This window comes from Mustela putorius, unplaced genomic scaffold, assembly GCF_011764305.1.
Source record: "Mustela putorius furo isolate JIRA1106 unplaced genomic scaffold, ASM1176430v1.1 tig00000680_pilon_pilon_pilon, whole genome shotgun sequence".
NCBI lineage: Eukaryota > Metazoa > Chordata > Mammalia > Carnivora > Mustelidae > Mustela > Mustela putorius.
The window spans coordinates 682,593-804,488 of NW_025421442.1; the positions used below are offsets into that span (position 1 = coordinate 682,593).

The window sequence follows — 121,896 nt, forward strand, 5'->3', positions numbered from 1 at the left end:
ACTGTCTGTGCAGGTGGGAATTATTTCTCAACCACTGTATCTGCCTAGTTCCCCACGCCCCACATTTTTATAACTTTTATGTCCTGTCTCTGTCCTTGGCTTCTTGACATTGCCCTCTCTTGGCTTGAATTAGTTTGGCTGGAGGTTTCTAGGAGAGCCAAATCAAGGGGAAAATGAGGACATTGATCATCCAATGGGAGGAGAAGGAAGGAACAGACAGACACGATACCGTGGATCACTCCCAAGATCGCATACTTGTGTTCACATCAAATACCTCCGCCCGTGTCTCCTGCAGCGGCGAAGAGGTTGTCTGCTGACTGGCGCACCGGAGGCTGGCTCTGATTTGCCCTCTGATGGCCCCGAGAGTCAACATTTAACGCCCAACCTGAGCTGGAACTTTGCATGAACACTGCGGGAACTACTTTTTTTAAGGGATCTAAACCTTAGAATAAGTGTGATTTTCTTTAGAACAATGTGTACACGACGGACTCCCCTCATGTGCAGTGTGAACACACAGAGAGTCCGTGAGCTGGGGGCATGGGGAACCGGATACGCCATCCCAACCCCAAGTGTCCACAATGAAACGAAGGTGAATTTCGCGAAGTGAAATCTGATTTCGGCAGGTTTGAATGCGCTCACACTTGATACAAGAAACAACAGTACCCATCTCTCCAGAGAGAACCAGTCAACCTCAGAGGGTTGTGCATTACCTGTGTCTGTTGGGTTTCACTAGTGATGAAAATAATAGACCCCCAGACCGAACAAGTTAGAGGGAAAAAACCGGTCAACATGATAGCCTGTATATGCATTTGCGTTCAGAGGAAAAGAAGGTGACAACACAGAATGTGTAAGTTATATGTGTGAGAACACACACGGCGACACACGGTGGGTAGGAACCCCTTTCTGGAGCTGATTTTTGACTCCAGTGGCATTAAATCACTTAGGAACTCAATAAATGCCAAATGGCTCTGGGTCTCATGTGGCTTATTTGGATCATGGGTAGAATCCTGTTCCCCATGATCGCAGGCCTGAGGACGCCGGTACACTTTCTTGTACACTTGTCACCTGGAGGGGTCACACTCTGCTCCCCAGAGGCAGCCCATACTCCCTCCCAGCTGGCATCCTTCACATTTGAGGCCAGTGACGGTGGGTCAAATACTGCAGTGTGTGGACTCTGACTTCTCCTTTTGCTTCTGTCTTCTGCCACCAGCCACAGAAAGTTCTCTGCCTTTAAGGGTGTGTGTGTCATTGGATCAGGCACTGCCAGATAATATCCCTGCTCTCCGTGCCACATGGCATGAACACAGTGGGGTATGCAGTCACACTCGAGATTCTGGGCCTTCGTGTGGAACTGGGGGGGCCTTTCCCAGACCCGCATCAGAAGCACAGAATGCCAGCATTGAAGGGAAGCTTGGAAGGTGCAGGTGTAAGTTTTCACCTAGAGCATAAATTCTGCACGTGGAGAAAAGATTTTTCATTTAAATACAATAATAGCAAATGCACCACCTTATTTTTTGACTGATTCAGGGATTAAAAGGCAAGAAATACTGTGATGACATTTGCCCCTGATAAATTTTAGTTTTCAAAATCAAATCTCATTTTCTTCCCTGGCACATAGTAGTCTTACACTTTCTTCTGTGTTTTAATGACCCTGTGACTTTGTTTCTAGGCAGCTCACCATGTTGTGTCATCCTAGAGATACCCACTGTCTCTTGTGAAACACAAGCTACAAGAAGCCAATCTTTTCAATGTGACCTTGTTCTATACTAGACATTTATCCAGGCCTTTTTATTTCTTGCTACTAAGATGTCTTTCCTTCTGAAATCATGCTTACTTCCAATTCAGGCTTATGCATTCTCACAAGAAGCTAGTTTTCTGAGCAGGCTTCCGAAAGTCTGGGAAGTCCGCTGAAAACAAAAAACAGAAAAAGTATAATTTTTATAAATGGCTTCCTGTGGTCGGGTATAACCACATGATTACCACTATTTGCAGGATTGTTGAATATTCCAGAAATCATTCAAAAATACCAGAAGGGCCCCCAACACTCCTGGCTCCTTTGAGACCCTCACAAGCAAACAAACATAAGTAAGCGAGTGGTGTGGGGGGATGTTGCGTGGGAGAACTCTGTGAGCACAGGTGCGCCTGCGGGTAGACATCTGAGTACCCGACCACCAGGAGTCCCGTGGAATCCTCCACCTGCCAACACCCGGGTCCTGAGTGGACGGTGCTGGGCCAGGAGTGGGTTCCTGTGGGCCCAGGGATTGCCAAAAGCAAGAAAAAAGGCAAGAAAAAGAAAAGGTCTGACTTCTAGTGGAGAATTAATAATTCAGGATGTTTAAAAGCTTTGGGCACATTTTATTTTTGTTTCTTTGTTCACTTTGTTCATGAATAATCTTAAAGTTCACTGGAAATATTTGTGTCCATTACATTTTGAGTTTAAATACCATGTCTTGGGGGGAGGGGTGCTCTCTAAACTTGGAACATGCAGCCCATTTTCTTGTGATGAAATCCGTGTAGCATTTAAATAATTTTCACTGGAAACATTGAAACCAATTTCTGAATTAAGTAGATATTTTTTCTTCCTGTCATGGGATGGCTCCATCTGATGCAATTTCTCGGGACGGACTAGGAGGACATCTCGGCTTCCCCCGGAGCCTCCCCCCAAGGCGCCGTTTTGCAGCTAGGCAGAGTATGTTGGCATCTATCACGTATCTAATCCTGAGTTTACTGGGTGATCAAGAAACCCATGTGAGGGAGAAGAAGGTATGATTCATTGTCATGTAGTGAACTTCCCAGAAATCGTAAACGTTTGTGAGCCCAGGGACCGGGTATCATGCCCTCCCACAATTCCATTGTGTCCACCAAATGTCCCTTGATGGATCCTTGAAGACATGTCTGTCTTAGATCATGTCGTGAGGTTCTGCATGGAATTTGGAAGGAGTTAGAACAAGGAAGGGTTGTTGTCATAACGGAAGTTATTTCCTTCAGTTTGTCTTAAGTGACTCTAAGGTTGCTGTCCTAAAATGTACTGACAAGAAAGTATGAGGAGAGCCCAGCCCACATGTGGTCAGTGGCATTCATTCACTAGTTAATTGGAAAATTAGCCTCAGCCCTGCTGTGGTATCATGAGATGCATCTCACTGAGTTTTACTTTTGTTTCGTGCTCCTTTTCTCTGGTACCCTTCACCGCTGGATTTGTGGGGGTTGGCAGAGTTGTTTTTAAGTAGGAACATAACCTGCCAAGAGGAGGGATAGGCACCTGCTCTGGGACAGGTTCCCTGAGGATTGAGCTCTCAATCCTCAGGGAACCTGTCCCACAGCAGGTGTCTATCCCTCCTCTTGGCAGCACGACCATGGGGACACCATGCAGAAAAAGAAAAGCTCGATGTTCACAAGACCACCAAGTATTACACTTTACATTTTAGTACAGAGGCACTATTCACTGATTTTTGAAAAAGGGTGTTGAATTGGAGGGATGGGCTGGTTAAGTTCCAGAGGCTGGCTGTTCATCTCCCAAGGACTTAATAACTGACTTCCATTGGCTTCTGCATATGAACTGGGGGGCCAGGGGACCCCAACATTCAGTCCACAGCACCCGCTCATCTAAACCTGTAGAAGAATATGGTCACAAGCTCTAGGACGTTCCATAGCAATGTGTCTTCAGAGAAGATCTGAATACTTGAGTCTTTTCATCTCAGATGGCCAGGTAGCCCAAGCTCTTTCCATGCTCTGCCCTTCCTCCAAGCCAGTGTGGACCACTTGCCGAGGCAGGATTTTCCTCATGTAATTCCATGGCTATAGCTAACTGTCCCAACCTTTCAGCCACATCGGGTTCCTTGGACACTGTCCTCACCTGCTGACTTTCTACACTGATTCTAACTCTGAGCACGGAGCCTTCCCAGAAGCATGTCCCCACTCTGGTGTCTGGCACACATTGTTATCGTCACCATGCAACCCCCCCACCCCAAGCCCGGGGGACCGCCTCGCTAACCTCTGGGCAATGCAGCCTCACCGGAGCCGAGGGGGAGAGGAAAACCAGTCTTCATTACTCAAGGGTGAGAAGAAAATAAAGCCACATGAAAATTACTTTTTAAAACCTCTTAGGAGGTAAATCAGACTAATGCACAGGAGACATCAATGTATTGGTTGTTCCATTTGAGACGCGGGGAGAGTGGTGGAGAATTGCGACCGCACTTTTTCCAAGGCGTTTGCCAGGAGGGAACAGTGTACAAGTGGAGCTGCCTGTTAGCCAGAGCCATGCCCACAGCCAGCCCGAGTCGGGACTGCTTGTCAAGGTGTGCCCGGGAAGCCAGCATGTACACGCACCCCGAAGTCACAGCTTCAAGCCCCAGCTCTGCCAAATGCACAAAAGTAACATGTGTCCCCGCTGAAAACCTAGCTCGTTTGTCATGTGTCCATTGCCCCGTCTTGTCAGTCTGTCCTTCCTAAGCCCCGGGACAGTGACGCTGGTACAGGGTGGTGAATCCCACAATGAGAAGAGATGGCATGTAAACAGAGGACAAGCAATCTAACATATTTTAGGGGAGAAAAGGAGCTTGATTTTAGGTAGGACAAGGGCAGAGGCAGAGGCAGAAAATCGCATTTCCCCGGTGACTCGCCGGTGCTCCTCTCCATGGGAGCGTCACAAGGCACCAGGGCCCCAGGACACGTATTCCAGAGAGGCGCAAGCTGTTTCTGATCTTTTCAAAATAATATGCGAACAATGTTGACAAGCAAGTTTAACTCAAGCAGCCAGTGACGTGAACAGTTATCACGGGGGCGCGGGGGGCTCGTTTTCGGGAGTGCTGGGGCTGGGAGAGGGTGGGGGCTATAAGACAGCGCACGCACCCGCTCCTTGGACAGCTGTCATGGTGCCCCTGCCCGTGGCTGCACCACCGCGGGCTCGGTGTTAACACAGAGACCCAGGCCGCGGACAGGTGGCCCTCGGGAAATTGGCTCCACATATAGGTCATGTAGGTGCCCCAGCCCGGGCCTGGCTGTGCCGGGCAGTGGGCTGTGGCTCTGAAGGGAAAGAGATCCAATGGCCTGGGGAAACACTGATCCAGAATGTGGTCATCACAGTCCCCAAGGTACAAGGGACAGGACCGGCCCGAGAGCGAATGTGTCATTTAGCAGCAGGAGTTCCAGCAGGAAGCTGCGTCAGCCAAAGGGATGCTTTCTCAAAACGGAACAGAAACCAACAAACACCTAGGACTTTTCTGAAAGTAGAAGAGGGAAAGGAATCAAGATTATTGCACATAGGGAGTCCGTTCCAATCCACAAAGCATTATAGTAATCCCAACACATAATGAGCAGAAAAAAGGACACAGCACAAAATTTGCAATAAAAAGAGCAAATGTATATTAAAAATATGAAGTCTCCAAAAGGTAAATATCATTAGAACTATGGAGAGTATGTTTTTTTTTCTTTCACCAGGAGTAGTGAAAGACAGGGGACACCCACAAGGCTCAGCACAGCTGACAAACCCTGGTGGTCATTGAAGTAAAAAGGTAGAGGCTGAAAAACACAACTACTGGAGAGGAATCAGAGCGCGGACTTCAGAAGTCCTGCGAACATTTGGATCCTTGGACCAATAATTCCATAAACAGGTGGCAGAGGGGGAGTCTGAACTCTGAATAATGCATGAAGATGTGCCTCTCAGAGTTACGTTTGTGAGACACTGGAAACGCTCTTACCGTGCAAGACAGAAGCATATCACAGTGTGCGGCCCGCTAATAAAACGGAGTAGTAAAGACTCTGAGTGCTTGCATCGTGTTTCAGGGATGGGAGAAATCATCAGGACAGAATGTTAAAAAGAAAGAACGAAACCATAAAGAAAGCGTGATCTCAGCTTTGGAAATAAGAAGGAAATGAACCCAGGAGAACATCTGTGGGATCCCCTTCTTGCCTAGAACCCATACGCCATCTGTCAACTACTCTACAAACTCTACCTCCTCGACCAGGCCGCCCAGCTCCTCCCTCAACTCTCCCTGCTCCTCCCTGTATTGCGGGACCAGCTCCTGCCGGCCACATTTCCTAGGCACCAAGGGTTGGTTTCTCAATGGTTCTACCAGTGGACATACTGCTGGGAAACTGGGAATCAGAAGGAAAGGAGAAACCTGGTGGTCTGCTCTTCGGTCCTGGAGAACAAGTCCACTCATGGCACCAGCTCTGGGTCACAGTCGCTGCTTCCTGGAAGCTGGGAGCCCCACTCCTGACTGAGCCCTCTGAACAGAAGTTGGCCAACACCACGGATTCACCTCTAGGTGGCCTCAGTTTACCATCTGGCTTGTCAGCTCCTGTGTCGTCCATGTGAACCCTATCCCTGCATGGAAGCCACTGCTTAATTTCCTTGGCATGCTGGTGAAATTTATCTTATGTATGTCACACCCTATGTTGGGTTTTGTTTTATTTTAGGGATCATGAACAATACTACCATCTTCCCCAATAACTTAAAGTTCCTCTGTTTTACTTCATTTTTTTTAAGTAAACTCTACCCTCAACATGGGGTTCCAACCCACGACCCCAACATCAAGAGTGGCCATCCTCTCGTGACAGAGCCAGCCAGGGTCCCCGAAGTCCCTCTACGTGAAAGCTGCCTTCTTTGTGTTCCTTAGTTGAAGTTAGTTAGTTTGTTTGTGTCCCTTAGTTAGACCCTCGTTGAACAGAGCGTGCTGGTGTGGCCGGCGTCCTGCTCTCCGGGGAGAGAGGAAACGAGGTGCTTCCTGACCAGACCACATCGTTTGGAGCCACCGCCTCAGAACGGGAAGGCAGTGGAGCTATCACCATCCCTCCCTGACGCCCAGAGTCTGAGTTTCCCCTTGACGGAGGCTGACAAGGGTGACCTGAGTCCCCGTGGAGGCAGGAGCTCGGGCTGGCGGAGGCGACACAGCTTCTGGTCACTCTTTAACCCTCCCCATAGACCTCAGTGTAGGAGGGATTCTCACCTCACTTTCCACACGGGTGTGGCGTTCGGGAGTCTGAGTGTGAGGCCAAGAGCCCACACTGGGCCTGGCAGTCGGGCTCTGAAGCCTGCCTCAGCACTGTGCTCTCCACCTTCCCCAAGTTCACCAACTCAACCAGGGAGTATGGGCCCAGCTGAACTGAGTTGCTAATATTCCCTGAAAATGTGAGTCCACCGAGCCATCTAGAAATCTAAGAGAAAGCACACAGTGGTTTTCTTCCTATTCAAAAACTCGTTTTGAGTCTACCTCTTCCAGAGAGTTGAGCCAGCCTTACAGATCACTGAGCCTTACGTGTCCATGGGCCAGTGAGAGACGGGCCGAGATGGAACCACAGAAGGGCACGGGGATGCCTTGGGCTACTGGGGCCTCAGAAGAAGTAGACGGCTGTGCTTGAATGGAGCTGCCAGGGCGGCGAATTTTACCTTCAGCTCTCGAGGCTCTCCGTCTGTGTGTACAGGTCCTGGTCTCACGGGCTCCTGTTTCAAAAGCCATTTGGAGGGCGCCTGTGCCTTCGGCTCAGGTCATGGTCTCAGGGTCCTGGGATCGAGTCCCGCATCGGGCTCTCTGCTCAGCAGGGAGCCTGCTTCCCTCTCTCTCTCTCTGCCTGTCTCTCTGCCTACTTGTGATCTCTGTCTGTCAAATAAACAAATAAAATCTTAAAAAAAAAAGCCATTTGGAGAATAAGATAGTTTGCTGTTTAAAAAATACATATATTATAAAGTTACCATAAATTATTTGGTTGCAAACCAAGACTCTACCCCACACGAGAAAAATGACAACCCTGGTGCATTTCTCTCACGCTCCCCGTTCAAGCCCAAATCATTTATTAAGCGACTGTGACTTTGTTCAGAAGGAGACCTGACTCATCTCACCACACGGTTTGGTTTCTCTTCATTAGTTTTTGAAAGAGATGAAGTGACAGGTGCTCATCCAGGACCTTTTGTTCTAGTTTTGTGATGATCGGTGGCGTCTGGATCCAAGAGTGGGATTAGAAAAGGAACAAGAGCCGCTCTGCTGAGCTGACAGGGACCGCCTTTGCACCAGCGTGTGCGAGTCGCTTCAGAGAGGGACCTGGGTCTGAGAAACACGGGCACGGGAACAAAATGCAGAAGCGGTAGAAGAGAGGCAAGCTGGGGGGCCTACTGCTGAAATCCTCTCTTCCTGGACAGGATGGCCTGTGCCCAGGGGTGAAAGAAAGGCACAAACTGAAAAGCCTCTAGTCAGCGATGTCAGGGAGCTGCTTGCTGCATGCTGAAGCGCTGCAGAAAACCTTTGATAGCCTTCGAATGTAAGTAGCGGTGACCTTGCTGGGGGCCACGGCAGGGGCTGAGTCGCGGGGTGAAGAGCCCAGAGGAGCGAAGGACCGCGGTGAGCACATGAGCTGGAGACTCCCAGGAAGATCCGTCATGGGGTCGTCACGACCTGGGCTGGAAGGCGGGCCAAGGGACGCAGGTCTGAGAGTCGGTCGGTGGCAAGGAACCCATTGCGTGAGACCTCTGAGGGCAGCACGGCTTCTGATAAAGAAGGTCCTACCAGAGAGCCGGCGAGGCAAACTGCCATCTCTGGAGGAGCCACTTCACAAGTCGCCCAGGAAGAGAGCCTTTGTGGTTGTGACAAGGTTTGGTCCTTGCCCCATTGCAGGCAGAGAGCTCCTCAAACCCTTGGGGTTTTCTAAATGGTAAGAGCAGTGAAGGTGTCTTGCTATCCGTATCGAATCCCTTTCAACCATCCCTGAGTTTGTTAATATGGTGACTTTTAGGAAGCACAGAAGGGTGGGCACTGGTGGCAGGGGGTGGCAGTGGGGGGACAGCCCTGTGGCTGGAGGGTTGGGACTTTCAGCCCTGGGGAAGGGAGAGGGGCTGGAGGTTGACCTAATCCCGGCCAATGATTTGATCAGCTCTATCAACATAATGACGCCTCCATGAAAACTCCAAAGAGTGTTCTCTCAGGGAACGGATGTGATAGATCATCTGTAATGCATTTGGAAAAGTGTTTATAAACACTCGGAATAACAATATTTGAAAAGTACCCCCCACTTAGTAGGAAGTAAACAGTATTTTTTTATGCAAAGAGATGCATCTGACATTCCGTGATGCATTAAGGTAAGTGTTAAAACACGTCTATTTATGACGGTGAGGAGGGGTTTTTGCAAGTTACTTTGAGTAGAGCGTTATTTCAAGGGACAGAAGCGACAGAAAAATAAGGAAACCACAAACCCCCAAAGGGTGAAGGAGTGGGGTGCAGGTTCGGAGAGGCAGCCCCTGGAGGGAGCATGGAAGTTCTGTGTCCTTCCCTAGGCCAGGCTCTGGGCATCTCTCCCATCTGTCTGTCCCCGAGTTTTATCCTTTTACAATAAACCTGGACTCCAGGAAGTAAAACGTCTCTGAGTTCTGCAGCCATTTTACCAAATTCATCAAAACCAGGGTAGGTCTGGGAGAGTGGATCATGAGACCCAACCTAGAGGCAGACCTGGAGCACAGGGCACAGCCAGGGGTCACAACTGACGTCTGGCACGGGGTGAGGATCAGTTTTGCAGGACTGTGTCCGCAGCCTGGGGGATCTGAAGCCGTCTCCGGGTAGATGCTGTCAGAATGGAGTTACTTGCTTGCTGGTGCCGGGGGTGGGGGGTTGGGGGGGTGGGGCACACGTCAGAACTAGTGTCAGCGCCTGAGTCTGGAGCCCCTCAAGGAGCCGCCCTGGGGACCGGGGGTCAGGGAAGCTGAGGCGGCCCTGTGTGCCCCTCCCCCACACTTAGGGAACGTACAACAGCGTGAGTCCGAAAGGCTCACCCTAATGACAACACAGTTCTGCCTTCAGGAGCCCCAGATGGCAGCCACTTGGAGAGAAACTGAAAAGAAGCAGCCGCTGTTTCGACTGGACTGACCCAAACACCTTCCCGTGACTTCACACTTCTCATACGCAGCAGAGAAGGTGGGGCTCCCACGCCCGCTTCTGCCCCCCACTTCAGTCATCTGGAAGCCTTGCAACGAGAAAAAGCCCTAAATTGCTGCCATTGCCCGCGGCGAGTGCGATACACGTGGCCTCTCGAATGTGCTCCATCGAGCACCTTTCCTGAGCTGGAAACCACGACGGGAGCAGGAGGGCTCCCGGCAAGGGGAAGCCAGGCGCCGCCGTCTGTTGGGAGGCTCAAGGGCGTGGGACGGGGCGCTCACGGCAGTGGGGCAGCTGGGGCAGCTCTGGGGAGAGGAGAGGGAACCTGAGGGGGAAGCAGAGGTGCTCGTAAGCCCAGCATGGGGTCAGACGGGCAGGGCCAGCCCTGAGAAGACGGGTTCTCGGGAGACAGGACCGAGAGGCAGGGGGACGGCTGCCCCATAAGCACTGCAGGCTCACTGTCCCCGAGCTGGTGTCTCCCCGCCAACACTCGCCATGCCCAAAGGGACAAGAAGTCACGCAGACATTCGCTGCCTCCATGACTCTCACCGGTCCCCCGTGCATCCTGATGAAGGAGGGAATCCGACCTCGCCTTCCAGGGACGGCCCAACACAGCCCCCGACACAGGACAGATGGGAATCACAGCAGTTCCTCAGTCACAGACGCTGACGGCGGGGGGAGGCGGGGCGCACCCAGCCTGGGATCAGCGGACCTGCTGGGCCGGGGGACCCTGCCGGGGGCAAAGTGGCAGGAGCACGTGGCTGGGTCCTCTGGGCCCCTCCCGCCTTACCCCAATCTCAAGGCTGCGCGTAATAGAGATTCCACTGTTGGGTCTCACAGCGCCGTGGCTCCAGGAGGGAAGGTGCGCACTGGCAGCGTGGGTCAGAAGCACAGTGTCTCTCCGGATTAAGAACCGGCTCCCAGGTCAGCACGTCTACACCTGGGAAAGTTTCCCGCCCCCACGCGCAGCCCCGCTTGCCTGACCGTGACCTGATCCTTTGCGGGTAACGTCTGTGTCATGAACAGGTTTGGTAGGATTTCTTTCACGTGAAATAGGGGGTAGGAAAAGGCTGGAAGAAATAAGAGATAAGGCTTGACTGTTCCACAAACTCAAACAGCAGTTTTGGGCAAAACAGCAGTATTTTGGGCAAAACAAATGCTTGAAACTGATCCCAGAAGAAGCTGTTTGTAATAAACGGTTCTGTCACCCTTGTGCTCTGGTTTGTTTTGAGTCTGAAGCGCGGGAAGTTGTAAGTAGGACAGCAGATGTGAAAAATAAATCAGCGCTCGTTTACTGTAAGCCTCCTTCCTGCGTCGGAGTCGGGATCACCGCCAGCCCTCGAGAGGCAGGGAGACCCCAATGGCAGCCGGCTCCAGTGCCTGAAATCCTGTCATCATGGGGAGGACTCGTGGCTTGTCCGATTGTCAATGAACACTTCCCACTTCGGTCACTGCGTAGAGTCTCACCACATCTTCTAAGTTTCTCAAGTCAAGCGGGCTCTGTTAGATGCGTGCGGACGACTCTGGGAGACCTGCAGCGTCCTGGTGACCAGCTGCTCCCACACGGTGTGTCTTCTCACGCGTCGGTGATGTTCTCACTTAAGAGCTCCCTCGCGCTGGGTCCCTCACACCCTGTCTCGCTTTCCACTTTGATCTTGCTCGACCTCTGGGTCGTTTCTCAGATAATTAACATCGCTGCCTACCTAGTGGGAAAAGGATGGAGAATACAAGCCTGTTCTCCCGCCTCCTGGTCTGGACAGAGGATGTGGGAATCCACAGGGAGCCACCAACGGGACAGTGCCGTCCTGCCCCACCAGGCTCCTGGATGAGTCCCAGTGGCCGATACAGTGTGACCCCACCCAGGTCCTGAGCCAGCTCTGACTGAGCTGGGACGCATCCGTGAGCCCCACTAGTGCCCTGCCTGTGAGCCCCCATCTGGGCCAGGATTTTTCTGCCTTCCACGGGGGCCACGCTGATTTCAGCTGTAGGAGAGAGAGGCTCGTGTCTGGGATCCCTGGTCTCTCTACAAATTCTGTTTGAGGAATCGAGTCCCTTTACCCTCCCGGATTCACTTGGCTTCTGTCCCAGTAACTAACTAGCCCACTTTCGCCCCTGTGCCTTTAACCCCAGCCACCATCTCAGGGGACCCTGTCCCCTGACCCTCCCCCCTCCCATTTTCCAGCTGCCGAGCTGTCTCTCCACTGCTCAGAAGTCCTATTCCGTGCAAAGCTGCCCCTTGGATTGCAAAACCAACCCACATCCCGTCCTGACCTCTCCCCATGGACATTGATTTGGACATGAGATTGCCCTCTTGGGAACCACTTCTGAGGCCAGGATGTCCCATCACTGACCCCCACCCCCTCCCAGCGGCTACCCTCGCCTGCCCCACAGCCCTAGTCAACCACTGCTCTGCTTTCTGGGCTGTAATTTAGATTGATCTTTTCTAGAATTTCCTGTAAACGGAATCACATGGTATACACACTTATGTCTGGTTTCTTTGGCTCATCAAACGTGTCTGAGAAATCCCCGTGCTTCTGCACACATTGGTTCGTCGCTTCTGCCGCTGGGTGGCCTTTCACTGTGTGGACAGACCACGTTCTGCACCTACTCACTGGCTAATGGACAGCTGCCCTGCTTCTTGGTCTGACGAGGACGATTAAAGCTGCTATGAACATCGTGCACAAAGCTCTGTGCGGACGCATGTTCACGTGTCTTAAGCGAAAACCTGAGTGTGACTGCCGAATCTTAAGATCGCTGCGTGTTTACTTGCTAAAGGAGATGGCCAGCTCTTAAAGTTTATGAAGATTTTGAAGAAAATCTTGCAGAAATGGGGAAGTATTACAGAAATGATGTCAAGGACGTGCTTTCAAGTCAAGCCTGGGTGGAAGCAGGGAGGGCTTCCCGGGGGAGGTGGCTTTTGTGAAGATACTCAAAGTATGAGCAGGAGTTTCTCAGAAGGACAGGGTTGCTGAAAAGGACTCACTGTGATGTGCAAAGAATAGTGTCTGAGGCAGGTCTGAGTTGCTACAAGCAGTTTCCAGAACAGAACACTCTCATGGTGGTTTCATGATGGACACTGAGTCAGTACCCATTTTTAAGTTAAAATTACTCAAAACTGTTGTTTATATTAACCTAAAAGTGAGGGAGTATCAGGGGAGCAAGCTGTGACCCAAAGAGAAGCATATGGAGTTAACAACAGACCTTTGCTTACATGGAAGCTGACTCCCAGGAAGGCAGAAGGGGAGGGTCCTGGCAGAGCTCTCCCAACCCCAAGGCTCCCTCTCCTCCCGGCACTGGGGCCCCAGCAGAAAACCTGCCTGTCAAGCTTCTCGGCTGCAGACTCCTCGGTTCCAGCCACCGTGCTGAATACAGACAGAGCTCAGAGCACAGCCTGACACTCAGGACCAAACGACGCCCGGCTGGTGGGCAGAGCCAGCAGGAGACAAAGCCAGGACGGACTTCTCTGCACCTGTCTGCTGGAAGCCCCGTCCACCCGCCGCAGCTCCCTGCTTGGCCAGGGGTCAAGGCTCTGCTGGGCCACGCACGGAGCTGTGGGAGCCCTGCCTGCTGGAAGCTGCAGAGGGACGCAAGTGGTAGCCAAGATGCACCACCGTGGTTCTGACTGCGGGACACACACTCCATCATCCAGAAATCTCTGCCGTCTGACATGAGACACGTGACATGGGACGGGAGGCGATTAACTCCCACAGAAACCGAGAGGCGGCCTGTGCTTCTCAGGTCACAGGCGCAAGGTCCTTCTGCTCTTTGACTGGGAGAAGGGACCCGACACACCTGGCTCCCCATGCCTTGGGATCCAGAAACCAGACCCTTCCCTGGTCCCGAGCTAGAGGCAGAGATGCTGGACCAGGACCTGGGGTGTCCCAACACCACACTCCACGCCAACCTCCCAAACAGGTGAGATCCGGAGGCTGCAGGGGCTCATGTGTCCAGAGAAGCCACTAGCATCCTTGGCTGAGGCGTGCGGGCCCTGCACATAGTTACATGGACACGTCCTTCAGAGCAGGGACCGGGCTCCTGGAAACAGGAGCCTTTCTGGTCAGCTAGGGCAGCCAGTACAAAACCCCACAGACTCCGCAGCTTCAGGCCCGAACAGTTGTTTCCTCGCAGTCTGGAGGCTGGAAGTCTGAGATCAAGGTGTCAGCAGGGATCAAGATGTCAGCAGGGCTGGTTTCCCGAGGCCTCTCTCCTCGGCATGTAGGCAGCCGCGTTCTCCCTGGGCCCTCACGGGGTCCTCTCTGTGCACATCTGTGTCCTGATCTCTTCCTCTTATACAGACACCAGTCCGATGGAATTAGGGCCCCCTCTGCGACCTTATTTTAACTTCACCCCCACATCAAGTGCGTGATACATACCAGGGCCTGGGACCGAACGTATGAATTCTGGGAAAGGGGACACAACTCAGCCCCTAACAGGAGCAAGATCTGTGATAGCAGTTTGTCGATTTTCCAACCCAGCCCCCTCAGAGACAGGGTCGTGTTGCCTGATATCACTGCTGACAACCCCCTTTAGCGCTAGCGAGTCCGCGTGAGGTCCTTGAAGGACAGAGGGTTTTGCCAACGCTCCACCCAACCGGACTTCACTTCTTTTCTTCTTTTCTTCTCTCCCCTTCTCTTTCCGCTCGGTGTCTGGACCCACGGCTCCGGTATTCCACGTACTCACATCAAAGCCCCCATCGGACCCGGCGCGCATTCCATACGAGCAGAGGACGGAGCCATGCCAGCAAGGAGTAAAGACATCATGTTCGAAGTCTATGAGGCGGACGGTACTCGCGTTACGTCTGAGGGGGAGAAGGGCAGTTGTAGCTCTGGACACTGCTAACTCCTGTGGTGGATTTTCCAAGTGTATGGGATTCCTTTTACGATTAGCCAAAACTGGAAAAAAAGCAGAAAACAAACAAAGCAGGTATTCATAACTTAGTCTTTCCTGGTGGGCCTGGGGGTCCGTACATGGGGAGGTGTGAGGTCCCAGGCCCCCCAGGTCTGGCATGGTTGGTTCCCAGAGAGGCACGTGGAGCTGAGCTGAGCCCCCAGCACGACAGCAGCGGGCACCCAGGAGAACTAGGGAGTCACACGCTCGATTCACCAGCACAGGCGTCTCCCTGTTGTGGCCTGGAATCAGTACGGGGCTCCTGGCATTTTTGAAAGACTTTGGCCCCTCTTCTGGACAACCTACTGCCCAGCTGTCATCCTCCTCTGCGAGAGCTGAGCACATTGCACGGACCCAGAAATCCAGCCCCAGCAAGGGTCACCGTCCACAGCAATCCTCGTTTTGATACGCTTGGAAATGACTGCTGGCGTCTCAAAGAGGCAAACTCCATGGAGCAGGACCCTCCGTGCTGGTGCCGACTGGTTCCTTCGCCCGCATCCTGCTCTCCACGGCGGCCCACACAGTTTCCATTACTATCCCAATGAGACAATAAAAATATTTTAAACTAATGTTTCTAATTACAAGCTTGCTGTTAAGTTTCAGCCCAAAACATGAAGCCCCCATACCCATGTTTTCCCTCTAGATCAAAGCCAAGAAGGTAGACAGACAGACAGCAAAGGGCCTGTCCTCGCACGTGTCCACATGGCCCAAACTATTGTCCCTGCTGGGAGCAGGGAGGTTGGGGACATGACCGTATCAGGCCATGGTGAGACCCAAGTCTGTCAGAGTACACAGGCTCTGGGACTTTGAATGGCTAAATACTGACCCCAAAGATGTCCCCATCCCTGGAACCCGGGAATTTGCTGCCTTAGGGAGCCAAAAAAACGTTGTAAGGTGTGAGTCAGTTAGCCACCTTCTGTGGGTGGGGCAGGGGGGAGCGGTTATCCTGCTGCAGCCCTATGGGCCTGGTGTAGTCATCAGGGTCCTTGTAAGACGGAGATGGGGGGAGCTGACCACAGCCAGAGACAGACGGACAGAGGAAGGTGCTATGGTGCTGTCTCGGAAGACAGAGAAGGGGACCATGGTCCAGGCGGGCTCTAGGAGCTGTGAACGGCCAAGAAACAGGAGGCCCTGCCAGGAGCTTGGAAGTCCTGACCTCCAGACTGTAAGAGAAGAAACTCAAGTCCCTGAGTTTGTGATGTGTTACAGCAGCAGCCGGGCACTGAAACGGCTTGTAAAGGTAAAATGAGGACAGCTTTGTGTCCTAGGAGGAGGGACAGAGAGTGTCTGTTGCCTGTGGGAGAGAGTCGGCAGGGGCCAGGCTCCAGGAGATCCACCGGAGCGTGAACGCAAGGGAACATTCCCGCCCGTGCTTGGGGCTCTAACCACCCAGGGACCGGGACGGATGCGCACCTCGAGGCTCCGATATTCTGCCTTCACCTCCTTGAACGTAAGGGAAAGGGCAGAAGCGGCTATGAAGACATGTCCATCTCTTCACTGTGCCCTTTCAAGCCATGCATCCCCGAACAGGACCGAAGACTCCCACAAAGACAGTTAAAGAAGATGCTTTTTTAAAACCCTTTCCACAAGGTGGGATTCCCAGGGGCAGTTCGCGCAGCACCAAAAGTGGGAAGAAAATCACAGAATAATGACAATAAAGTTCAACATGACTTGTTTAATACCCGCTCAGCCCACCCAGCTCCTTTTCCTGGAATAAATGTGTGGGGACTCTTTAATCCCCTTTGGTAACAGTCCATCATGTCGCTGGTGGGACCACCGCTGTCCCAACAAGTTTGCGGTTTTCATTTTGAATTTAGTGAGATGAAACGCCCAGCAGGGACACGGCTTCCTGAGAACAGCATATAGAGCTTGAGGCGACCTGGAGGGTTTTCACTCGTGAGTCAAGCCCGCCCGCTGGGGGACAGAAGTCTGGAGGCACCAGACAGGGCTCCGTCTACCTCTGAACCTGCACGACGGGCCCATCCTGGCTGACCCAGATTCTTTCCTAAACGCTTGCTGACTGACCAGACGACTCACCCGAAGGGGTTACTAATGCATCCTCAGGACGTGAGATTACGTATCCTATTTTCTCCTCCTTCTCCTCTTGAGGACAAACAGGAGTTAATCGCAAGGTGTTGGAGCTTTTCAAAGGGACCCATCCGAACAATGTCGGTTGGGACACCATGGCAATCGCTCTTTCCACGTTCTTCCTTAATGACAGAAAATGCGATTTCAAAAGTAAATCTCTTTTTAAAGGAACCGGAGGGGAATTCAGACCCACTCCCCCTATGAGGAAACAAGTGCTTTCCAGGCCACTCACATGTTACCCAAACTCGCTTGGCCAGAACATACTGCTCTGAATGGAATGGAAAAGGAGTAAAACCATAGGTAAAGATTCCCAGAAGAAAGAAATTAATTATAATTTTCTCGTGTGGCCTTCAGCAAGCACTCTACAGTTCCGCTCAAAGATGAGCAAAATCATGACAGAACCATCGACAGATCTGTGCCTTCCTTTGAATATGGTAATGAAGAGAAAGGAATGTGTCCTCACCGCAAGGGTCCTTACCAGCCAATGCTTCAAACATCTAGCGACAGGTCCCGCCAGTTTCACATCTCTGTCAGGAAGGATTAGACTCCACCCCTATTAGAGCCAAGAGAGGACCAGATGATTCCACAGCAAAGTGCTGAAATCACAAAAGAGGAGCCAGGATAGTGCAAAGAGAAACTGTCTTCCTCAAGCACCTCCCAGAACAATTTCCACCCATCAAAACAACCCTACCTTCTGACGATATAGACGCTCTGTCCGTGTAAATCACACACACACCAGATTTTAAGGATTAGGACCACAAAGAGAAGGTAAAATATTTCCTTTATATTCAACACACCTCATTGACATGATATTTGGGTATATTGGATTAAATAAAACATATTGTTAAAATTAATTTCACCTGCTTCCTTTTTTTTTATACAACTACTAGGAAATTGCTAAATTACATAAGTGCCCACCTCTGAGGCCAGCACTGTGCCCTTCTTGCATAGTTCTGGTCTAAACAGAGCCCAAGTTCCCCCCAAGCTCTGTAGCCCGGTTCCACTGGCCTATTACAATAGGACCCGCCTGGGTCTGCTCCGGCCGGCCACGACAACAAAGCAACACTGACTGGGAGGCTTCCATAGAGGTCAGAAGTCTAAAATCCAGGTGAGACAGATTTGATTCCTTCCAGGGGCCAGGAGGGAAGGATCCATTCCAGTCTTGTCTCTGGCCTGTAGACGGCTGTCTTCTCTCTGTGTGTCTTTAGGGTGTCTTTCCTCCTTGAATCTGTGTCCAAATCTCTCCTGCTCTAAGGATACCAGTCCTACTGGATTACAGCTCAGCCCAATAACCTCAAAACAACCAGTTCCCTGTGTCAAGAACCTCCCTAAGAAAGGTCACCTTCTGATTTACCAGGGTTTAGGACTCCAGAACGTGAATTTGATGTGGGCACACAATGCAGCCCAAAACAGGACGTGAGTCTGGAGAAACACACCCCCCCCCCGGATGAACAGGGCACTTCATCAAATCAAATCAAAAAAATCAAAGCCGCGTCCCACAGTGGTGCTTACAAGGCGGCCTCCTCTGTTTGGCAAACCCCGGCACTCTCCATATGCAGGTCTTTTGTAACATCCTCCAGCAGCTGCTACAGTAATTCCCCTCTGATGTCACTCAAAGCTTCCATTTCCTCCAGGTTTCCCCAAAAGACTCAAACTTCTCCTTTTTTCTAATTTTTTCTAACTTTTCTAATAGAAGACCCAGCTATATCAATGCATAATTGATTATTAGGGTCACTATGGAAAGGTTCAAGCTTAGAGTGATACAGGGTAGAAAAATTCTTATTACACTTCCTACAATTTATTTTCATTTATGTATCAATTAAAATTTAAAAATGTGTCTGAATTTTTAAGCCCCGATTTCAAAATCTACAACTTTGTTTGGCTGAGAAAGTTGGCAGTGTTATAAATGTGCAAGCAGGCCAGTTTAGAATTTTTGATATTCTCCCTATGCGTACTGCAGGAGGGCATAAGGAGCTTAAAGAAAGAAAAGCAGGGTTTTAAAAACCACTTCAGCAAAACCTGGGTCTGGGACGGGTTGCTATGGAGGCAGGATGGAAGGAATCTGTATAAACTAGAGACATTTTTGCAAATAAGTATGAGAATGCTGCCTTCTGACTTGATTTGAAGTCACATCTGACCCAAAGTCGACCTGATTTTAGAGCTGACCACGGCTCATAGGCCTGGATGTGAGTGGCCAGTGGGAACACTCAGATACCGGGAATCCTCAGGGACAGGGAGCCCCCCAAGAGGGTGGACCCAGATATGAGGGCTGGAGTTCTGCTTGTACACAGCGAGCCCCCCACTCTGCTGCCTGCCTCACGTTGGGGAAGTCTCAGGTCGGCCACACGGGTGTTCACCGGTGACCGGGTTCTAAGATGACGAGCACAGCAGCTCAGAGCTGATTGACTTTTCCTTGCCTGAGACACAGAGCAAATGAAATAAAAATCCTAGGACATCGTATGAGGCTTCTAATTCCACCTCCTGGATTTACTGTCTTCACTTTCCTTATTGTTTTGGGGTGTGTGTGTGTGTGTGTGTGTGTGGCCTGTTGTTTTTGTTTTTGTTTTGTTTCTAAGGAAACAGGAAGAAAAGGCAGAAGAGCCTGTGAGTTCAGCCACACAAAGCACGGCGCACCTCCCACCTGCCTTCAAATCTGCAAGTGCCATGAGAACCGTCCTTAACCCGAGCCATTCGGGCTATTCTTCCGACGCTTTCCTGGGCAGAACCTGCTACGTGCTTCCCTCCGGTGTGAGCTGAGGAAGCAAACCCTAGAAAGAAGCAGAGTCTTAGTGCTCCACAGAGTCGGAGCGGCCCTCGGCTTCCAACTTCCCAGGGCCACACGGAGGCTGGAAGGAACAGTTCCTGGATTTCAGATGTGAGGAGCAGGTTTCCTTAGTCAGCTTCGTGACCTGAGCCCGCATAGCACACCCGCACCAGACCTCCATGCTCACCGCTGTTCCAAGCCCGGAGCTACGGTGTGGCTTGGGACCCGGGGCCACCTGCCCTGGGGTGAGCCGCCGAGGGGAGCTGTCCTGCTCGTGTTGTGGGCTCGCCCCTTAGGTGAGGCACAGGGAGATGCGGGCTTTCTCCCTTTTTGAAGGGCAAAGACACCACTTGCCCTCCCCTTCTGAGCGCAAGGCTGGGGACAGCTGCATGGGGCTTGTCCATAGGGATCGAGGAGCCCCAGGGTAATACCAGGGGCTCACCCCACGTGCATGAAAGAGCATGGGGGTGGGGGGACCCTGCAGAGTGGGGGATTTGCGCACAGAGACCACACGGACCATTCAGCACTAAGATTCTACGATCTCTCCTGATCTTGCCCTGACGTCCTTCAAGATCTAACTTCTGGCCCTTTGAAACACTTTATTGAATAAGCCATAACCAGTTTGTGCTGTACTTTGAAACAGGTGTTTGCTCCTCGCTGGGGGGTAAAACCTTGTGGCGCAGCTAGGGAAGTCACCGTCTCTTCATGGAGGCTCTCTCGATTCCTTTTCCATTTGGTGGCAAGTTCTGACCATGCTACTGGCCCATTCCATGCGGTGAGAAACTTCTGCTCAGAGCAATTTAATCCTAATGCAGACAGGTTATTCTAATGGCGTGGAAATTTCTGGAAGAGCTCCAGATCAGATCCAGCCCCTCCTTTTCTGGGGAACAGAGAGGCATCTGTAGCAACACCAACGAACAATACGGGGAGTTCTTACCTCTGGGACAGAAGGAAGGAAAATTCACCATCATGTCACATCTGTGGGGCTCGCAGCCCTCCTGTATTACCTAGGAAGCTTGTCCTTTTTATAAACGTGAGGATTTAAATAAACCTGCAAAAGTGTCTTGGGTTGGGGTACAAACCATAGGTGACGCAAGGACCAGATCAGGTGGGGGAGGGCCACGGCTGGGTCAGGACGGCCCCTCTCCCGTCACGGTGCACTCAGCCAGCCCAGCCCCCTGGTTTTTTGAAGGTAAGACTTCACTATTCTCTTTTCCAACCTTGGTCTTCTCTTTGACCCAATTCAGTGATGGTTTTGCCCAGACAGGCTTCCAAAAATTAGTAAAAAAAAAAGAAAGAATAAAATTTAAAGCCCACATAGAAACTTTATCTTTTGAAATTCAGTGCCAGATCCAAATTCACAATCTATATCCCTCAAATGATTTATGCGTGGACAGTGAGTCATAAGATTGTTATTCCCATAAGGGAAAGGTAGCATCATTTCAAGGGAAGTTAAATGAACGAGTGTGGGCTGCTCTGAAAGAGAAAGGAGATGCCTCCTCCCATGGTAGCTCCCCAGGGATTTCTGCTCTCTTCCTGAACCCTGTGAGGTTGGAATCTCAGAGCTAACGATGGAAAATATAATACACCAGGAACACAGAGTTGACATCAGATACAAAGTCCTTAGAAGATCTGGCATTTCGGGGACGCCTGGGTGGCTCAGTGGGTTAAGCAGCTGCCTTCGGCTCAGGTCATGATCCCAGCGTCCTGGGATCGAGTCCCACATCGGGCTCCTTGCTCCGCAGGGGGCCTGCTTCTCCCTCTGACTCTGCCTGCCTCTCTGTCTGCCTGTGCTCGCTCTCGCTCGCTGTCTCTCTGACAAATAAATAAATAAAATCTTTAAAAAAAAAAAAAAAGAAGAAGATCTGGCATTTCGTGTCCACAGAGACAAGGGAAGACAGTTCTCGGACCACCTTCCTCATTAAGAACAGCCCTACAACATTATCTGAGGCATGGAAAGCGGAAGTGGGAGAACAGCGGTGTTTGCATGGGAAGAGTTAGGAGCCCTACAGACAAAAGCAACAGTACAGACTGACACAGGAAACAGTTTGTTAACGGGCAAAGTTTTAAGGAAAAGCAAAACAGGGGATAATGAATTAATCCACATGACAACACTTGAGCATACTTACAGTGGACCAATTTCTTTGGAGAGGATTATGAGGACCTACAGGTCATCATTGACGCTAAGAACTTATTAAATGGATCATAAAGCAAAGATTGAAGACTGACACTGTCATAAACTTAATTTACTCTTCTGTCTAGTTGTCTCATTTCTTTGTGTTGTAAATAATTTTCAGGAGAAATAATGACATCAGACATTTGTTTTTCCTGTAATTTTATAGACACTCACCCTAAAAATGTCCCGGAATTTCCCAAGAGTAGATACATCAGTGAACACAGTCAAGGCCATTGTGTATGTGGATGAAGGGTACAATTCAGACCTGCTGAAGCAAGAAAGGCATCTTGGCTTGTGTAATCCAAATGCCCAAGATCAGGCTTCAGGTACAGCTGTATCCGGCACGCCCACAATATCTTGGATTGGGTCTATCTCTACCCTTGCCTTCTTTGATTAGCATCATTTTCTTCTGTTTTCTGCAGTGACTCCTCTCTGGCTTTCTTCACGTGTTGGTATCTCTTAGTTACCTGCTCATGTTTGAGGAGTGGAATCATGACTGCTGGAGAGCTGGTGCCTATCTCCTGAGTCCAGATGAAAACCCTCTCCCTGGACATGGATGTGGTTTGGATAAGAGGAGGCTGGCTCTGGGTGATATGTGGAGGGTGCAGGCTTTCCTCCAGAGTGTGGGCATCTCTGATTCAGGTACTTTCCTGCTCTAACCTGCATTACCCTCCTGTGGCATTGCTCATCTCTCTCCCAATACTCAAAGGCAAGGGGGCATGGATTCTTCATTTCCCCATCTCCCACTCACCCTATTGGACTTCCGGGCCCCTCGTGCCATCAAACAGCCCTCCTGATGGTCCCCACCCTCCATCTTGTCATTGTCATTCCCAGCAGATCTCAGGCACCACCGTACCAACTCTCAGCACCAGGGGACAATTGTGACAGCTCACACCTCCTTACTCTCTGGGCCACAAACCCTCCTGGTTTACTTCCTGACTCCCAGAATGTCACAACTCCCTCAACTCCTGAATACGTGCTTCCTACCGGACTCAGTCCTGGGCATTCTCCTTTCCTTGTTCTCTGTCCACGCCCTTGCCTGCTCCCCTCATCTATGTACAGAAGACACGATACACACAGGCACTCCTGTGCTGATGAATGAATGAATGAGCTGCCAGGTTGGACTGAGCCCTCCAGCACTCTAAGGAACTCCTTCCAAGCCTGGGGAACATTGACATCTGCAGGACCACTCAGGACACCCCCACTAGGAACTCCCCAGGGCATGACTTTCCCTGCATGAACTGAACTGGCCCCAAACAATGATGCTAGTGGTCCCCAAAGTTCATTCCCTGTTCAGGGAAGGAGCACCTGAGAACCTGATGCTAGTTGAGTACTTCAATATATGATAAGTAAAACGACGACATTGAATTCCCACAGGTGTATCACAGATGACAATGCTTTCTTTAAAAAATAAACACACCAAAAAATGTGTTTCATTTTCTGCAGTTTTCTTAAAACAGAAGTAATGAGTAAATGGTGACAAATAAAATCCATTCAGAGCAAAGGCCTTTTGAATTCTATATCACAGCAGAGCAATATAAACACGCCAGAACCTCCAAAAGCCATTCTGACATGTGATCCTTCTTGACAGTCTAAGTTATCAATTTTGTCAGCAGCCATTGTCTAAACATTAAAAAAAAAAAAGAAATTTAAACTCTGTTGCTACTTTTCTAGTTGCCGAGAAAGAGAGAAATATATACGGAAAGATCCAATGTTCTTTCATGACAATAGCGGTCTTTGATTTCCCCTTGTAAATACTACAGTAAGAACCCTGTATTACGTGTCTAGGTATATGCATGCGAGCTCCGTTACATGGTGCTGCGTTTTCCTTTTACATACTATACTTGGAATCTGAAACTGAAAATATGTGAAAGAGAAACGAATAAACCCTCAAAAAAAGAGGAAAATGAAGAATAACTCTACCAGGATAATTTATCTTCACAATCTTTGTCCTGAACGTTTTGATCATATTTAGTGCTTTGATACTTTCATAAGGACGTATACTCAAAAATGTCCACTTCCACAGAACTTTCCCATTTGATTTTTTGTATTGAACGGTGGAAGTCTCTGGGTGCCCGGCGGGCTGAGCCGGAGGAGCGTGCGACTCTTGATCTCAGGGCTGTGAGCTCAAGCTCCACGTTGTGTGCAGACTTGACTTTAAAAAGTAAAACCTTTTTAAAAGAATAATGAAAAGTCTGCAGAGGGGCAGTGTGTTCCGCGCTATACAACACCGCCACCTCGAGGCCACGGGGCTTCATTACATGGCAGCCCCAGTGAACTTCCCCACCTCAAAGACAGGGTTTTTTAAAAAAACGGTTCAGCAACTCGCATTGCCTGGGTGGCTCCGTAGGTTAAGTGTCTGCCTCTTGGCCTCAGCTCGGGTCCTGATCCCAGGGCTACGAGTGTGAGCTCCGTGGAGTGGAACCCTTGAACAAAGACTATGCGCCGTAAGAGCCGCTAAAGCAGTGCGGGTGACTCACGGCAGACGGAACCAGGGTAGGTACAAAGTAGCACACACCGAATACAGTCTAACATTTCGTGATGTCAGAGTCTTGACATTTCGGAACACGCTAAAATGCTCCTTTTCCTGAGGTTGAATTCCGACGGGTCTTTAAAGAGTACTGGCGAGATGACACAGAAAAGGACGAAATCGCTCCTAGCCACTAACGTATCATGACAAAGCAAAGGGAAGCACTGCAAGCTGATTTATCTGTGAATCACTGGGAGATTTACGCCTTCGACGTGCGGGTGTCCACCGGCCGCGAGGCGCGGCGGGGGCTGTGCGCACCTGCAGCCGCTCCAAACGGGACCGCGCTGCGCACACGGCGAGCCCCTGCCCGCGGCCGTCCCGCTCCTGTTCCTGCGGTGGCTGTGCCCGCCCGTTCCCGGAGAGCCCGACCAGCAGCCGCCGTGTTTCCTCCACGTACAAGAAACAGAAACACATTTGGGCGACAATCAAGAAAACAGCTAAAAGGAGACCTTCGGAAGCTAAAACTCGAGGTCCGAGGTGATGCTCTGGGGCGCACCGCCGTCACCGCGTCCTGGGCCCCGCAGGCCGGGCCGCCCGCACCCTTCACAGGCGCGAGCATCTCAGGGAGCCTGTTCCCTGCCCCGCGGGACACCAACCCTCCGAGGCGGTGCGCCAGGTCCCCCTCAAGTCCACACCGGCCGCAGCAACGACTCCGGGTTTAGGGATCGCAGGGCCCAGCCCCAGGGCCGACCAGGCAAACACGCTGCTGTGCCGGAGAGCGCTCGCGGAGCCATGTCTTCTCTTTTTGTGAGGTTTTACTTACGGATGGGACAGAGGGCAGGAGCGAGGACCGTCCGGCGCGACGCAGGCAGAGGGGGAAGGAGCAGCAGGTTCGCTGCTGGGCGCAGCTCGATCCGCACCCCGAGAGCACGCCGGGAGCCACAGGCAGGTCTTCGGGGCCCGAGCCACCCAGGGGCCGCAGACAGCCCTGTCTCGAGCACCAGCAGGGCTGGAAGGAGAGCCGGGGAGACTCTGTGCCCCGACAACACAGGGAGGCCGGGCACAGAGACGGGGCAGGCGGCGCGTCCGCGGGGCGCAGGGCCCGTCGGCGGTCACTCCCTCGGAGAAGCCACAGCCGGGCGGGGCGCGCGGCCTGAGCCCTGGAGCCGGGCGCGGGCAGCGGGTGCGCATCCGCCGGCCGCAGAGCCGAGTCCACGGGCGGCCCCGACCCTCCGCGGGGAAAGGACGTGCGGGAAGGTCAGGACAGACCAACCCGCAGGAGGTTCCGGGGCAGGAAGCCGGCCCGAGGCTGAGGGCCGGTGGGGCCGGAGGACGCTTCGGGCGGGGCGGGTCTGACCTCGTGGACCCCCGCGAGGACGCGGACTTCGGCTCCGTTCATGGAAACGCACCGACACAAAACTCCGCAGCTCGCTCATCTCTCTCGTGCCCCGCGCCCGCCTCGAGGCCCTCCCGCACCGCACCCTGCCGTGCCCCCGAGCGGCTCGCGGGGCGGCGGCGGCGCTGCGGGGCGGGCCGAGCTCGGACGTCCCCTCGGACGCACCCGCGTCTGTCCCAGGCGCACGGCGGCCACTCGGCGGTCACGCACGCGGCCCCTCCGTCTCCCGCACGGTCGGCTGATCGCCGGCGTCTCCCTGGTGTGCGGGGACATCCCCGCCCGCACGAGCCCGCCGGCGCGCACCGAGCCGTCCCGCCCGCGCTGTCGCGAGCAACGACGACCACGGCGCCGTCACACGGGGCGCAGCGCGGACTCGACGCGGCCGCCTCCTCGCCTGTGCGGACCCCAGCGGCGCTCCCCGCTCCGGCGCACGCAGGGCGGCCCGGACCCGCGCTCCGACCGCACGTCGGCGATGCTGCGCGGCGGCCCGCGTGGCTCCGCGGTGTCCGCTCGCATGTCCGCCCGGGGTCCCGCGGGGGTTCCACCGCACCGCGGTGTCCGGCCGGGGGTCAGGTCGGGCCCAGAGCCGCCCTCCTGGACCCGCGCCGGCTCTGCGCTCCCGGGACGCCACCGCGCCGCAGCCTGCGACCGCGGGAGCCTGCGACCCCCCGAGAACCAGGCGTCTTCTCCGCACCGATGCCCGCACGGGCCCGCGGCTCGCCCCGCGTCCGGCTCGGCCCGAAGGCAGCGCCCTCCACCTCGCTCCGAACCAGCGGCCCCGCAGACTCCCCGCCTCCGAATCCTCCCAGGCGGCCAGAAGTCGCCCGGCCCGCGGCTCCCCCCGCCTCCCCGCACCCCTGCAGCCCGCGCTTCTCCGCCCCCGCCAGCCCGCAGGAGCCGGTGCCCGCTCCCACCGCACGGTCCCCGCCCCGCCCACCTCCGCCGCCCCGCCCACCTCCGCCGCCCCGCCCACCTCCCGCCGCCCCGCCCACCTCCCGCCGCCCCGCCCACCTCCCGCCGCCCCGCCCTCACCGCCAGAGACAGCGGGGGGGGGGGATGCGCCTGCGCACAGGACTCCGCTGGAGGCTTTCCCAGAGTGCTGTGCGCTGAGCTCCCATGAGGCTCCGCGAGGCCTCGCTCGACGTGGCGGCGGAGGGGACACGTGGGAGGCGCGGCGCGTGTCCCCGCGGGTCCCCACGAGCGTGGGCGGCCGTGGGCCTGGCCCTGCCCCGTGTGTGGCGCGGCCCCCCCCAGCCTGCCCTCCAGGAGCCTCTCCGCTGGCCGAGCGGACCGAGAGCCGGCGTCGGGGGCGGTCAGGGGCGGTAAGCCGCGGGCTGCGGGAGGAGCCGCGGGGCCGCGGGGCGGTGCGGGGCGGTGCTTGCAGCGCGGGGAGCGCGGGCGCGGGGGGCGGTGGGGGGGCGGTGCGGGGCGGTGCGGGGCGGTGCTTGCAGCGCGGGGAGCGCGGGCGCGGGGTGTGGTGCGGGGCGGGGCGGTGCTTGCAGCGCGGGGAGCGCGGGCGCGGGGTGCGGTGCGGGGCGGTGCGGGGCGGTGCGGGGCGGTGCTTGCAGCGCGGGGAGCGCGGGCGCGGGGTGTGGTGCGGGGCGGTGCGGGGCGGTGCTTGCAGCGCGGGGAGCGCGGGCGCGGGGTGCGGTGCGGGGCGGTGCGGGGCGGTGCTTGCAGCGCGGGGAGCGCGGGCGCGGGGTGCGGTGCGGGGCGGTGCTTGCAGCGCGGGGAGCGCGGGCGCGGGGTGCGGTGCGGGGCGGTGCGGGGCGGTGCTTGCAGCGCGGGGAGCGCGGGCGCGGGGTGCGGGGCGGGGCGGTGCGGGGCGGCGCACGTGCCGCCGGCTGACGGGCAGCGGGGGCTGCGGCCGCGTCCGCTGCGCGCGGTGGTGCTGCGGCGCTGGGTGTGGGCTGCGCGACCGCACGGCTGCGCGGGCCCTGCTTTGGGGGCCTCCCCCGAAGCCCCGCGTCCTCTGCCGCCCGCCCAGCGGCGCGTCCAGGGCACACCGCTCAGGGTTGCCACAGCGTCAGGCCTCGTTCCAGAAGGATCGCCGTCGCCGGACAGGCCCGTCCCGCGGCAGCTGAGGCTGGCACAGGCCAGTCCGGTGTGAAGGAACCGAGAGGCGTTTGCACACGCAGGGATTTCCCACGCACAGACTGTTCTCAGGTTCCCCCGGGCCGCGCCCCGGCGCAAAGCGGACTCTGACTCCAGGGAAGTAGGACACAAAGGACCCGAGAAGAGTGGCCGGACAGTCACTTCTACAGGACTGTCCCTGGGGACTCATCCGCCTCCGACACCCCGGCCGTTCAGCGCTGGGACTGCAGCGGACGCGTCAGCGCCCTTGAGCCGGCCCAGGCGGGGCGCAGCCCTCTCGGCGTCTGCACGGCCCCGTGGTTTCCGGACGCCGCAGTCCCCGCGCATCCCTGCTGCTGCGGGACCCCAGCCGGCGCCCGCGGGAACAGAGGCGCCTTCCCTCGAGGCCCTGGACGATGTGCCCTACAGCAACCAGCCGAACAACGGAGAATCTATTTCTTGCTAATGAGAGCAGGAGCATCCCGTATCCTTACCGGAGAGGAACCGTCACAGCTGCTCCTGTCACGGAGCTTGATGCGCCTGGAGAGTTTGTTTCTTCAGGTCGCATCTGCAGACACTTAGCTGGGCGCAGCTGCGAAGCCCTTGTATGACGTGTGACCGTACTGGGACGCGCGGGAACCGGCTGCATCTCAAGGAGTCTCACATCGGACACTGATATGAAAGCCGTTGAGGAGAAAAAACATTTCTCTCCTGTGTGTTAATAATCAGAGAAGCAAACCGGGCACAACATGTGACCAAATTCTTTTTTTTTTTTTAATATTTCATTTATTTATTTGTCAGAGAGAGGGAGAGAGAGAGCACACAAGCAGGCAGAGAGGCAGAGAGGGAAGCAGGCTCCCTGCCGAGCAGGAGCCCATGTGGGACTCCATCCCAGGACTCTGGGATCATGACCCGAGCCGAAGGCAGTGGCTTAACCCACTGAGCCACCCAGGCGTCCCTGTGACCAAATTCTTATGGGAAGAAAAAGGAAACAAGTGCCCTTGAACGAATCACAACTGAAAGAGGAGAGATGATGCAGACACAGAATCGGTCTGTGCAGGGAAGAAATATAGCAGCAAAATCGTAAGGCCTTAGGCGGCATGGCCCTGAGAACCCGCTGGGTCTTGCTCTAAGGACTTAGAGCCGAGACGTGGTACAAAACATCTCCGAACCGAAAGCATGAAAGGAGATATTAATGTGCATATGATGGGTGTTGTTATTAGAAACATCCGAAATGTGGACGTTTCTGGATGTCTTCTGAGCGTCTGATGCCAGAACATGGAGGGCACAGCTTTTACTGCATTTTATTAAATACAGTCCAAAAAAGAGTTGGCAAGGACAGGGAGAAATTGGGACACTTGTACACTGCTGGTGGGAACGCACTCGACTAGGACATTCCACAAGAAATGCACATGCAGGGGAAAGTAGAACACGACAGTGTCTGCTGAGGAAAGGCTCAGAGAAGACCCAAGAAGACGTCATGTTTATGCTGTAAGCCGATCCTTGGCACAGAGAGGCTACAATTTAAAAAAAAAATTTTTTTAATTAAAAATAGCAAAGGCTGGGGAAGAGGAAATTCTAATTTCCAGACTTACCACATTGTTAAATTCAAATGTCTGGTGCTCAACAACAGTAAAACATAGCCGACGTACAAAACCCAGGAAAGTACGCTCCATTCCAAGGGAAAAAGTAAGTCAACAGAGTCTGTTCCTGAAAAGTAGTACCTATTAGAGAAGAACTTCAGAATCATGCTCTCACAGCTCTTAGGGTTGCTCAAGAAGCTAAAGGAAGACTTGCATGAAGTCAAGGAAGCTACGTGTGGATGAAATGGAAGCATCGAGGCAGAGACAGAAAACGCACAGAGAAACCAAAAAGAAACAAAGTACAGTAACTGAGATGGAAAACACAGAAGCATTGGGAGACAGTGTCAGACCGGCAGGAAGAGTCTGAACTTGAAGAGGACACTCGACATTAGGAAGGCTGAGAGAGGAGAACAGATCGAAGAAAAGCAAGCAGAACCCAGAAGGAATTTGGCACCTTCAGAAGGACTGACACACGTGTCTTGGAAATCTCAGAAACGGGAGAGCAAAGACAAAAGGGCAGAGAAAACAGTTGAAGAAATCATGGCTGAATTTGAAGAATCTGAAGAGAGACACGCACACAAACATCAAAGAAACTCAGTGAACTTCCTAGTAAGACGAACTGAGAGAGACCCCAGACGAGACACATTATAATCAAACTTTCAGGAGCTGCCAACAAAAAGTCAACACAGGGCAAGGGGTCCCCGGTAAGGCTGCAAGCAGATTTCTCATCAGAAACCCGGAAGGCCGGAAGACCGCGGGCTGATACTCAACGTGAGAACAGGAAAACTGTCATCAAGAAATCCCGTATCTGGTTCAAGTGTTCTTTGTAAGTCAGGGAGAGATCAAGACATTCTGAAAGAGGAGGCACCTGGTGGCTCAGTGGGTTAAACTTCTGCCTTTGGCTCAGGTCATGATCCCCGGGTCCTGAAATTGAGCCCTGCATCGGGCTCTCTGCTCAGCGGGGATCCTGCTTCCTCCTCTCTCTCTCTCTGCCTGCCTCTCTGCCTGCTTGTGATCTCTGTCTGTCAAATAAATTAATAAAATCTTTAGAAAAAAAATTCTGAAAGAAACAGCAGCAGGGGGGCTGCGACTAGACCTTCTTCACAAAAAAAAAAAAAAAAAAAAAAAAAAGTCAGCAGAGTCCTGCAAGGTGCCGTGAAGGGTCAACCAGTAACTCAAACCACATAGAGAAATAAAGATTTCAGTAAAGGCAATGTATGGGCAATTATAAAAGCTGGTGAAGTTCATTGTCCTGGGACACAGGCTCACCGAAAGCCTGGGACCTAATCACGGGGCTAGAGAACACCTCCCCTCCCCACTCACCTCACGACCACATACTAAAGCCTGTTTCTGGGAGTTGCTCCTGTCCGGCGCATCACGCCTGGGTATCTAGGAAAAAATCACAAGCCTTACGAAAAGGCAGAACACACAGTTTGAAGAGACAGGGAGGCCTCAGAACCGGACGCGCGATGGCAGGGCTGTTGGAATGATCCGACGGGGGAATGTAAAACAACTCTGGTAATATACTAAGGACTTTAAGAGAAAAAGTGGACAGCACGCAAGGACATATATGGGCAGTGTCAGCAGAGACGTGGAGATTCTAAGAAAGGTTACAAAGAAAAGCCAGAGATCAAAAACATTTTGACAGAACTGGGGCTCGCTTTTGATGGGCTCGTTGGACGTGGCCAAGGAGAGACTGTCTCTGAGTTGGGAATGTGACCGTAGAGACTCCCAAACTGAAAATCAAAGGTAGAAAAGACCGGGAACAAATACAGAAGAATATGCAAGGACCGTGGGACAGCCACAGGGCTGTGACACACGTGTCATGGGGACATCAGGAGGAGGAAGAGACAAGAGGACAGCAGCAAAATCTGAGGCCGTCGTGATGGAAACACTCCCCAGATTGGCACCAGGCTCCGAAGCGCAGATCAGGAAGCTGGGAAACAAGTAGACAAATGTCCAGAGCCACGACACTTACACGTGTGAGAACGGGGACGAGAGAGACTTTCCCAAACAAACGGGAACTGAGGGAGCGTGTTGCACGCCGCCCTGCGTCATGGGAGACGTTGAGGAAGTGTTTCAGGGAGCAGGAAAACGAAATAGGTCAGAACCTCAGATCTGCATGAAGAAAGGAACAGCGTCAAAGAAGGAATAAGTGAAGGTAAAAGAAAACTACTATTTTTCTTACTCTTTTTTTAAGGATTTTATTTATTTGGCAGAGAGGGAGAGAGAGCACAAGCAGGGAAGCAGCAGGCAGAGGGAGCAGCAGACTCCACCCCAGCAGAGAGCCAGGCACGGGTCTCCATCCCAAGGCCCCGGATCAGGACCGGAGCCAAAGGCAGACGCTTAACGACGGAGCCACCAGGCGCCCCTGCTCTTCTGATTCTTAACCGATGTCACAGCGAGCATTTTGTTCAAAATCCTAACAGCCACTCTGTATTTGACTCTGTATTTATGGATGTTTACGGAGGGGCATGGAGTAGAGACACTCACCATACAACCCAAGAATCATGCTCATTGGTGTTTACTCAAATTATTTAAAAATTTGTGACCCCCAAAACCTACATATGGATGTTCCCAGCAGCTTTATTCATAATTACCAAACCTTGGAATGGACCGGGTAGGTGAGCGGGCAGATAAGCTCCGTTGAAACCGGACAGTGCCGTGTTACTCGGCGCAGGAAGAAACACAACGTCAAGCTGCGAAAGGACCAACAGGAAACAACACGTGTATCAGCACGGGACGGAAGCCAGTCTGAAAGGGGACGTACTGTATGATCCAACCCTATGACATTCTGGAACAGGGAGAACTGTGGAGACAGTAAACAGAGCAGTGGCTGCCAGGAGGAGTCGGGGGCATGATAGGCAGAGCCCAGAGTTTCTAGGGCAGTGAAACTGTTCTGCACGGCACTGCTACTGCAGGGGAAGAACCTGTCACCGAACATTGGTCTGAAGCCGTAGGAGGACTGTGGACGTGGGGTGACTATGACGTGTCACTGTAGGTTCCCCGAATGTGATGACCGTACCACACTGGTGGGGATGTTTGTGGTGGGGGAGCGCGGGGCATCTGGGAAGTACCTGTACGTACTCCTCGGTATTCGCCATAAACCTAAAACAGCTCCCAAAAATAGTTCATTAATTTAAAGAAAACACAGACAAGAGCAATCATCTCCGTGGTGATGTCACCACTGGTTTTCCCTTTCAGGAGTGAAGAGCACGTGTTTCAGGGTTAGGGTTAGTCAGTACATTCCTAACCGCCTTCCAGCTTCCTCGGGGAGTCTACAAGGTGTCAGAACTTTGTGTCAACAAGCACAGTTTGGGCTGGGAAAACCTCTTACCGCCCCTAGAAATGCAGTTCCAGGATTCAGATCCACATTTAATCAGAATAGTGACAGGGAACCGAGTGTTCCAACAGGCAGCTGTGCAGGCCTCGTCAGTGCTGTTGTGCAAACCTGCTGTTGAGAAAGCCAGCCCAGAGGCGTCCAGCAGAGGAGGGTGTGAGGCTGTCCGACTTGTCCTGCTCCTTGCAGATCCGGAATGTTTGACTCCAGAAACCCGGCACTTAATTCTCATCGAGATGCCTCCCACCTCCCCGGCTCCTCGCCCTTTCCCACCCAAACGAGATGCACTCTGGGCTCGCGATGGCGTTGCCACACGCCCGGCACACACGTTTGGAATGAAGAAAGAGTGGTTCTTACCTTCCTCCGGTCTGTGACAGTCTGTTTGACAGACTTGCTTGAGGTTGCAGAAGACCCAGCAGAGCTTCGCATTAATGGAACCCAGCTTGGTCCGGATAAGGCTCCGTCTGGGAGGGTCTGGGCCTCGCCTGCGTAGGGCAGTTTGTACGCGGTGGAGAAGGAGCTTTCCAAGGGGAGAAGATGTGGGCACGGGGAGGGGAACGGATGGGCTGTGAGGAGCCCCCCTCGGGCTGTCCGCAGCATTTCCCTGGTTCCACCACCACTTCTCGGGGCTCCTCCCCGGCACCGACAGATCGGGCCAGTCCGCATTCCAGCCGGCTAACACAGGTGACGCTAGTTTCAGGGGTTCGATCTAGTGACTCAGCACTTCCACACGGCACCCCGCACGGCCCACGACAAGCACACGCCGGGCGGGGAGTCATTTTGGACAGATGGCCGTGCTCCGCTACGGAGCTGCTTCCTGAAGGACGCCTGCCGGTCGCCCACCTCGGCCGCCGCGTGGGCCTGGCAGCCGCGTGGGCACCCAACAACCCCCCGGCAGGATCCGAGCAGCCCCGCCTTCTCCTCTTCCCGGGGACGGTGACTGCGTGTGCCAGGACAGCGCCCATCCCTCGGCCCACGCTCCGTCCTCCCGAGAGCCTCTGTCCCCACCCCGTGTCGCCTGCCTTGCTTCCACCGCCGCCTCTGCCCCGCCAGCCGTCCCGCTCACGCCTCCCCCAGGACGGGCCCCCAGCGGCACGAGCTCAGTTCCACGTCCCTCGAAACCCTGCAGGCCCCGGCGCAGACCCTCTGCTGTGGCTGCTGCGGCAGCTGAGTGGCTCCGGAAGCCCCCGGCGCCGAGTCGGAAGCGTGCTAGGTGCCCAGAAAGGAGGAGCGGTCAGACGGGGCTTCGAAAGTAGCAGAACCTGAAGCCAGATAAAAGGACAATGTAAGGTTTGGGGTAGAAATTTTTCATCTCAAACACCAGGCTTTTCCAGACACGGTCACACCGGGAGGCGACGGCCCGACGGATGAGGAAAGCAGGCACAGGGCTTTGCAACTACCCCGAGTTCACACAGCAGCACGGGGGCCCTGGGGGCTGGACCCCGTCCCCGTCAGCCACTGCACGCCCCTGCTGCCCTGACACGACACCCACCTCTTGGAGGGCAAGGAGGTCCCCAGTTGAACATCACTGTCTCTGCTCTAGGCCCAGGGCCACTGGTGATTTCCAGCTCACCATACCGTCTGTGTCCCCAAAGCGCTCCGGGGGCTCCCGCCAACAGCCCAGCGCAAGGACAGACCCCTGGCCCGCCCCACACGCGTCCTCTCCCGTGTTCCAAATCATTGTTCCGTTTGACTCCTCTGACCCCAGTGGCTCTCTCCTCGTTTTTAACTTTTTAGGAAATCAGATTCCATATTGTTTTTTTCCCATATTGTTTTGTTTTGGAAATTCTATCTCAATTACGTTTTGTTCCCTTTGGAAGAACAGAGAGGGTCCACCTGGAGAAGCAGGCACAGTTCTCTGGAGGCAGAGGGAGCTCGGGGCGGTGCCAGGCCCGTGTCTGGTCCGATTCAGGAGCCGCCCGCCCCGGGCAGCACTTCACGCGGAGGGGGAAAATCCCAGGACTGCCACCTTGGGGAGGCCCCCGTCGGCCCAGCGCTGTGCCCCGTGCCCCCACCGACACATTCCTGGGCCACACAGGGTTCCTTGGGAACCTCACGTGGCTCGGTGAACCTTCAGGAGACGTTAGGCCCTCGGAGCATGTTCCACATTCCAGATGCTTCTCAGATGTTCTGGGGTCCTCAGATGTCCGGCCCTGGGTCATTTGTAAATAACTCACCCTAGGCGACATTAAAGCGACAGTAGCGACATTAAAGGTCACTGATAAAGACTCTCAGCTAAAACGAGTGCAGTCATTTGACCGAGCCTTTACATTCTGCCTGGTGCAGGGAACAGAGCGATTTGTTGAGGATCTAGGACCTCTGGCCCTGGGGCCACACAGGGCCTCAGACTGGGGTGGCCTCTGCCCCAGGCCCCCAGCGCCAGCCTGTGCATCGCACAGCAGCTCTCCTCTGCAGAGGACCAGAGAAGACTCATCGTCCGTGACCGGCACCCAAAGGCCAGTGATGGGTTAGGGGTCCTGGCTCATGGGACCCGCTTCTCCCTGCTTCTCCATGCCTCGCTGGGTCACAGCAGGACCTCGGGGAAAACCGGCTAATAGAAAAGGCTGTTGCATCAGAGCACAGGGTAAACACAACAATACAAAGCATGTCCTCCTACAACCCAGCTTACTCGTTCACAAGCCGGTATCCTGTTCTCCCAACAGCTGGGAGACGCTCAGCCAGGCCCTCTGTCCCTCCTTCTGGTGCTGAGGAGTCTCATCGGAAAAATGACTGAACTTGAACCTAAAGGCCCTTCATGCCCCGCCGTCCGGGGTGCGCCAGCCTGCCAGTGGCCCAGGGGCTAGGCGGGGACAGTCCCCTGTACTAAGTGCTTAGAGCCACCCGTGACCTCATTTAACCCCAGTACCTGAGGGAGATACCAATGCCCCCATTATGCAGATGAGAGTACAGAGGTGTAGAGGCGGGGCCTAGAGCCGGGGAAGTGGAGTGTGGCTCCAGCTTTGAACCCCATGCTCCAGGCGACCTGTGCCGAGAGCTGACGGCTGTGCTAGACGCTGGAGCACCAGCCACGGTGGGACAGCACCTGCCAGGCCCCGGCCGCTCTTGTCAGCACTCTGCAGGTGCCCCCTGCCTGGCCTGATTCTCACGACGGCACAGTCCCCTTTAACCATTGAGGAAACCGGGGCACAGAGATGTTAAGCAACTCACCCAAGGTCACAGAGCCAGTCTGTGTAGGAGGGGGACATCCATAAGGAGTTATCTAAAACTGGAAAGATGGATAGGGTTCTGTCCTGTCCTTACACATTATCTGGGGTTCCCGAACTGAGACAAAGTGCACCAAGCATAAAGTAAACTCCTGTGTGAGCAAAATGGAACTCACCATGTGGACAGCTTCAGAGTACCCTGTTGAAGTTTTTCAGAATTTAGGATCCAAAATAACTTCTTAAAAACGCCTTCAGTACTGACACAGCAGCGGCGTAAAGGTGTGGGAGAAGCTGAGGAGGAATCCTCATTGTTCAGACATTTACCAGCTACTCACTGAGTTGTGGTTACTCGTGAGCACGGCAAGAGGAACGGCCACAGCTCACGTCTTTGGAGCCGGGAAGGCAGACATTCCTCCAGCCACGCCGCCTCCGTAATCGGTTTTACTACACGAAACCGAGGAATGCAGAGTTCGAAGACAGCATGGAGCCCCGCAGGCAGCTCCCTGAGAAAGTGGTGTCTGAGCCGCCACCTGAAGCGTGCAAATCCCCGACGTCAGCCGGAAGAAGGAGCGTTCCAGGGACAGAGCGTACCTCCGAGGGGCACGAGCCCAGATGCATGGAGGGGAGGAAGGGAACAGCCAGGGGGTGGGGATCAGAACACAGGCCTGGCTAAGGATTGGGCTCGGTCTAGTGGGGTGTAGACACTGTGGCACAGCCGGTCCCAACCCCCTTTCTGCAGAACAGAACCCCAGCTGATTCAGGCAGTGGGCAGAGACCCCTTGATCTCAGTGAGGACAGACCATAGACCCAGAAGATGACTCGTGATCGGTTGGCTAGTTCTAACCCCAGTAAAGTGTAAAGGGAAGAATGCTAGAGAACTCCTGGGAAAATCCGGTTTCCAGATGAAACCTCGGCGCTCGGGAGAAGAGGACTTTTGCCCTGCCTCTCTCGTCCTGATTGCTTGTGGCTGCGTGGCACCGAGGCCATCTGGACTTCGCCATCTTGCTGCAGATGGCTCAGTGGGAAAGAGTCGGGTCACTGATCAGATCCTGGAACTGCCTCCCCCAGGCTCCCTGTATTGTGAGGCCATCACACGCCTTCGTGGGAGTCATTGACAGCCGGTACCCTCTTCCTCACACCTGAATGCAGCTTAACCCGATTTACGTGGGAGCCATTCATCTCGGGGATGCACGCTTAAGTCACAGCCCACCCTGGAGCTTAATGACGTGAACACCTGCGTGCCGTTCTCTCTCACGGCTCGGTGCGTTGACCGCCCACCTTGCAGGATGTTGCAGTCACAGGACACTGGGGCTGTGACGTCCTGAAGGCTCACCTGGGCTGGATGCCTACAGCGGCTCCCTGGCAGGCCGCTGGCGGGCATCTGAGCCGGCACGGCCTGCTGTTCTGCCCACACGTGGCCTCCTAAGTGTCGTCGGTGTCTCACAGTATGGTGGCCGGTTTCCTGGAGTGAGTACTCCGAAAAAGAGTATTCTTAGAGGCGCAGGCACAAACAGCAAAGTTTTTATGAGGCACTTTCAGAAGTCCCACAGCATCGTTGGTCAAAAGCAAACGACAGAGAAAAGCCAGACTCAAGGTGAGACCAGCAGGAGGTGTAATTCCGTGCCGTGGCCATCTCTGAAGACGGGCTACCGCACCACCACAGCATTTGAAGTGACGGGTGCCGTGGTCTGATGATGGCTGTGTTGACGGGGTTGGAGGAAAAACCAAATGAAGATAAAATGGAGGGGCGAGCAAGCTGGATTTAGAGGGTCGTGATTAGCTCCCAATGTCCATTCCGTCCTTCTGTGTGTAGCCGTGAGTCTCCCTTCTCTGCTCTACACGGAGTCAGGACTGGGCAGACCTAAGCCGCTGTGGGCCAGGGGGACTTGGGCAGAGCTCTCAGGATCCCGAGAAATCTGGTTCCTCGCTGTTAAGCAAAAATACCAGGAAACCCATTTCTCTTCACCCAGACATGAACACGGGATCATTCAGAAATGATTACATTGACTGAGGTCTTATAGCCAGAGAGGAGTCGAGTAGTGGTCTTCAAATGATTTTGCTGTTGGTCTTAAAAAGAAGGGAATCTGTGGGCCATGGAGCGGAGCTCTCGGAAGAACCCATCTCTGGTGGCTTTGTTGATCCGCAGAACCGGAGCTCTCTGGGGAGAACCTGAACTGCACTTTAAAAATTTTTCACGAATGATTTGAATGGAGAGCGTCACTGCATAAATTCTGCAAGGCGACAAGTCTACTTAGACGCGAGAGCAGGTATCCAGAAGGTCGAGGGATGGGAGTGGAAGTGGGGCCTGGGGCAGGGAGGGAGAGATGAACAGAGGCACGGTCTACACGTGTCTGTGACCTGGTGGTCTGGGTGACTCGACTTAGAGCCGCGATACGGCAGTAATGAGCCGAAAGCCCTTGAGAAACTCTCTAAAGGAAGAGTTGCGGGAGTGGACTCCGGAGTGTGTGTGCAGGGGCATTTGGGGGGCTCAGCTGGGCGTATGCCTTGGGCTCGGGTCATGATCCCAGGGTCCTGGGGTGGAGTCCTGCATCAGGCCCCCTGCCCAGCAGTGTGTCTGTGCCTCCCTCTGCCTCTGATCTCTCTCATTTTGCTCTCTCTCAAGTAAATAAATAAAAGCTTTAAAAAAAACTGAATACAAAACTACACGTCTGACATGCTGTTGGGCTATGGGAGGATTAAGAGATTTTCGGTTAATTTTATTATGCCAACAAATCTTTTTGATTGTAGATCTAACTTGAAATCTCTCCGTGGCACTGCACCGGCGCCTACACATCAATCACGAGTGACAGTGACCGACACACAGCACGAACCAGGCTGGGTGAGGCATTATGAAGGACAAGGAAAAATACACTCTGGGTTAGTTTTTATTTTCTCCAAGTACTTACAGAACTCAACTAAGCACAAGTTTTATAACAAAAACCATCAGTCCCAGCCCACCTTGCCCAGCCCAGATTCCCAGTCCAAAAACCAACCGTTTCTTCCTGTTACTTCTTGCGCAGACCTCGGCGTCTCATCGGCACGCCACCCGCCACCCGTGACGCTTTCAGTTCGCTATCGCCTGCCACCCCCCACCGCGGACGGCGAGGGTCCCGGGGTCTCGCCTCACTCCGTGCACACGCTGCACCAGCTCCCGTCTTCTCGGTGTTGTTTGGACCCATTTTCTAAAGGTCATCCTGCATGTTTCCATGACTACACGACTTTAAATGTGGCTCCCTGCTAAACCAGTGATTGATTTCTGTAAATCAATCAAGTGGTTGATTTTTCTTCTGGGCAAGCACAATTGCCTTTTCCCCTTCAATCTGCGGGGTGAGGGACCCACCCAAGCCATTCCCCTCCACCCAGCCTGACGTGGTCACGTGGTGGGGAGGCCTGCCCGGCTGCCGTGGGCGCTGATCTCCCCTTCTTTTCTGAAGGAGCACCGACTTCCCGCTTGTCTGCTCTCATTTGGGAGCTGCATCTCACGCAGCAGCGTCTTGAGAAAGCCTGCCTCAGTAGATCAGGGCGGGTTTCCCCCGGGTTGCACTCATTCCCTGGAGCTTCAGAATCTCTTCCAGCCACTAGACCGTCAGCCAGACCGTTCGATTCCCAGCCTCTCCTCCGGCTGCAGACCCAAACACCCACCTGCCCCTGGCATGTATCCACACGGGGGTCCAGTTCCCACGTCCCAAGGCTGCTGCCCTCCCGTCTTCCCCGTCTCAGAAGCAGGGACACCAGTCGCACAGTGTCATTCGGGCGGGAGATCTCAGGGCATCCGGATCCCTTCTCTCCCACCTCACAGCGGTAAATCCTATCGGCTCCACCTCCAAACTGTGTCTGGCACGAGAACCTCCCACGTCACCCACCCTGCTGCCGGGGCCCAAGCAGGAGCCACGCTCATCCCACACCAGCCACACTCCGGGGCTTCGGGAACCTTCTGAGCGTCTCCCCATTATTTCTCTCTGCCTGCATCACTCCCTCACCAAACACTCATGGGTCTCCTTCCCTCGCTTTAGCTGCCCAAATGGTATGTCTTTGGAGGGGCCTGTCCCGTCCACTCTCTGTAATTCCTTATCTCTATCCGTACTGTCCTTTCCCTCGTAGCATTTCATAACCTTAAGCCACATCCTTAGTTGTATACGTTTAGGGTCTGTCTTCCCATGACCCAGGAGGTTGGGACGACACCTGTCTGGGGTCCTGTGACTCCAGTGCTGAAGGGAGTGCTCCGGAAGTACCTGTTGATGAATGCGTGACGTGAATCCTACTTAACATTCCTACAAACGATCACTGAAACTCAAGTTGAAACCACTGATCCGACAGGCTGCATGGATACAAGAGAGAATTAGTGGGCTGGAATGCTGACTATAGAAATTTTACCACAATGAAGCACAAAAGGATGAAAGTTGGAAATTTTGAAGAAAAAAAAGGTAATTAACATTAAAGATAAATATATAAAGAAATAGTAGGGGTTTTGTTTTTGCTTTTTACTGTGGTAAAACACTTACCTGACAAAATTCACTTCTTTAACCACTTTTAAGTGTACGATTCAGGGACATGAATCACCCTTTGACGTACTTAGGGACAATTTGCATATTTGCTTTGAAAAATGTCTGTTCCAGTCCTTTGCCCATTATTTACTTGGGTTGTTTTGGTTTTTGTTACTGCGTTGCACTTCTTCATGTATTATGGATATTAAGCTCTCATCAGATACACAGCTTGTAAATATTAGGGAATTAGGGTGTGAAGAGGGAGAAGCGGGGTCACCCAAGTGGTCAGGTGTCTCCAGCTTTCTGAGAAGCCCTAACCCTAACCCTGGGGACAGCCTAATTCCTGCTTGTGTGGCTCGTCGCTGTGTGATGCAGCTGGAGGTATGATTACTCGGGATGTATGACTTTTGAAACGGATGCTTCCACAATCCAAGGCTGCATATTAGGCACTTGTACTGTTGTATGTACATCCTAGAATGTATATATAGGTATATAATGGCGGCTATGTGATACATTATAAAATATTCTATATAGTATTATACAATAACTCTATAATATTGTGCAATATTAGTTGAATGGTTGAATCAGGAAGAGAGGGAGGTTGTCGTGTAATTGAGGATCCCAAGATTAGATCATCCTGGACTGACTATTAGGGACTATCTGACTATTAGGGACTATTAGGGCCCTAATCTGATGACAAGTGTCCTTATAGGAAACACGGAGGAGAGACACACAGAGAAAGATGAGACCCTGTGAAGGTGGAGGCAGAGACAGGAGCGATGGAGCCACAAGCCAAGGGACCCAGGGAGCCACCAGAACTAGAAGGGGGAGCAGGGGAAGTCTCTCTCCTGGAGTCTTCGGAAGGAAGGCATCCCCGCCGACCTCTGGATTTGGAACTTCTGACCTGAAGAACTCCGAGGGAATAAATGTCTTGTTTTCAGTCCCCCAGAGTACAATAATTTGTTGTGGCCACCCTGGGAAACTCTCGCCTGCAGATTTGGTTTCTGGGAGGCCGAGTGCTGCGGTACCAAGTGCCTCGCACTGTGGAGGTGGCTCTGGGTGATTGGGTGGAAGTTGGGAGAATTTGGGGCTTGGCGGGAGATGAAGCCGGGACCTCCCGAAGAGACTATGGTAAAATATGGGCTTTAAAGGCAGCCTGGCGGGGGCTCAGAGGGAAATGGAGCGGCCGCTGTCCTCTCAGAACGCATGTCCTTCCGTGCGGATGTGACAGACGCGTGCGGGGGGCTCGGAAGGGCACGAGGGACACGTCGCGGGGCCAGGCGGGAAGGCGAGGCTCGCGCGGGGCCGGCGGACAGCTCTGCGAACCGCGTCCGGCCGTCCTGGACGTCGGCCCTGCCGGAGCCGCACCGCAGGAATGCGCGGAGGCTTCTGAGCAACGCGTGGACGGCGCGGGTGGGGCCCTTCGGGCTGATCCTCGCGAAACGGGAGAGAACGGCGGACGCCGAAGCGGGCGCGGTGGCGCAGGAACAGCCTCGCGGTCGGGACCGTCGTGGCCGAGCCACACGGCAAGGGGCTCGCCTGCTGAGCGAGGCCGGGATGCGGCCGGACCACCACCCGGCAGGGGCCCCTCGGGGACCGCAGCGCGGCGGGACAGGACGTGCGCCCGGAGGGCCCGTGTGCGCGGCCGCGGCGGACCCGGCTGGGAGGACCCCGGGCTGAGTGCAGCGGCGTCGGGGGCGCGGGACACGCAGTGCAGAAGGCGCGACAGACCGCGCGTGGACAGCCCGAAACAAGCTGGGCAGCAGCGTCCGCGGTGAGGCGGGAGCCCCGGGACCCGCGGCGGAAAGCGCCCTGGACGTCCGCCGGGCCACGACCGCCGCGGGCCAGGGACGGGCCCACGAGGTCAGCGGGCGGTTCCTGGGCGCGCGCCGGGGCCTCGCCAAGCCTCGCGGACAACCGCACACGTCCTCCGATCGCCGCCGAGAGGCCGGAGAAGGACGGGGCGCAGCGCTCGGGGAGCCGGAGCTCGGGGAGGGCCGCAACCCCGGGGTCGCCACCGCACCGGCCGGGAGCGCGGTCAGAGGGAGGGCCGAGCGGGCTGGCGGACGGGGGGCCGCGGGGACACAGGTCGCTGCGGGGCGTCCGGGCACCGGCTCGGGACGCGCGTGGGACGCGGCGCTCCCAGGCAGGGCCGGCCGGGGTCAGGCCGCGCACGAAGACCCGCGGGGCGACCGCCGACGCGTCCGCCGCAGACCCGGAGCCGCCGTCAGGGCCGCAGACCCGGGGCCGCCGTCGGGGCCGCATCCCGGCGCCGCAGACCCGGGGCCGCCGTCGGGGCCGCATCCCGGAGCCGCAGACCCGGGGCCGCCGTCGGGGCCGCATCCCGGAGCCGCAGTCCCCGGAGCAGACCCGGGGCCGCCGTCGGGGCCGCATCCCGGCGCCGCAGACCCGGGGCCGCCGTCGGGGCCGCAGACCCGGGGCCGCCGTCGGGGCCGCATCCCGGCGCCGCAGACCCGGGGCCGCCGTCGGGGCCGCATCCCGGAGCCGCAGACCCGGGGCCGCCGTCGGGGCCGCATCCCGGAGCCGCAGTCCCGGAGCAGACCCGGGGCCGCCGTCGGGGCCGCATCCCGGCGCCGCAGACCCGGGGCCGCCGTCGGGGCCGCAGACCCGGGGCCGCCGTCGGGGCCGCATCCCGGCGCCGCAGACCCGGGGCCGCCGTCGGGGCCGCAGACCCGGAGCCGCAGACCCGGGGCCGCCGTCGGGGCCGGACGCGCACGTGCCCCCGCGCGGCTCTCGGGCTTCGGGCGTTCCCGGGACGTTCCGGAAGAGCCTTCGCGGGCGGCGCGTGTCCCGGAGAAGGGACGAGCGCAGGGCAGGCATCACGGCCCGCCGCCCTCCCGGGAGCCCCGCCGCGGCCCGCCCCCGCACGGCCGCACGACACCCGCCCCCGCCCGTCCCGGCCGCCGGGGAGACCCCAGGCTCGACTCCCACCGCCTCCGCGGCCCAAGCCGCCCGCTTCCTCCAGCGCGCAGGCGCCGGGAGGCGGTTCCCCCCGCCCCGCCCCGCTCGCCAGCCCCACCCCCAGGCCTTACGTCACCGGGCTGCGCCGCGCGCCGCGTGACGTCGCTGCGACCCGCCTTCCGGAAGGAAGCGCCGGGGCGGACCATGGCGACCGCGGCGGAGCAGTGGGTTCTGGTGGAGATGGTCCAGGCGCTCTACGAGGTGAGCCCGAGCCGCTCGCGACCGCGCCGGGCCCTGGGGGGGCGACGGGTCCCGGGCGAGGCCCGCCGCGTCGCGCGCCGACCCCGGCGGCTGCGGCTGGACGGGCTCGCGGGGAGACTCGGGCGGGCGCGGGGCCGAGGCTGCTGTCGGCGCTCCGGGGCGGGCGGCGGCGGGCGGCGTGGGCGGGCTCGGTCCGGCGGCCGCGGGCAGCAGACGGGCCGGGGCCGAGTGCGGGAGCGTTTGCTGCGGCGGCGCGGCGGACGCGGGACGGACGCGGGGTGGTCGCCGCGGCCCCTGAACGCGGCCTCCCGCGGGCCCCGCAGCGAGCGCTCGCGCCACCCGCCTCCCCGCGCCGCAGCCCGGGCCGGGAGCGCTTCTCGCTGTGCGCGCGGGGTGCGGCGGCGTTACCGGCCTCGGGCCGGCGCGGGGAGGCGGCGCGGGGAGGCGGCGGGGACGGCCGGGCCGCGCATCCCGGGTCTCCTCGGCGCAGCCGCTCCGCGCGGCACGTCTGGGACCGCGGACACCGGCTCGCGGAACGGCTGGGAGGCGCGCGGGGGCCGGTGCGGCCCGCGGTCCAGCCGCCGACAGAAGCCCCCGACGTGGGCGTTCTCAGAAAAGTCAGCACCGAGGAGCAGTTTGCTGTCCTGGCTCTGCCTGTTCGTGCCGCCGACCGCGGCTCTGGGACGGGCCTTTCCAGGAAAAGGAGCCGCGCGTGCTTTGGGCCGGCGCGAGCACTGGAATGTCGGTTCTACGCCGAGTTGTGTGCGGCGACATGCCTGCTGCAGAGCAAGGGTCCACAAAACCAACACCATGATGCTTCCTTGAAGATCTTATGGACTTGTCAGAGCGAGCGAGCGACCCGAGCGGGCAGCGTCAGAGGCAGAAGCAGGCTCCCCGCCGAGCAAGGCCCCCCAACACACACAGGTCCAGGTCCCGGGACCCTCGATCGTGACCCGACCCAAAGGAAGACGCCCGAGTGACTGAGCACCCGGATGTGCCAAGAAAACCAGAACCGTGTTCAGACTGGAGTCCCTGCTCTTAAGTGAGTGGTTTCCAGGGGAATCGTGGTCGGAGAAGTCTTCCCAAAGAGAGATTTCCGCTCCTGCTCCCGCGTTTGTTGCCGCTGGTGAGCAGAACTGCAGGATCCGACCCCCGAGAGCAGCACGAGGGTGTGCGTGCGACCTGCGGTGTCGTTGGAAACACAACTGCGTGTGCACTTCGGAGTGAACCGACCAGCGTGTCTGCAGTTTTCCTGTCTCCGCCTTCGGGGTTTTGTTGTCAACTCGGGGAATCGTCTTCACTTTCCTCTTGTCTGACGGTCGCACAGAACTTGCATTTACTGTTCCAAATTCCTCTTCTAAACGGCGTTCCGGGACAGCTTACTGGAGCCGGTCACACTGCAGCTGCCTGGGGTTCAGTCCCTGTCTGGAGTCTTCCACGCACACTTAGCGTGTCCCGTTGCACAAAACACAGAAGCCCGCCCAGCCTTCATCCGGGAAACGCACAGTGGAAGGAGGGCCCGGCGTGGACCATGTCCACGAGGTGTCGTCGTGCCGGCTGGCGTGGAACACGCTGCGTACTGTGGGGGAAATCCTGCCATTCCTTCAGGCATTTATAAAGTCTTTTTCTCTCGGTCGTGTTCCAAGAAGGAGTTAAAGAGCCTTATCGGGGGTACGGAAAGTAGAGTAAGATGTGCGAAACGCGAGAGCTGCGGAAACTGTCGGAGACTGTCCCGACTCATCCGTGTCCACTGGGCCGGAAGAAGGCTAGCAGAGCTTGGCGGCCGCTTGCCGTGCTTTCCCACCAGTGGAAACGTGCGGGGTCCGACCGACCTGCTTGTTGGTACCCTTCCACGCGCTGGGCTCCGACATCCGGCTTCATTTTAAGAATTAGATTTCTTTCCTGTGGTGGTTTTAAAGCTGTGCTATCAGAGATTTTTCGTGGGAAGAAGAAATTGCTATTAGAAATGGGGAGAGGAATAAGTAGAAATGAAAGGAGTTTTGAAAATAAATCTTCCTTCTTTAAAAAGATTTTATTTATTTATTTGACAGAGAGAGATCACAAGTAGGCAGAGAGGCAGGCAGAGAGACAGAGAGGAGGAAGCAGGCTCCCTGCCAAGGGGAGAGCCCGATACGGGACTCGATCCCAGGACCCTGAGATCATGACCTGAGCCGAAGGCAGCGGCTTAGCCCACGGAGCCACGCAGGTGCCCTGAAAATAAACGTTAAGAAGCAGTAGGTTCAAGGTCATGGGAAGCCATACGTGAGTGCGTCACAATTTATGTGCAGGTTTTGTAAGTGCTTGTTTCATTTCTTTTTTGGTTTTTGGCTTATTCTTAGGCTCCTGCTTACCACCTTATTTTGGAAGGCATTCTGATTCTCTGGATAATCAGACTTCTGTTCTCTAAAACATACAAATTACAAGAACGATCTGATCTTACGCTCAAGGTAAGAAATTAAATCTTTCATTATTCACTGTGGGATTACAGTTGGTACATCTTTCCAAAAAGTACGGGTGGTGACTCACCTATATATGTTAAAATGTTTTCTATCGTGCAAACCATCAAGGGAAAGACATCTATCAGGGAAGCAGAACGTGGAGAAGCCAGGGGTAAAGTAGCCACCCAGAGGGGCACCCCGCCCCAGAACGCTGCACTGTGTTAGGGAAGCAGCAGGGTTAGGGCAGACGGTAGGAGGGAAGCCTGGGCAGCGACAGGATTTCGATGATCCACGCCCAGGGTGACGTGAGCTGCTCAGGAGAACACCACTGGTTCTGAAACCCAGACAGTTTTCCCTGGGCTCTTCAAGAAGGAAGTTCGGAGTAGGAAATGATCCTCCCACCTCCCCACCTCAAACTGAATTTCTCTGTGGTAAGGGACCCAGCCCAAGCCCAAGCCAGGCAACCTTAGGAAGCAGAAGTGTCTAGGGGACTGCGGCACTGCCCATGCGGCGTCCCGTTCACCGGAAGGATGAGGGGCTTGTGGAAAAGAAGCTCGTCCCCTCTTCAGTGGGAGCACCTAGGAAAGTCACCGCAGTGCAGGAGGGAGGAGCAGCTCTGACCCCACGACGATTTCCGTCCCTCGGGTAGCGTTGGGCCAGGATGCTCAGAGAGACCTGTGACTGTGAGAACGATTTTTCCATGAAAATCTCTGCAACTTTGGTTCACAAGATGGCAGTGGGTGCAGCATGGAGATGGGGCAGAATTAAGGCAGCGGAGTGGTGGTCACTCCCCACGCTGCGCTGACTGGCTGCCGCCGTCCTGCTCGTTCATGTTCGTTGTGGGACAGTCAGGCAGTGTCCCCCAAAGGACGTGAAGCCTACGGTTCTTAGGGCAAGTATATTTGGGAGACCTGGCTGAAGCAGAGTAGGGCATGTCTTATCACATGATTCACATAGCCCTCAGGCTAGTGGCTAGTTGAACGTGTCTGGAGAGATGCCCTCACCTTGACCACAGATCCGTCCCTCCCCCACCGTTCTGTTCCGACTGCCTTGTGGGATTAGCGTGCCGTGGAGCACTCTGGATAGCGTTGCCATAGGATTGGGCCATCCGGGGCAGAGGTCCTGTCTCCGCTTTTTCCCTCGGCATTTCTGAACTTGTAAAGGATCAGGTGGCTGGTTTCTAGCTCAGCTTTGTAAGCGGTTGGTCACTCCTGGTGTTTTGAGTTTTTGTTGATAAAGCTGGCAGTCACACATACCTACATTTCTTAGAGAATGACTAGACGTGACTTTAGAGTCGTCCTCTGAAAGGTGAACTTAGCAAGATTTAGTAATCACGGACATCTTACCCTAAAAGCTGTGGAAGGAAAAAAAACTATTTTTAAAGCTTGACTTCTGGCAACATAGATGCAGTGTCCTTTGGTTTTACGGGTTTGCAGTCTCTTGAATACAGGGGGGTCCTGAGAGGCTTCTGACATCTGGCCCCGGGCCACAGGTGGACGGTGTGCGTGATGTGGCCTCGCGGGCTGCTCTTCAGGAACAGATAAGGAACTTACTGGTTGCTTTTAACGGAAGTGTGGGAACAAAACAGTCACTGTCTGGTGACCAGCACCTGCTGTCTTTTGTTTCCTTCTCCCGTAGGAAAAGGAAGAATTGATTGAAGAGTGGCAGCCGGAACCTCTCGTTCCTCCCGTCTCGAAAGACCATCCTGCTCTCAACTACAACGTCGTTTCAGGGTAAAGTGCTTTGCTTCTTGAAGGATGTGTACCTGCTCTCCTGTGGGTTTACGCGCCAAAGCATCCAGAGGTTTGTGTAGTGTTTCTAGCAGAAATACAACAGAGCAATCTCGGAAGCTCAGAAACGGTTTTCGTGCCCGCCGTAGGACTCTGCCAGGGACATACGGACAGTTTTACGGTCTCTAGGTTGAGCATTGCAGTTTGTCCCTCTCGTCCATTAAAAAAACAAAAACCTTGTTTTGTGAAATTACATGTGCTCCTGGTAATACTTCAAGTAGTGAGACAGACTCGAAATGAAAAGCAGTGCTCCCGCTTTTTCTCAGCTTCGTTGTTTCTGATTTTAGATGGGTTGTGGGTTACCCTCGTAGCCAGATGTGAGTCCTGCGCTCACGCTCTGCTTAGTGAGGCGGCACGGGCAGCAGCACTTGACTCTGACGGTTCGAGTTCGGAAACGGACCTTCCTTGGGCTGCCTCTCTCCCCACTTGCTCCAAGGTCTGGTCTGTGTTTGTGTTCAGTTCTTCTGTTGCTTGTCTTTGCTTTACCACGTCTGCTTTCTTAAATTAAGAAGGATTCTAAGTTTATAGGAAATGCCCGACCCATGTATACCCACCATCCAGGATAAATAGGCATTCATGTTTTGCTATCTTTATTTCAAATCCACCTTAGAAAGAAAGAAAACGTTCCAGTTGTAGCTGAAACGCCTTCCCGTCTACCACTAACTCTTACCACCCACAAAGGACGACCATTTTCGTGAAGTTGGCAGATGTCTTTCACTTACATGTAAACCTTTTACAAAAAAGATTCATTTCTTTATTTTAGAGAGGGAGAGAGAGAGAATGTGCCCAAGAACAGAGAGGGACAGAGGGAGACAGAGAACCCCCAACTGGTTCCACGCTGAGCACACAGCCTGGTGCGGGACTTGAATTCAAGACCCGGTGATCAGGAGCCAAAATCAAGAGTCGGGCACCTGACCAACTGAGCCACCCAGGTGTCCCTCTGTTTATACTTTTAACACGTATCCTTGACACCATGAAATTACTGAGTATTTTGTCTAAAAATGTGATGCAGTGTGTTTCTCTGAGTGTGTCCTTCCGCTCCTGCGCTGATGGAAAGGGGGTTTGCATGCTTCCCTCCGTGCATTGCTGTGGTCACGCGGAATTCGTAGGCGTTCCGCACTCGGACTTACTCATCAGCCGTGCCGTGGTTAAGAAGTCCTTCCCTGGCCCCTGAGGTCAAGTGTGCCCGTGTCGGTACGGTGGTCAGCTGTCCCAGCATGCATTGACTTGTCCATCGTCTACCTACTGAGTAGAGATTTCCCTTCCTCTGGATAGTGCGTGCCCTTCTAACAGGTCTGTTTCTGGCTTTGTTTCTCCTCTGCCGGTGTGTCTGTCTCTCCCCGGTGCCAGAACTTCACCTAGACAGCACGGCTTCAGAACAGGCCTTGACTAGAGCGAGCCCTTCACCTCCTTGTCCTTCCGAAGTGCGTGGCTCTTTGCAGTTCTGTGCCTCGGCGTGAGCCTGTTTAACTGATCACGTCTGACCGACAAAGGAGGTCAGCTTGTGACCGGCAGGGCGCTGACGTGGCTTCGTGGGAACACCACCGTGTGCCTGGTGTGTCACTCTGGTCTTTCATGTCCTACAGTAAAGCCGTGTAATTTTCTTCATAAAGACTGCTTGTCTTGGGGCGCCTGGGTGGCTCCGTGGGTTAAAGCCTCTGCCTTCGGCTCAGGTCATGATCTCAGTGTCCTGGGATGGAGCCCCACATCGGGCTCTCTGCTCAGCGCGGAGCCTGCTTCCTCCTCTCTCTCTGCCTGCCTCTCTGTCTACTTGTGATCTCTGTCTGTCCAATAAATAAATAGAAAAAAATGTAGTTACTTTTCAGTGAATGCACTAGTGTTGTTCATTCAGTATTGTGTTAACACAAGAGTAAGTGAATTTACTTAACTTGGAGAGGTTTTTTCCTTTCAGTAATAGCCGTATTGACCTAATCCACAGATCATGAAATTCAGTCTTTTAATTCAGCACAATTGAGTGGGTTTTAGTATGTTCACAGAGTTGTGCAACCATTGCCACCGTCTCATTTCAGAGTATTTTTTTTTAAGATTTTATTTATTTATTTGACAGAGAGAGATCACAAGTAGGCAGAGAGGCAGGCAGAGAGAGAGAGGAGGAAGCAGGCTCCCTGCTGAGCAGAGAGCCCGATGCGGGGCTCAATCCCAGGACCCGGAGATCATGACCTGAGCCGAAGGCAGAGGCTTTAACCCACTGAGCCACCCAGGCGCCCCCAGAAGATTTTTATCAGCCCGGAAAGAAATTGCACACCCATGCTCACTCACCCCCACGCCCCCTTTCCCCATCTACTGGACCCCGACACATACTAATCTACTTTCTCCGTGTGTTTGCCTGGTTTGGACTTTAAAGGAATCGTGCAGATGTGGCCCTTTGTATCTGATTTCTTTCATTGACATCACATTTCTAAGGCTTGTCCATGCCATAGTAGCTTGTGTCAGTTTTGTGTCTGAATGATACAGTATTTCACTGAGTGTGCCCTACTGCCCATTCATCAGGTGGTCATTAGGGTCGTTTCCCCGTCGGATATGGAAGGAGAAAGATTACATGAGTGCATAAAGTCCTGTGAATATTTGTGTCCTTTTTTATTTAATCTCCCCTTTTTTTAAGATTTTATTAGAGAGAGAGAGCACGCATGAGTAGGGGAGAGGCAGAGGGAGGCAGAGAAGCGACTCCACACTGAGCAGGAAACCCGACTCCAGGGGCTTAGTCCCAGGACCGCGGGGTCAAGACCTGAGCCAAAGGCAGACACTTAACCACCCTGGTGGCTCCGTGTACACATTTGTTCTGCGGACACGCGACCTCGTTTCTCCTGGACACACACCTGAGAATGAAATTGTTGAGGTTTGTGGGAACCTACTTTGAGGAACCAGCAGTCTGTCTTCCAGTGGCTGAGCCCCTTCCCACTCCCAGCAGCAGCACGTGGGAGTTGTGATTTCTCCCTGTCTTGGCCAGCACTGTCTTTCTTGTGACCATCCTGCTGGGTGGGGGGTGGCGCCCTCCGTGGCAGGGGTTTGCATTTCCCGATGACCAGGGACGCTGAGCACCTTTTCATGCGCTGATTGGCCGTTTTCGTGTCTGTTCCGGAGAATGACCTACTAACGTCATTGGCCCATTTTCTAATCGGGTTATTTGTCTTTTATCATTGAGTTACAAGAGCACTTTGTATATTTTGGATACCAGTCCCTTATCAAAAACTCGACATGCGGATGTTTCCCCGTTCTGTGGGTTTGTCGCTTCTCTGCAGTGTGCTTGGAAGCACAGATGTTCCTAATTGTGATGAAGTCCAGTGTCTGTTTTGTTCTTCTGTTGCTTGTGCTTCCGTGTTGGTTTTGCAATCCTTCCCTGATCCGAGATTTTGCAGGTTTCCTCCTTGTTTCCAGGAGGAGGGCTCGGCGTCCCGTTTTTCATCATGCGGATTTGTACTCGATTCCTGTTTTCGGCACGGCGCCGTGCCGCAGCTGTCCGTGGGACTCAGTTACACTCGGGCTTTTCCAGGGAGGAAGTCTGTTTTTCTGCAGAGTGGGGGGCGGTCTGAGCGAGTGGCCGCTGCTCCCAGATTTCCAGCTGCCCTCGTGCGCACTGCGAACTGTTCCGGGGGCGTTGGGGGGAGTCGTTTTCCAGGAGCAGCGGCTGAGCCGCTCACCGCCGGCTCACGTGCAGCTTGCTCTCTGGTCGGTGACATCTCACGGACAACCTGTCCGTTTACCAGGAGTCGTCCCTCCCTTTGTCCTGGGCTCGGTAGCGTCAGATTGTTAGACCTTGGAGGCGTCTTCTGTCCCATTAGAAGGAACCGCAGGCTGACGGGTTTTGTTCACTCTGTTCTGTTTCCCAGAGGCCACTGGTAGGTCTTCCTATTCATAAATAATTCTAAAGTTCCTGGAATGAGGCTGTTTGATAGGTTCTTAAACTTTGCTGGCTTGTTTTGCTCATGCTTGGGATTCTTGACCTGCTTGTTGAAGCGTGAGTTTTGTTTCTCTCCCTTCCTGCTGCTGGTCCGGTTCAGGTATCAGATACGACCGGCCTTGCCCTCCTCTTCGTCATCGTGTGGCAGGCGCGCCGACAACCCTGACTCCGTCTCTGGCCCTCCACTTTCGTGCCCGTGCAGTGGCCTCACCAAGGCTCCGTGGTCTGGGCCCCGTGGAGGTTAACGTATGCCCTGACCAGGAGGAGGGAGGCTCGTTCCGGTCTCCCCTGAAGAAGAAACCGTAGCTAACTGGTCGGGATCACTGGCCCGCAGAAGGCGCCAGTTTAGATGACCGCCCCGTGACCGTGTCCCCGTGCCCTGTGCTCCCGAAGAGCCCCCTGCGCCCTGCCCCGCCCGCCCCGGCTCCCCGTCCGGAAGTCACCCCGCAGCCCTGTCGCACGAAGGGGGCCACCTTCAGCTTTCAGTCGTGTAGGGACTGAGCAGCCCGGAGGACGTGTGACTGACCCTCCGCTGCCTGCGAACGGGTCTGCGCGAGTCGCGCCGTTAGTTGTCTTGAGCCTGGATTTTTAGTCCCAAACTCCCTGTCTTCGGTGAGTTCTTCAGACTGAGTGAGTGGTGGTCATCGTCCGTCCACAGTCGTCCTTCCCACTGGTCCCCGGGACCTGGCCTGAGCGGCCTCTCGGGTCGCGCTGACCACACGCCTTTAGGGACAGACGTGCGTGACGCGCACGTGTGGGCTCGTGTTTCCCCGCAGGCGGTGCTGCTCGGTCCCGCTTCTCACTCAGCTTTGCCCGAGGCTCGTCTTCTGACGCGGCGGAGGCTCCGTCTTAGTTTCTCCGCGTGGGGCCTTGCGGACGCAGGTGCTGACCCTGTCCTCCGTCCCACGCTGGCCGGTGTTTTACGCCTGGTGCCCTTCCGTCCTCCCGCGAAACCCCCACTCGGCTGCCTGCTGAGACGCTTCCACGGAACTTCCGGCCATCGCTCGAGGTCCTGTAGGTCTGGGTCACTGAGGTGATGCTTTCTATTTTTATTATGCATGTATTGTTGACCTTAAAAGTAGTTACTTTTACCAACAAAAATGGGTCCCAAAATGACAGTTTGGGACCAGCAAGTTAGGGCTACACGTAGGCAAGTCCAACAAGGGAGCAGAATGCCGTTCGCTGGGGGAGGAGGCTGTTGGCAGGGGCTGCTTAATGAAGGTTTGTTGGGGGCAAGCCAGAGTCCAGGGCGGTGACGGCTTCTCCGTGGCTGAGCCGCAGGGCCGGTGGGTCTCCTGTGGGAGACGCTGTGCCCCTGTCTCCCGGGTAGGGGCTGCCGCTGAAGACGGCTTCCTCTGGGAGGGGCCTGGAATCCCCCGTTCTTCCTGTGACCGGCAGAGAGCCGTGCTGCTCTCCCCCGCAGCCGCCCCTCCTGCCTCCCCCAGCCCCGAGTCTGCTTCCGTGCGGTTTCCCAGTGTTCACTCACACTGCCTTTGGAAATGCATCTTAACGTTTTGTGAATGTATGTTCTTAATTTTGTGCTCCAGACTTCTTTCTGATTCTTACTTATTCACACTCACTGTTTTGAACATCCCTTTGGGTGCCCGTCGTGTCCCAGGAGTGTGCTGAGCACACGCAGTGGATCAGAGTCGCAGCTCCTCTGGGCAGACGAACCAGCAGTGAGACAGACGTTCGCTGACAGTAAGGGGTAACAGATCTCGCGCGGCGCAGGCGGCATGGGGAGGGCAGGACGTGCCGCCTGCTGGGTCGGCCTCCGTTGTGTCCTCAGCCGCTTTGCTCATGTTGGGTCCCTCAGCTGCGCCCACCCCGCCGCCACACAAGCTCTGGCGATGACCAGCCCCTTGTGCAGCTGCGTGAGTCTCTGGGGCCCGCAGTAGGTCCGGACGCACGCCTGCCTCATTCCGTGGGGCTTCCCTACCTGGTGGTGCACCCGAATCCGCTCCCCTGGGTAGGGATATGGGGACCCGGCTCCCTACAGCCCTGCTGGGCAACATTGTTTTATTTTATATTTTTCTGAGTATTTGAGCCTTTGAGTATCATGTCATCTGCTTCAGAGCTGCTGTGGTTTTCCCGTCCTGTGAATGCCTCTGCCTGTCGTCACCTGCTCCCGCTGCACTCCGGCGCGTCTTAATTTTATTTATTCATTTGACAGAGAGAGATCACAAGTAGGCAGAGCAGCAGGCAGAGAGAGAGGAGGAAGCAGGCTCCCTGCTGAGCAGAGAGCCCGATGCAGGGCTCAATCCCAGAACCCCGGGATCATGACCTGAGCTGAAGGCAGAGGCCTTAACCCACTGAGCCACCCAGGCGCCCCACTCCGGCGTGTCTTGATGAGCCCGAATCCCCGTGCCTCGCAGACTTCCCTCCGCGGCCCGCTCTCCGCGCGCTGCTCTGTGGGTCCGCGTCCTTCCCGTCGTCAGATCTCTGAGCTGGGCTGAACCTCAGGGCCCCGGAGAGCTGTTGTCGGCGGGGGCTCCTTGCCTCTGTCCGTGCGCACCGGTCCCGGCCGCGCTTACCGCGGCTCCTCTACCTCACGGCAGAGCTGTGAGCGCCGCTGGCAGGGAGACCCGCGGCCGGCGGGGAGGGGCCCGGACACACACACAGACACACACACACACACACACACACACACACCCCAGTGAGCAGAGGCTGCGGTGACCCAGGCTTGAGCCTCCCTCCGCCAGATTCCTGCCTGTGGGTGGTCGCGGCTGGCGTTTAGAAATGCGGCTCCATGGGGGAAGGAGGAGTTCAGTCCAGGGAGAGAGTCGGCCTCAGAGTTTGAAGTGTGGGAGACACTAAGCTGTCGGGTGAGCTCGGCCGTGACGCGGGAGCGCCCTGCACGACACGGGGCTCCTGGCCGCAGAGACGAGTCCTGTCGGCGCGCCCGTGGGTCTGTGACGCATGGCGCGGAGCGGACAGCGGGGCTCGGGCGGAGAGATTAGGGATGTGTTGGCGGGTTTCTGTTACGTCTCCCGCTTCGTCGCGCGGATGGAGTGCGACAGATGTGTGTGAGATGCCTCATAGAACCGCTCGTTCGGTGTGAACCCAGAAATTGTGAGGTCACGAGGAAACGTCCCCCGTTTTCATCAGCACAGCTCTCCGTCCTTTAAAAACGGCGATGGCACCTTCAGTTCGGTGACGTGCGGTAGGTGTTGCCCATCTGTGAGCTTTGTCTGCGGTGTCGTCACCGAACCCGGGTCTCCCTCGCTGTCTTTTTAAGTAAGCTCCACACACGGCGCAGAGCCCAGCACCGGGCCGGAGCTCACGACTCTGAGACCGAGACCTGAGCTGAGACCACAGGTCGGACGCGTGACGGACTGAGCCCCCCCGGCTCCCCAGCTAAATTCTTAATTTTGACTCCGATTCATCCATTTTGGTCTCGCTCTGTGTGTGTGGGAGGACTTGTCCATACTCCACGGCGCCGCAGGGACATTCTTCCACATTTTCTTTTGTTACCGGAGTATCTTCTAGGTTTTTAATGTGCTAGAATTCACCTTTGTGTGTGTGTATACAACTCTGTTTTGCTCCACAGAAAATGACGTGTGTGTGATCGGGCAGTTTGCGGGGCATCTGCCGTCATTCGCCGGGTGCTCGCGCACACGCGGCTCTCCTGGGCTCCGCGTCTCGCGTTGCTCTCGGGAGCCGCGCCACGCCGCCAGCAGCCCAGCGTCCGTGCGGTCCCGTGATCCCGGTCCCCTTCGGTTGAAGCACTGTCCTCCGTGTCTCTGCGTTCACTTTCTAATCACTGACTCCCGCGAGTCCGAGGCTACGGCTTTTGGGTAGGAAGGGCGGTATTTCCCCACCTTCTGTCCTCTGATGCCTTCCTTCACCGTGGAGCTCTTTCTAGCTTGGCTGTGTTTGCACCGGCGAGAGGTCCTCAAGGGTCTCTGCTGTTCCGTGGTGAGGGCCGGGGGTGACATCCCGGCAAAGCTGCGCAGAGCACGGTGGGAACCCGCCGCTTCGGCCGCAGCTGCTCCTGCCCTGCTCCAGGTGCCAACAGGAACGCGGTCCGGGGCCACTGCGTCATGCCGCCCCCCGACAGCTTCTCAGCTGTGCTCAGCGGTTTGGGGTGTGCTTTTTCTGGATGGTTTGATTTCTCTGTTAGTGTTTTTGTTTCATTTTGTTTTGTTTTTGTGTATTAGTTTTTGTAGAACGGTCTTGACTTTCCCAGAATCAGCCTTGACTAGGGACTCGTCCCCATAGGGGCTCCGTCTTTTGTCTTTCTGAGCATCAGCGCCCCCGTGCTGGCAGGAGCGGGAACCCTGAGAAACCTGAGACGGCCACTGAATGACACGGCGGGTTCAGACTCAGGGCAGGTGGTTGGAGGGAGCAGCCCTGGAGGCCGTAGGGAAGAAGGAAGGAATATTCAGAGAGCACCCCTTACGGACCAGGCCCTTTTAGAGCCGTTCTCCGGAGAGGCGGGTTCTCTCCCGACTTTGTGGTTGGAGGAGCGGAGACTCACGGCTCTCGGGAGCTTCCCCGAGCTCCAGAAGCCAGGAGGAGCCGGAATGCAGGCGCGCCCCAGGCTCTCTTCCCGGGGGCCTCCCGCCTGCTGTACGGGGCCGCCTGCTCCCGGCAGTCATTCTCTTTGTTCCCAGGTTGCCCGGCTCGTCTGTTTCTCTCCTCGAAAACCAGTGCTTGGAACCTGGCCCGAGAGCAGGGTTTTCCAGTCTTCCTGTGGATGTGGCGTTAGCAGAGCACTGGTGGTCGTCTCAAGAGCCGGTCTCTGGTCCCAGCCTAGCTGAGACCTGGGCTCCTGGGCGTGGCCACCCTGTTGCTTTATTCCTCCCCGGGGCTGGGGCGGCATCCTTCTGACGCAGCATTCCAGCGCCGATGGTGTCACTGGGAAACCGAGCCCACTGACTGCCCCCTGACTGCTGTCCGGTCTTCTGTAGTGAGCGTGTGTTTTCAAGCTATTTAACTGCGAAGCGGGACCTTTTCTGTCCGTTCTTGCTTGGCTTTTGATGTTTTTATATTTCCTTCATCTTTGTCTTAGTCCACATTTTTTCCCAAGGTCTTCATTTCATTTAGCTACTTTTTTCTTAATGAGTTTTAAAATCACCGATTGGCCATTTATCTGTGTTGGACTTACAGCTCACTTGTTTGTTGTTGTTCTTTTCGAAGTCCTACAGTTACCCGATAAGAAAACGAGTGGCTGATTTATCAATACCACTTCCTAATCTTACACTTCAAAAGTAATGAGAAGACGGCGCCTGGAGGCTCCGTCGGCCAAGTGGCTGCCTTGATTAAGGCTCGGGTCATGGTTTTAGGATCATGAGGTGAAGCTCTGCGTGAGGCTCCGCGCTCAGCTCCGAGTCTGCTGGGGATTCTCTCTCTCCCTCTGCCTCTCCCCCGTTCCCGCGTGTGTACTCACACTGTCTCTGGAAAGAAAGAAATCTCAGTGGTTCCCGGTTAGGTTGAGCGGAGAGCCAGGAGACCGGTGTGTGGCCGGGGCGAGTGACAGCGGTTCTGTGTCGTGTGGCCCCAGGGGGCTGGGACAGCACGGCCCCGGAATGTGAGTGTCTGCTCACATCTACCTCTGTCCTCTCTCCCCAGCCCCCCCAGCCACAACATTGTGGTGAACGGAAAGAAATGTGTCAACTTCGCCTCCTTTAATTTCCTGGGGTTGCTGGATAACGCTCGGGTCAAGGTGAGTAGGTCCGTGCGGACCCGTCGGGTACCGGCAGCGCTGGGCAGGGGAGAAGGGACCAAGTAGCCGTGGGCAGGGGCTCCCGCTGCTGGCCACTGGCCGTCGCTCTTTCTTGGCAGAGCTGTGACGGGGGTTGACGGGGGGACAGTCAGGGTGTGTGCTGTGGCTTGGCGGCCGCGACATCCGGGGAGCCCTGTGAGCCAGCCCCCAGGTCACAGTCAGGGGTGTGCTTCGGGAACGGCTCTGTGTCCCGGAGGACGGTGAGCCGTCCGGAGGAAAGAGTTCTGCCCACGCACGCCAGAAGTCCTAACGGCCTTGAGACCGCCGTGTTTGGGCGATGAGACTAACGCCGCTTTTCCACGTTTTAAGGTCTGTCCCTCCATCTTCGCACGTATCTGCCCTTCGTGTCCCGTCAGACTCGCCGCGCTTCTAAGCGAGCACAGAGCATAGTTGGCGGCGGGAGGGGTAAGGAGTAGGAGCATCAGTTGTGAGCCCTGCAGATAAAGCATTAAGACCAGACTTTTCTCCCACAAAGGCGGCAGCTTTGGCGTCTCTGAAGAAGTACGGCGTGGGGACTTGCGGACCGAGAGGATTCTATGGCACGTTTGGTACGTACCACTGTCTCCTTCACACCACGCACACGCGTCTAACGACGGACTCAGCTTAGTTCAGAACTCGGGAAAGAGATCCGTGATGAACTGGCGTTGAGTGGGTGAGTCTGTGCGTGGGAGGGGCCCTGGTCCTCGTGGAGGAAAGGACCTGCTCCCTGGGGCCAGCTCATCAGCCTGGCGGAGCCCGAGCTGCTCTCGTAGGCGCCCCGAGGACCGTGGCATGAGGAGACCCGGCTTGTTTCCGTCGCGCTTGCCTGTTGAAGGGGACGGACGGGTCCTGCCGCAGATGGCCCTTCTCTTCACAGTCGTGCAGGAACCGACTTCTTCCCCGTGCCCTTCCTCCAAGCCCACCGTCCTTGTGCTTGTCCGCGAGGGTGCAGCCGGGGGCTGGTGTGGAGGAGCGGGCCGCGTGGCTGCAGTAGCCCTCGAAGCAGGCACAGGGTGTCGCACATGGCTCTGCCCGCCTTCCGCTGGGAGCCCAGACCCTGGCTCGAGCCTTGCTGTGAGGGGGCCGGGGGATGGCTCCAGCTGGACAGCCGCCTCCTGCGGGAGGGGAGACAGGACAGGTGGGGTGGGCGGTGGCGAAGGTTCGGTGATGGGGCTCTTTCTGGAAGCAAGAGGGTCACTGGCGACCAGCTGGGTCTGAGGATGAGTGTGGTTCCAAACACGGCGAGGTCCCCAACTCCGAGTCCTCAGGGAAAGCGTTGTTAAATGATGGTTCATGTGAGTGTAGTACTGGACGTAACGTTCTGGCTTCCACATGGCAGCTTGTGGGGAAACTAGAGCCTGGGAGATGGCTTCCGTCTTCTGTCCGAGTTCCCACGTCTAAGCCTGTGCGTGTGTGTGTCTGTCTGCAACGGTGAAGGTGTTTTTACTGAAGGGAGAACCTTTCTGTACTCCGTAGCTTAGTGTTAGATCCTTGGTATCGGAAATAGACAGCAGAGAAGGTGTCCCAGTATTTTAAGCTGGAACAGGTCTGACATATCTTGTGTTCCGGCGTCCCAGTCCTTCAGAGCGGCGTGGAAGGTTCCGAGAGGTTACGCGACTTCCTCACAGTCACACAGCTCATGAGTTTCAGCCGTATAACGAGGAGCCAAGTACTCTGATGCCAGCCCTGACGGCAGGACCAAAGACTTGCAGAGCGCCGGTCAGTCCCCCGTTAGTCTAGTGCAGCCGCGGGTGTCTGCGTGCTTCTTACTGAAGGAATTCTTTCCTAGAGGAGTGTTGGAGAGCTGGGTGCTTTGCTGTGATCTCACCAACAAGAATTTCTATGATCTGCTTGCTGGGGCTAAAAAATTACTTTCATAGAAGCATTTCTTTCGAGGGAATTTTATTTGCATGTGTGGCCTTGGCTTCTGCTTGGGAGTTAATTTGAGAAAATAGCAGATTTATTGCTGAATCAAGTCACGAAAAAGAAAGGTTTCAACTCTTCGAAACCAGTTTTCCCAGAGCCGGTAAAATAGCCCAGTGAGCTCGGTGTGTGGCTCCCCCAGACTGCAGTGTGCAGTAGCGGCTGGTCGTGGGCTTCCACACGCGGGTTCTTTGGTTCACGGTTTCTTTCTCTTTTTTTAATATTATTTATTCCTTTATTCCTTTGACAGTGAGAGACAGAGATCACAAGCAGGGGGAGTGGGAGAGGGAGAAGCAGGCTCCCCGCCGAGCAGAGAGCCTGAAGCAGGGCTTGATCCCGGGACCCTAAGATCATGACCTGAGCCGAAGGCAGACGCTTTAACCACTGAGCCCCCCAGGCGCCCCCTTAGTTAGTATTTTTGATGGAATAATTCAACCCGTGATACAAGCTTGGGAAGGTTCACAGAGTGAAAGTTGACTCCTCCCCCACCCCGCGGCCCCCGCAAGAGGCAGCTACTAAGGAGTCACGACTGTGAGTCGTTCCTTGCTGATTCCTCCGGGGACGTTTTTCAGCGAATGCAAACGACTTCCATACATACGTTTTCCTGCTATTTTTACAAAAGTGGCAGCATAGCCTGCATGTGTGCTGTACCTTGCTGTTGGAGTGAGTCTGAAACTTAAATTGGTTTGGGTTTTTAGGGGTCCTGAGCTGATTCCTTGCTGAGCGCAGAGCCTGACGCTCAGCCGAGCCAAAATGAGAAGTCAGGCGCTCAACCCACTGAGCACCGGGGCCCCCACGAAAGGTGACTTTTTCCTGTCCTCTTGTTTTCCCCGGGAGTAATACGTCCAGGCGTCTGCCTTCGAAAAGGAAGAGACTTCCTTGTGCAGCTCTTTTCTCAGCTTTTCACAATGAATGTGAATCACTAGTAAATAGATTTCTTGAGTAAAATGTTCTTTCTATTATTTCATAGTAACGTATTAGATGACATTCGATGATTAACAGAAAGAAAAGTCAAATGACGGTTGAGTTAAAATTCATCTTGTTTCTGGGCGCCTGGGTGGCTCAGTGGGTGAAGCCGCTGCCTTCGGCTCAGGTCATGATCCCAGGGTCCTGGGATGGAGAGCCACATCGGGCTCTCTGCTCAGCAGGGAGCCTGCTTCTTCCTCTCTCTCCGCCTGCCTCTCTGTCTACTGTGATCTCTGTCTGTCAAATAAATAAATAAAATCTTTAAAAAAAAAATTCATCTCGTTTCTGAGGCTGAATGTTCTGCCTTTGGCAAGTAGCACTCCTCAAGGTGTCTGCTCATCTCGTCAGGACCATGTGATTAGGACTTTTCCAGCTTCTTATTTTATTGTCAGAGCGTGTGTTTGGGAACGGCACCAGGATTTCTCAGGTCGCGGAGAGGACTTTCCTCTAGGGCTCAGGCTGTGCGCTTGGACACTTTGTCTTGTCCAGCTTCTCGGTTTTCCTTGAATGCATTCAGATCTCTTTTGCTGGAGCTTATCACCGATTTCCCAGTATCTGCTTTGCATACACGGGGCCTGCTTGACTCTTTGTTCTTAAACTAAGTCACAATACAGTTAGTGGCAGGATTTCGTGGTGTAGGATGGTGGCATTTAATTGCATTCAGGAGCTGTTAGTGAACAAGTAAATTGTTCAGTTTACTTTTCAGAATATATTCTTTCTTTAATTCAGAGCAGTCAACTGAGTCATGCCTGCATGTTTTATTAGGAGGAGCATTTGGTCATAACATTCCCAGACCTGCCTCTTCCTCCTGCGAACCGTCACGGGATTGCGTCGGCAGGGTGGGAGCGCACGGTCCTTGTTTGCACGGCTTAGAACGTTTTGGCAAGAATCCCGTAAGGTGCTGCACGTAAAAACGTTTTGGAAAACACTCAGCCCTATGTTTATGTCCTAATGAGTGCTTAAGTGTATTATTTGTACTTTTAAGAAAAGTTGTTCTTGTCTCCAGGGCTTAAAAAGAAAACCGTATGTGTGTAACACAAAATACAGACGTCTTAAGAAAAAATGTAGTTGGTGGTTTCTAAACTGTTCTGAAATTTGACTGTTTTGTAGACTTTCCTTTGGAGGACAACCAAGAAAGCCAAAATACCTCTCAGCAGAATAAGAGGAGATACATAAAAGGGAAGGCGAATGGAAAAATTCCTGTAATATGCGGTTCTTAAATACGTGGGGTTTGGACAACTTAAATAGAAAATGGTGTAACTGCTTTCTTCCTTTTGAAAGAAAGCCTTTTATCCTCCAAGTATTGATTTACCTGTACAAACACTTAAACGGTGTATTGGTTTTTCTGTGCCGGGTGTTACTGTGAGTGTTTCGCGGGCATTGACTCGTGGTTCTGGTAACAGTCCTTTGAGGCGGGTCTGACTGTTCCCTCTTTGACAGAGGAAGGACCTGAGTGAGAGGCACGCAGCAGTGTCGGGCCTGCCCTGGTCCACACCTGGTGAGGCGGGGGGCCGGATCTGGAGCCCCCTGTGATGACTGCCGTGGCCAGGCCCTGCCGTGGGTGCCCGGCCTCGAATCCCTTCTGTTAGGTTCTGGTTAGGGAGCGGTGCAAGAAAGGGCCGCAGTGCTGGGAGGGACACAGCTTTCTGGGCACCTCCGTGCATGGCCTCTGCCCCGCAGCCTGTGTTCCTGGCGGTGACTCCGAGGGTGCGGTGCTCTGCCTGCACTCGGTGCAGGTCCGTGGAGCAGCTGGCGGAACAATTCGTCTGCACGGAAGACCGACATGAGGAGCGGGAGAGCGCGGCCCGGCGCTTTCCCTGCTGGCCACCTCCCCCTCCCTTGGCTGAGAGTTTAGTCATTGCTCAGAGTAGCCGTCACAGTCAGAAGTTGGGCAGCGCTGTGCACCCGTCTGTCCCAAAACCTGCTCTGCGAGGCTGCCGTCGGCTAAAGCCTGGTGTCTCCCAGTACGAGGAGGAAGAGGCCCGTCTTTGTTAGACTTTTGGGAAAGGCAAGGATTGGTCAGTCATTGACTACTGTAGAGGCCCCTAAACCACTTTCTGGCAGTGATGTAAGAGCAGTTACGAGCAGGTGCGTCGGTGGGAACGTCTCCGACGTGCGGTTTTCACCCACCGCGTAGCTAATGCTGAAGCCCTGAAAAGTCGTTGGACTTTCCCATCGCTCGTCAGTGAAAAAAGGAGTCGTGTAAAGCGGAGTCTACAGAATGATTTAAAGTCTTCTTTGCATTTAGCAAAAATAGTTCTTGTCCATAGCAGGCGTTTTGTTTTTGAAATGGAGATACTGGATGAGAGCAGTTCTGGGGCTCGTCTGCTAACTGAATCATGGAGATTTGGGGGTAGATAGCCCTGATTTAGAGGCCCCATTGTCACGTGCAGAGGGGGACTTGCCTCGTTCTGATCAGGAGGGGGGTGTCGGGGGCTGGCCTGCGGGCACGCTGCAGAGAGCGCGCTGAGGAGGAGGAGCATCTCCTCGCTCGGTGCGGGAGGCCCCGTTCTCTAGCGTGTGGCCGCTTCCCTCCTTCTCGTCCGATTTTCCCCGAGACCTTTCACTGGCAGCACGCGGCAGAGGACCGGCTGTCAGGGTCAGGGCCATGTCCTCGGTGTTGGTGATGTCACAGGTCTGATGCTCGGGACCTCAGCACACGTGTGATGCCCTGTGGATCACACGGGACACAGTCATCAGCTTCGTTACCGTAAAGTGCCACACTTAGCTGATGTCGATGTCGTCTGTGCAGTGACCGTGACCTCTCGGGAATGGACGTCAAACGGCACTTCACGTGCTTTTCGTAATAGGCTGTGTTGGTGTCCATGTTAACGGCCGACAGGAAGAGGCACGTTTGGTCTTTCAGGTGCACGCGTCTTGGAGGAATTGTGAAATGAACTGCTTATCCCATTCCGGTCAGGTCGTGATAAAAGAATGGACTTTTAAAATATGTTTTAAGAAGCGTTTAGATGAGGGAGACCAGTAATCTTCTCCATTTGTTTGTTAATCAGACGTGCAGGGGCTGTCCCGAGAAGCAGGGTAGTCTGGCGAGCACAGGGTTAGGGAGGGGCACTGGGTTCATGCCTGATGGGGCGCGGCTGAGCGGCCGGGAGCAGCTGGCGCAGGAAAACTCCAGGACTCCAAGCCCGTAGGAAGCGACGAGGGGCCGGGGCCAGCCTGCGGCCTGCCCGCCGGAAGCAGAGCGGTCCCTCCACTCTCCGACTCGCGCCCGCGGTTCCTGACCGGAGGTGAGCGCGCTTGCTCGCCAGCGGAGGGCGCAGGTGGGAACTGGCCACAGGGCGGCTGACGGCAGCAGGCAGGCGCCCTGAGCTGAACCCAGCTCCGTGGCAAGAGACCTGCAGTGCGGAGCGTGAAAGCTGAGCGGCCGTACCCAGCAAGGACGCTAGAGCTCGCCTCGGGCGTCCGCTTCCCTGACCCTAGACGGGGAGTGCGGCAGGACTCTGCCTGTTGTCCGGTGTGGGGCCTGCTGTGCTGAAAAGAGCTAGAGGAAGTGGTAAAAGTCCTCTTCTCTCTGGGGAACGCCTTGTTTAGGACCGCTTCGAAGTTTTCAGGTTCAGAGCCGGGCTGTGCACCGTTTATTCTAGCCACCGCCGGGGCGTGTGGCCCGCCTGCTGGGGCGTGTAGCCGGGCGCCGGGGCCTGGGAAGGTGAGCGGCGGTGAGCCACCGCGATGGGCGGTCCCCGGTTAGCGGGCGCAGTCGGTTCCCGCCGTTACCCCCGCGTTCTTCTGAAGCAGCTCTTGTAAACCACGGGCATTTCCCTCTGTGCCGTGCATCTCAAGTCCCCGCACACTCAGCGGAGAGTCGCGCGGAGAGCGAGTGCCGTGGAGCCGGAGCAGGTGCGCACCGCGTGCGGGCGCCACTCTCCGAGGAGGGAGCACCGTCGTCTGCAGGGCGCGCGGGGTTTTCCGCTCCTCTTGTCTTTTCCTTTAAAAGTGGGGATTGGGAGGGAGACACACCATAAGTGACTCTTAATCTCACAAAACAAACTGAGGGTTGCTGGGGGGAGGGGGGTTGGGAGAAGGGGGTGGGGTTATGGACATTGGGGAGGGTATGTGCTTTGGTGAGTGCTGTGAAGTGTGTAAACCTGGTGATTCACAGACCTGTACCCCTGGGGATAAAAATACATGTTTATAAAAAATAAAAAATTTTAAAAAAAAGTGGGTTTCCAGTTGTCTCAGTGTCTGCTGTGGTACGTTCTGCTAAATGGGAAAAGGCTTTAATACTCCGTCACACGTTAGTAAAGCCTGTGGTTGGTTGAGGGAGTTAAAGCAGGCGAAGTGGCTGGGCCTTGTGTGGCCGAGCTGGCGTGGCAGAGAAGCGAGAGCCAGGGTCGGCGCGGCCCCACTCGGGCAGAGGAGGGGCGGAGGAGTAGCTGATGCCCTTCACAGGCTTGGGGAATCGCTTGGCCGAGAGTCATCTCAGCAGATCCCATATAATTTACAACTCAGGGACGGTTTCGTTTGGCTGTAAAGCGACAGTATTACCGACCAAACTACTTACGTCATTTACTTTATTCTGTACTTAAAGAAAAAGAATGAGATGTTTCAACTCCTGAACATCTTATTGCAGATGTGCACTTGGACTTGGAGGACCGCCTGGCAAAGTTCATGAAGACGGAAGAAGCCATCATCTACTCCTACGGGTTTGCCACCATAGCCAGTGCGATCCCCGCTTACTCCAAGAGAGGCGACATCGTGTTTGTGTGAGTAGCTTGACCTGTGTTGCCCATCAGAGGTCCTCTGGTCAGAGGTCCTCTGGAGGGGACGGTGATCTTCCTGGGGAATGCCTTTGTTAGAGGCTTTCTGCCTTAGGTAACACTGACTTTCTGTTTAAAGAGGAATTTCCGCGAAGTAATTGTGCGGCGCTGATGACACCATCACTAGAAGGATGCCGAAAGCATTTTTTTTAATTGATTGGTTTTATTTGTTGATATTTATTGATACCGGGAAAGCCAAGCCTCCGCTGTCCTTTGAGTGGATCATTAAGGGCTTTGAATTTTAGGTCTCAGATTTACTTTTGTTTCCTCTTTTCCTTGTTAACAGCATAGCCAGAATAATCTGTTAAAAGTGCTCATCTGATGCTTCGTGCGTAAGCGCTCCCCTCGTTCCTGAAACAAAGATCCAAGTCCGTACTACAGTCGTCTGCATTCGAGACTCATTCTGTCCTTTTCCTTCAGGTGCTCGTGCTGTAGCCTCATTGGCCCTATATGCTAGTTTCGTCTCGCTTTGGGGCCTTTGAGCACACCAGTCCCTGTGCCTAGAGTCGTCTCCCCCTCCTCCTCAATGCTGGCTCATGCCACTCACCCCGCACGGTGGTGCCTCTGCAGGGCCCTCCCTCACCTCGCAGGCCAAGCCGAGACCCTGCCACATGCGGAGACAGTGTCACAGCCGGAGGGCTTTGGTGTCCTTGGGAACCGCTGATCACACAGGTGCGCACGCTGCCTGTCGTGGTGCGGCTGAGCCATTTTGCATCCCCATAAATAGTTTTACGTGATACAGTTTCTTGACATACTCAAAAGTGTTTGGTATTGTCATTTTTTTTTTTTTAATTTTAGCCATTCTGATAAGTGAATAGAGAGATTTTATTGTGATATTAATTTATATTTCCCTGATGGCTCAAATGTTTGCATTTTCGGACTTTGGTCGTGTCCTTCGGAGGCCAGTCCATAAATTCCCCTGGGGTTTCTTCTTGTGTTTTCGGGAGGAATAGTATAAAATTAATGTCAACTCCTGAAATGCTTGGTAGATTTCTCCAGTAAAGCCAACCAGGCCTGGAAATTTATTTTTTGGAAGAATTTTAATTCTGAATTCAATTTTCTTAGTACTGAAAAGGCTGGTCGGATGGTCAGCAGCATCTTGATGAGTTAAGATGGCAGGATATTGTTGGGACACGTTTGATCCATTCTGCCAGTCTTCGTCTTTAAATCGTGTATTTTGGCCATTTACATTTACAGTAATTACTGGACATGTGAGGGCACTTTATTTCTGGTTTCATATCTGTTATCTCCTTTTTGTCTTTCTGTTTTCTGTTTCCTGCCTTTCTGGGAGTTAAGTGAGCATGTTTTGGGATTCTCTTTTAACTTATGCATGGTGTATTTGAGTGTTTTTCAGTCTTTGCTTTCAGTATGACATTATGTGTGCACGTGAGTGATGGCCTCTGCTGCTCCCGTCTTTTTACCATTTCAGGTAGAGATCTTCACGCTCCTTCCACTTCTCTGCTCTCCTTGTTGGTGATGGTTTTCAGTACTTCCTGCACATGCAGTGAAGCCACATCACACGATGTTGTAACTTTTACTTAAATCATCCAAAATGATTTAGAAAACTTGGGAAGGTAAGAAGAGCCTAGTGTGTGTTCATGATTTTACTTACTGTGTTCTTTCTTCCTCTCTGATAATCTAAGTTTCTTTTCTTTTTTCTTTTACTTATTTTTTTCTATGTGGAGAGCTTCCTTTAGCCATTCCTTTCCCCTGGTCGGCTGGGGTCATCTTCTCTTGGTTTTCCTTCATTTGCCTTCCTCTGTTCCCTAAAGGGTCTTTCTGTTTGTTACAGAATTCTTGTTTGCGAGTTCTCTTCTTCCAAACTTTTTCCTGACCTCCCTGGTTTCTCGTTGGTCTCTCAAATTATGTTTCTCTTCTATGTAAGGTGTCATTTTAGGGCTGCTTTCAAGATTTCTTCATCATCATTAGTTTTCAGAAGCTTTACTATAATTTGGGGGTTTATTTGTTTGGGTTTACCTGTATGAATTTCGCTCAGCTTCTTCCCAAATTGGAGGCACCTTCCGTCCGTATTTCTTTGAGGACTTTTCAGCCCCGCTGTCTCTCCGTCCTCCAGCCGTCCGCTGCGGCCAGTGTGACAGCTGTCGTGGTAGTTCTCAGCCCCGCTGTCTCTCCATCCTCCAGCCGTCCGCTGCGGCCAGTGTGGCAGCTGTCGTGGTAGTTCTGCGGGTCCCTGAGACTCTTGTTTCGTTGTCGTGTGTTTTTCTCTGGTTTCCGCTGCGTAACCCCTGTTCTGTCCGCGGCTCCTCCGCTCTCCGTCCCACCTGGCCTGCTGCTGAGCCCGTCCACTGTTCGTTTCCTTTTTCTTCTGGCGGTGCTGTTTCTCAGTTCTCGCTTCCCCATGGGATTCTTTGCTCCTGTTTCTTTCCTGGGGCTGTTTGTCCCGTGTTCCCCGCGTGTCCGTAAGTGCCCCCCGCAGTAGTTTTATCGTCACTGCTCTACAGCGACTCTCGGAGAATCCCGACGTCCGTCCACTCGACATTGGTATTTGATTATTGGCTCTCACTCTTGGTAGGACGAGTGGTTCTCAAGGTCAGGACAGTTTCCTCTTCTGCTGTCAGGGTTTTCGTCGGCTTTCTCTGTCCCTCTTCCAGTCGGGGGGACCGCCAGGCGCAGGTACAGGCCAGGGTCCCCCTTCCGCCTGCGCGGACTCCCGGGTCGGCGTTTTCATGCCCGTCGGGGTTAGTGACGGTCCCGCTGTCCCCTGAGCCGCCTGTGGCGCAGCCCACGCCGGGAAGCGGAGGCTGTCCCTGCGGGGTGCGGCAGCCGCGGCCCTCCACAAGCATTTCACGGACGCCGCCGCGAGGGCCCTGTCCCTGGCTGTCGGGGTCCAGTCCCCGCTCCCCTCTCGGACGCCACCGCGGCAGCTGTGGGCCTCCGGGCCTTGCGCGCTCTGAATCTGGGCCCCGGCCGTCACTGCTGTGGGCAGGCGCCCCGGTCTTGTGTACTGCGGCCGCAGGCCGGCCATTTCCGTCCGGGCCGCCCCGCCCTGTCCCGGGCCGGCAAGCCGGGTTCTGGGCGCTTCTGTGGCTGCGGCCCTGGGCGCTGGAGCGGGTCGGCGTCGGCAGCTCCGCGTCCGCGAAGCCCGGGGCCCGGCGACCATAGGTCGGAGCCGGCCCGTCGCTGTCCGAGTCCTGCTGTCCATTCCTGTGTGGCGTCCGGGGCTTGGCTCGTTGGCAGAAAAGCGGGGAGTCGGACCGTCCCGCATTTGCGGCCGACGCCCCCGAGTCCTTCGGCGGGTCCGCCCCGGTCCGTCCGCCCCGACGGGCTCCGAGCGCTTCCGGGGGTTTCGGCCGCCGCAGCCGAGTCCGGACGGAGCAGGGCCGGGTCAGCGCCGGTGCGGGCAGCAGCGAGCATGTGTGTCCGGAAGGAGCCGGTGCCGTGGGGCAGACGCGCTCTGACGGCACGGGCCGGGGCAGGGCGGGGCGGGGGGTGCGGGCGCTGCTCTCCGAGAGCGCGGCCGAGCCCAGGCCCACGCGCAGTCTCCCCTCCCTGCAGAGACAGGGCGGCCTGCTTCGCCATCCAGAAGGGCCTGCAGGCCTCGCGCAGCGACATCAAGTGGTTCCGGCACAACGACGTGGCCGACCTGGAGCGCCTGCTGCGGGAGCAGGAGGCCGAGGACCTCAAGGTACGATGCTTCCGGCCGACGCGGGGCGGCTGCAGGGGGCGGGTGGGGGGCTCCTGCTCCGCCACGGCGGCCCGGGCCGGCCTGGAACCGCGTCTCGCAGCCCACGATGCTCGGCAGCTCCGGGGGCCGCTCTGGGGGCCACGGGGTCCTCCCGGGCAGCGGCGGCGACGCGGGACCGCGCCCGGCTCCACCGGGTCCAACCGCGGCCACAGGAGAGGCCCACGGGGTCACCGTGTGATGTGGAAAAGCGAGAGAACAGACCCCTCTCCCCGCGCGGGCGCCGGGTCGGTCCGTGTAGGGGACTCGGCCGTGTCGAGCGGGACGGTGGGAGTTCGGTCCAGCCCTGCGATTCGCCGACCCTGCAACCCGCTGACCCTGAGACCCTGCGACCCACCAGCTGTGCAGCCGCTGCCCCGGGCCTGTGCGAGGTCCTGCGCGCTGCCCCGTCCCGGCTGCTCCACGGAGGACTTTCCGGGTCGGGATGAAAATGCCTCATTTCGGACGCGGGGGAGGCTCGCCGCCTGCACGTCCCCCGTGACCCCGGTGGACCTGCGGTGCGCTGTCTGGGTCGAGAGCGCAGCGCGTGGTGCCGCTGCTCGGGGCTCGGGGCTGGGGGCGTCACAGCCGCGCGTCCTGCGGGTCCGTCGTGGCCACGGAGCGGAGCGGCGGGAGGCGGGGCCCCTCGGTGGTCGACCTCGCGGGCCGGCCGCCGCTCCACACGCCCGGCGCGGCCGAGGACGGCGGACCGGCCCTCCGCGGCCGTGGGACACTTCTGTGTCTTCCGGAGCAGCGTCCACTCGGCCTCCCGCGCGCCGGGACGACGACCTGGTGGACTTTACCAGACGGGATGGTGCGGGAGGACGGGATGGGCTCCGGGGTCGGCACGGGGGACAGCATCCGCTGCTTCTCACGGAGCGTCTCGGCGTCTGCGGAGGACACACGGCAGGACGACAGCCTCGTGCCCTCCTGTGTCCCCACGGCCTCTGTCGCGGCCCCTCTGTGGGGACGGCCGTGCTCACTGTCGCTCTGTCTTCCGCAAACGTGGTGGGTGCCGGAGGGAGCAAATCCCGGCCGGACATTGTGACCAGTGCACAGTCCAGGTGTCCTGGCCTCGCGGTGACCTCGAATGCGGGCAGCTCCCCACAAGTTTCCCTGGGCGGCCCCAGTCATTCTGGGTGTGGGGGTGTGGTCCTGCTTCGGCGTTGGCAGCGCCCCTAGATAACGTGTGTGCGTGCGCGTGTGTGTGTGTCTGTGTGTGTGTGTGTGCACGCGTGCGGTGACCTCATGGGCAGCCGAACTGGGACACCTGAGACGAGACGGCGCTGTTGTCTCAAAGTCACACGGTCTGAAACCTGGAACTTGAAACTCACGCAGGTGCCTGTTGCTCCGCTGTCCGGCGAGTAGATTCTGTCCGGCCGGAGCATGGAACCGACTCTGCGTTTGCACTTACTGAGATTTAAAATGTTTTGTTTTGTTTTTTCCTTTTAAAGAATCCTCGCAAGGCTCGGGTCACCCGACGTTTCATCGTCGTGGAAGGGCTGTACATGAACACCGGGACGGTCTGTCCTCTCCCGGAGCTGGTAAGGCGGCACGCTCAGCGGGCGTCGCAGCACCCGGACGGGGCGGTGTGTGGACGCTCCTGTCGGACGCCTGCGCTGCCTGCACAACGGGCGCTCACGTCCCCGGGAAGCAGATGGGCGCTACGTGCCCACCCCGGTCTTCAAGCAGTGATCAGGACTCCGCGTTTTAAAACCTACTGTGTTGAGGTGTAATTGACTTACAAGGATACAGTTTTTTTGTTTAAAGACTTTTATTTACTTTATTTGAGAACAAAAGAAAGCACAGGCCGTGGGAGGGGCAGAGGAGGAGGGAGAAGCGGGGAGCCCAATATGGAGCTTAGTCCAGGGACCCTGAGATCGTGACCTGAGCTGAAGGCAGAGGCTTAACCCACGGAGCCACCCAGGCACCCCAGAACAGCTCCTTGAACAGGAAAAGCGATCTACTGGGTTTAGAAAGCACGACTGCGAGATTTCTCGATCACTGAGGTGAAGCTCACGCGAGATAAAAGGAGCCGTTTTAGAGAGTTCCGCGTGTGGCACAGGCTCCGTGTTTGGCGGCCGTCGGCCGTCTGGTTTTCTCCCAGTAGCCCCTGCCGCGCAGCAGCCCCTCCCCAGTTCCCCTGCCCGTAGCCCCCAGCAACCACCAGTCCGCTTTCTGTCTCTGGATTCACCCGTTCTGGAGATTTCTGATAAACGGGATCATCCCCTCTGTGACCTTTTGTGTCTGGCTTCCTCCACTTCCCGTGTTTTCGCGGTTCCTCCGGTGTGCGGCGCGCACCAGTCCTGCGTTCCTCGTAGCGCGAGTCCGCTGTGGGGACACACTGCGTGGCTCCTGTGCCGAGGGGGCTGGATGGCCGCCGCGCTCCGGCTGCCGGGGGGCTGCTGTGAGCTCGCGTACCAGCACTGGTTTGAATCCGTGTTTTCGGTCTCTCGTGTGTGTTCTTGGCCGCACAGTCGCTGGATCAAATGTGCTTCGCTTACTGAGCACCTGCCGCACGGTTTTCCGCAGCGGCTGCGCCATTTTGCAGCCCCTGCCCCGCCCGCAGCGCGGGAGGGCGCCGGTTTCCCCACAGCCTCACGGACACTCGGTTGTTGTTGTTTCCGATTTTTGCCGCGCCGGTAGGTGTGAAGCACGTGGTTGTGACTGCCCTTCCCGGAAGACCGACGATGTCGAGCCTCTTTTCTTGTTCTGCGGCTCTTAGTGTGTCTTTGGGGAAGAGACTTCAGAAGTCTTTCGCCCGTTTTCAAACTGGGCTGTTTGTCTGTTTACCGTGACGTCACAGGAGTCCTCCCACGCCCTGGACGCGAGCCCCTCACCGGCTGCGCGACTTGCAAGTGTTTCCCCACCGTTCTGGAGGTCATCTTGTCATTTCTTTGGTTCGTATCCTTTGATGCGCTTAAGCCTGTGATTTGATGAAGGCCAGTTTGTCGAGTCTTCCGTAGCTGCTGCTTCTGGTGTCCTGGCTGAGAAATCTGTTGTCAAATCCAGAGTCGGGAAGATACACGGCTGTGTTCTCCTCGGAGCGTTTCGTAGTTCTAGCTTTGTTGCAGGGTCCCGATCCGTCTCGGTGTTTGTTTGTTTTTGTTTTTATAGATTTTATTTATTGATTTGAGAGAAAGAGAAAGAGAGCCCAGAGGGAGAGGGAGAGGCAGAAGCGGACCTTCCCACAAGAGGGAGCCCAGCGCGGGGCTTGATGCCGGAACCCTGGGATCATGACCTGAGCCGAAGGCAGACGTGTAACGGACTGAGCCCCGCAGGCGCCCCGTCTGGTCGCTTTGGACTTAATTTTTGTGTGTGTCCAGTTTCGTTCTTCAGCATATGGTTTCCAGTTGTCCCTGGACGGTCGGCTGAAGGCACTGTTGTCTTGCCCGGGGTGGTCCTGGTCTATTGGCCGTAGAGAGACGGACTCTCTGGCTTTCAGGACTCTCCTGTCTGCTCCGTCGTCTGTATGTCTGGCCTCATGCCAGTATCACCGTGTCTCAATTCCTTTGCTTTATAGTAAATTTTGAAATCAAGGCATGTGAGTTCTTTAACTTTGAGGTTGTTTTGGTTATTTGCAGTCCCTGGAGATTCCTTTTGAAGTTTAGGATCAGCTTTTCCATTTCTGTAAAAAAAAAAATGCCATTGAAATTTGGATCGGGATCGTACTGAATCAGGATTGTATTGAATCTGTAGATGGCTTTGGGAGTATTTCCATCTTAATACTGAGTCCTTGAGTCCGCGGACACAGAAATATTCCGTTTACCCAGATCTCCTGCAGTTTCTTCCAGCAGTGTTCTGTTTCTTTCACCATCACGTCAGACATCTCTTTGGTTAAACTTATTCGTAAGTATTTCATTCTTTTTGATGCTGTTATAAATGGACTTGTTTTAGGGATTAACTGCCAGATTATAGAAATACAACTGATTTTACAGTTGTATTTTTTATTTCATTGTTACTATTTTTTTAGGACTTCATTTTTACTGTATTCTCCATGCCCAGCACGGGGCTCGAACTCACAGCATTTGGGTCCTGCCAGCTGAGCCAGCCAGGCACCCCTGATTTTGTGTTTTGACCTTGTATCATGGAATGTTCTGTCGGTGAGCTCCTGGAATCTGCGTACAGATAGTGTTACCTCTTCTTTCCATTTTACTTTAGTTTCTTGCCTCGCTGTTCTGGCTAGCACCTCCCACACGGTGTTGACTAGGAGTGGCGAGGGGGGAAGCTTTGCAGGCTGCGGCCACTGACTATGATATTAGCGGCGTGTTTTCCATAAATGCCCGTTACCGGGTTGAGGAAGTTGCCCCTCGTCCTGGTGTGTTGTGTGTTTATACCACAACGGGTTTGGATTCTGTCTGGTGCTTTTTCTGCATCCGTTGGTGAGTCGGTCGTGTGGTTTCCCTTCATCCTTTTAACAGAGTCGAGGTGATCCTGCGGTGAACCGCCTTTGCACGCAGCCTGTGAGCTGGAACCTGAGTCGGTCAGTTGAGTGGGGATTCAGAATAAGGGTTTCATGTCTTATTTTTAAAGTTTTTCAGTTTCTTGAGGAAATCTAAATACATTTTTAAATACCATGGAAGAGATGTGTCCGTTTTCCTCTTATTTTCACGCCAAAGGCTGATAGAAGCATATCGGGGTGATGGTGGCCAAAAGATAGCAGCATCGCGTGGTCAGCACGGCAGCAGTGGAGGGCCTTAGCGACGGACGGAGGCCCCCAAGCCATGAAAGGAAATACACAGTGGAAGGGACAGGTCGGATCCACATTAGCATTGAGTATGTAGAGATGACAGGACACAGATTAGGGCTGGACTTTGGGGTTTCTGTTTTGTTTCACTGGTCTGTGTGTTTGTGCACCAGTATTGTCATAAGAGTATTAGAAATATTCTAAAACACGATTCTTAGAAAATTTCTCACTCATAAAACTATTAATGAATGGAAACAGTATTGAAAAGAGAATTCTTCCCAGATTAGCTTATCCATTGTTAATAAAAATCCACTGAAATTTTAGTGGTTGATAATCACTAGACTTTAATTCACTCGTGAAACTGATCACTTCGTAGTGTTCGGGGTAAATCGGGTGAACCCTGGAGGGGAGAAAGCTGGATGCGGGCGTGTGTGTGTCCGCGTCCCGCTGTGCTGACAAAAAAGTCACAGAAGAACCTACAGATAAATAGACATCTCAGCCTCTGTTGGGAAAAGACTGTCTTATAAGACCGAAAGCAACGAGGAAGAGAGCCGGAAAGGCGTATTAATGAAAGCTGTTTCTGGATTTAAAAAGTGCCATGAATTCAAATTAAAACACAGTGCCACGGAGGGAAGAATGATACACGTTTCCTCAGGAGTTTTACATATCATCAAACCAGTGATTAACAGGTAGATTACATGTCTTCATTCATATAACTTTATGTCTCCATCTTCAAAAACGGGCATTGTGCTGTCTGCATTCTTGAGTTAAATTTAGAGCATCTGAAGTTCAGCCTGTTTTGGTCATCGTGGTACCGTTGACCCTTGAACAATACAGGGGTTGGAACTCGTGATGCCTAAAAACTTTACTACTCATAGTCTCCTGTTGGCTGGAAGCCCTACCTATGACATCAACAGCTGATCAACACGTATTTTGTAGGTCACTTGATTAGACACTCTGTCCTTAAAATAAGCTAGTGAAAAGAAGATGTTACGAAAATCATATGGTGGGGCCCCTGGGTGGCTCCTGCCTTCGGCTCAGGTCATGATCCCAGGGTCTTGGGATCGAGCCTCGCATCGGGCTCTCTGCTCAGCCTGGAGCCTGCTTCCTCCTCTCTCTCTGCCTGCCTCTCTGCCTCCTTGTGATCTTTTAAAAGATTTCTTTTAAAATCTTAAAAGAAAAAATCTAAAAACAAAAAAGAAAGTCATACGGAAGAGAAAATACATTTACAGTGCTCGACTGTATTTATTGAAAAACATCCACATCTCAGCAGCCCTGTGCAGTTCAAGCCTGTATTGTTCAAGGGCCACTGGTAGTTGGGTTCTAGAAAGCGCACGTGTGTGGTTATGTCATGCACATGGGCTGCAGATGCTGAACTGCGGCTCCTGGGCCTAATGCTGTTCATCCTATGCCTTTGGTCACAGCATTTCCGTCAGTCCGCTCAGTATTTAACCTCGTTTTATGTCTTTTTTCTTCGAAGACACTTTATTTAACACGTATGAGAGGGTCTTTTGTTTTTTCATTATTTTTCTTTTTAAGATTTTATTTAGCAGGGGGAGGGGCAAGGGGAGAGGGAGAGACAGGTTCTCTGCCGAGCAGGAAGCCAGAGGCGGGGCTCCATCCCAGGACCCTGGGATCCTGACCTGAGCTGAGCAGACACTGAACCGACTGAGCCCCCCAGGCGCCCCAGTTTTATATGTATTGTTGGTTCCTTCACACGGAGCTCAGGGCCATCGGCACTACGACTCGTGCCTGACCTGCAGCTGGTCTAACAAACTGTTCTCTCCTGAGACGCGAGACGGCGCTTCAGCGCTGTGCTCTGTGCTCGGGCCGTCCGAAACAGAATCACCAGCCACAGCACAAAATGTGAACCGTGGCAATGAAGAAGCCCCTGACGAAGGGTTTTTTTACAGCGCGGGCCAAAGCGGGGGGCAGACTCAGCTGGGCGTGTGCAGGGGCCTTGCCGCTCTGCCCTAGACCTTGGGTGTTGACTACGAAGAAACTTTAGCAAGTGGCTGATGCACAGGTACAGACCTGTGAGGTCTGTGAGGAACACCTGTCGTGCTTTTATTTCCTCTCTACTTTAGCTTTAGGATTAGGTCTGTCTTCCCAGGATATTGTCTAGTGCGCAGATCGTCAATAGTTTAAAGCTGTGCTCTGTTTACCACTTAGGTTAAACTAAAATACAAATACAAAGCAAGAATCTTTCTGGAGGAAAGCCTTTCGTTCGGAGTCCTGGGGGAGCACGGCCGAGGCGTCACCGAGCATTTCGGGATCAGTGTAAGTTCTCATCTGGGGCGGGACCCGTGAGCTCATGGTGGCTGCTCACAGCATTGTGGTCTGTTGACTCGGCAGCATTTGAACATGTTTTTCTTAAAATCAATGAGAATTCCCTAAAGTCATCCTTTAGAAAATACCATGGTGGCAGTGGAATGATATACTTTCTGGTGGTTATAATTCTGAATCCTGTTATTTCCCTTTATGGGTGTTAGATAGTCATGCCTTCTTTAGAGAGTCAGAAGCAGTGCCAGCACAGACGATGCACAGGCTCGAGGTTCCAGCCGGCTGGAGTGAGTCGGGCACGTGTTCTCTTGCTGGTGGGAAAGGAGCCCCAACTGCCCCACCTTAATGGTTGGTGCCCTGGAACCCCGGGGAAGCAACGTCAGCCTGTCCTCAGGACCTGTCTTCACCCACCACTGTGTGACCGGTGGGGATGGAGGGAACTTTCCTGCAGATCCTGTGCATAAAAGTTTTGCAACCTGTGTTAAGAAGTTGAACTGAAGGGGCGCCTGGGTGGCTCAGTGGTTTGGGCTGCTGCCTTCGGCTCGGGTCATGATCTCAGGGTCCTGGGATCGAGTCCCACATCGGGCTCCCTGCTCCGCGGGAAGCCTGCTTCCCTCTCTCTCTCTCTCTCTCTCTCTCTTTGCCTGCCTCTCTGCCTACTTGTGATCTCTGTCTGTCAAATAAATAAATAAAATCTTTAAAAAAAAAAAAAAAAAAGAAGTTGAACTGAAGAACATGAAAAATCATCAGAGATTACCTGTATCCCACCAGCAGTACGGTCCAGAGAAAAATGGAGAGCCGGACGAGTATCACACAGAATGAGATTGACACATTCTCCTCAAAGACAGACTGACATTTGGTGATAAATGCAGTGAGGAAAAGTGCATAATATGGACCTTATTTGGGTCCTGATTCCAGCAAATTCTGCAGAAAGCAAGCTTTGTGAGACAGGTGTTTGAACACAGAGTATGTGACGATATTAAGAAATTTTTCACTTTTTAGGTGTGAGAGTAGTTTTGTGACTATGGTTTTGGAAAGGTCCGTGTCCTTTAGAAGTGCACACTGAGACGTTCACAGCTGGAACTGTGTGAAGTCTGGGGTTTGCTGCAGAGAAACGATGAGGGCAGTGCAAGGCGCACGGTGGTTCACGAGCCGGTAATTACTGAACCTGGCGGTGAGAATTGTTTCTCTATCCTCTGTACTTACTGTGTGACTGAAATTTCATAACGAGGTTTTTTAGAAAGAATGCACAGATTTCCTTGCTGGGTGTGTGGACCATTCAGGAACCCCCAGATGCACTCAGACCACCTGTCATCGCGGCCATCAGTGAGTGACTCAGAATGGCTGCCATGTGTCCGGGGTGCAGACCGGACGCTGCTGCAGAACGTGAGAGTCCGCGGGGCGCGGACCTGAGAAGATGCTGGGGACTCAGGAGCCCACAGGGCACAGAGTAATTGGTTTCATTTTTGAAAAGTTGAAAGTAAATTGAATGTAGGGATAAAATGCTCAAACTCTGATCGACTAGTTTCTGTTACCTCAGGCACCTTCCGAGGGAAGGCCAGCTGGGCCACTATTTTATTCCTCTGAATATGTTTTGTATGAAGCAGTTTGGGATTTCATCTTCTTTTAATTTCTCTCTCCTGCCACTGTGAATGAATCGTGCGTGCGGGATGAAATGGCCAAAAAGAGTAAAGTGGGCGCCTTTCCGGAGGTGCACTTCGGAACATCTCTCCTTGTAACGATGAATTTTGTGTGGTTTATCCTTTGTTTGCAGGTGGGTGCTTTGTTTCCCCGAGATGTCGACCTGATCAATGCGAACCTTTGTCTGCAGGCTGGATGTCTGTCTTTAACTTTTTTTTAAATTGAGGAATGACTACTGCGGTTCCACTTTCTTGGCAGATCGATGATATCGACCTCATCAGCGCCAACATGGAGAATTCCCTCGCGTCCGTCGGAGGTTTCTGCTGCGGCAGGTCGTTCGTGATTGACCACCAGGTGGGTTCATTTTGGAAAACGAGCAACGACTGAAACCAGGGGTCACACTGGTCGTGGTGAGAAGTTGTCAGCATGTGATTTCCAGTCACAGAATTTCATTCTGACTTACTTCCCCACAGTTTTTATTTAAAAGTTGATTTGTTAGTAGAGTCGCTCAGTATTTACTTTCGAAATTACCTCCCTTTTTAAGAAAGTCTTATTTGTGTCACAAGTGTAACTTGTGTGCATGTGTGGGTCCTAGCACTTTACTCTTTGTACACACCCGTCGGAGATGGTGCAGATCTGGGGCCGTTAAGGTTTCTAGCCAAAAAAAGAGAGCAGCATACCTGTGTCTCTAACTTGTGCGTTTCTTCTCAGCGCCTTTCTGGCCAGGGGTACTGCTTTTCAGCCTCACTCCCGCCGCTGCTGGCCGCCGCTGCCATCGAGGCGCTCAATATCATGGAGGAGAATCCAGGTATGGTCGTCCGAACCCAGGACACCGGGCACCGCAGTGACGTCAGCCAGGCTGCTGGCGTGCTCTCAGAGGAGTTCGCTAGAGGGAAAGTGTTTCCCTCCCAGAGCTGTGCCTCCGCGTGGCGCTGCCCGGCATTCCCAGGGAGAGTGGCGGTGCAGACCTCATGCAGCCTCAGGAATCCGTGTAGAGCTGCCCCCCGCCCAGGAGGCGAGCCAGAGCCGGAGCAGGGCCGGCTCCCAGGATGGGCAGCAGTGCCAGGAGGAGGGGCGGCTCTGGGCTAGTCGTCACTGGAGAAGTTAGCTGAAGTGCACTGCTGGATCTCAGGAGTATGATTTCTAGCTTGCCTGGTTTCTTCCCTTCAGCCTTTGACTCACGAGTTGGTACCACGGCCAAACCCAGTTACCAACCGTTAAAGGTTCCTTACTGGGCCAGTTTGACTAAATGTCAGATGTGCCTTTAGGCTGCGGCAGCACTCCTCACAAAGCCTAAAACAGAAATGAAGAGCCTGACCTGGTGTTTCTAAATTTAGAATTTTTTAAGTTCCTAAGTTCTTAACAGTTTTAGTTCAGAGAATCAGGAACTACGAGTGTTTCTGGGTGCACATTCATAAGCTTGCTTCTCAGAAGGCCTGGCACTCCTGCCTCTTGCTAGATATTTTAGTTTTTTTTTTATTTTCCATGGATAAAATATGTAGATATCAAGGAAAAGATAGAAAACATTACTACAGTGTTTATCTTTTACCAAATTGTTCAGGGTCCAGAAAGTTATGTATTTGTACCCTTTTATTAGCCAGATTCTTTGTAGCATCTGATGAGAACAAGAGCCACTGTTTTGTTGTGAAAAACCTCCTCTCAGATTCTGCTGATACTGGGTAAGGAGCCGCCAGGGCACGTGTGCCGGTACAGGGCTCGGGCCCCAGCAGTGTTCCTGTCTGTGTGCTAGTGGTCTGCAGGAGGGTTGGCAGCATTTCTATTGATGAACTTTAAAAATCTTGAAAAATATTTTTACATTAGTAATATCAGATCTTCTAGATACACTATCAAGAGCATTTTTTTTTCCATGCAGGTATTTTTTTAGTTTTGAAGGAAAAGTGCGAACGAATTCATAAAGCTTTACAAGGGTAAGTTTTCTATATTTTCAACCAACTTAAAGTCTGTCTGTACCATATTTAAACAACTAGTGAAAATTTTTGAATGTCACCTTCTTGGTTTTGAGTATATTTAATAGGCTTAGATCAGTTCAACTGAATTACAACTGAAAAAGGAGAAACTGCATTCAGTCAGATTTGTCTGTGGGCTTGAAGCCAGAACATCCATTTCTGGTTGAAGAACCATGACTTTGTTTTCCTAAAAAGGGGACAAGCTCACTGGCAGTATAGTGATATATACAGTACAAAGGCGAAAATAACCACCAAACATGCTACCACGCTCGGGTGAACGTGGGAGAATCGCTACACATCTGTAACGATAAAATGATGTCATTATGTCACATCTGCACAGGTAAAATGGTACCATTATACGCTATAGAATTAGTTGACAGTGGGTTCGTACTGGCCATAGTTCTTGGAAAATAGTTACTAAGTTTTATTTTAAATTAAAACAAGAAAAACAGGTGGAATTGAAATGAACCTTAGGAATTTTTACTTGTGTTTGTCTTAACTACACAAGAGAAACTCTTTAAGATTTCTCTGGAATGGAGAAAAAAGTTCAGGTGGGTCACACCTTCGTGCAGATTCCTGGTCTTACAGATGACCTCACGCCGCCCGAGGTATTCCCTTTGCCTTTCCTACGGCGCAAACATGTCTTTTCAGTCATGAAAGTCCCACCTGTTGACAGATGTGGAAGCTGGAAGCTTTTCTAAAGGGCAAGGACAGTGAGTAGATGAGCAGATCGCAGCTGTTCCAGATACAGTGACGTTCTGGGTGTGTACACGGCAGTAACAAAGTTCTTCTTGCATGATTTATGGCTAGGAGGTATTATTCGTGTTGGTTCCAGTTACTCGGCTTATAAAATATTCATATGCCAGCACAGTACAGCATGTTCGAGTCACTTGGGGCCCTGCATTCTGTCTAGTGGTGTCAGCGTGTGCACCTCGTGAGGCCGGCGCCGCCCCTTCCCTGCTCTTCTGCCTTTGCCTCCCGCCAGGTCTCCAGGCCCCACCCGCACTCCACGCACCGCGCCGTCCGCGCACCGCCTGGCTCCACTGCTTTCCCTCAGACTCCCTCTTCTCTCACAAGTGCGTACACGCACGGGCATCCGGACCAGTCTTCCGTGGAGTTACAACTGGAGAAGTGTCTCCTGCCATCATAGCGCTTCCGCATGAAGGGCCAGCACCTTTGGCTGTCCCCTCTTTTTTGTCACCCTTCCGGAGTCATTTGATGAGCACTGGGTACACTCCACCGTCTTGTCTCCTAACTGCCTCTTTCCCTGGAAGACCCCACCTTCTCCTCAAGCTGCCCGTTGTCGCTTCTCCTTGTAGCCAGTCTTCTCTGGAGTTTGCACTTTGTCCTCACGATCTGCTGTCCAGCAGTCTGTCCAGACTCCTGGTGGTCTGTTTCATTCTGTTCTGATGATGTGTGAGTCCTGTGCTTCTGTCTTCCTGCCAGCGCCTCAGACATCTTAGTTCTTTTTCTTCTCTTACTGTGTTGGTGTAGGTCGCTAACACACTATTGACATCTTCTGTCACAGGGGTGATGTCCCCGTCATTCCCCGTACAAAAGCATTTCCTCAGTAAGTATGAAATGTCATACTGAAAGTTTTCTGTACATGGTACTTATCAAATTATTCCTAGATTTCAAGGCTTTTTTAAAAATCATGGATTTTTGCTGAATTATGTTGTTAGGATTCTTCTGGTGTTAAACCATGCTTGCTTCTGGAGTGAATCCCTATTTGATTACGGTGTATTTTGGGGCACTGTTCTGCAGCCTGGTTTATTGAAAGGTCCTAGTAGGATTGATTACATTTAAGGAGAGGAGACACAAATTGCAGTGCTCATTGGTGGTTTTAAAGGCAGTTGAAGTTGGCTTCTGGCATCTCACACGATGCTTGACGCACAGTAGTCATTCAGTAGAGCTTGGTGAGTCCTAAATGTGCTACGAAGTACCTTCTGTGCTAATCTCATTCTGAGAGAGAAGCAGAGCCTTCTAAGTGAAGCTGGCTAATCAGAGGCAATCGAAAATGTTAGCTCGGGGCCTCCGGGTGGCTCAGTCAGTTAAGCGTCTGCGGGCAGTTCAGATCATGATCCCAGGGTCCTGAGATCGAGTCCCACATCGGGCTCCTTGCTCAGCGGGGAGTCTGCTTCTCCCTCTGCCTCTGCTGCCCCTGCTCGTGCAGGTGTGCTCTCTCAAATAAGTAAATAAAAGTGCCTTTTTTTTTTAAGGAAATTTTAAAAACGTTTAGGTCATACAAATATGTCACCATTTGTAGCCTAGGAGATGAGTCAAAAATCAAACTATTATTAGTATCAGATAAAAATGAACTTTGAATGAACCTGTGCTGCGGTTCTCTTGCCATCTATAGTGAACATTTGAAAATGCAGGATTTCACTCCTAAGGAGAACTCTCTCCCCACCTGAGAAGCTACAGATGTCTGTGCTGTTAAGTCTTAAGAAAGATGAAAATAGTCACTGAGGCACATTATCAATCCTAGGGAGTCCTGAAGGAAACCGTGATAGGAGACAAGGCTGTAGACGCTTCCCTGGAGGAGGGATTTGGGAGGGAGGCCCCAGGAGCGGTCCTCAGGCCGGGACCTGACTTCCTGACCGGCTGCAGAGCAGAGGGAGGGGGCAGAGGAGGGGGGGTTTGCAGGCCAGGGCGCAGGGAGCGCCTGCAGGAGTGAGCCAGAGGCGTCTGCGGGGCAGCGATCGCCTTCCCAGCCACACTCCCAGAGCGCCCTGCAGGAGGGTCTAGACCGGCGGCCCCGGGCAGGAGCGTGGATTTCAGCTGTCCCTCTCGGGGCTGGAGCCGCCGCGTGAGGCTTCCTGGAAGAGCCACCAGCTGCCATGAACGCCGGCGTCAGTCGGTTACTTAGGTGTGGGACATGCTGGTGCCCAGAAGGGACTTAATGCTTGTGTGTGTGTTTCCTTTCAGCATTTCTGGGTTGAAAGTGGTGGGGGAGCCCCTTTCTCCGGCGTTTCACCTGCAGCTAACAGACAGCACCGGGTCTCGGGAAGAAGACGTTAAACTGCTTCAGGAGATTGTAAATCACGTAAGTATGTAGTTCTTCTTCCCGGAACCCAGGCCGTGTCTCACGTCGAACTGGGAGCCTTCCCTGCGCTTAGCAAGTCCAGAGCCAGGCTTGCACAGGCGCGGGGTACGTCAGGAGTCCCGACGCTCCCGCAGAGCGGGGCCAGCTGTCTGGGCTGAGCCCCCAGCGTGGCCCGGAGACCGGACAGAGTAGTCTTGTAACCCAAAAGGAGGACAGGCCTGATTTGGAGGTCGGTTTGAATATCTTCCGAAGGTGATTTTACCACTGATTGTAACTTCGTCATTAACTGAGAAGTGCCTCTCTGGGGAAGATCGCGTGCCCGTCCGTGCTCAGCAGAGCCGCGTCTCCGGAGCCGGCCCCGCTCACTTGCTCCGCGCGGCTGCCCGCTGCCCTCCCTCACGGAGGGTCGGAAGTGGCCAGGCAGCACCGCGGGCGAGCGGAGGGTGCTGGGGGCCCTGCCTGTACCTGATTCTTCGGTCCAGCTGGCATGCATGTGAGAATGAAAGCAGCTGCATTCTGCCTCTCTGTCCTGCTCGTTCTGACGCTCCTTCCAAAGGCTCTTGCTCTGAGCTCTTGCCACCGGACGTCAGGGCGAGGGCTGTCCTTTGTGGTGTCCCTTTGCCTGGCTGTGGCCACGTGGTCATGCCTTTGTCCCTGGTCGCGTGGCTGCTCAGTATGGAGACGCAGGTGACGTCAGCCTCTGCTTCCCAGCTTGCTTCAGCTGTCCTGCGTCCCACAGTGTGAACTATGTCACTTAGAAAGATGCACCATGGAGGGCTCCACGCAGGCCCTCTGGAGTCGGTCGTCTGTAAAACCAAAGCAGACGCAGAATCTGAGATTCCCGCTGAGGAGGTGTGGGAGATGGTGAGCTGTCAGGCTGCGGCGACTCTCCCCTTCCGAGTGCAGAGATGCCACAGGAGTTCCCTTGGGCTCAGCTCTGCAAGCGTGAGGAAAGACAGACGCCCTCGCACGGGATGAAACATCCCAGAGACACCTTCTACCACCTCGGCACTTGGACCGCGCGGTCACTCGAGTACATACAGACCTGAGAGAAAGTGCAGCCTCCCTGTGCTTATGTGCGGCACCAGAATTGTGTATAAATTAAGTGCAAGCTTAATGGACACGGCGTACAAGGCAGAGCCGTCACGGTGGCTTCTGTGACAGGCGAGCTTGTGCGCTGAGACTGTCCAGTGTGGGGCCGGATGCAGACTTCTGCAGAGCACCCTCCGGGAGCCACAAGCCCCGTCACTCCAGGCTCCTTCACACGGCCCCCTCCGCACAGCTGTCGGCCCTGGTTCCACGCTGCGGGACCTGGGCCGCCCCTGCTGCCGGGGCACTCGTTCCCATGAGAGACCCGGCAGTGGGGTTCCTTCCACGGGTGCCAGAGACGCTGCAGAGGGTGAGCGAGAAGAGCATCGGATACACAGGCCATGCTTGCATTGCTCATCCTGAGAACAGAAGAGAGGGCTAGAGTCTGCACAGCTCACGGAGACCAGACTCCGTCGGAGGCCCCAGCCCGAGACCGGCTGTCTCGAGGAAATCCTCATGAGAGCTGAATCCGGGAGCAGGGCGTCTAGGGAGGGACAAAACAGTCTGGAAACTGCATTTGCGCAAAAAAGAGCGCTCTGTCCTTGTGTCCGTCCGCGCCCCGGGCTCTGCCTCCCTGCTGGTCGTGCGGAGAGAGGACACTCCAGTGAGCTCTGCAGAGCACAGAGCTCTCGCCAGGGGCTTGTTGAGTGGCTGGACAAGACCCTGCTTTTAAACTGAGCGATGGTTTGTGTTTCTTAGCTGGCCAGGGCTAGGAGCAGAGCCAGTCCGGATGTTTTCAGGGTTAGCTCCCCCAGCACACTCCAGCTGTTGCGTCCGTAAGCGTCGGCTGTGGGGCCGCTGGGGGTTTCCGGTGGGGGGTGTGGCCTCGGGAGGGCAGCCTGGCCGCGGACGGCGTGGCCCCTCTTCGGGCTGACACCCTCACTGCCCAGCCCTGGGAATGCCTGTTCTTCCTTCATCAGTCCGCTGGCTCCGACTGATGCTTTTTCATAATTCACAGACCAAGAAATGCGAGTGTTTGTGAGCACGCTCGCAAGGTTGTACACCCCCCTCCCTCCAGAACATTTTCTTTTTTTTTTTAAAGATTTTATTTATTTATTTGACAGAGATCACAAGTAGGCAGAGAGACAGGCAGAGAGAGAGGGGGAAGCAGGCTCCCCACTGAGCAGAGAGCCCGATGCGGGACTCGATCCCAGGACCCTGAGATCATGACATGAGCCGAAGGCAGAGGCTTTAACCCACTGAGCCACCCAGGCACCCCTTCCAGAACATTTTCATCTCCTGAAAAGAAACCCTGATAAACCGTGACTTCAGTGTGATTTTTATACTTTCTTTATTTTGAGAGAGAATGTTTAAATTTTTTAAAAAAATGTTGGCAGATGGTTCTGGTATGGAAAAGCGACGCAGACAGTGGGGACTCCAGACTCTTGTAGCCTGGTAGGACCTGCTCGAAGGTAGGTGCGGAATGCGAGGAACTGCCGGTGTCTGGGATGGGAGTGGTCTGTCCCTGCGACCATCCCGGGGTCACTGTGCAGTCCGACCTCGGGGTGGTGTCCAGGGCTTTGCTGGCACTGTTTCCCCGTGTCCTACTTCTGCTTTGCTTAAAATGGAAAGCCCTGGCCACCTGTGGCTACTTGAATGGAGTCAGATTAAAAGTGGGGTCTCGGTGCCAGACAGCCACACGGCTGGCACGGTGCCCTGGGCGGCGTGGAGCGGACGCTGCCGTAGGATGGTCATGCCGCTTGGGGCTGCTCGGGTTGGGGTCCTGGTGTCGCCGTTTTGCCTTCTCACAGTTGTAACTGGAGAAGGGAAGGAGCGCTGCGGTGGCGGATCGCATCCCAGAGTCCGCTCCTGTTGTAGTGAACCCGCGTCCACAGCCCGGGTGCCGACCTGTCCCTCCTCTTCCCGCAGTGCATGAACAGAGGCATCGCACTAACCCAGGCGCGCTACCTGGAGAAGGAAGAGAAGTGCCTCCCCCCGCCAAGGTTGGTGGACGTTACAGGGTGACTGGACCTGGGTTTCCTCCTCTCGGGACTCGGGATAAGACGTGTTCTGTTCTGGAGATGTTGGGAAGGCTGTGACAGGACACGGAAGAGTGTGTGCTGTACTACACAGTACGCCGTCGGGTTTCTGTTCCTAAACCGGCCATTTAGAAACTTCTCATGCTGAAGCCCCCCCCCCCCCCCCCCCCCGGACGCGCTGTCCTCCGTCAGTTAACCCAGACGTGTGAGACCCCAGAACTGGGCTCCGGTCCGCAGAGGTTGGCCACGTCCCTAAGCTGCACGCGCTGTGCCGACCCTGTCTTCCTCGAGGGCCGTCCTGGGAGGGGCGTGTCCGGACAGTGGTCTCGACCCCACAGCTGGCCGGAGCGCCGTGTGGCACTTGAGCTGGCAAACACGTGTAAACCACCCACGGGAAACCGGGCAGCAGTGGGGAAGATCTGGAGAGGTCCGAGAAGCCGTCCGCGGGAGGGGAGCGCTCGGACTCCTGATGTAGGATCAGTGCTCGTTCCTCAGCACTTCTGGGAGCTGATGATGGAGACACGGGAGTGCTCGGGGCCGCAGCGCGGGGTCGGCGAGGCCGGAGGTGGAGGGCGCGGGCCGTTCCCGCTTGGAAGGGACTCGGGCTGCCAAGAGCAGGCGGTGCTCAGGCCTCACGTGTGGTCAAGTGTGTCAGACTCGCGGGTGCCCCTTCTAGCAGGGCGGGCAGTGGTGTCCAGACCCTCGGGTGCTTGCGGGGCCAGAGCACGGGCTTGAGAGGGACGAGCCAGAGGGCCCTGGAGAAGGGGGGTCCGGGGTGACACAAGTCCCGAGCACGTGCAGACGTGCAGGTCCAGGCTGGGCTTCTGGAAGACCGACCGCTGGCGGCCGCTCAGGTGCCCCGAAGGCCCTGCCCTCTCGGCCCTGCTGCACGCGCTGCGCGGTGAGGAGGGACTGTCGGCGGCAGGCCCGCTGCTGGCCGCGCCGCCTCCCAGTAGGACTTGACGGGCCGAAGCAGGTGCGGGAGACGACTCTGACCATGTCCTGTGTCGATATTTCCCAGCATCAGGGTTGTGGTCACGGTGGAGCAGACGGACGAGGAGCTGGAGAGAGCCGCGCGCACCCTCAAGGAGGCGGCCCGGGCTGTGCTGCTCTAGGCCGGGGCCTCGCGGCCGCCTCACAGCGCACACACGGGCCCCCGCGTCAAGCCTTGTGATCTGGGCGGGGCCTGCGGGGACCTTCGGGGACCTGCGTGGGTGCGGACTTGCCACCAACCGCAAGAGGATCCTGGCTGGCTTTAGAAAGGAAACACATTCAAAGTCCAGGAGCTGGTTTGTTTTCAAGAAGAGAACTGATGACCGCAGATAACTGGTATTTAAACTGTGCTATTCAGGTCATCTACTGTGCTAGCATTTTATACTCTTTTTTGTTGCTCGAGGATGGAGCCTCCGTTCATCTCGTCTCTCCAGTAGCAGAGCGCGCAGCACTCCTTAGTGTTTCCTACAATTCCGTCTCTGCCGCACTCGCGCCTGGAGGGACGCCGTCCTGCTGGGGCACAGCCCCCTTCTCGAGGGTCTGACTCAGCCCTCGTCCTGCACAGCTCAGCGGCGGCTGATGTATGAGGAAACACATCTGTGTGACTATGACAAACTTCCTGTTGTGATATATTTGAATCCCAGAATTTTTACATACACTAAATTTTGATGTTCCGGCATTTCTGATAGCTAATCTTAACATCCCTAACCAGGGAGGGTGTAGTCGCTGTATTTCTTAAGTGATCACTAATTTAAGTCGAGGACGGCTTTATTTTAATAGAATGGACCTTCACATTTATTGTGTGTTGATTTCTAATCTGTCCTAGGAAGAGGGTCACTGTGATGTTCCCAGAATAGAAATCGTGTCCTTGATGTTTTAGGATATCCTGAATGTAGCCTTTTTTTGTGGAGTGGGTTTGCCTGAGGACATGTAAACTACAGCCTTTCTTGAAGTGAAGGAAATTTACTTTTCCTGGGAGCTCACGGAGTTCAGATATCTGAAAATGTGAACGCACTAAACATAACGTTTTTAAGTTGCTCTTTAGCGATCTGTTTCTTCCTTAGCAAACCAGGTTTGGTCAACGTTTGTGCCTGGTGCCATGGGGTTGTGCGTAAATACTACACCATTGTTTCTTGTCTTAGTAAAGGTAAAGGAATAAAATTGTTTAAAAAGATGTATAAGAATGCCATTTTTATAGTGTGTGTTCATATTAACAAATGGTCTTCAACGTCTGTTTGAATAACCTATTTTTTAATGTTTAGTTTCTATTTTGCTGGAGGTATTTCGTACATACGTGCCTTGTGATTGCTGCTGCTTTAAAGGATACGGGACTCTCTTGGGGGATGAATCTTTTGCTTTATATTTTAATGAAATAAACCTACATTCCTAATAACTAGTCTATTTGCACGTGTAATATATTCAACAGAATAGTCTCTTGACTTTTTTGCATACATTGGGTCAGTCTTAGTGTCTGTTTAGAAATTATTAATCAGATGTCGTGGTGCCTTTCTTCAGTGGCAAGTATCTGCGCTCCTGCCGGCTCCTGCTGGTCGCACCTGGGCCACCCTAAGCTGTGCCTGGCGTGGGCAGGTGGTGATGGCAACTTTTTTGAGTCACCATTTCACCCTCTAGATACTCATTGCTGTGTTTTAAAAATGACAGAAGTTGGGGCGCCTGGGTGGCTCAGTGGGTTAAGCCGCTGCCTTCGGCTCAGGTCATGATCTCAGGGTCCTGGGATCGAGTCCCGCATCAGGCTCTCTGCTCGGCAGGGAGCCTGCTTCCTTCTCTCTCTCTCTGTCTGCCTCTCTGCCTGCTTGTGATCTCTGTCAAATAAATAAATAAAATCTTTAAAAATAAATAAGTAAATAAAAATAAAAATGACAGAAGCTCCTGGAAAGAAGGTGGAAACAACACACGGTGGTTAACTTCAGCCCTTGGGAAAGTCAGCGTTTTGAAGAAAAAAAGCAAAACTAAAGTCTTTCTTTTAAAACTACACAGTGACCAACATCCAGTTATGGACGCCACAAAACATACCTGCTAGGAACAACAAAGCTGTATAGAAGTGAGGCAGGATGCTGAGAGAAAACTCTCGAATCTGAAGCAGGGCACACGTTTCTCGGAGACTCGGGGTTCTGGAGGGCTCTGTCTGTGACCGGGCTGGGGCAAGCAGCACGGAAGCCACTGGGGGACTGTTTTCACTTGGCACAGGTGCCCGCGGGGTGGGAAGAGCCGGGTGACTGCTCCCCGGCCGTTGGCTACAGCCAGGCTCCAACTCGGGAAACGTGGGGCCCCGGACAAGCGGGGACAGAGAAGAGCAGTGTTCCAAAGCTGGAACTCTGGCACGGGGCCACACGCCTTTGTCTGTGCGCCACGGAAATGCGCTGCCCCGTTGTAGGCTGTATTTCAGTAACAGAAACCGTACAATGTGCATTTTTATATCCATGAAAGAAGACAAGAATCAGATGTGCAGGCCTGACGCCGTCTTTCCTTGTGGGCGCAAGACCGTAGTATCCCAGACGACAGAACGTGTGAGGACGATTATGGCCAAGTCCATCTCCGTTATCTCTGTCTTCCCAAAACACTGTCCTTACGAGGACATCAAATAAAATCACTCCTAACACATCTACAGTATGGGTTTTGTCGTAGAGAAGACCTAGCCTTCGTGATCTTCCCCAGTGTCTCGTGAAGAGGAGGGGCCGGAAGGTTTAATGATGGCGGAGCACGCGTGCAGTAAAGCGTCGTCTCTGCAGAGCAACGTAGAAAACAACACTGTCCAGAGATTTGAGGGGAAAGAAATGTGAAGTCTCCAGACTTTCTTTCAGGTAGGGGGTTGGTAGAAAACAATGTTAGGTTGGAGCTGAGTACTGTTCACAAGCCGTTCCTGAAGAGTCTGCTGGGGGACCGCTCCATTGGATCAGGAAATACCTGGGGAAACCGGAATTAAAAGAGTAAGTTGAAAAGTATTTAACAGAAAAGAAAGCAATACAAGGAAGAACCGGGTACAAAATCCGCATGAAACGGGGAGCAGAAGCCCAACCAACCATAGAGATGATCGCGTTAGAACGTGAATGGACAAAACTTTCATCCAAAGGCTGAGCTTGGTCAACTACACGACAGACCATGCCGGGACACAGCACATTCAGAGACACGAAGAAGTGGAAAGTCAGGAGATGAACGATGTGCCACGCGATCGAGAACCATAAGCTCGAGTGACCAGTATCCGTGTCAGAAAGCCTCTTAAGACAAGAAATACTAGTACAAATAGCGATGTTTTGGAATGATAAAAAGTGTCTGTGAAGTGAAAGTACAACAGTTAGAGGTGTATGTGCCCCTAAAAGCAGCGACCTGACATCCTGAAGCAGAACTAGCGTAGTTGGAAGAACAGATCACGTAACAGTAGTAGTTGGAGACTTGAGCAAACCCGTCGTCCGCAACTGACGGGACAGCCGGCCAGGAAAGGACACGAGGAAGGCCCGGGCGGCGCGTGATCCAGCTCGCGGACACCGGCCTGCGCCCTGCAGTCGTCCGCCGGGAGCCTGCGGGACACGGTCTCCCGCTGCACACGGCGCCTCTGGGGTAAGCCGCGTGCTCGGCTGTGACCAAGTCTCAATAAATTTAAAGATTGAAACCATAGAAAAATCTATGTTCTCTGCCCGCAACACAATTCAGTCGGAGATTCTCAAAAGAAAACCGGACAGGCTGCGGCAGCGCAAGTCCGCGATCAAAGAGAAGCCGCAAAGGAAGCCTCTTACACCTGCTGATCCGGCACGTGGAAGAGTTGGCGTGACGCGGCGAGAGCAGGGGCCAGAAGGCTCCGGAGCTCTAAATGCCGTGTCAGGAAAGAGGGGAACGTCCCAGTCAGTCACCTCAGCTGCTCCCCGAAGACACTGGAAAAAGACGAGCAAATGAGGCCTGAAGGGAGAAAATAAAGAGTAGAGGAAATAAAACAGAAAAACAGAGGAAATCAGTGGAACTTGACAAAGCCTGCAGGACTGGCCGCGGAGACACAGGCTAGCCAGGGGCGACAGAGCCGGAGAAATTGGAAAGATTGCAGAAGGAGATCCCAAGTTTATGCCGGCCGGTTAGACAGCGTGAATGAGGAAGACACAGACTAACAGATTCCATAAGAAAAGTCTGAGTAAAAGGGTAACCAATACGTTGAATTAGTAATTTCACATCTTCTCCCAAAGTTGTCCGAATCCAAATGGCTTGACTCGTAAATTGTATCTAACGTTTAAAACACAAGCAATACCAATCATTCACAGGTTTATTTCAGGGGAAATGGAGGAGATGGGACCGTCTCTGTTCATCCTGTTTGATACCCGTGACCCCAAAGCCAGACCAACTACAAGAAAAGAAAACGAATGTCTTTCCCTCCTGAACATGGGTACGGAAGTCCTAACTGCCAGTCACGGATTGTCTGGAGAATCTGGAGCGGGGAAGGAACTGGGCCGGAAAAGGGTAAATTCATCTGCAGCGACTCCATATGCAGAGACTCTTAAGGCACCGATTGAAGAGCTGCGGTGATAAGTGTGTTTAACGAGACCGGCCGATGCCGGACCCGTACATGAGGAGGGATCGTGTTTCTGTGCATTAGCAGCAATGTGAAATGAAATTAAGGAAACAATCCATGAATAATAGCATTAAAATAAGTCGGTAAATTTACCAATAGCTGTAAGACCTGTACACTGAAAAGTATACAAAGTAGAGAATATTGCTACGAGACATTAAAGATTTAAATAAATGGAGAGACATTCCGTGTTCCTGGACAGGAAGATTTCCCACATCGATGTACAGATTCAGTGCCGCCCTTTCCAAAATTCCTGCAGATTTTATGCAGAAATCAACAAGCTGATCCTAAAATTTATATGAAAATAGAGACCTATAGTAGCCAAAACAGTATTTAAAAAGAAGAGTAAAGTTGAAGGGTTTACACTACGTAATTTAAAGAGTTGCCACGGTACCTCCTGCAGTCAGCGAGACGTTATGGTACTGGTTCGAGGGGTCCCTGTGGAGCAGAGCTGAGCGTTCAGGAATCGGCCCTTACGCTTCTGGCCAGTTGGTGTGAGCGGTGCGCAATCCCGATTCACGAGGGAAAGGGCGGTCTTCTCCACGAATGCTGCTGAGAGAACTGTGTCCTGTAGGAGATCAGACGACGGCCACCCAGAGAATCCAGTCCTGATCCCTGGAACTTGTCGATTTACCTTCTCTGGAAAAGGGGGTTTGTGTATCTGTGATGCCGTTAAGGATTTTGAGATGAGATGGCCGTGGATTACAACGGAGCGCCCTCGACGCCCCCACACGTGTCTTTCTAAGATAGAAACAAAAGGAGGTGCCCCTCAGGCACGCAAGGTCACCCCGGGGCAGGGGGGGGGTTGTATGAAGACAGGCGGAGGGACACCAGCAACCCCAGAAGCTGCAAGCGGCAGGGAACGGGTTCCCCCGGAGATCAGGTGGGTTTTTGCCTTTATGACCCTTGATGTAAAGTAGACCCTTGCGGGGTCCCTGAGTGGCTCAGTGAGCTGAGCGTCTGGCGCCTGATTTTGCGCGGGTGGTGATCTCAGGGTCCGGAGGTCGCACCCCACGCTGCGCACGCGGCCGACTTCGCCTTCTCTCTGCTCCTCTCCCGCTTGCCCGGCCCTCCCTGCGCTGGAGCGCGCTCGCTCTCTCTCTCAAAACAAAATGGAATTTTAAAATGTTAGCAAAGTAAAACAAGCACAGGGTTAAAAAGTCAAATCGTATTGAAGGATTTCCACCCCAACAGCGCCCAGGCTCGGCCGCACTCTCAGGAGGAACCCTTCAAGCATTTCCCCTTTGTTCCTTCTGGGGAATAAAACACGGCCCTGCATGAGCTGGTGCCTGCCTTGCGTCACCCATCAGCCTGAAGTCCTAGTTAGGGTCCCCCGTTTGGAAAATGCTTGGTACGTACCCTCTCCCCTTTCCCCGTTTGAATCCCCCTTCCTGGTTTATTTTCCTCGGAGCCCCCAGTGGCCGCGCGGCCGGGACGCTCGCAGACCTGCCCTCGGTGTCTCCGTCTCACGGGGCAGACACGGGCATTTTGAGGTGACGAGAGCCGCTGGCCTCTTCCGTGCAGTCGGTGCTTCTGTGTGAGGACGTCCTCGCACTGCTTGCTGTTCGCTGACTTCTGGTCTCTGACTTGCCCGTTCAGGGCTTTATCTGGAGTCTGTCCTGGGCCCGGGATTCGGAAGGGGCCCGAGTTTATTTTTCTTCTCTGCTCCATAATCCCAAGTCGCCCTCTAAACAGTCCGTTGCTTCCCCATTCATTCATTTCTGTAGCTCATCTCACACCGCGGCTCGTACAGACGCGTGATCATCTTCAAACGGTCATTTTCTCTCTGCCTGTTCCTCTGTTCCTGCGTCAGCCTCGATAGGTCTTTATTAAAATGTGGCCCTGGGCCCCTGGGTGGCTCAGTCGGCTGAGTCTGACGTCACGCGGGTGGTGATCTCGGGGTCTCGGGATCGAGCCCGGCATTGGGCCCCTGCTCCGCGGGGTCTGCTCGTCCCTCGGCCTCCCCGCCTCTCTCTCATTCTCTTTCTCAAGTAAATAAAGAAAATCTTTAAAAAACAAAAAATTAAAATACGGTCCTTTAACATCTGGCAGGACACACCCACCCTTTGTTTTCTCTAAAATTTAATTTAATATTCATAGATTTTTGTGTCTTTATATGTATTTTTAAATCATCTTGTTGAGTTCCTTTGAAAAAACCCAGCTGGAATTTCGGCTGACCCTGCGTTGCGGTCACATGAGGAGGCGCCCGTCTTAGCGTTAGACGTGAACACGCCTTAAGCGCGGTGTCTCGTGCTCATTCGGATCTGCAGTCTCCTGTGTCGGACTTTTGTTTCCCCACAGACGGATTTTGGATTCTTTTATAATTTCTAGAGATTGAATATTTTTAGCCATCGTAATTTGTATTTTATTAGATGTAGTAGAGTTCTTGCTGGCACAGAGAAAGACTACCCGTTTGTTGTTTGTTGTTCTCCGTTTTCTCGCCCACGTTTTGTTTAAATTCCTGTTAGTTAACACACAGTGTGGTGCTGGCTTCAGGGGTAGAATTGGGAGGTTCAGCACTTGGCGGAGAACACACGGTGCTGGCCTCAAGCGCCCCCTAACAGAGACTTGCAACAGTCCACCAGCCCGAGGGTCATCCTTGCGTGGGGGCCGTGCTTACCTCTGTATTGTTCCGATGTTAACGTATGTGCTGCCCCAGGGGGCACAAGACCATTAATTTTGAAAACTGATCTGGAAAACGTGCCCAAGTCCTGCACACTTTCTAATACAGTTGACATTTAAACAGCACGGGTTTGAGTTGCGTGGGTCCTCTTATACGTAGCTTTTCCCAGGAAACAACCCAGTACTCTGAAAGAATTTTTTTATGATCTTTTAATATCATTTTCTTTCCTCTGGCCTACATTCTTGTCGAAGTTCAGTACCTAACACACAAAATATGTGTTCATCGGCTGTGTTCTTGCTAAGGCTCTGGTCAGCACTGGGCTATTATTAATGGTTGAGTTTGGCGAAGGGGACGGGGTCCAGCGTTTCATGGGGATTTTCTACTCTGCGTACGTGTCAGTGCCCCCAACCCTCCTGCTGTCTAAGGCCCAACTGGGGTTTGGGGGTTCTTCTGTTTTCTTTCTCTAGGTAGATGTTCATTATTTTTCTTATTTCCTTTTCTTTAGTCACAGCACTGCCCAGATCTCCAGAGCCATGTTAAATGGTGGCACCGGCCCTGGGCACCCTCACCTTGTAATGAATCATAGAGAACGACCATCTAAAATCTCTCTGTGACATTTCTCCACTTAAGTTAATGCTGTGGGATTGTTGGTACGTAACCTTAGCAAGGGAAGGAAGCTTGGATTCTCTGAGAAGCAGACAGCAGCGTGGAAACAGGCGCGCAGGTGATTTGGCCCGTCTGGCCTGCCGGTCTGAAGGGTGCCGTTGGTTGGATTTGAATGCCGAACCAGCCTCACAGCCCCAGGACAGCCCCCCGCCCCGTCCCCGCGTGGTCATGATGTACAGTTGTTCTAATACATCACTGGTTCATTTTGCTACTGTTTTGTTGAGAACGTATGCATCTAAATTCATGAGACATGTTGATGTCTGGCTTCATGTGCACGTCCTCTGTGTTGTGCCTTGGTACGGGTGACCGTGACCTCATAAAATGGGTGGGGAAGTTCTGCCTCCCCTTCTCGGCACGGGCAGCCGTCTTGTGAAATGGGTGTTCATTCTTTACATGCTGGAGAAATTCTCTATTGGAAAACATCTGGACCCTGGAAGTTTCTTTTTCCAGGAACTTGTAAATTACAGATCCTATTTTTTAAAGCTTCTAGGAAGATTCATGGACTGTTTTATCTTGCTGGGTTTAGCAGTTTGTGGTTTTCCAGGAATTAGCCCATTTCTTCTAAGTTGTCAGATTTCTGACACCCGTGACAACCTGTGTCCGGCCCCTTTCATTTTGTCGGTGGCGATGTGTGCCCTCTCCTTTTATCCTGTCCGCTGAGCGAAGGGCTTGTCAGTTTTATGGATTTTCTTGACAAATACGGTTTTTGTTTCGCTAATTCTCTCATTTCTATGTTTTTATTTTCAGTGGTTTCTGCCTTTCTAAAAGTTCATCCTTTCTACTGTTTCGTTGCTGTCGCGTTCCTCCCTTTGTCTTGTTCCAGCCTCGCGAGCTGGAAGTTAGGTCAGTGATTGATGCGTTTTCACTTTTCTAATGTGAACATTTATTGTCTAACGGAATCACCGTATTGGCTGAACCCCACAAACTTTGCTATGTTGTATTTTCAGTTTCGTTTCAGTTTTCATTCAACCCTCATTTATTTTTATTTTTAGCTTTCCTTTGGGCCTTCAGCTCTGCCCACGGAGTATCTAGAAGTGTGTTGTTGAATTTCCAGGACTGGGGATTGCTCGGTTGTCTTTCCCTTACTGATGTCCAGTTTGATCCTGTTGTGGTTCGAGTTCACACTCCGGATGGTCGGCTCTCTTTCAGGTTGGTTCAGGTTTGCTGTATGACCACGGATGTGGCCTCTCCTCACGGCCAGCGTCCTGCTCTTGTTGGGGGCGTCCTCGGGAATGTCAGGCAAACCCGGGGACCGTGCTGGGGCTCCGTCCTCCGCAGCCGGGCGGGCTTTGTCTCCAACAGTAAACGTGAGCGCGGGGCGCTGAAGTGCCCGGCTACGACTGTGAACTAACCCGTTTCTCTGTTCTTCTCCGGCTTTTTGCTTCACATAGTTTGAAACCTTGCTGTGTGCTACTCACAAGCGGGGACTCCCAGATCTGCGCGGGTTGATGAGCCTTCACCATTCTGTGAGGCGCTTTTTGTTATTACCGTCACTGTTGCTTCTCCTGTGACTCATCCTTGCGCGACGCGGCTTCCCCTTCTTTCCCACGCGCCTGCGGCACTGTTCTGAAGTCATTTTCTCGTAGACCGCACGTCATCGAGTCGCGCGTCGCCCGCTCTATCTCTACTTTTTCCGTTCTTAAGTTTTTCTCTTTCCTGAAGGATAATAGATCTCTGTCTTGCAACCGGCATATTGATACCGTAGCATGTGACGTACTCATTCGTCTGTTGAGCTCAGGTCTGCCGCTCTGGTGCTTTGTTCTCTCTGTCCGCAATCTTTATTCCTCTGGCTTTCTGTTTTGTTTGTTTTGGTTTTGTTTGGGGGGGTTGCTTGCTTTCTTGAGAGTTACGTGAACATTATTTAGCGTCAGATTCTTCCTTATGTATATTTTTTACAAGCCACTTGGCATACCCTCCTGCCGGTTGCCCTGGCTGTGCCGCGTGCCTCGTGATGCCTCGCGACGCGCCGCCACCCGCGGGGTGAAGCCTCACCTCCGATTACATCTTTACATCGTTGACCCTCCCCACTGCTTCTTTTTTTTTTTTAAGATTTGATTTTTTTGTTTGACAGAGAAATGGAGAGTGAGAGCTCGCGCTGGCACAAGCTGGGGGAGGGGCAGGCAGAGGGAGAAGGAGAAGCGGCTCCCCGCCGAGCAGAGAGCCCGACGCGGGGCTCGGTCCCAGGACGCCCAGACCATGACCTGAGCCGGAGGCCGACGCTTCACCCACGGAGCCACCCAGGCGCCCCGAGCCTCCCCACTTCTTAAATTTAATTGTCCGAAGTGTTTCCCCTGCAAGCATTGAGCACCACATCAAACGGTGCTGTAATTCTGACCTCAAATGTAAGGTATCGTTAAACTCAAGAGAAGAACGGTCTGTTGGGTTTGCCTCTGTGTCTTCTTCCACTGACCTTGTCTTTCTCTCTGAAGGTCCCTGTTGACAACCATCTGCCTGTTGTCATTTCCTGCGTCAGTCGGCTCGGGCTGCCAGGACACCCCCTTCTGTCGGGGACCGCCTCCGGCCGGGAAAGTCCCCGCCAGTACAAGGTGCTTGGCTCACTGCCAGCAAAATAGCTGCAAGTATACAAGGAACTTTCTGGTGAAGCCCGCCTAACGGAGGACATAGTCATTGGCTGTTTCACATTTAATCCGCATAGTAACGGGACTCTCATGGGCTCTCCCCATGGCTCGGCCCCTTATTGGTCGCCCTGCTGCATATAAGCTGAGGAAGTTGACGAAATAACGGAAATGAAGCATTAACAGCGAACCAGGCTCATTGTCGTCTTTGCTGGCCGAGGGCGACACCCTTCAGCCCTGGGGCTCAAACAGCCCAAGGGCAGCCCTCACCGTTCTGGAGGCTGCAAGTCCGCGGTGGCGTGGGGCTGGCGTCGTTTCTCCCGAGGCCTCTCTCCTTGCCTTGTGGGCTGCCTCCTCCTGTGTCCTCCCAGGGCCTCTATGTGCCCCTGGCCCTGGCGTCTCTTCCTCTTCTTGTAAAGACCACTGACCCTATCAGATTGGGACCCCCACCCTTAAAACCCTGCTTAACCTTAGTTACCTCCTGAAAGGTCTTCAAATACGGTCACACTGAGGGTTGGGCTCCAACATACGCATGGTGGAGCAGGGGGCACAGTTCAATCCAGAGTATTTTTTTTAACGTTTGGGGGTTTCCTTTACCGATCTTTAAGGTAGATCTGCCACCAAATTCTTTTAATTTTCCTTCATCTGAGAAGTCTACTTCTTCATTTTTGAAAGACAGTTCTGACAGATACAGGATTCTGGCTGACAGGTCTTTTCTTTTATTTCTAGAAAAATGTATCGCTGACTTCTGGCCTTCATGGTTTCAGAAGAGAAATCTGGTGTTACTAATTCGGTCTTCCGGTACAGGTAAGCATTATCTCTCCCTGGCTCTTGAGGGGTTTTTTGTTTTGGTTTGGTTTTTTGTCTTTAGTTTTGCAGAAATTTAATAATGACGCGTCTTTGTTTGGATTTCTTTGGGTTTATCCTACTTAGATTTACCGCAGGTTCTTGAATGTGTAGTTTTATGTCTCTTGCCAAATTTGGGAAATGGTCAACTATTGTTTCTTTGACTTGTTTTTTCAGCCACACCCTCTTTCTCTTTTTCTGGGACTGGAATGATAAATGTTGCCTATTTTGGACACTAGTTAGACGTCTGTTTCACAGATCCCTGAGCTCCATTCATTTCCGGCTAGTCTGCTTTCTCTGCTTTGTTCAGACTGAAGAAATTCCATTGATCTGTCTTCAGGTTCATGGATTCTATCCAGAGTTGTCTCCATTCTACTATTGAGTTCATTAGTGAGTTTTTATAACTTCTATTTCTTTGCAGAGATTTTTTTATTTTTTCATTTTTCTCAAGAGAATTTGTAGTTGTTTATTGAAACATTCTTTAAAAAAGAAAAAACTTATTTACTTGACAGAGAGAGAGAGAGCATAAGCAAGGGGAATACCCCACAGGGGGAGGGGGAGAAGCAGGCTCCCCGAGGAGCAGGGAGGCCCACGTGGAGCCGATCCCAGGACCCTGGGATTATGACTGAGCCAAAGGCAGAGGCTTAACCTACTGAGCCACCCGGTGTCCTTACTGAAACATTCTTAATTACAGTTTTAAAATCCTTGTCGAATAATTTCAACAGCTTTTCACTTCAGTATTGGCATCTGGTGGTTTTTCTTTCTCAAAGTGTAGTTTTCCTGATTGTTACTATCATGAGTGAATTTGTGTTGCATCCTGCACAAAATTTTCGTTCTCATTTTGGGGACCCTTGAAGCCGCTTAAGTCTTCGATTTTAGCAGGCAGGTCTCGCCTTTTGCACTTACTGTCTAGGTTCTGACCTACTTTTGTGGAGCGGGTGGTTCTTAGAGCCCTTAAGGTGCTGCTGGCTGGGCTCATTGTTCGGCGCTTCTGGGCCCTCGCCCGGCCCTCCCTCTTGCTGCCTGGAGGGCGGGAGTTGCCTCCCGGGGCCACCCGTGTTGCGAGGCCTTGTCCTGCGTGGGAAGTTGGGGGGGCTTACGCCACTGAGCCTGGGTTTTCTCCTGCCACTGGGTGCAGAGCACAGAGCTGCTGGGCTGTACTAAGCCTGCCCCCTTGGAGGGTCAGCCCACTAGGTGGAGTGGGGGTTGGGTCAGCCCTGGGGGCTTAGAAGGCAAATTGGGCTCCCTGCTGAGTGGTTGGTTAGCAGCCCCCATTTGGGCTCTGTTGGGCCCCATCTTTCCCGGTCCTTCTGCCGGGCCTTTCTCATTTTGTTTGTCTCTGCCTGTGGGCAGATGTAGGCTTCAGGCCTCTTCGGCACCGATGTGGGGCACATGGGAGATCACAGGCCTCAGCACATCACCACACCTGTCCCCTCTTCTTTCCTGCTCTCAGGGTCCCTTTGCCATTTTCTGTCAGATTATTTCCAGGCTCTTCAATTATATTTAAGAGAGAGGAGGTGGACAGGTGCATTTATGCTTTCTTGGTCTGGAGCTGGAAGTCCCATTGGAGAACTTACGAATGGGAGATGGAATCTAAGAGCCACTGTGGGGCAGGCGCGGAGCGGGCAGCCCGGCCGCCGCTGGAGGGCTAAAGGAGCCAGTGGAGTTTTCATGGTCTAACTTCAGTATCCTGAAGGCTTTTGTAAGACAGAGCCCCGTTTCCCTGAGTTCTTGGACAAGAACACTCAAGAATGCTTCTTGGGGTTTGTAGCTGCCCCTTACCCAGCAAAAGCACGTTGAGGCGCTAGTCTGGAGGGAGAGGGGTGCTCGTCTGCAAAGGCCCGGGACACTGCTCCGTGCCCCCATCTGTATTCGTCTGCCCTTCTGTCCATCCGTCTGTCTGTGGGTAAGTGTTTCTCTAATCACCTTGAGTATCACACCTCTTTTCTCTTTTCAAAAAGAAAAAACTTGCTTTGTTCAGTATCCGGAATTACTTAGCATAGTAAGTCAGGACTCAAAGACAGCCCCTTGCCAGAATCTTTCTTCAAGAAAGAGGCCAACATTTAACACAGCAATGACAAAATTTTTTAAATTTTGCCCTTAACAGCCCTGAATGAGTACAACAGAACATCAGCATTTTTTAAAGCCTCTCCAGGTTGCGATTTCAGTAAGCTTTCCTTCCACGCATGCTCCGTCGTCTCTGAAATATGACGACGCCTCTCAGATGTGGCTTTTTACATGAAAGCATCTTAACGAAGCAATACATAGTTCCACGGCAAGAAGGCCACCGCACAGGCGTGTTCCACGAAGCGTCACACCCGTGGGTTCGGTTGTTGTAGATGTTTTCCTCCCCAGCGGATACCCCACTCTCTGTATTCACGAGATGAACACAGAAGGAACTCATTAAGGAATCAGGCTTTTGTGGGACAGCTGTGATCTGACACTTTTGAAATACGATCCAGGTCACGGTGGCGAAGGGTGCAGACATCCTTTTTGGCACCAGCGTCTGGAGTGGATTATTTTAAATGAGGTTGTGGGGCACTGGCGTCCCCCCTCGACGGAGCTGCTACTGCAGCCAGAGCTGGTTCCCGAGATGATGCAGGAATCCACATGCGTCCCAGGAACCCAGAGGCGCACCTGTCCTGCGGTTCTTGGCTCTGTCCCTCCAGTGCCGCGTTTGACAACTGCGTCGAGGACACCGCCCTTTATGCTTCAACTGCGATGATGACTTTCATGCCGAGGGGACATTTTATTTGCATGGCATGTCTTCCTCAAAAGTGTAAGTGACATTACCTGGATTCTTCGATGAATGTTTATTAAGTGGATAAAAAAAGGTAAGTCCGAAATAACCCGCCACTAGCGATGTGACCGCGTGCTGCGGGCCGCCGTGTGGGCAGCCGCGTGGCTCCCAGCCCGCTTCGCCTCACAGGCTCTGCTGCCGTGGAGCCCCCGGTGGCCAGGGGTTCGAAACCAGACGGCCCCCAGCCCTCCACCCACCTCTGATCCCACGAGTGGGTAGAATTGGGCTTTTACCCACTTTTCAGCAGCTAACAAGTCCAGTTTGCTGATATGGGGAATGTTTGTATCTGAAAGTTTATTTTTCCGGATCAGAGTCTGGCTAAAAGACAAAGAAAGCAGTCTGCTTCGTGGGTGACGAGCTCGCAGTCTGCTTCATGGGTGACGAGCTCGCCAGCCACCTGCCTTCTCTCTTCTGTGTTGACTCAGAACCCGTCGCGTCGCCTCTTCCCGGGGAATCTCACCAAAAGCAAATTTCTTGCCTCCGGTATGAACGGCTCATTTGGATATTTGGAAAGAGCTTTGTAACAGATATTTTGGGAAGAGATTCTGCACCAGGACGGTCCGAATGCAGACGCTCGTTTGCGCACAGGCACACCCCGGTGACCTGATTGGGTCCCCTGCGTTCCTCTCCCCAGGCTTAGCGGAAAGTCGCCCCGGGGAGGAGAGTCTTAGCAGCTGCAGGGTCGGGTCTCAAGGCCGCGTCTCCTGTCCACCCTCGCGATCTCCTCACAGAGAAGTCGGAGACGGAGACACCGCCAGGGTGTCGTCCAGACTCACTCGTGACACCCGGGACTGGCCTCGCTGCCCTTTCTCTGTCACAGCAGTCGTCCAGGATGGGCCAGACATTGCCCTGAGAGATGACATCCCAGGAAACCGGTAATTTCCCAACGGGCCCTCGAATCTGCCTTGACCCCTCACCTGAGGCGACCTTCCTTTGTTCCACTCGGCGGCACGCTCTGTGTCCCACGCACAGATTCTGCTTCCAAGTTTGGGACCATTTCCCCCTTCGAATCATGGCGTTGGTGTTTCCCTCCTGTGTATCAGAGCTGGCTCCTGCAGACCACCATGTGAGGAAAACTGATTTTTTACAGAGTCGGTGTTCATAGTCTGGGGAACATCACCGAGACTCCTGGGGCTTGTTGCTGAATGACTTTTCTTCTGGTTTCTCTGCAGGCCAAGCAGACTCTCCCTTGTTGAGGACACAGGACCTTGGCATCAGGAAGAGAGAATCCCAGTAACAGCTCCTCGGTTTCTTAGCCTTGTGGCCTGAGGCAGTATCGTGAGCCTCAGTTTCCCCCCTGTGACGCAAGGGGGAAGCACCTGCTTCTCGGTGCTGGGTGGGGCCCCCACGGGGCAGAGGTGATAGGGCGCCGATCCCACTGAAGGACGGCCAGGCGGAGGGACGCTCGCAGCTAACCCTCACCTCCGCTCTGATCGAGAGCTCGCATGTCGGTGTCTAGCTTGGTGCTGGCCGGCCGTGTCTGCGTCGGGGCTCCCGCTAATGCAGGCCCTAAAATGAAGGCCGCAGGGACAGGAGTTTCTCTGGGAGGCCATCCCAGGAGGCTCCTGCAGCGGAGGCCAAGGCGCTGACATAGCTCCAGGGGCCACACCCATAAGAGTGTCCCGGTGCAGGCAGTAGGGGCTCGGCCCTGCTGGGGTCCTCCCCTCGGACCGCTCAGCCGGTCGGGGGCGGTTGGCTGCCACTCTGGGCCCGGGGCTGCTCCAGCACATCCTCGTCCACCCAACGAGAAGCTCTCGCGGCCATGGCACTTGCTGTAGAGGTCGTGGGTCTGCGAACATGAGCTCCCAGGAAATGTGGCATCAACAGCGTCTGCTACGACGACCCTTATGTTTTGCAGAAGATGACTCGGCATTTACCGTGTACTTCCGGTGACTCAGTGGGCAGACTGGGCTGTGCTGGGGTCACCGCAGGTGCTCACCTCCCTCGGGCACTGGACGGGGCTGCCGGGAAGGGGCTCCCTGCCCCCGAGGCAGACCCTGGAGGAGCCGACAGCTGGGGCGGCTCTTCCTGGAAGGAGTAACTGGATGACGTGTCTGTCCGGCATATTCGCCCTATCTCGCTTCTAGAATCCCGGCAGGCAGGCTCTCCCGGCCCGGTGCCACCCCTCCCCGGACCCTTCTGTGCAGGAGAGGCTCCAGGGGCTGACATGTGGAGTGAAAGGCCGGGCTCCCTGCCCAGCACACTGCAGCGGGCCAGTGGCCTGTGCTCCCCTCACACTGCCGGCTCGCTGCGTAGCATCTACACTCCTCAAAAATTAATACACAGAAATTTCCCCAAACCAGAGACACGAGCTTCCGTATCGAAGAAGCCCACTGAACGCCCCAGAACATGAGTGTCAAAGACCAGCGGCGAAGCACGTCATTATGAAGCTTCACAGATTGCAACGAGCCAAGTTTCTGAATTTTGTTTCAAAGTTAAGCTGTTCAATTTATAAATAAGGGTTCATAAAAGTGTATTCTAACTTTGTGAGGCAGAGTTAATTGGACTGAATCACTGCAGTTGTGAGTAAAATCAGCCTCCAATAAGAAATGTCATTTTGAGGACGCCTGGGTGGCTCAGTTGGTTAAGCAGCTGCCTTCGACTCAGGTCATGATCCCAGCGTCCCGGGATCGAGTCCCACATCAGTCTCCTTGCTTGGCAGGGAGCCTGCTTCTCCCTCTGCCTCTGCCTGCCACTCTGTCTGCCTGTGCTCACTCTCGCTTCTCTCTCTCTCTGACAAATAAATAAAATATTAAAAAAAAAAAATTTGTAAAAAAAAAAAAAAAAAGAAATGTCGTTTTGAACTTGAAGGGAACAAAGACAGTTGTTTGTCTGTACCAAGTAGCCTGAAAACTTTGACTCTCTTGTGGCAAACATACTCTGGTCCCAAGGTTATGAGAAAACTGCATGGAACTATTAACACTATCAGTATTCCAAGAAAGCCGCTTCGAGTTCCTACCACAAAGACTTAGCCAGAGTCAACTCTATACTGATGAGATCTACAGGACGGGTAGATTCCGCAGGCTTGTCTGGTGGAAAACCACCTACTGTCCAGCTCAGGGTTCTTTTCAAAAAGTGCCTGTTTCAGCAGATTCCCATTGTCTTGGAGTATCTCATTAAATACTTGTGCTTCCGCTGAACGTTCTGGCCAAGGCTGGATTAAAGAATGTGGGACTCAGAGTTCTCTGCTTCCACCCCAAGTGTCGGAGAGAACCGATAATCCGCAGTTTCGCAGAGGAGAATAACACGGCTCCCCTATTGTGGCAGACACTGTAAATGTCAGCCCGGTAGCCCTTCCCCTTTTCTGGGGAAACAGTAGAACCCAGATCAGAGGCCTGCAGTACGGCCCATCCTGTGGAAGGAGTCACCACGGGGCCCGCAGGGTCATCTAGGACCCCGTGGCCAGGTGCTGGAAGGGGTGTGGTATGGCCGGGCCCCTAGCAAGGGAATTCAGGGTCACCTCTGCTGAGGATGGCTTCATCTTACTGCCCCTCTCCCTGTGACTCAGGACGCGAGGTCCGGAGCTCATGCAACCGTCTCATCCCAGCAGAGAGTGCCGTGGCTGACACACTGGAGGTGAAGGAGCCGATTGCCGGAAGGGGCCTGGGCCCTTGATGAGCATGGAGACGTGCCAGACCCACCTCAGGATCACTTCCTTCCAGACCTCCCGCTGAGGGAACAGTCAAGGTACTCATGTCATTTTTGGACAGATGTTTTGTTCTGAGGATGGGAACAGGACACCCCAAATGCGCCACCTCGGCACAAGGATTATTTTTGAGCTGAAGGCAATTGAGAAGCTGCAGATGTCGGAAAACCTCTCTGTCCTCCCCTACCATCCTAAAAATAGGGCATGATTTTCTCTTTGTGAAGGTGTGTCCCCTCTACCAGATCAGCAAGAGAGGAGCAATGTTTATGACCAGAGGTGGGGTGGCCCCAACCTGAGTCTGCGTGAACAGAGCTTAACAAATAACCCTTGTCTTCCAGCGCATTCCCCCATGTGGGTACCTTCCCATCATTTAGTGCCCCTGGAAGCCCAACCCTGTGTCCTCTGTCCAGCTGAGTCCGTACAGTTTATCACATAGAAATCACACATATAATCATCATCTGTAAGCCTCCAGCTCTGTCCACCTCCTGGGTGTTTACTTCTTTTCTATGAAGACCTTCATGTACATGTAAAAATTAAGATTAATATCAGATAAAGTTTGTGTGCCTTTTGTCCTGTGAATCTCTTCGCTGATAGAATTTGTAAACCAGAGTCCAAGAACATAAGAGGGTGGATGGAAAGTTGTTTCTCCCCCACAGCCCCTTGCTACCCAAAGCATCGTCAAACACACAGGAAAAGAATCAGAAACAGTAGTAGCATAGGACTCCTCAGCGGCGGTCTGGGAGGTCAGGAGGGAGTAAGAGGGTAGCTTTGGAGCTCAGAAAGCCCATCCGTCGCCTGTAGCAGAGCGACTCTCCGCTTCCCACGCTCACCAGCACTCGGGGGTAGTCCCTGGTGGCTCACTGTTGGTCCCCACTGAGCTGAGCGCTCCTCCCCGCGTACTGGCCATGTGCGTTTCTTGCAGGAACTGTTTGTTTGTGTTAAATACTTGTTGCCTCTTCCCTTTCTGCTGTGCAGCTTTGCTTTGTGTCCTGATACTATTCCCTTGTTCTCTGTGTTGCAAGTAATTTCTCCCGCTGCCTCTCTGAATCGGGGAGGAGAGGGTCTGGCTGTGGGGTCAAGACTGCTGTGCGGTCTGAGGCCAGCTGCCGAGTCTGGCCTCCCCTCTGTCTAATGGGGTGACTTAGCCTGAGTCACAGGATTGTTCAGGGCATTAAGTAACATAAAAACGTGTCAGCAGGGCAGCCGATGGATATATGGAGATCACGCTCATGTCATCACGACTCACGGATCCTCGGAGCGGGGGAAGGGAAGCTTAGAGATCCTGCGTCCGCTGACCCCTGAATCCATGATCTATCGCTCCCGGGCCCGGGACAGTTTCCGATTTGACACTTTTTAGCTCATCGACTCTTCACAACAACTGTATGCGAAAGCTACTGTGGTGGCCCCAGTATTACATATGAGGAAACCGAGAAACAAAACCTAGGACACTCGCCCAAGACATCTTGGAACAGATAAACAAGGCAGAGCTGCTGCTTCCGCTCCCAGCTCCTCGGTCATTTGTTTTTTATTTTTTATTTTTTTTTCAAAAAGAGGAATGTTGTTTCGAGGAGGATTAGCCGGCTCTTGGGAGACCGTGATAAGGGCACCCCCGCCACTGCAAGGACATCTCGAGCTTCTGAACGACTGGTTGGGCCCCTCACCGAGAGGAGCCACAGACCCAGACGTGGGGTGTTGGCCACGGTCGTGCCAAGCCCACAGCGTCCCGGGCCGCGCTCCCCGACGCTCTCCCCCAGGTTAGCAGGGACACCTCTGGAGGCTGTCGGGAGGGACCACGCACTCCCCTCTCACACAGCCGGCCACCTGCCCGCTTTCTGCCGCGGCTTCCACCACATTCTCGGAGGGGCCCATCCTCTCAGAGAAGGTTCGTTTACCGCACGCACCGCCGGTCTGAATCATAAGCTCCCCCACAAAAACGGACAGGCGTAACTTCTTTTTTTCCTTTTAACTTCCACACTAAGGAGGGTGTCGGCCTCCCTAGTTTCTGGGACTCCTTGAGGGAATTTTACTTGTGTGAATAAAAGAGAGTCGGGGGACGGGGTCCTGTACCCTCTTAGGTTCAGTGTCGGGGGCTCTGCATTTCGAACTGCCCACAAATACCCCTCAAACAAAACAAAACAAAAGTTCATGGGAGAAAAAGTTTACTTCATATGAGAGGCCTTAACAGAGATGAAACGGAAACTCCAAAGGAAAGGTTAGTTCTGAGGACCTGGTACAGCATTTCCAGCAGAGAGCGACCGGTCATGGGGTCAAGACAAAGGGAAAGGGGCTTTAACAAGGGAGGGGACGGGGCTTATGCTTCCAGGAACGTGGCCGACCATGAGAGACCAACACGTGGGGAGACACGGCTGTCTCGGGAAGGGCCTGCTGCCGCGGACCCGCGTCTGTGTTGCCTCAGTCTTAGCCGATGGCCATGTTCTCTGCCGGGTACAAGCCGGGCACTTCGTCACAAACGTGGTATGACCTGCTTCTAGGTGGAAAGGAGATCAGAGAGCCTTTCTGCGTCTGCGGCTTCGCACGTTCCTTTAGCTCGGGATGATCAGTATGCCGCTGTGGCGTGATTTAGGGGGCACGCCCCGATCCCAGTGGGAGGGGCCCATGCTCCCACCGTCACCCGTCCCCAGGCAGGGCCGTTACCTTCCATCCGGCCAGTAACGAGCTGGAGACTTCTGCACTGGAGAGCTCTGGGGACTTTGATGAGCTTTGCTGCAGGACCTGAACGTGTGAGGCCCCTGGAGGAGACCACCGCAGCGTCAGCCCCACCGGTGGGCTTTACCTGGGACGACTGCTCACAGCCACCAGGCTCCTTCCTTCTCCGTTGGAATTCGGGCTGCGCAGCCTATTCTGAATGTTTTCCTGGATAGCAGAGCTTTCGAAGTTTACCTTTGTAGAAAGAGTTTTCTGAATTAAACCCACTTGGGTTAAAAATCCATTCAAGGTTCTAACAGAGCATGGTGAACAAATGCTGTTTTAGCGCAGCGCTCATACCCCTACACAGTTACACGTAGGTGGGGAAACTGAACTCGTTTAATTTAGTCCAGGGCCTAGCCCACAGCGCGCCGAGGTCCGGAGGGAGTTTGCTTAAGACACCCTGCTCTCCCAAAGCCAAAGCATAAGCAATTAAAATTCTTCACTGATGTGGGGAAATTTTAACAGATCACGTTTTCCTGGTGCTACTATTTTCAAAAGGAGAACGATGAATAAAAATGTGTGTATTTTACAAGCTAACAAAATAACGTCCCCGACGCCACTCACATGTAAGCAAACGTGTGTGTGCCCGCGGGGCCCCAGCCGCGCAGGAAGAAGCGGCTGTCTGTGCAGCCAAGTAAGATTTCCGCTCCCTTTGGACCAGGGTCTAAGGGTAACATTCTAAGGTGTTTTAAGTGACATTTTATTATAATAGAAGAAAGACACTGTTCATTGTCCAAAGGCTTTAAAGTACAGGAAAGTATCAGGTACAAAGATCATGCCTGACCCAGCTGCACGGAAATAACAGACCAGTTATTATTAAGATTTGAAAGTAGGAATGGTTCAGGGAGTAGAGGAGCAGTCTGTTTTTATTATTCATTTATTTTATTTTATTTATTTATTTTTAAGCTCTGTGCCTGCTGTGGGGCTTGAACTCATGACCCTGAGATCAAGAGTCACCTGCTCACCCTCCTGAGCCAGCCAGCCGGATGCCCAAAGGAGCAGTCTTTAAAGAAGAAATATTTGGAGATGGTGCATTTCACACTTAAAAACAAGGTATTAGTAATAATAATTTTATATAGTTAGTGATTTTCTTAATTTCTGCATCTTTATAAATTGTCCTATTTCTAACCGTATGGCACTTGAGTGACGTGAACAGCAGTAACACAGTGGTTGGTGTTCCGTGAGCCCTCACACTCTGTCGGGCACGAGTTCGAGTCCCTCAAAGACCAGCAAAGCCTCCCATGCACATAGACCGTATTTACCTGCTGAATAAATGTAATTGTTAAATCAAGACAAATGATTCGGTTACTCTGTTGAGATGCCGGAAAACGTCCAGTGACTTCTGCCGGGGATGCCCATCGGAGTCAAACAAAGGCTGCAGAGCCGTTCTGACCCCGCGAGGCGCAGGGCACCGCTGCAGGCAGGCCAGGCTCACAGTGTCCTGCGGCAAATGTGCCGCCTCAGTGTGACGGCGACGAGCGAGACAAGCCGGCTCAGGAGACCCGCGCGGGAAACCAAGGGCCCGCGCTCCGTGGAAGCGCGTCAAGGCCTCGGAGGACGGGGAAGCCCGATGAGGTCACCGGGAGCCGCGCAGAAGGAGCAGGTTCTGGGAAGACCAGCAAGATCACGGCGGCCGCCTCTCCCGGGTGGTGGGGAGCAGGCCCAGGGGGATTGTGGGTGCGGGGCTGGTCTGGCGCCCGGCCAAGGGGCCGGCTCTGGCTCCCAGGACAGGCAGGAGCCGCGGGCCAAGTGGCCAGCGGGGTCTCTGCAGAGACACGCGGGCAAGGGCTCCAAGACGAGCGGTGTGCACGGTGGTCTCAGGCCCCTGTTGGGTTTGGGGCGGGGGCCCCACAGGGAGCACCGCGTCTCTTCCGGAGCGCTGAGCCGGTTGTCGAACAAGACCGTCGGAGATCAAAATGCCAGTCCCAATGGCCCACAGCTCTTTCCCACGGCTCTCTCTTCGTGCCCTCGGTCCAGGCCCACTCGCGGGCAGACAGGTGCTGCCGCAGCCTCAGAGACAGCTGGGGGGCCCGGTGACCCGATGGAAACCTCCAGAAGCCACTAGCAGCCCTCTCTGCTTGCCCACCACCTGCCGGAGGAGGCCCGACCCCGCCGGCTGCCCCCACGGGACACGGTTCTTGCTGGTGCACTGGCTCGGGAGGCGGCGGGGAGGGGTACCCATTGGGACCAGCCAGAGTCCAGGAGCGAAAGCTGCTGAGGGCTGGGGGCAGAGGACATGGGGATGAGTTTGGGTTTTGCAGGATGACGGCTGCCTCGGCCGGATGCTGTGACCGCAGCGAGAACGCGCCTCGGACCAGAATGGCACTCCCAGTGCTGCGGGGCTCTTCCCGAACTGCAGAATGCTGGTTTAAACTGGACATCAGGAAGTGAACTGTAACTACGTGCCCACCGGTCCCTTAGGACTTTCCGGTTCAAGAGAAACAAAAGGCCTTGACAACGTCTGGATGTATGTCCGCTCTGCAGAGAAGCGGAGCGGTCCCTGAAACTTCTAGTTACTGCCTCTGCAAGCACTGCAGCTCTGGTGACCAGCAAGCGCCCTGGGAGCCGCCCCCCTTGCTCCACGAACAGGCGAGAGGGTGCCCTGAGGTCCCCCGCTGAGGGGGCGCAGGCTTCTGCAACAGGCACGCGTCCAGAGCGAGGCCGCTGACCCGGCCTGACGGAGGCCCAGTGCCAAGGTGGACAAGGCACCGGGTCCTGGCCCGGGATCCACGCTGACCCCCTGAGATCCAGAGCGGCTCTGGGGCGGCTCCAGATGGAGACTGAACCCCTGACCTCTCCCATAAAGACATCCGTGACACCCACTGCGCCATCTGGGGCTCATAAAACCACATTCTCTATCTGTTCTTGGCTCACAGGCTACTCCAAAGCTGAAGGGCAATATTTAGGCCTCTCTGGTTTATTCGTGGGCTTTAATTCAGAACACATTTCCAAGAGAGCAGAGAACAAAGCACAATAGCACTGAAGTTCAATTTACATTCTCAGTCAGTGAAACAAAATGGAAATAAAAAACAGTTGTGCAGGACTCGTTTATAACTAAACTATGGCTCCAAAAGCGCTTTTCCTATAATGTCATGGAATAAAGGACATTTTAAAACCACCAGCAAGAGAGCTTAAGTGACCAAAAAAGGAGAGGTGAAGACTTTCTGTGAGGAACAAAATGCTCACGTCAGAGCGGCGACGACAGCCTGTAGTCTCTCTCTCAGTCTGGCAGATGCAAAGTTCCTCGACTCCTTCCTGACTTCAAGTCCGTCCCACGGGGAGCCGTCTGCTTGGGGGCCACTTGTCCCTGCGAGGCCCTGGGAAATGCCGGCCTGGGGAGGCAGGTTTGCTCCGTGGCCTGGGCCGTCCTGCTGCAAGTGCACAGAGCGCTCAGCCCTCGCTCCCCGGGGTCTTCAGGCACGGATTTGCCCTCGTGAGTTCACGTCCGGTTCATTCTGCAAAACGACATGCCGAGCGCCAGCCAACCGCCGCTGCCCCAAGCCCCACGTCGGCGATGCCGCAGGACCCCAGCGCCGGAAACGCGTGTCCCCACGGGGCGGGACGTGTTCCGAGATGCTAGTGGTCCGTGCGGGGCTCCCCGAGCTCAGCGTCAGACTAGACCCCACGCAGCTCATCAGCAGCAGAGCCAGAACAGACTCCGACTCCACGTCCTGCACATCTCCCCTGCGGCTGAGTGTGGAGACTCTTTGAAGAACGTGCGTGAACCATCAGGAGACGAGTCCCACCAGCCGCGGGCAGCCAGCTGGCCTCGTCACCAGGCCGTCATGTGTGCCAAGTTCTCTCCACTGGGTTCCCCCCGGCTGGTTTATCTGTGCCTCCTTGTGTTTCTCTGATAGGTTCCTCCGTACTCGTCTCCACTTTCCGCTGGTCCCTGCTGTGGTCGCCCCTCTCTGGGGCCGGGAAGCACCCCTGCTTCATCCTGGGTTCTCGGGTTTTCAGCCCAAGGCTTGCTGTGTAGCTGGCGGCTTGTTAAATGCTAGTGGGAGGAGGGAATGGTCCGTCCGCCCCAAATTCAATCCTTTATCAAATCAAATTTTAAAAAATGTTTTGTTTCCCTTTCATTGTCTGTGAATACCCGCTAAAGAAGTCCACTTGGCTGATGCACTTAGAGGTAGTAGGAGATGCCGGGACGTAAAGCCTGGACGTTACGACTCCCGGCCCCAAGTCGAAACACCCGCTCTCTTGCTTGCCCCTAGGGGACGTCCCATCCGGCTCAGTGGTCCACGGGCCAGTTATGGCCAAAGTGGAAATGGTCGACAAAGACCCGTGGGAGGGACGGTGACCAATGCCAGCCTGTCCCCTCCTTCTCCCGCTGACGGCTCCTGAGCCAGGTGCGGACGGGACGCAGGTGTGAATCTGACACCCACTGCCCCAGTGCGGGGGAGCAGGGACATAGAAAGATCTCGGCTCCCGCAGGGCGTCGTGGGCCCGCTGAGCCCATGCTGACCGCTGCTGCCCCCAGACTTCTTGTTCTGCAAGAAAATTAAGCCCTTGGTTATTGAAGTCATTTTTAGCCCAAAGGTGCCCCAGTGTCTTCTGAGTGATGTCCCTGAAGCGAGAGGTCATGGAGCCGAGTGCCGTGGATGTCTGAGGGACGTGCGCAGCGTGGCCGAGACGGCGACGAGGAAGAGGCTGTCGGAATCTATCGGAGACACTGCCGGAGCGTACAGTCCCATTCCCGGGTCTGAGCACATTTTGTTTTCTCTGCTATGAACTTCCAGGTTTTTCGGACCCGTTATCAATAGGTCACAGTTCTCATGCCGTTTGCTGTGGCCTACACTGTCCCACACTTCCAGGAAATAAGGCCTGAGACCATTGCAGCGCGGCCATGTCTAATGATTCCAATAAGATCTGATGCCGGTCCGCACCCAGAGTCCCCATCGTCCACCCCATGTCTCCCCTACTTGCTCTTTTAGAACCACAGTCCAAGCGTTGCGTTGTGTTTTTATGCCTGTCCCTTATTTCTGTGTGATATTGTCCTGTAGGAGAAGCCAGGCCAGTTGTCATGGAAAGGGTCTCACTTTGCAGATTTTCTCAGAGTGTTTCCTACTGGTGGCATTCCGTGGCTCCCTGTCCCCGTATTTCCTGTCACTGGAGTCGTGTCCGAAGGTCTGATGGGATTTGAGTTAATATATTTGGGGCGAGGACACAGTAGATCCCCACGGCTATTTCTCCCGACTTCTCATCGCATGAAGCCCTGGGCCGCCTCCCACACTGAGGCAAGCTTCCCGGCCTTTGGTCTTGTGTCTCCTCCCCCCGTCCAGAGCTGCTGCTGTCCCTGTCCTGGTCTACCATGTCTCCTCATAGTCCCACGCCTCCGCTGGTACGGCGCTCTGTCCAGAGGTCATCTCTCTCCTGCAGGCAGAGTCTCCAGCAGCAGGGACAGCAGACGTGGCCCTTGTGTGTGGGTGGGACTGGGGACTTCCTTCTGACCAGCAGAACGCAGCACAGGTGAAGCGAGGCCTGCTCCGCTCCCAAGGACCAACCTAAGAACCGCAGCACCTTCAGTACCTAAGTCAGGCTCTGAGTCCCCGCCGATGCCTTAGTGTCGCCACCACAGGCTTCATTACCTCAGACGACAGCAGGACCACCATTGTCATCGCCACCGGTAGCACCAGGGCTTCATTACCTCCCGAGGCACCAAGTTGCGCACCCCGCGTGCTCGCCCAACACTTGCCACCGACGGAGGCTGTGGTCGTCGTGTTCCGCAGCTCCCAGGGGTGACCTGCTACCGTCCTGGCTTCCCGGACGCTGGGAGCTGCATCCGTACCCGGCTGTACACAGAGCCAAGACGTCTGTAGTCAGGAGAGACGTATGATAGTATTTGGCTCTGCAAAAGAAACACTTATTTGGAATTTCCCTTTATTTTTTTCCTGCTTGGAAAAACAGGACAAATGGAGTGAGTTAGTTACAATGTTTTCCAGATGTTCTCTAGATAAGACCAAAAAAACAAATATAAACAAGAATCTTTTCTTATTTTTCCTGAGAAGATTAAAATGAAAGTCCGGTCGTTTACCAAGTGACCTTTGCCCAAGCTCATGTTTCCCTCTCAAGCTCTGGCTGCCGAGCACGGGGAGGACTTGGAAGTGCCTCGAGCTGGCCAGGACGTCCCCCCGTCGAAGACTGAGCCCCGAGCCCGGTATTTCTCCCTTTACAAAACCCCCTGTCATGGGAGGGGGCTTACTCTCCAATAACAGATCATGGACTTGATCCAAAACAGCAAAAGGCTTATTGAAGAATTGAAATATTGTCCCTAATCCCAAATAAAAAAGTGGCAGCTGACACAGGCCGGTGTGATTGGAGTCACCATTGGAGTAAGAGGTGCCTGGGGGCTCGGCTGGCTGAGGTCTGGCTTTGTCTCAGGTCATGATCCCAGGGTCCTGGAATCCGTCCGCAGCGGGACGGCTCCCTCCTCCCCTCCCCCCACTGGTGCACTCTCTCTCTCTGCCCCTCGAAGAAATAAATCTTTAAGAAGAAAGGAGCGCCCATCCTTAGATCCCAGGGCATACCGCATCGGTAAGGCCAGAGCGGGCGGCTGTGGAAAAGGAAGATTCAAAGAAATACTTGATTCTCAAACCTTTTGTGTGTCTAAAGTTGTGTCTATGAGTGCCTAGTATAACTGGAAATTGCATGTGAAGTTTCAAATTGTTGATTTGACATAGGCAAAGGGACTTACTTATGGTCTCTAAGGTAAAGCCTAGGATTTCACAAATTAGAGAAAACTATCTAAAAATACACACAGAAGACAAATGTCTATTGGATTCTCCGAAAAATAAAATAAAGTCAATATGCGAGTTGGAAACAATGAAACAAAGTCAGACTATTTCCTAGAAATGATGTAAGCGCAAGTTTTGAGATCTAAGGAACCCACCCAGCGCCGAGCAGAAACGTTTCAGAGACACTCATGTGGGTCTCGTGGAGAAGCTGCTAAGATCAAGGATAAAGAAGAAGCCCCAGACCTTCAAGTGGGAGAAGCTTGTTCCGTTCACGGTGAGAATCGGACCGTGGGCGCTATCGGACGCCACCGCGGACACTGAGGAAGAGGAAAAGGCCTTTCCTTCTCGGGACTTTGGACTCCTGTGCCCACCCGAGAGATCTACAAAGGATGAGGGAAAATAAAGACCAAGTTGGGTTTTTGACCGCAAGTAACAGGAGCCCCAGAGAGGGTCCGTGTCACGTGGGCCAGTGACGCCTCGAGAGCCCCGCCCTGTCTGTCCATCTGTCCACCCCGGCCCTGTCTGTCCATCTGTCCACCCTGCCGTCCTCAGCACCGGCGTCCTTCTTAGACTTGCCCCCAGGAGGGTGTCAGGTTTCCTCACTTACGTGCATCAGAAGAGAAAGGGGGCAGCAGGGTGTCCGTCCGTCCCTTCAGTGTCGCCGGACCGACGCCGTCCGTGTGAGCCCTGCGCAGCGCGGCGGTGCTGGCTGTCTCGGAGTGCTCCACCGGTGGGGGACGGGGTTGCTTGCCCCGAGTCGTGCGCTCTAAGCGGAAGGGGGCAAACACCCCGACAACACAGGTTTCCTTGGAGAGAAGGAAGGGAGCGCGGAGACCGGACGCCGACGGACCCCGTCCCGCACGCCCGCCCTCACAGCCCCTCTGGAGAACTGCTGGGGGACGTGCTCGGAAACAGGGGAGCGCAGTCGGGAAAAGGAAGACACACACCTCGGGGAGTGCTGAGCCGAGACACAGGATGGCATCGAGGCCCGTCCGCGGCACTACGGCTCTCACGGCGACGCCGCTGTGACTGAGGATCCCAAAAAGTGGAAGCGTGCACGGTTGGTTTTTTAAGTCAAAGCAAACCTGGAACTGCAAGTACGAATTATTTCGGTGAAATATAGGAGAAAGAGGTAAAAAGAGGAGTGAAGGCAGTTCCAAGGCGAAGGCGACAGAAACGCGGTAAGTTTGTCTGGAAAGGTAAGAGTCCACATACGTGTGTTTACTCCCACATTATGAGGCGTCTGACTTTGCCAAAGCCATTGTGGTGAAGTTACGCATGTGGAAAAGTCACAGGTTCCTCCCCATTAGCGATCAGGGAGAAGCAGAGCGAAACCACGCGAACCATTTCTGCCCCCAGCGTTTCGGCCAGCGATGGTTTGACAACCCAGTGTTGGTAAAGGCAAAGCGACATGGGCTCTCGTGGAAGCAGAGACGCACGGACTGTTTGGGAGACGGTATGAGATCCCGCAAGAGTTCCGACACGCGGACACGTTTAACCAGCAGTTTCCTTCTGCAGAAGCAGTCGCCGCTCACACAGATAAATACGGACAATGAGCCGCGCCCTAAAATAGCGACCAGTGGAAGGGACCTGCCTGCCCGCAGAGGAACAACCAGTGCGACGCTGAGCGTCCGAACCACGGATTCTTCTGTAACCCTCTGAGGCAGAGTCGTGTGAGTTACTGTTTTGGATTTGGGGAGTTTTTTGGTAAAGGGCCAAACAGTAAATATTGTAGATTTAGGATACCATGCTTACAAAACCTCTTGTGCGGCGTCTCAACTCTGACATTTGACTGCGGAAGTAGTCGTAGGCAGTACTGAAATGAAAGAGCATGCCCGTGTTTCAATAAAACTTTATTAAAAAAAATAAAAAACAGCAGTCCAGGAGCGCCTGGCTCGAGGTCATGAGCTCCAGCCCCACGTTGGGTGTAGAGGTTACTAAGAAAAGACAAGCAGAAAGGCAGCAACAGCAGACTGGATTTTACCACGTGTCTGCCCTTTGTGTTAAGGGTTTCATTTGATCTTCATGTAGTGATCTGAAAATTTCTCCGTGCTGCATTAGTTTACAAAAATAAAGCTGGAGGGGCGCCTGGGTGGCTCAGCGGGTTAAAGCCTCTGCCTTCGGCTCAGGTCATGATCCCAGGGGTCTGGGATTGAGCCCTGAATTGGGCTCTCTGCTCAGCGGAGAGCCTGCTTCCTCCTCTCTCTGTCTACTTGTGATCTCTGTCTGTCAAATAAATAAATAAAATCTTTTAAAATATAAAGCTGGAAAGCAATGTATTATACAATGCAATCTTGAAACATTATATGCGCAATCACATGCCCATGAAGTCGACTCTCATGACTCACGATTGTCCCGTTCTACGAAGTCACCGTGAAGGACGGATTATGAAATACGGGACCAGCGCTCCTCAGAGAAATAGCTTTAGGTTCCTGCGAGCGTCTGGCCGCACCTACTCAATATAGAATCTTGTATGTGTGTTTCCATTTAGAGGCCCCGTATTTAACATACATCGTTGGCTCATGAGGGTTGCATGCACGGCCAGCAGGACCGCCCCTCACAGCCGCAGGAAGCTTGTCCAACACACGTGTTTTCTCCATGGGACCCAACATAGCCTTCCCGGGCTTAGGAGCTCAAGACAACACGTCAGCACCGTGTCTGGGGGGACTTTCAGCAGAGAAATCACCAGCAAATGCCTGAGAATGAGAAAAACACGGCAGGAAGCTGACCGCGTAGAGGACATCTGCATCCAGTATGAGCCAGGACAAGCAGGCAGAGTGCCACCTGTTTGACCGCAGCTGTACCGACGTCCAGAGTGCTGTCAGGGTCACAGGTATGGATGTCGGGGTCACAGGTAAATTGTCGCTCCTAGAAAGCTCTGCACACACGGACTGCAGGACCGAGGACGCTGGGTACGTGTGTGTTTGCACATGCAGAGGGAAAAGCTTGAGACAAGAACGCTACACATGGGCGTGGGGGACAAGGGGACAAGGGGCCGCGCTCAGTGTCTTCCGGCTGTGCTCCGCAGTGACTCCGTTTCTCCCGGGCCGTGTACTTCTGTGGAACTCAGAGCTTCTTAAAGATTTTTAAAGAATCATTGAGAACATAGAGAGCTTGCTGGTCAATATATTTAAAAATGAGCTTAGAATTCATTTCAACACTTCAGCGAGTACCCAGGCCCGTCGGCTGGGGGTGGACGGACAGAATGCGGTCTGTCCGCCGGACGGAAAGGAGACAGGAACTCAGAGACGCGTGTCCCGCGCACACGTCCTGCTGAGTGAAGGGCACCGGTTGTAGGGGACCGTGTGCTGTAGGATCTCAGGCCAGTCCCCACAGGCAGAATGGAGATTAGCAGTTGCTTGGGCTGGGGGTTTTGGGGGGAAACCGGCCTGGGAGAGTTTCTTTTAGGGGAGACCAGTGTTTCACAATTCCATTGTGAGGGTGATACAGCCCAAATTCTGTGACTAAATACTAAAACACACTGAGTCGTATACTTTATTTTTTAGTTTGTTTTATTTTTTTTAAAAGATTTTATGTAGGGGCACCTGGGTGGCTCCATGGGTTAAGCCTCTGCCTTGGCCTCAGGTCATGATCTCAGGGTCCTGGGATCGAGCCTCACATCGGGCTCCCTGCTCAGTGGGGAGCCTGCTTCCTCCTCTCTCTCTGCCTGCCTCTCTGCCTACTTGTGATCTCTCTCTCTCTGTCAAATAAAATAAATAAAATAAATAAAATCTTTAAAATAAAATCTTTAAAAAAAAAACATATTTATTTGCGAGCGAGCGAGCGCATGAGCTGGGGGTAGGCAGGAGGGAGAGGGGGAAGGGGAAGCCCCAGCTCCGCGGCGAGGCCAGCGCGGGGCTCCATCCCGGGACGCCAGGTCATGACCCGAGCCCGAGGCAGACGCTTCACCCGCGGAGCCCGCAGGCGTGTCTGAGGCGGACACTTCACGTGGGCGACTGGGTGGCGTGTGGACTGTAGCCTAACAAACTATCTAACAAGTTTTCTGCGGAGTTATTCCCTCCAACTCAAATTCAGCCTCTTGCATGTCCTCCCCAGAGGCCTCTGTGTTCTTTTTTCCTTTTTATTTTCCTTTTCATTGACATGGTGAAGATGCGGGCAAGACCCCGGTGATGGTTTTGCGTGACGGCGGCGTTGGGGGGGTCCTTACTTTTCGCTTCGTGCCCCTTCTCTTGATTACACCGGTTTCCCGAAATGAGCACTTAGGAAACACGCCGATATTTTACTGTCAGGGTCGGTGGCTTCTTCGCTGTCCGTTCACATGCGAAGATCACTCAGGAGGTCAATCTGACTTGCCCGGGGCCCTCGTTTTGGATCTACCTCCAGTCTCCAAATAAAGGCCCTCGTGCTTTTCTTGAAATGTGCTTCTTTTCTGATTTGTCAGTCTGGAATTAAAGCAGAAAGCCTCTGTGTGTTCCCACGGTAAGACCCCCAAGGTCCCAGAGCGAGTCAGCACGTTGCGGAAGGGAGCAGACGGACGGCGAACGCTCGGAGGACGCGCCCTGACACGGTGAGCTGGTGGGTCTGGGAAGTCTCAGCTCCGTCCAGGCAATGACGCTCCATCATTTACTCGAGACGGTGGGATCCCCTCTTGGTATTTGTGGGGAGTGAAGACAACGGCCCCGTGAGTCCCGCGTCCCTGTGTCCGGCGCAGCCTGTGCCCCGTTCCCTCTCCCTCTGGATGTGAGGTCTGTCTCTCCACCCCAGGAACCTCGGCTGGCCATGCGGCCTGCTCTGATCCGCCGCCTGTCCCTTCCCCAGCAGCACCCGAACGCCAAATCCAGAGCCGAGACGACGTGCAGCTCTTGCTGTCGCCGGTGGGACGAGGCCACCGCGCTGTCTAACCCGAGCTGGACAGAAAGGAGCTAAGGTGCCCCCGGCCATAGTTGGGATGTGACCGCGAGGACGTCTGGGACCGGCCTGCCCATGTGCCCTGGGAAAAACCGGGAGACGACTGACCCACCCCGCCACGGAAATATGAATGAGCCGTTGCCGCTAGAAGCCATCAAACCAGTTTTGGAGGCTGTGTTTTACCGTAGATGCTGGGTCAGTACCTGAGGACCCGCAGGACTGAATGTCGGCCCCTGCGTGCGGAAGGAAGCGCCAGCCCGGCACTGCGGGCTTGAGAGCGAGTGCAGGGACCCTTCCACACGACCTTCTGTTTGCTTAAGGAGACCGGGGTTGGTTTCCGCTCTTTCCACAGATCAAGCCCTAAGTAACACACAGATGGGTACCAGGGGTGGAGTACGTGGAGACAGTGGGTTCAGGACGGCCACGCGTTCCTTGTCCAGAGCCGTGCTCTCTGACGGTCCGTCACCACGCGTGCGGCGGGCGCGAAGCTGCGCCAGCGCAGGCCGAGCCTTTCCGGCCGGCGGACACGGCCTTCGCCTCCCGCAGCCTGCGCGGCCGTGTCGGTCAGACTCCCCCGAGGCCCTCGAGCCATGAGAAACCCGACCTGTGTGAAGACGTCCCAGAGAGGAAGACACCGCGTGAACAGGAAGGGGAGAAAGACGCAAGCACGGAGCCGCGGCGAGCAGGGGAGGCTGGAAGGGAAGGCCAGGCCTGAGGCGGCCTCGTCCACCCTGCGTAGCTCCGAGACCGACGAAGCCGTTGAGGTCTTCCAGAATTCCTGACCCGCAATCATAAAATCAAACGGTGGAGGCGCCTGGCTGGCTCAGCCTCTAGAGGGTGCGGCTCCTGATCTCTGGGTCATGAGTCCGAGCCCCACTTCAAAAATAAACGGAATTTTTTAAAAAGTCAAATGGTTGCTTTAAGCCTCTCAGTTTTGGGGTGGTTTGTTTCGTAGCAATAAGTAAGCGGAGAAAGTAACCGACGTCAGGGAACAACGGCACTGGGGGGCTGGGATGGTCCACGGGAAGAGTCCGTGGCTCCCGTGGCGAAACACGCACCCCTGGGGTCAGCTCCATGCGGTCCTGCCCTGTTGGCGTTTTGTATCTACAGGATCTGAGCTGCTGAAATATTACTTAGAGTATTTTATATCTGCTCCTCAGAGATGTGGGTCTATAGGGTCTTTCTTGTAATGTCTCCATGTGGTTGGAGTGACCTGGCGGTGCCGGCTGCGTGGAGCTGAGACTGTTTCCTCCTTTTCGGTTTTGTGGAGGACGACGTGTAGAATTTCAGACGTTTTGTGTAATTCATCAACTGTCATCTGGCATGTTCTTTGGGAGGAAGGTTTCGACTACGACTTCAATTTCTTTAATAAATACAGGATCATTCGGTGTTTATTTCCTCCGGAACGAGTGTCGGCGGGTTTGTGCGTCACGCGCTCGGCCGGTCCCAGACGCTGCGTCGGGGCGCTGAGCCGCAGGTGCGGTGGCCGCCCCCGTCTTGCTCTTCGGTTTCTCCTGGACCCGTAGGCCCTGGACTCCCTTTCTGCCTTTCGGCTTCTTTAGGAGTAGTTGAATGTTCTTTGTGATTCCACGTGATCTCTCTCAGTGGCTAATGTTTACAGCTCTTTGTTTTGTCCTGTTAGTGGTTGCTTTCGGGTCTGGGGTTTCCGACCTTACAATGACAGGGCGCTTCGTGCACAGCGGGAGACGCTGTCACACCACACTTTCGGTTCCCCTGCTTGCTCAGGTGCGGTCGGATGTTTTACTTCTACGTGAGTTTTAACCTCCACAAATTGTTCTGTCACATGGTCTTAGAGCCCAGATTGTCTGACCCGAAGTCCATTCTCTTCATCGACGTCTAACAAGAAAATAAGGAGACGGGGCCTGGGTGGTGGCGTCAGTTGAGTGTCTGACGCGGTTTCGGTCGGGTCGGGATCTCGGGACGGGGAGATGGAGCCGACCGCCAGGCTCTGTGCTCAGCACGGGGTCTGCCGAGACTCTCTCTCGTCCTTTGCCTGTCTGCCTGCGCTTTCTAAATAAAGGCAATCTTTTAAAAAAGCAACAAGAAAACAAAAGTTCTCTGTTCAGATTAGCCTTTGACAAGCCCCCCTTCACGTGGGGGCTCCGTGGGTTCAGCGTCTGCCTTCGGCTCGGGTCATGGTCCCAGGGTCCTGGATGGACCCGCGTCGGGCTCCCTGCTCAGCGGTGAGCCTGCTTCCCCTCTCTCCGCTGCTCCCCCTGCCTGTGCTCTTGCTCGCTCTATCAAGTAACTAAATAATTTTTTTTTTTTTAAAGGGAAGTAAAATTTAAGCTGGGTAAGTGTGAAACGTCCGCCTAAAATGCAGCCCAGTCAGGAAAGTCAAGCGTATGCAAGTACAGCTTCTTCATGGTTTCAGCAACGGATGTTCATTTAAGCCTCAGAAAGTTCTCAAAGAGCTGCTGGGACAAAATTGACAGATCTTCAGGGTAATGTTACTATAAGCTGTTTTTTTCATGGAGACAGTAAATATGCCTAACGTAGCCCACGGCCTGGTGGTCTGCAGAGAACCACACGCGGCGCTGCCGGGGCCCGGGCAGCCTTCTGAGTGCGGCTCGCGTGTTGCTGTATTTACGCTCCCCGCACGGTCCGGCGATCCTTCTGTGGCAGGGCCGCGCGGACGGCTATATATGGTCGTTCAGAAGGCGCCAGCGCGAGCCGCAATCCATCTTGAGGACGACACGCGTCCTGCTGCATTACGTCGCTCCGTGAGTCAGATCAGGATTTACCAAAAAAGGTTCAGTTTCCATCCTGAGTGAATACGAAATTCCTTTCCCTCCTTGCAAAGAAAAACGCTTTGTGTTTTATCATTTCAACAAGTTCTCGATCTTCCTGTTTCAATGAGTCCTGATGAATTTTAGTTGTCACCGTTTACATCATTTTTATGGTTCAGCCTCAGACTCCCAAACACACACTGACGGGAGCAGGGCCGGACCTCGCGGCGCGCTCCCCCGGCTGTGTCACGTCCACCCCCGGCTGTGTCACGTCCACCCCCGGGAGAGGAATAATCACGCCTTCTGGTGCAGCGGGGTGGGGGGAGGTCCCGTGTGCTCCAGCGAAGGGGCTGTGAGCGCATCCGTGGACTGCCAGGCCCCGGCTCCGGAGCTGAAGACCCGTGGGGGTGTAAGTCCCACCGCTGGGGGCACCGGGTCTCGGGGGAGGCAGGGCAAAGGCCAGGTGAGACCAGGGCGCGGGGCAATCCGGCCGCCCCACCCGCGGGCCGCGTGGACCCGAGGACTCCGTCCCTCCCCTCCCAGGCAGGAGGCAGGAAGCTACAGCCCTGCCCCGGCGTCTGAGGAAGGGAAGCGATCACGTCTGCACGCGATGGCAAGACCAGGAACGAGCGGGCCAGCTCCGGTGGGGTGTCGAACACTGAGTGAACACTTACTAAAAATCAGTAAAACGTGTAGCATTATAAAGAGCAACGCGTGCTAAGGAGAAAAGTCAGAGCAGCGCGGCAGTGGT

General features: G+C 54.1%; 1 protein-coding gene, 2 long non-coding RNA genes and 1 other non-coding gene across 6 annotated transcripts; 3 read left to right on the top strand and 1 right to left on the bottom strand.

Moving 5' to 3' along the window:
- Positions 1–43,345: 43,345 nt before the first annotated feature.
- On the top strand, positions 43,346–87,746 carry SPTLC1 (serine palmitoyltransferase long chain base subunit 1). The gene is made up of 15 exons (XM_045082999.1): positions 43,346–43,465; positions 45,805–45,912; positions 47,542–47,636; positions 57,187–57,280; positions 57,816–57,888; positions 64,800–64,932; positions 68,503–68,632; positions 70,123–70,212; positions 75,528–75,635; positions 77,538–77,633; positions 77,991–78,087; positions 79,153–79,207; positions 82,175–82,292; positions 85,251–85,324; positions 86,382–87,746. Exons 1-15 carry the CDS (start codon positions 43,409–43,411, stop codon positions 86,473–86,475), a joined length of 1,422 nt encoding a protein of 473 aa, XP_044938934.1. The 5' UTR covers positions 43,346–43,408; the 3' UTR covers positions 86,476–87,746.
- A 5,739-nt stretch (positions 87,747–93,485) lies between these two features.
- LOC123392893 lies at positions 93,486–93,589 on the bottom strand. Its single transcript, XR_006607584.1, has one exon. It is a non-coding gene; the product is annotated as a U6 spliceosomal RNA (small nuclear RNA).
- Positions 93,590–96,405: 2,816 nt separating this feature from the next.
- On the top strand, positions 96,406–103,068 carry LOC101692721. 2 transcript variants are annotated; one of them, XR_201272.3, is made up of 3 exons: positions 96,406–97,595; positions 99,742–101,500; positions 101,607–103,068. It is a non-coding gene; the product is annotated as an uncharacterized LOC101692721 (long non-coding RNA). The 2 variants fall into 2 exon arrangements; XR_006607565.1 differs by having other exon boundaries at positions 96,406–97,201; positions 97,518–97,595; positions 99,742–103,068.
- Positions 103,069–103,211: 143 nt separating this feature from the next.
- LOC123392882 lies at positions 103,212–120,552 on the top strand. Of its 2 annotated transcripts, XR_006607567.1 has the most exons (4): positions 103,212–104,121; positions 107,696–107,842; positions 116,018–116,359; positions 117,929–120,552. It is a non-coding gene; the product is annotated as an uncharacterized LOC123392882 (long non-coding RNA). The 2 variants fall into 2 exon arrangements; XR_006607566.1 differs by lacking the exon at positions 117,929–120,552 and having other exon boundaries at positions 116,018–117,002.
- Positions 120,553–121,896: the final 1,344 nt, after the last annotated feature.

Coding starts and splice junctions, on each gene's coding strand:
- SPTLC1 (XM_045082999.1), top strand. CDS start 43,409: ATGGCGACCGCGGCGGAGCAGTGGGTTCTGGTGGAGATGGTCCAGGCG. Junction 70,213..75,527: donor TCTGTCCTCTCCCGGAGCTG/GTAAGGCGGCAC, acceptor TTTACCACTTAG/GTTAAACTAAAATACAAATA. Junction 82,293..85,250: donor TTCAGGAGATTGTAAATCAC/GTAAGTATGTAG, acceptor CTCTTCCCGCAG/TGCATGAACAGAGGCATCGC.